This window comes from Notolepis coatsorum (genome assembly GCF_963971535.1).
Source record: "Notolepis coatsorum genome assembly, chromosome: 13".
Classification (NCBI taxonomy): Eukaryota; Metazoa; Chordata; class Actinopteri; order Aulopiformes; family Paralepididae; genus Notolepis; species Notolepis coatsorum.
The window spans coordinates 115,343,885-115,488,063 of record NC_140177.1 but is presented as its reverse complement, the minus strand read 5'-3'; the positions used below and the strand labels follow the sequence as shown (position 1 = coordinate 115,488,063).

Genomic DNA, 144,179 nt, shown 5'->3' with positions numbered 1-144,179 from the left:
CACACCCTCTAAACACTGATAGACCTTCTAAACACTGTGACAGACCCTCTAAACACTGATAGACCCTCTAAAGACTGTGATAGACCCTCTAAACACTGTGATAGACCCTCTAAACACTGTGATAGACCCTCTAATCACTGTGATAGACCCTCTAAACACTGTGACAGACCCTCTAAACACTGTGACAGACCCTCTAAACACTGTGATAGACCCGACAAACACTGTGATAGACCCTCTAAACCAGGGGTGGCCAACCCGCGGCTCGCGAGCCTCATGCGGCTCTTTGCCCGTCAATGTGCGGCCCTTCCATCCATAAAAAATATTTTAAAAAAAATTAAAAAATATATAAAAAAAAATTGTTTTTTTTTTTTACTTTTTTTTTATGTCACTCATTCCATAAGGACGTAGAATAAACATTTACAATTTTTTTAAATGGTCCATTTGCATGTTCTTGGTATCTGAATATAGGGACATAATGGATCAGTGTCAGAAATAGTGTGTCTGTTACTAGGCTTGAGTAAATTGTAATGAACCAAAGGAGAATATCAATTCTATTTAAAAAAAAAATTATCTTTGACTGTGAATAACACCATGCTAAAATTGACCAGACCTGAAAAATCTAAGCAAATGAATAAAGGGAAGATGATTAAACAGAAGGTTTTGTAGATACAATACTGAATTCTGCCATCTTTTTTATAATGTAAATTTCTCCACCATTTTTCATCATATTGCAACACCGTTTTTTGCAAGACGTTCACAGAAAGGTAGAGAAACTAACTGCGTTCTGTTTTATGGCAATAACGTTCAGGTTTGTGGGAGATAATCCGAAAAAATAAGAGAAATTAAAAAGTAAATCCAGAAGTCAGATGATTGACAGGGGCTGGTGTGAGCTGGGTAGGGTAGTTTTTCGAAATTTGAAAGCCCTGAGTCTCTTCCTTCAAAAGACTACACTCACTTTTGGCTGTGCCACTTCCTCCTGTCAATATGCACCGGTTTCCGACTCAATGCCCTGAGATTTCTATAATCTTATATTTCACTAATAACAGTTAAAATAATTGGTAAACAAACGTAATGCTGAAAATATACACTTTTACTGTATATCTCGGGCTTAAGAGGTTAACCCTGTGAGGCCCAAATTAAAAATAAATTAGCAACTTCAGAGGCCAGAGGGTGGGACATATAAACACATTTACTATAAAATAGCATTGTGAGGCTGAACAACAGGACCAATTGACTATACATGTGCTTAAAGGGGAACTATCTTATAAATGGCCGTTTTCAGTGTTTACCATTGTTTCTTAGCTATGTGGACTTATATTAATAGGATATATGTCTCTAATTCTCATATTGGCGCAACCTAGGTGTTCCATAGACTCACAGGAATTGTGTAAAAGTGCCCAAATAGTGAAAGAAATAGTAAAATAGTTCCCCTTTAAAAAATTTTTAAATAAACATTCTTTTTTTAAATGGCTAAAAGTGATTTTGTAATTTTGCAACCGTGGGTCTCACAGGGTACTTTTAACTCTGTGAGGCCCAAATAAAAAACACATTAGCAACTTCAGAGGCCAGAGGGTGAGACCTATAAACACATGAAGGGTGCCGTGACTGAAAAAAAAGGTTGAGAAACGCTGGTATATGGTGTGGCTCTTTGTGGTACCACAGTCATTTTTGTGGCTCTTAGTCTCTGACTGGTTGGCCACCCCTGCTCTAAACACTGTGATAGACCCTCTAAACACTGTGATAGATCTATCAGTGTTTGTCGGGTCTATCACAGTGTTTAGAGGGTCTATCAGTGTTTAGAGGGTCTATCAGTGTTTAGAGGGTCTATCACAGTGTTTAGAGGGTCTATCACAGTGTTTAGAGGGTCTATCACACCCTCTAAACACTGATAGACCCTCTAAACACTGTGACAGACCCTCTAAACACTGTGACAGACGCTCTAAACACTGTGACAGACCCTCTAAACACTGATAGACCCTCTACTTCCTGACGGGCAGACCCCAGGTGGTAAGAGCCGGCAACTGCACCTCCTCATCCATCACGCTCAACATAGGGGCCCCCCAGGGCTGTGTTCTGAGCCCCCTCCTCTACTCCCTGTACACACATGACTGCGTAGCACAGCGGAACAACAACACCATCATCAAATTTGCTGATGACACAGTAGTGGTGGGCCTGATCTCTGCCAACGACGAAAGGGCCTACCTGGAAGAGGTAGAGAACCTGTCACAGTGGTGTCAGGAGAACTGCCTCTCCCTGAACGTCAGCAAAACAAAAGAGATGATTGTGGACTTCAGGAGGTCGGGGGTCAAGGACTACAGCCCCCTCAGCATCGACGGGGCACCGGTTGAGAGAGTGAACAGTTTCAAGTACCTCGGAGCCCACATATCCGAGGACTTGACATGGACCACACACATTGACAGTGTTGTGAAGAAGGCACGACAACGCCTCTACTTCCTCAGGCGCCTAAGGAAGTTCCAAGTCAGTCAGAAGATCCTTAGGAACTTCTACTCATGTACAATAGAGAGCATCCTGACCGGCAACATCACCTCCTGGTTTGGGAATAGCACTGAATGAATGAATGAATGAAAACTTTATTTAACAGATTGCAGAATGGGTACAAACAGTACGGCTCAATACATACAATTGTTAAGGGGATGCAGACCTGAGAAAGACGTTTGTCTTGTTTCCATCAGGGTCCCCCATTTTCAATTCATATAGACATATATGACATACATGACATACAGATAGTCAGTACTGCTACATCTATACATTTATGACATACCAGATTTGCAAATACAGTACTGTTTGTGATACAGAAGGAGTCAAGAAAAGGGAGTATATACATTTGACGTAGAAACTGTACATTGGAGGTTGGGTGGGGGGGGTTGGGTACATTGGGATATTGACAACCATACTGGGTAATTTACATTGGAGGTGGTTGGGGGGGGGGGGGGGGCGGGGGGCACACTGTATAAACAAGTAACACTGTACATTGAGGGGGGGGGGGGAGGAGACACTGTACAAACAAACACAATTGTACATTGAACTATTGACAAAACCATACTAGGTAAATGACTGTACATTGGAGGGGGTTGGAATGATTGGGTTAGGATATTTACAGGGGCCAGTGTTGAATTGCAGTCTCCCGTAGGTGTCCCTTGAGAGAGGTTTTGAAAGTGGGTAGTGATCCACATTCCTTTACAGCTTTGGGTAGGGCGTTCCACATTGATGTGGCATAATTGCGAAACGTGTTTAGTCCCTTATTTGAGCCGAATCTGGGTTTGACATGATTTGTGGAGCTCCCTCTGGTGTTGTGATCGTGGTATTCACTGACCTTTGGGAAGTATTTTGACATGTACATGGGTACCTTGGTCGTGTAGTGTATCTTGTAGACCAGGCCCATTGCAAGTTGTTGTACTCTGTCGTCTACTCTAAGCCATCCTAGGTTGTCGAAGTGGGCAGGGGTGAGGTGGGTTCTAGGAGTAAGGTCAAGCAGTAGTCTGACCAGTTTGTTTTGAGATGTTTGTAATTTTGTTTTTAGCGCCTTTGAGGTGCTTTGGTACCATGAGGTGCAAGCATAGTCGTAGTACCCCTGAATGAGTGCTCCTGCCAGAGTCTTCAGGGTGTTCTTGTTTACCAGAGAGGAGATCCGGTACAAGAATCGAGTTCGTTGGTTGACTTTTTTTATTACATTGGATGCCATTTTGTCACAGGAGAGATTAGCCTCTAGGATGGACCCCAGGTAGGTAATTTCATCTTTCCTTGTGACAATATTGTCACCCACTGTAACTGAGAAGCCGTCGGTCTTGCTGAGTTTGTTATTTGAACCGAAGAGAATGGACTCTGTTTTGCCCATGTGTAATGATAGTTTGTTATCAGCGAGCCATATGCAGATTCTGCCTAGTTCCGAGCTGAGGGTTTTTTCAACCTGTAACTTGTTCTTGTCAGAGACCAGCAGGGCTGAGTCGTCCGCAAACAGGAACAAGTTGCAGTCACAAGCTGACGACATGTCATTTGCATAAATTAGGAACAGTAGCGGTCCTAGTATGCTTCCTTGTGGAACACCACAGCTCACTGTGAGGGGGGGGGATAGGGTACCGTTTACCTCCACCATCTGTTCCCTCCCCTCAAGGTAGGATTGCATCCAGCTCACTGATAGACTATCAAAACCAATTGCTTTTAGCTTGTCAATCAGAATGGAGTGATTGACCGTGTCAAAGGCCTTTTGTAGGTCCAGCATGACCATGCCGCAGTATTTGCCTGCGTCCACCTCTTGTTTGATGTGGTCATTCAAATAGAGAAGGCATGTGTCAGTGGAGTGGGATGTTCTGAAGCCAGATTGGAATTCGTAGATTAGATTTTTTTCCGCTAGGTACTTTTCGACCTGTTCGTAGACTATTTTTTCCATGACTTTCGAGATGGAGGTGAGAATAGAAACAGGGCGGTAGTTGCCTGGGTCTAATTTGCTGCCCTTTTTGTGCAGAGGGGTCACCCTCGCAATTTTGAAGTCCTTGGGGACGTGTCCCTGTTTTATGGAGAGGTTTATTATGTGTGTGATGATTGGTGTGATGGCGGCTGCTGAGTCTCTGAGGAATTTGGAGGGGATGTTGTCATGGCCAGTGGCCTTGTTAGGTTGGAGGGCGCTCAGTTTATTGAGTACCTCATCTGTTGTTACCATTTCCAGCTTGAAGTCGTCCTTGCGGACCCCTAGGTTTTTGTAGAAAGCTACTATGTGTTCTACCCCATAAAGCCCTGAGTGGGAGGGTAGTTTGTTTACCAGTGTTGTGGCTATGTTTGTGAAGAAAATGTTTAAGTAATTGGCTACATCCAGCTTGTCTGTGATGAGCGTGTTGTCAGTTTTTATGTTTATGTTTGAGAATCTGGTTTTAAGTTTTTTACTGCATCCTAGTTGCTTATTGAGTAATTTCCAAAGTTCACGTGGTTTGTTTTTGTTTTCCTCAGTTTTGTCATTGATGAAATTCTTTTTTGCAGTTTTGATCATGGAGTTTACGTCGTTTCTTAGTCTGTTTCTTTCTAGTTTGAGTTCTGCACAAGACCGTAGCAGACTACAAAGAGTGACACGTTCAGCCGAATGCACAATTGGAGGGGGGCTTCCCACCCTCCAGAACATTTACAACAAGCGGTGCAAGGGGAAGGCTAAGAGAATTATTAAGGACTCGAGCCACCCGAACAACTGCCTCTTTGAACTGCTGCGGTCAGGCAAGCGATACCGGAGTCTTAAGGCGAGCACAGAAAGACTCAGAAGAAGCTTCTATCCCCAGGCCATCAGGCTGCTAAACGAACAATAAACACTATGCAACAACCATCAAATGCACACAGCACACACACCCACACGCACACACTCACTCAAACAAACAACACACTGCAGCACCCACTCTCCACACTTTAGATCACACAAACACACTTTACACTTTATATTTATTGATAAAGGATTTGCACTACAACTCGTACACCTACTGTGAATTGTACCTAAATTGCACCTCGTCCCATTTCTGCCTTGCACTATATAGTATTGTATATTAGTACACTGCACAGTATTGTATATTGTATGGTAACTACGTCTATTCTGCATCGAACATTGTACATATGTCTAAACTGAACACTGTGACCTCATTTTTTTACTTCTAATTTTACTATGTTATTTTATTTCATACTTATCTTGTCTTGCACAGTCTCTGGAGCGTAACAGTAAGAAGCATTTTGTATAAAAGTATTCTGTACTTCTGTATGACAAATATTAAAGAAACTTGAACTTGAAACTCTAAACACTGTGATAGATCTATCACAGTGTTTGTCGGGTCTATCACAGTGTTTGTCGGGTCTATCACAGTGTTTAGAGGGTCTATCACACCCTCTAAACACTGATAGACCCTCTAAACACTGTGACAGACCCTCTAAACACTGTGACAGACCCTCTAAACACTGTGACAGACACGACAAACACTGTGATAGACCCTCTAAACACTGATAGACCCTCTAAAGACTGTGATAGACCCTCTAAACACTGATGGACCCTCTAAACACTGTGATAGACCCTCTAAACACTGTGACAGACCCTCTAAACACTGTGATAGACCCGACAAACACTGTGATAGACCCGACAAACACTGTGATAGACCCTCTAAACACTGTGATAGATCTATCACAGTGTTTGTCGGGTCTATCACAGTGTTTAGAGGGTCTATCAGTGTTTAGAGGGTCTATCACAGTGTTTAGAGGGTCTATCACAGTGTTTTTTCGGGTCTATCACAGTCTTTAGAGGGTCTATCAGTGTTTATAGGGTCTGTCACAGTGTTTAGAGGGTCTATCACAGTGTTTAGAGGGTCTATCAGTGTTTAGAGGGTCTATCACAGTGTTTAGAGGGTCTATCACAGTGTTTAGAGGGTCTATCACACCCTCTAAACACTGATAGACCCTCTAAACACTGTGACAGACCCTCTAAACACTGTGACAGACCCTCTAAACACTGATAGACCCTCTAAAGACTGTGATAGACCCTCTAAACACTGATAGACCCTCTAAACACTGTGATAGACCCTCTAAACACTGATAGACCCTCTAAACACTGACAGACCCTCTAAACACTGTGACAGACCCTCTAAACACTGTGATAGACCCTCTAAACACTGTGATAGACCCTCTAAACACTGTGTTCATAAAATAAATGTTATGCTGTTTCTAACGCAGGGCCTTCATTTTCTTCTCTCTGATTTAGATTTCTCGTCTGGCTTTGGTAGGAGGCACCAATTCAGATAACCTGATCAGACTGATGTTGAAAACTGCTATGACCAACGCCCTGGCCAGTGGGTTCAACTGGGCTGGAAAGAAAGACAAGCGTTGTTCAGAAAGAAAGAAGCCATTCAAGCACACAACACTACAAGCCTGCATGTTTGGTGAGCTTCCTCCCCTGCAAACTACTTCATAGGTTAAGTTTAGGTAGTGAGGCATGACTGTCTGCTGGTGATTCAGAATATAATTATGCTGTTGCAAAAACTTTAAAAAAGTGTTATGTTGGAATAAAGTGATGAAAGTGCAACCTATAAGAAATGGACAACGTAATTGGTGAGCTTTAGAGGTGCATGGATACACATTGTATTGCCTAGATGGTGTCAGGCTAGGCGATTGCTTCTCTTTCCTGTCCAGTCTAACTGGATGCTGACTGTAGCTTGTTACTGTAGACCTACAGAGTGAGTAATTAAGTGATTAAAAAAAATCACACTCGTGTGAAGTGAGGGGTGCTCTTATCATCGTACATCATCTCACCTCTCTTCCTCACTTTTTTATTTGTGTGTCTATCAGCTGCTGCTCGACAGTTTGACCCCAAGCTGACTGACCAGGACTACAGCGAAACTGTCAAGAAGTGGCTTCGTTATGCGCCAGACCGGGAGGGAGGCATCTCAAGGAACCGAAGTGACCCAAACTTAAGTCAAGCGAACCAGAGTCAAACTTAGGGTACCCCAGCACACACTGTTTCCCTGGTTCATACAGTACAAGGAATTACCCTCATGGACACTGTTCTTCCATGGACAGCATCTACTTGAATGACTTGCTGCTTCAGCCTGTTCTTGCAGTGTTTTTATATTTTTATTTTTTATTTTAACCTTTATTTACCCAGGGTAGGTTCGCTGAGCACGGATGCTCTTTTTCAGCTACGCCCTGCTTCACATTCACAGAGTTCCATTCACACCTGGGAGCTGCCCAGTACAACCACAGTCTGACACTGTTGGCCACTGAGCAACTCCACTGGAGCAGTTGGGGGTTTAGTGCCTTGCTCAAGGGCACTTCAGCGGTTGGTGTTAAGGGTATGGGAGAGAGTTATAGAAACATTAGGGGTGTAACGGTACAAAAAATCCACGGTTCGGTACGTACCTCGGTTTTGAAGTCACGGTTCAGTATTATTTTCGGTACAGTGGGGGGGGGGGGGGGGGGTACAAAAAAATCAGCTTTTCATTTATCTATTTATTTAACTGTATTAAACAATATAAAAAGAATTGGCCATAATTGATTGAGCAAACTAATGCTTACTGCTGTAACCTACTAATAACACTTAAGTAAATCTGAAGATTATTATATAGCAGATGCCTTGGAGGATAAGTCGTGGACAACTGTAGATCATCTGAGCTCCACTGTGTTTAAATTAAAATCCTCTGCCATTGTTATTTAACCCTTGTGTCTGAAAACTAAAGTATTATACTCGTATTAGGGGACTAAATTGAAAAACTCCATAAAAAGATTATGTTGAAATAATTTCCCACTTTCTTTTCCATAAATATTTTATTCAACTTCAGCCCTGATCATAACCATTTTTTATATTTTTTTTGTAATGAAATACTCCCACTTTTCTGAAAAGAGTTGTTAAATATGACAAAAAAACAATATGTGGTGGTCAGTGATGCCAGTAACGCGTTACTAAGTAACGCGTTATTGTAATCTGATTACTTTTCCCCGAAAATAGTAATCTAACGCGTTAATCTTTAAAAGCCAGTAATCTGATTGCAGTTACTTGTCCAAGTGGCTGTGCGTTACTATTTCGTTACTATCTCATCATAAATTCATAATGCAGGCGGAATGCAGTATTTTATTTCGTTTTCGACAGTCAAAAATACATTTTGAGCTGTTTTTCTTATTTGGGAGTGACGTCGTGTGGCAGTGAAAGGGTTAAATACACAATGTGTCCCGCGGCGTGACTGGACCCTCTGTCTGTGAGTGACTCTGCTTTGGTCCAATCACATTCCCCATCCACAGTCTGCGAATCAGAGGCAGAGTAGGGCGGGTCTTCACAGCACGTCATGTGACATATGCGCCAATCGTGTGACAGCAGGGCTCCGTCGTTACAGCCTCGTCTGCAGCACGGAGAATTCCACCCCAAAACGCTCGTCTAAACGTAGCCTCAGTCACTACTTCACGTTTGTGTCAGCTAAGCCGGGTGAAAAAAACATTCATATGCGGAGGAAACAAAATACTGTCTACGGCTAAAAACAGCACATCCAATTGCATTGAAAGCATCTGGAATCACAACACTAGCCGACGCTTCGACTAGGTACAGGAGGACTCGGAGGCCAGCCAAACAGCAAAAGAGAGAGATTGTTTCTTTCCCTTTTGATTAATGTATATTTGATGGTGGCAGAGCAAAAGCTCTTATTTGCCAGATTTACAGTTAATTTACATGTTAAAGAGAGACTGATTGTATGTTTATAGAGAGACATTTATAAAAACAATTTAATAGTTACAGTTGATATAATTGAATAGTTCAGCCTGCATTTGTTAGATGTGATACACTGGTTTTGTAAAACCACTGGCTGGCTGCTCTAATGCTGTGAGCATCATAGACTGTTGCTTTACCATACTTGATGGTACAGAAGCTGAAGCACTAGTTTAACAATTTACGTTATGTGCAGAGAAACAAGTTAAAAACAATTTATGCACTTTCAATAAAGCGTTTAAAAAAAACTGTTGGGGGAACGACGACGACTTCGTAACCTAGTTACTTTCAAAGTAACTAAGTTACTCTGATAATCAAGTAATCAGTAAAGTAACTTGGATTACTTTTTAAAGGAGTAATCAGTAATCAGTAATCAGATTACTTTTACAAGTAATCTGTGGCATCACTGGTGGTGGTTATGATCGGGCTGAAGTTGAATAAACAATTTATGAAAGAGAGTAAAAAAAAATACAAGATAATTAAAAGATTATGCCACATATTATATTGGCTACAAACATAATCACTGCAAAGTTATCAAACAAATAAGAATCTGATCAGACACAAGGGTTAAGTTGTTGTTCCCTTTCTAATTTCCTCAAAAACATCTAGTCTAGTTAATGTGATCAATATTATTTGACAATTGATGCTTTTTGTTGGACATTTCAGTCAGTGAGCTCATACTTTGAGCTCATAAATTTATAGTTAAAATGATTGAGACAACGCAATCTTGTCTTCGTTGTGCATGAATGCGTGTGCTCACCACACACGATACGTGTGTCACTATTCTGGCAATGGCTATATATAGTATTGTTAATGAAAGGTCTGTTATAAGGTCTGTTATTTAATGTTTGTGTAAAAGGTCAACTGGTCACTGTGGAAGTATGATGAGACCCTCTTGAAAGAAATATTTTTTTTTATATTAAAGCCATGTCATTTTTGTTCACACATTTTTGGAAATATGGTCATATAAGAATTTTGAACAACAATAGTGTGTTTAACAGCAGGGAAAAAACATGTAATGTTATGATGTATACATATCAGCAGCAATATTTTAATGTAAAATGTACATTAATCAGTATTGATTCCTTAACTTTACAAGTTACAAGTAGATGTACAAGTTACAAATGTACAAGTAGATTACCATTTAGATTATGGTTGAATAAACATTGATGCCTAACATTGATTCAATATAAAATCAACTAAAATGTGCATGTAGATTACCATTTAGATGATGGTTGAATCAACATTGATATAGTATCAGTTATGGTTGACACCTAACGTTGATTCAACATGTAAGTCATAGACAACGATTTGTATAATTTCGATGTCAGGCTTCAACATAGATTCAATATTTCTGCCTAACCCTATTTCAATGTTGATTCACAAATTTTTTGCTATCTGGGTTGTTTAACTAGGCTGGTTGACTTATTTTATACCAGGCTAGTTGACTTTACTAACTAGGCTGGTTGACTTATTTTATACCAGGCTAGTTGACTTTACTATACTAGGCTGGTTGACTTATTTTATACCAGGCTAGTTGACTTTACTAACTAGGCTGGTTGACTTATTTTATACCAGGCTAGTTGTAACGGCAGCATGCCGGCGCCGTTTCCTGGTGTAGACGGGGAGTGAATCCATACGCGCTCAACGTTCAAAGAAATAGTCTTCACACATTAAGCTCCGTTATCAGACACCGATGTGGTGATCCGATTTAATTAGAATAATTAGGTTACATGGGAGGGTTGATCACAGTGATCCTAAACGTCATATAACCTGGTCTAATTGCTTAAAGTGTTTCCTAAATAAGACTAATCTAAACAGTTTCCGAAAGCGTCCTGAAGCGCTGAGGCGTTCTACGCGTTCTAAAGCGTTAAGCTTCCTAAGCGAGCGGTAAGAAAATCATATGCCTTCCCCATCGGCTACCGCCCACAGCTGATTCCTATCACCTATTTAATGATCTCTGCCGTGCCGTGGCCCATCACCTGACAGGTGCAGGTGATCCACTCACAGCGCAACAGAGTCCACCCAACAGGCTACACAGAATCATAACATTCCCCTCAATCATTACATTCCCATAAAACATTACATTCCCATAACTCATTACATTCCCATAAATTGTAACCTTCCCATAAATTGTAACCTTCTAATAATGATAATAATAATAGTAATAATGATAATATTAATACTAATAATAATAATAATAATAATAATCAATAACAAAAAACACTCATTCGGCCTTTACACCGGCCCCTAATTGTGTTTACACAATTACAAAATAAATAACATGGCCAGGTGAGTGTTCATTTACGGCTGGCAATCCTCCTTTTGGCTCCAGTAGTAGGCACTGGTTGAACCTTCGTCATTTGGAAAGGCTTCCTGGATCCGTCCGAGCGGCCAGGGTTCCTGGGCGCTGTGTAGTCCACTATAATGGCTAAGGCACAGTCCTTACCGGCCCCATTATCTTCACCAAGCCTCACCTTTGGCTCTTTAACCGGTGTGGCTGATGCTCCTGCTCGTGTTTGCCATCCATAATGGATATGATAATGTTCATTCCGAGTCCATATTCTGGTCTTCTGGACATTCCATGTTACAAAATAATAAATCTTCATAGCGATGATTAATTCATAACTTAAAAGAGTCCATAATAAACTTAAATGTCTTAATGATGCATATTCCTTGGTCTTAATTGGGTATTATTGTCGTGTGATCAATACACCAATGCATCATGTTCACATTCTTGTGTTTGTGTTTCCTTTTCTCAAGGTCAAGGCCTTGTCAGGACCTTGGTCAGCCTCCCCTTTACCCTACCAAAGTGGGCTGAAAGGGGGGGGGCTTGAGAGTCCACAATCCACCTCACTCCAGAGTTTGCCATGGTGGTGCCTTGGAATGATGATGTGAATCAAGCACCACTCATGTCGTCTTCTTTCTTCTTTTATGATACACCTTGTACCAGACATGGCTATCTTCTTTGTTTAGCTCTTGAAGAGGTACATTATCTGTGCTGTTAGATATGCCAGTCTTCTCTTTGCACTTAGATCTTTTAGAGTTGTCTCTGCTCTGAGATCTTCCAGACTTGTTTTTTCTCTTAGATCCTCCAGAGTTGTCTCTGCTCTGAGATCTTCCAGACTTGTCTTTTCTCTCCACCACTACTCCTCTCTTGTTCTTAGTCTTCTTGGGCTTGATGTCCTCTTCTTCATCCCGTTTACTTTTCTTGACCTTGTTTTTAGTCTTGATGTTCTTAGGTTTGAAGTCGATTCCTGTCACGTCATCTCGCTCCCTCTTCAGAGACTTCTGGTGTTTAGGAGAGTGGTAGGGGTCCTCTTCATGCTCAGACTTCATATTCTTACGTGAACTGTTCTCTTCCAATACAGAACTGTTCTCTTCCTTCTTAATCTGGCTGTCTGGTAACTTCACTTTCTCCTTCTTTCTCTTGTTCTTGTACTTGTCCTTGTCCTTGTCCTTCCGTTTATCCGTGCAGTCATCTTTGCGCTCTGCATCCTTCATGAGTTTATTTTGCAGGTGCGTGGAAACCTGAGCCACCTGTGGCTTGGTGGCGGCTGTCTGCTGCCGTTTCAGCTGTTGTCTTTGTTTGCCATCAAGGGACTTCACTTTCACCTCTGGCTTCTTCTTCAGCTGAGCCTGGCTGGCTGCAGACTTCGGGGTTGGTGCCATCTGGACTTGGTTCTGTTGCTTGTGTCAAATCCATGTTCTCTGTTTCAATATCTGACATCTTGACATCTTGTATATATTTATCGACCAGTTCTTAAGACAGCTTTATAATTTGGCTTATATTCCACGGCGCCGATTGCGCGCGCCACGTACGCGGTAGTGTCTATTCCATTCATACATTCTACTCACGCACGTTCCCTTTGATGTCCTCGAGCCGGGAGGGAGGATCCTCCCCTCTTGGTGGTGATGCTTTCGTTGATCGATCCTGTTGCTGATCACAGGCAGCGATGTCCTCGGGCTGTGATCATTCACTGTGCTGGTGTGGATCGATTCCTTCCTGCTGATCGATGATCTTTGATTGTCTCTCACAACAATGCTGGCCCCTTGTTGTCAGTCCTCTTGCGAGTCCTCCTCTGGTGTTGTCCTTATTGACGCGCGCCTCTGCCTTGGGTCGCGTCAATATCTGCGCGAGACCTCTTTCACTTTATTGAAGCTGGTTGGGGTTCAATAAACGCGATTTTCTTACTTAATGTAACGGCAGCATGCCGGCGCCGTTTCCTGGTGTAGACGGGGAGTGAATCCATACGCGATCAACGTTCAAAGAAATAGTCTTCACACATTAAGCTCCGTTATCAGACACCGATGTGGTGATCCGATTTAATTAGAATAATTAGGTTACATGGGAGGGTTGATCACAGTGATCCTAAACGTCATATAACCTGGTCTAATTGCTTAAAGTGTTTCCTAAATAAGACTAATCTAAACAGTTTCCGAAAGCGTCCTGAAGCGCTGAAGCGTTCTATGCGTTCTAAAGCATTAAGCTTCCTAAGCGAGCGGTAAGAAAATCATATGCCTTCCCCATCGGCTACCGCCCACAGCTGATTCCTATCACCTATTTAATGATCTCTGCCGCGCCGTGGCCGATCACCTGACAGGTGCAGGTGATCCACTCACAGCGCAACAGAGTCCACCCAACAGGCTACACAGAATCATAACATTCGCCTCAATCATTACATTCCCATAAAACATTACATTCCCATAACTCATTACATTCCCATAAATTGTAACCTTCCCATAAATTGTAACCTTCTAATAATGATAATAATAATAGTAATAATGATAATATTAATACTAATAATAATAATAATAATAATAATAATAATCAATAACAAAAAACACTCATTCGGCCTTTACACTAGTTGACTTTACTAACTAGGCTGGTTGACTTATTTTATACCAGGCTAGTTGACTTTACTAACTAGGCTGGTTGACTTATTTTATACCAGGCTAGTTGACTTTACTAACTAGGCTGATTGACTTATTTTATACCAGGCTAGTTGACTTTCCTATAGGCTGGTTGACTTATTTTATACCAGGCTAGTTGACTTTACTAATGTAGGCTGAATCTAAACTACAGAAAAAATACGGTGTTTCAAAACGTTACGAATTAAACACATGGAAGAAGGCGACACCTTGTAGTTGTGACTCACCCTTCTAATACGTTTACAAAACTACCCTTTGTTAGAACACTAATTCTTATCAAGTGTCCAACCATTTGGCTTTTGCAAATATAATAGTGAAGAATGTGAGCTTAGAACGTTACACTGATGCCCTCTTCCAGATGCTGTTGTTGATAAACGTTGTCTTGAACACCGGCGCCATCTTGTGGTTTACACCGAGGTCCATCCCACTCACTGCTCCTTGACGAGCGATGAGAGAAACACCGGCGGCGCCATCTTGCTTCCAACTTGACTTAACGTGCAGTTAAGATTTTACTGTGACATCCTCGGGGCACGACGCAAAACACAAGTTGATTTCTTGAACTGATTTTAATGAAGAAGCTTGATCCAACCTCATCCAAACCTTCATCCAAACCGTAAAATCTGTATGAGTACAAATGCATACAAAAGATACCTGTGAGGATTCGCCTGTCCCTGGACCCCTTTTCCCTGTCTCCTCTCCTCATCAGCCCCCACCCTTGCGAGAACTTTTCCCTGTCTCCTACTCTTCACCAGCCCCCACCCTTGCGAGAACTTTTCCCTGTCTCCTACTCTTCACCAGCCCCCACCCTTGGACATTCTTGTTCCTCTACCTTCACGCACCTGTTGGGAGTTTGCAATCAGCTCGGGAGAGTACTTAGGTTTCAGACTCCCCTCCAGTCCTGGTCGGGTCGTTCTGTGTTCTGGACTCTGTGTTCGTTCTGTGTTCTGTACGCTGGTTCTGTACGTTACCATCTACTGCCGTTTCCTGGAGTGGGACATCGTCTTCGCTCTCTAGACTTCCACGGGAGGATCCCTTTGTTCTCACTCCAGACGTCGTGCCATCTTGTTGCTACCATCACCTGCCGCGTCTCCGGTCTCGGACCCCGGCTCGCCATCGCTCCCTATTCCACGGGGGGAAGGCGTGTTCTCCCTCGGACCCCGGCTCGCCATCGCTCCCTATTCCACGGGGGGGATGGCGTGTTCTCCCTCGGACCCCGGCTCGCCATCGCTCCCTATTCCACAGGGGGATGGCGTGTTCTCCCTCGGACCCCGGCTCGCCATCGCTCCCTATTTCCACGGGAGGATGGCGTGTTCTCGCCCCGGTCCCCTGGGACCCCCTTTGTTCTGCGCTGCCCGTCTGCAGCATCCGAGGAGGAGGAGGAGGATTCCTTTCTGAGCAGCAGAGCCCTACTCGGTGTAGGGACGGAAGAGGATCTCCGTGCCCGGCCTCCGCCGTCGGACCCCTGTCCCCGTGCCCGGCCTCCGCCGTCGGGCCCCTGTCCCGGTGCCCGGCCTCCGCCGTTGGATTCCTGTCCCCGTCCCCAGCCCCTCTCTCCGGGCCTCTGTCCCTGTCTCCAGCCCGCCTCTCCGGGCGTCTGTCCCTGTCCCCCTCTCCATTGCCCCTAGTCCCTTAGCCTGTTCGCCTGTTAAAGGCACAGTGCCGCAGTTTTCAGATTTCATGGACTCTAGTGTTTTTTGTGTTCTCCCTTAAAGGGACTGTGCCGCTTTTTGTTATTTAATAAATATTGCCCTGTTTTGGCTTACTCTAATACCTGTCTTGTGTTGTGCGATTGGGGTCGGTTTCAAACCATAACAGTACGACCCGACCCGTCGACGACCCCAGCCAGCACAGACAGTGTATTAGAGAGCCCCTGTTAGCTCCCCTGTTAGCTCCCCTGTTAGCTCCCCTGGTAGCCTCGTTAGCTCCCCTGTTAGCTCCCCTGTTAGCTCCCCTGTTAGCCTCGTTAGCTCCCCTGATAGCTCCCCTGTTCCCCACAGCTAGGACTGTCCTTTCAGCTAGCTTGTTCTCCTCAGCTAGTCCAGCCGTCTGCTAGCTTAGCCCCTGCAGCTAACCGGCTTCCTCAGCTAGTCCAGCCGTCTGCTAGCTTAGCCCCTGCAGCTAACCCCATGTGTTCTCATGCTAGTCCAGCCCTGTCTGCTAGCCTAGCTCCGGCAGCTAGCGCAGCCTCTATGTTAATGTAGCAGTACAGCTAGCATAGGCCCTGTAGCTAGCAATGCCCTGGCAGCTACCCTGTCCCTCTGCTAGCCCCACTTTAGGTGTAGCTTCCCCTTCTAGCATGGCCCATTTTTTTTTGTTTGGTTGCTCTGTCATGTCCCCTGCCCCGCTGTCTGTTTTTTTTTTCTCTCCCTTCTCCGGCCCCCTTCCTCTGCCCCTCCTGGGTTCCTGTCGCCGCTCCCCTGCCCCGGTGTCGCTCATCCCGGCCTTGTCCGTCCTGACTTTTTTTTTTCCCCGGACTCTCCCTGTGTTCTCCCGGCCCCCTGTCCTGCCCATTCCCGGACGGTCCCTTTTGACGTCTGGGAGCCGTCTGTGGAGGGGGGGGTACTGTGAGGATTCGCCTGTCCCTGGACCCCTTTTCCCTGTCTCCTCTCCTCATCAGCCCCCACCCTTGCGAGAACTTTTCCCTGTCTCCTACTCTTCACCAGCCCCCACCCTTGCGAGAACTTTTCCCTGTCTCCTACTCTTCACCAGCCCCCACCCTTGGACATTCTTGTTCCTCTACCTTCACGCACCTGTTGGGAGTTTGCAATCAGCTCGGGAGAGTACTTAGGTTGCAGACTCCCCTCCAGTCCTGGTCGGGTCGTTCTGTGTTCTGGACTCTGTGTTCGTTCTGTGTTCTGTACACTTGTTCTGTACGCTGGTTCTGTACGTTACCATCTACTGCCGTTTCCTGGAGTGGGACATCGTCTTCGCTCTCTAGACTTCCATGGGAGGATCCCTTTGTTCTCACTCCAGACGTCGTGCCATCTTGTTGCTACCATCACCTGCCGCGTCTCCGGTCTCGGACCCCGGCTCGCCATCGCTCCCTATTCCACGGGGGGAAGGCGTGTTCTCCCTCGGACCCCGGCTCGCCATCACTCCCTATTCCACGGGGGGGATGGTATGTTTTCCCTCGGACCCCGGCTCGCCATCGCTCCCTATTCCACGGGGGGATGGCGTATTCTCCCTCGGACCCCGGCTCGCCATCGCTCCCTATTTCCACGGGAGGATGGCGTGTTCTCGCCCCGGTCCCCTGGGACCCCCTTTGTTCTGCGCTGCCCGTCTGCAGCATCCGAGGAGGAGGAGGATTCCTTTCTGAGCAGCAGAGCCCTACTCGGTGTAGGGACGGAAGAGGATCTCCGTGCCCGGCCTCCGCCGTCGGACCCCTGTCCCCGTGCCTGGCCTCCGCCGTCGGGCCCCTGTCCCGGTGCCCGGCCTCCGCCGTTGGATTCCTGTCCCCGTCTCCAGCCCCTCTCTCCGGGCCTCTGTCCCTGTCTCCAGCCCGCCTCTCCGGGCCTCTGTCCCTGTCCCCCTCTCCATTGCCCCTAGTCCCTTAGCCTGTTCGCCTGTTAAAGGCACAGTGCCGCAGTTTTCAGATTTCATGGACTCTAGTGTTTTTTGTGTTCTCCCTTAAAGGGACTGTGCCTCTTTTTGTTATTTAATAAATATTGCCCTGTTTTGGCTTACTCTAATACCTGTCTTGTGTTGTGCGATTGGGGTCGGTTTCAAACCATAACAATACCATTACTATCACAAGTCCATTACCAATGGTTGGAACGTCACTATACATATACCACAATTGTTATCTCCATCAATCAATACCTTATTGGCTGCGTGCCAGTACATGAGAACATCAATGCGTTACTGTAGTATGTCTTCTGTCAGTTTCTTGGAAGATTGTCTTGTTTCGTTGGCGTGATGGATTGTTCTTTACTTATTAGAACGCCAGGTAATTCCATTACCATTCAAGTTCATGGTCCAACGCAGAGAGAGAAGGCGGAAACACGTCACCAGATACCAGGTGTCAACTCTCGTGAGATGTGGTAATTGCACAAATAAAATAGAAAAACAGTGCGCCACTAATATATATCTTATATAAAACAAATAAGAAATACATTGAAAAGCAATTGAGTGTATTATTACTATTATACAAAATAAGCATATGAATTGTAAACATAAATAACTATATTAACCAACTGTTAACCATAGCTGCAGTTACACTGGGCGCAGCCATGATGAATCTAAAGCGACTTGGAGTGAAAATAACAAACGTTACACTCTAATCAAGATGTCAGTCCCCAGTAAAAAGACAGACTCTCCATTGACATTTTGAGAAGTTGGACCATTTTAACAACTTCATGGAAAATAAGTGGAATTTAACTTTTGATACTAAGTATCAAATACCTCTCTACCTTTATGTAAGTAGAATGGAGGACTTTTACCAGAGTACTATTATATCTGGGTATTTCTACTTTTACGAGAGAGAGAGAGAGAGAGAGAGAGAGAGACAGAGAGAGAGAGAGAGAGAGAGAGAGAGAGAGAGAGAGAGAGAGAGAGAGAGAGAGAGAGAGAGAGAGAGAGAGAGAGAGAGAGAGAGAGAAGAGGCGGGGTTCAAGGTCAGGGGGTCGATAAGGGAGGGGGCAGGGACTATAGGTGTTGGTTGCCCCTAGCATATGCATCTCACGAGACTGGGCGCAGGCCTCCGCTCTTTTTTTAAAACCCTGATTTCTACCCTCATCACCGATATCGTCTAATATCTTCCATATACCCTCCAGTGTCTTTAGAGAATAAGCCTGCTGAGAACTGACTGTTCAGAGTAGCGGGGGAATAATTTAATAACGTTTCTATTATAGCTCTATAGGGGTGCGTCGCACTCACCTGACTGATTAAGCGGTCTTGCACTATAACATCAATCTGACTAAAGAAACAATTTAATGTCAATGTGGTTAGAAGTGGTGGAGAGAATAAAAGCTAGCTTATAATGGTGGTGTCTGGTTAGGAGTGAGGGATAATGGAGGTACTATCCAAGAGGGGGTCTGGGAGGGGGGGGTTTGAGCTGGAGCATATGTGTGTAGGGTTTTAGAAAATAGGTATTAGGGGTATATTATATACTAACATTTATATAATTGTAATTTCGCTGGATATACACTGTATACGGCTAAAATGTTATTATAGACTATTTTTGTTTTATCCTGTTTCTGTACTTGCATATATTATAACCACCTTTACTGAAAGTTTCATTATGCATTGTGTGTTGAGTACTGACTTTTAATAATTTTTTGTTTTGCAATAATAAAAAAAATATATAAAAAAAAAAAAAAAACAATTTAATGGGTAATTAATTGTAGAAACGGCAGCATCATTAGCCAAGTTGCTTCCGTCAGCATTGGTTATCTTGGCTTTTAGAAATAATAGGTGTTGTTGAGATCTAGATATCGTTCTCCTTCCCCAGGAATATAGAACTCTATTGGAGAGTCCCGTCTTAGAGCTGTAATAGGGGCTACCTCGATGTAATCAGCTCGTTCGATTGACAGCTGTGTTAATGGCGCAGCAAAGAGATCTAACTCTGATTTCAGGCATTCCTGAGAACGTTGATGAATCATTTTTACTAGAATATATCACTAGGGCTTCCACGTTTCTTCCTCTTCAAGGTCCTGCGTTGACTGTTAGCTCTTCTAGGGAGGGATTGCTTTTTATAGCAGTGTTTAATTTTCGTTGATCGTTTCTTGATCTTGCTAATCCTATAGCCGGGGGGTTTAAACCCTCGTGATAATCTCATTCCTATACCGGAACCTTCTTGCTCCGTCATTTTTGTTGTAATTTTCTGTATGGCATTGTTCATAACCTCCTTAGCGATATTCCCAGCAGCTGTTTTCAGATGGGGTTTAGCTGTTGCGAATCCTGTTTTAAGAAAGGGTACGACGAATCGGAAAAGTCGTCCGAAGATCGATCCTATACCTCGTCCATACTGTACTGGTGATCCAGCGAACCCAGATAGACCGTTCCCCACTTGACCCGTATAGTAGTTGACGAAACGATAGGGGTCGTTAATAGGGTTCATCTTGAAGCTAGTTTCTTCAGTGTATATGGTTATCTAACGGTTTCAAATGTAATTTCACAAGTACTTTACCGTATGTAAAATTAATTTATTTATTCGTATCTGTTTTAATCTCAATATGGATGGTATCTATCTCCGTTTTTGACACTTTTGTATAATGTATTTTGTCGTAGCGTATATGTATGATATCCCCATAAGTACCTTTGACCTGTACGGTAGAGAGCAACGGTACAGCAACGTCACCAACTAATTGATGTTGTGCGAGATCTCCATAAACATACAGACTATAAACCCCCGTACGGCATTCTAACCTTAGCATATAAGACAATGGTGTAGAGAATTTCACACGATGTGTAGAAGAGCCTTTAAATTCAAATGTTTTTGTTATTTCATTAAACAGAATTACTCCTCGGGGGTCACCTATTTTATGTAGCACGTCATTTACATGCTTCACTAATTGAGCGGGGAATCTATAATACCCCCCTACCCCCACTTGCTGTCGTTTTGTCACTCCATCAGCCCCCAAGCTATATTCAAAGAACGCGGACTCTCGCTTGAGATTATACCATGTGTGTGGATATGTTATCTCCGATAAACCTACTAACCACTCTCCGGGGAGATGTAAAGGTTTACATAAGTTAATACTGAAACTAGAGCTGGTATTCGCTTTAAATAGCTTCTTACTAGCGTTGGAGGGCAGAGTTACATAAAATCCCTCCATACTACCGTTCCTAAGCATTATAAACTAAAAATGACCTATAAATCCTTATGTTTTAGTATATATATAGGTATGGGGTCATACGTTTATGAGACTGCTCTTTAAGACATACGAGTTAAACTTGTCAGGCCATCCTTTCCATTTCACTAAAGTGTATAGTTTTCCCCTTAATCTTTTATTACTCAGAATCTTCTCTATCAAATATTTTTTATGTATAACCTCCTCTACTTTCTGTAACTCCGCCTCATAAAAAGTACCTTTCAGAGTCTCACCCTCCTGATCTTTCAAAACGTATACAGGTGGTAAGCGGGGTACGCGCTCTGCTGTAGTAAAGGTCTCATACGTATAAGTCTGCTCATATCTTTTATCAAATAGCCCCCTTAGTTTTGAAATACGTACAGTATCCCCCTCCTTGTATTTATAACTTAATACATTCTTAAGACGTATAGGACCGGCCCCATATAAATTCTGAAATACTTGGAAAAAGTTATCTGTAGAGACCTCTGATGGTTTCATCCGGATACTACTGTGAACAGAATTATTATAGCTATGTACCAACGCCTGCAAAACATCCAGATATCTATACGTATTATTCGCAGTGAAATAACGCCAAATCCTTTCTTTCAACGTTCTATTTAAACGCTCAATACAGCTAGCCTTAAGCTCACTACCCGTGGCAAAGTGTATTATATTATACTTTTTCAGCAGGCGTTTAAAATGAGAATTAAAAAACTCTGTACCATCATCGCTTTGTACTTTTAGAGGGGGTTTGCTCTCTCTGAGCACAGATGCGAATGCTCTCGTCACCTCAGGGCCTTTTTTAGATTTCAGAGGTCGGACGTAAACCATTTTTGAAAATATATCAATTACTGTCAAGAGATATTTAAAACCATCATTATGTTTAGAAATGTTTTGCATATCACATAAATCGATTTGAAATTGATATAATATCCCTGGGGCATACACCCTGTTTCTAACAAACTTGATTCGGGCAGGCTTGTGTAAGGTATAAGCATCTTGTTGCGCCAGCCATGTTTTAATGACCTTAGTTTTTACTTTGCCACCTGTCTCCTGTTCTAAGGCTAGTTTAAATCGTGCTACGCCCCCATACGACCCTGGATTGTGAGGATCATAGTATATCTTCTTCATTAACTGTTCCATCGTGTAATACCTTATGGTAAAGAGGAGTGTACATTATATTGTAAACATTTCTCTAAAAAAAGGAGAGACAACATATCTTTAGAGAATAACATCATTTATTACATGTAGAAACGTGGTTTGGTCAGTGGTAATGCAGACATGAATTCACCTACAGCAACGAAGATTTCATCCTTATGGATCTCCGGGTAATCTAAATGAATACCGGCAATCATTTCTTTCAGACACTCACTATTCTTAACTGTACGGAATTCGAAAAGCAAGCCTTTGCAGATTCCTTGTAAGCGTAATGAGGAGGGAATGGGGAGTCTCAAACGTCCCAACATGGCAGTAAGTACAGGTGTTAATTGCTTGCTCCATAACATCGTCAGCAGAGCCGCTTCATTAACCCCATAGTAGAGTGAGGCTTCAAAGAGTCATTCATGATGTCGTTGACTAGGATGTTGGACATCGCACCCATAGCTGTTCTCTCCGAGATGTCGCTCGATACAGCTGTTCAATATCTCCGCTAAACCAAGCTTGATGCTTGCAACCATCAGATAGTCCATAAACCCAGATCTCTCGTCCACCACTACCGGAAGTAATGCAAGGCTTCTCTGTGGTGGCGGTGAGGGGGAATTACTGCTTCCATTGTTGGCAGGTATTTCTTCAGCATAGAATACACCCGATTCCGGGGTATGGGGTCTCCATGGATCATCAGGGACGACTGTAAGGTCCTCCAAGTAGGTTGCTTGCAACGATGAGTCCGGCGATGCTGGTGACCACATCGTAGTAAGCGGGTTGCCTAGGAGGGTTGGTGATGTTGATGCTGGTGATGGTGATGCAGGTGACCACACCGTAGTAACTGGACTGCCTAGGAGAGTTGGTGATGGTGATGGTGTAGGATGATTCATCGATTCATACATAAATCCAGAGGGTGATAGAGTAGCGTCGATCGGAGTATAAAAAGCCATGTTTACTAGTGCTTTGCTTGGTCTCTACATCTAGACTGCTGACCGACTCTCTTTTAAATGGTTGGAGGCGGACCTGCACACGCCCTCTCCCCCGCCCACATACAGTCACAATCGCACTCCAGATGTCCAGCTTGCTCAGCTTTGCCCACTAGGGTCCTAAGAGTAGCTACTTCGATTGGAAAGTGGAGGGTCTTCTTAATAGAGTCTAATCTATCAGCCTTAACCTCGTCTTCAGAGGCTTTGCGAATGGTGTCCGCACATTTCTGTAGACAATCTAACCAGTCAACGGCAGTAACTTTGGAAACAAAATGTTCCTTTCTTGAACCAAAGGTCAACTTATTGATACTTAAAACCGCATTCACGTAACGCCGTGGAGGATGCGGTATAGAGATCACAGCTACGTAATAGGAGAAGGGGGTACTTTTAGTACGAATTTCCATAACGAATCTACTCGTAAGATCCTGATCCCTTTCCACCAGATACTCTATGCATTTTCTTTGCATCCTCCAAAACTCATCTTCTGTTACAACTATCTGCTTATTAGCGATCCCACTTCGTAGCCCTGTTCTTAATCTACTCCCCTGGTAGAATACAACTTCTTTTACACGGCGGTCGTAGTCAAAGCCTATAAGACCATCCTTTAACATAGACCGTACACTAAAGATGTCCGCCTTTCCAGTTTTTAAGCAGTCATTAGCCTCGTATAGGCTCCATAGCGCCGCGGTGCCTTCATCAGAGAGCTTAGTTGAGCCGTGCTATCCTGCATCTGTTGCGTTGGTGTAATATTAGCCATTCTTCTTCTTCTGTTTTGGATATAAGATTCACTACTCCGTTTTTATTTTATATACCTCTATACTAATTCCTATATATAGGCTTTTAACTAAATAAGTCCTGCCTACTTTAAAGCGTAATTTACCGCATGGTGAGGAACCCCCCACATACACACACACTAGTCATAAATGAGACATGTTGGGGGCCCCTGTCTGTAAAAGTGATGGTCCACAGGGCATCCCTTAGAGGGGGAGTGGACATTAAGGTTTCCCGTGTACATCACCCTTTTAGAGGGTCACTACATGCTGGGGGTCAACACCTGCTAGGGGGTCAACACCTGCTAGGGGTCATGACCCCTGACATGACCTCATAAAAAAGGGGGCGTTGACCTCATCAATCATCCATAAAGCATTCATCAAACACAATGCACATTCCTCCTTCGACAGGAAGGGCATTTTTTATCTCTCTCATGGGCCTGGCCTGGTGATGCCTGGGCCTGGCCTGATGGTGTAGCCTGGGGCTGGCCTGGTGGCTGGTAGCTGGTAGGCTGGGGCTGGCCTGGTGGTGATGGCTGGTAGCAGCTAGGCTACTACTAGCCTGGTGGCCTGGTGCAGCCCGGTTGGCCTGAGCTGCTGCAGGGCCTGGCCTGGTGGTAGCTGGCTGCTGCTGGAGCCTGGGCCTGGCCTGGCCTGGTGTTAGCTGGCTGCTCCTAGCAGGCTTGTTTGTTTATCCAAGCAGGTAATCCAAGCAGATTTCCAGACTAAATCCAGTCAGTATATCACTGAAGGCAATATCAAGCAAGCTTTAGCAAGAAAACCCATAAAAAGCTAACACCTCTCACACCTCTCACACCTCTCACACCTATCACACCTCTCACACTGATCCCACCTATCACACCTCTCACACCTATCACACCTATCACACCTCTCACACCTATCACACCTATCACACCTATCCCACCTATCACACCTCTCACACCTCTCACACCTCTCACACCTATCACACCTCTTAATAAAGTTTTCAATCAATCAATCAATCAATCCGGGCCTGTGATGTCACTGTACCCATTATGCAATCTGTTAATAAAGTTTTCAATCAATCAATCAATCAATCAATCCGGGCCTGTCACGGTCACTGACTGTACCCATTCTGCAATCTGTTAATAAAGTTTTCAATCAATCAATCAATCAATCCCGCAGTGCAACGTGACCCAAATCAGCCAATGCCCACAGTGCAACACTCCAATTCAGCCATTGGGTGGGACGGTCACGTGACCCAAATCAGCCAATGGAAGCGTGAGGGGCCTCAGCCTGCGGGCCTCAGCCTGCAGGACCCCAGCCTGCGGGACCCCAGCCTGCGTGTGGCTGGGGTTCTGCATCAAGTGCTCACAAAAACATGCTGGTTGCATGTTCTCATCCACACATCATCACACTAATGTTACTGCATCAGACAGTAATGTTGAAACATAGAAATTAGTGGAAAATATATATTTTTATAAGATAAGATAAGATATTCCTTTATTGAATTCTACCACTGAACCGCAATACTCTGTATTTACTTAATTATTTTAAGTTGTACTTAAGGTATGCTTTTACATTATACTTACTTAATACGTGAATAGTTCCAAGGCAATCAAAAATGATGAGTTTAATTTAATCAAAACATAAGAACAAGTCACACAAACTCAACATATGTAAGTTAGGTGAACTTCCATAGAATATTGAGTATATCCTACTCAAACTAATTGATTATTTTGAACATGCGGTTTACAGTCTGTATCTACTTAATTATCTTAAGTTGTACTTAAGTTATGCTTTTACATTATACTTACTTAATAAGTGAATAGTTCCAAGTCAATCAAAAACTATGAGTTTTATTTACTCAAAACATAAGAACACGTCACACCGGGGCGGGGCTAGGGGGTGGCTACTTGGGCTCAAGCCCTGAATATTTTCTGAAAAGCCCCGAATCTATTTTCCAAAAAAAAAAAAAAAAAAATATATATATATATTGACCCCGAGGCTTTGGTATCTTGGAGAGAATTAGAAGAAAACATAGTAGCCCCACAGAGATTGAAAGACATAGCATACACTAAACTTTCAATCAAGCATTGTGAGCGAGAATTTGGCCCAATAATAACCCATGCAATCAGGACATGGCGGGAAACTCAAAGGAAATTTCCTAACAATCAAGTATGGCATAATCACACTCCCATATTCAATAACAATGCTCTCTTAATGGGAAAACGACCTATAAGATTCCCTGTATGGGAAGAAAGAGGCATACACTCATTAGGGGATATTTTTAATAACAAGGGCCTCTGTAGTTATGTCGAAATATGCATAAAGTTTAACCTCACCGAGTCCACATGGCTTTTTTACATACAGTTAAAACTTTGTATGAGATCTCACGGTGTTCCATTACACATACCAATTGAACACCACAGATACCACAAATTTTTCTATGACAGAAATACATTGGGAGGTTTTGTATCAGGTTTTTATTCACAATTACTAACGTCCTCGTACGAAACCCTTCAACTAGACAATGTCTGGAGGAGGGATATACCAGACCTGGAAAATGACTTTGATTGGCAAGGAGCCTGGGCAAATGTCCGACTTACATCAAGGAACCCGGATCATCAACAAATCAATCTGAACTATATTCACAGGACATACTTGACTCCTATAAGGCTGTGCAAAATGGGGCTTATACAAAACTCCAAATGCTCCCAATGTACAAATGGGGACGAAGGAACATTTATGCACATGTATTGGGACTGCCCACCAGTTAAGGCATTCTGGGAAGATGTGTCCCAACAATTATCAATACTCGTATTTTGGAATATACCTGTACACCCCGCGGTATTGCTATTGAATGATGTTTTTGAGTTTGCAGTGAACCCACAACTAAAAAGATTGGTTTTATCGGGTATCACAGTAGCTAAAAAACTGATTGCATCACGTTGGTTTCAACCGGAAAAAATGTGCCGGAAAGTGTGGTTTCTTACATATCTTGATGTGATATATCAAGAAATATCAACAGCAAGAATTCTAGGGCTCAATGAATCCAAAATGTTAATGTGGTTAGAAGTGGTGGAGAGAATAAAAGCTAGCCTATAATGGTGATGTCTGGTTAGGAGTGAGGGATAATAGAGGTACTATCCAAGAGGGGGTCCGGGAGGGGGGGATTTGAGCTGGAGCATATGTGTGTAGGGTTTTAGAAAATAGGTATTCGGGGTATATTATATACTAACATTTATATAATTGTAACTTCGCTGGATATACACGGTATACGGTTAAAATGTTATTATTGACTATTTTTGTTTTATCCTGTTTCTGTACTTGCATATATTTTAACCACCTTTACTGAAAGTTTCATTATACATTGTGTGTTGAGTACTGACTTTTAATAAGTTTTGTTTTGCAATAATAAAAAAAATTAAAAAAAAAATATATATATTATAATTTTTTTATTTTTTTTACAATTAATCATTGTTACATGAAAATATGTTTGCACCAGATTTAGCAGAAGCTAATTTCCATCTGTAGTCTATCCAGCTGCTAACTGTACTTGAGTGAGTTAAGTCTTGGTGTTATGGTAGACTCACACCTAAGCTTTAAATCACAATCAACAAGTTGACAAAAACATAATTCTTCCACCTTAGAAACATAGCTAAAGTACGGCCATTTATAAATCAAAAGGACGCTAAAAACCAGATCCATGCCTTTATCTCAAGCCGACTCGACTACTGTAATGCACTCCTTACCGGCCTCCCGAAAAAATACAATGATACTGTAACTATTTTATTTCAATGCACTATTGCATTATTTTATTCTATTTTACTAACTATTTTATTGCACTGCACTATTTTACTTTGTATCAGTGATAATCAAACCGTAAATAAAGACGCATATTAACACTTTCAGCGCCAGATGGCGCTGTTTACTGTTACTGTTGAAAGGCCAGCGCCTTTTAACATGGGGATACGTGGCTGTGTTTGCAGGCCTTTGAGGCCTAAAGCTATATTATATATTATAGCTATGGATCTAATAATATAGTCGATTGTCATTGAGTTTCTTCCGGTCAAGATGCAAAAAACAGATAATTTTTCCATCCATACATTTCCGTTTTATACCGTCGTGAATATGAGTGTAGTTTCAGGGTGGTCTGGTGTCATTTCCAAAATGACAGACACCAAGCCACATCGTTTCAAATGGAGTGCAAGGTGTTAGGCGGCGGTATTGGACTTTTGAGATCTCAGACCCATCCCCAGTGATAACACAGGCTGCCGGCATGTCTTTATGAATGGAAATATCGAATAAAAGAAACAACGATGAGGTCCTGGCGCTCAACGTTCGGCGAGTTAACCCTAGATCTTAGATCCTAATATGAAAAACGATGTGATTTAATGTTCTATGTCTTACCTTGACTTTGTCTATTTTACTGCTATCTATTTTATGCTTTATGTCTGCACTTTATGCATTGCTCTTGATCTGCCAATGTTGTGCTCATTTTATGCCTGTCTTTTTGTACTGATGTGAAGCACTTTGAGCTGCAATTCTTGTATGAAAGGTGCTATACAAACACAGTGTATTATTATTATTATTATTATTATTATTATTATTATTATTATTATTATTATTATTATTATTATTATTATTATTATTATTATTATTATTATTATTATTATTATTATTATTATTATAGTTTGCTTCATTAATTAAAGGGTGTGAATTTAAGTGTTCTCTAGTGCCTTTTGTCCGCTTTAAGGTGGTGGTATAAGTTAAAGGTTGTGGTGTCGAAGTAAAAAAAATCCTATCTGGGCTAAGCCCCGGATCTCCTACAATCCTAAATCCGCCCCTCAAGACATTCAAGTTAGTAGAACTTTCATAGAATATTGAGTATACCCTACTCAAACTAATTGATTATTTTGAACATGCAGGTTTACAGTGCAGTTATACAGTAAATTACCAAGTATGGCTTTGTCAGTATTCCAATGTACAGTGTACAGTGTCCCCCACCTGTGTAGTATCACTGTTGTGCGTCAGTGACTTTATCCTGAATATTGGTTGGTAGAAATTTATTAAAAGAATATAATAATAATAATAATAATAATAATAATAATAATAATAATAATAATAATAATAATAATAATAATAATAATAATAATAATAATAATAATAATAATAATAATAATAATAATAATAATAATAATAATAATAATAATAAATATAACCCTCCCAGTAGAGATACCTATGGTAAAACACTTTAGATGCTTGGGAGTTGAAATATTTCCTACCATAAGCCAAACGGTGAAGCACAATTACATAAAAATCCAAAACAAAATCAAATACGACCTTGTCAGGTGGTCAAAACTTAAAAACTCAGTACAGGCACGGATATCAATAGTTAAGATGGACGTCCTACCTAGAATCAACTTCTTCAGCTCAATGCTACCGTTACCCCCTCCAAAGGGTTACTGGAAAGAATTACACTCCTCCACATACACATTTATTTGGAATAACAAACCACCACGTATAAAAAGATCCACCGCACAGAGAAACAAAGCAGACGGTGGTATGGCATTTCCAGATTTCTACCACTATTTTAAGGCGTACACTTTAAGACCACTGACAACATGGTTTGATCCCCAAGCATCAGTATCCTGGAGAAATTTAGAAGAAAATATAGTAGCTCCATATAGGCTGAAGGACATAGTATACACCAAATTATCAATTAAGCAATGCGAACGGAAATTTGGCCCCATAATCACTCATGCGATCCGGATATGGCGTGAAACACAAAAAAAATATTCTATCCCACATAAATGGCATAATCATACTCCCTTATTCAATAACAATGCACTCTTGATTGGAAAACAACCTATAAGATTCCCTAGATGGGAAAAGCAAGGCATACACTCATTAGGAGACGTTTTCAACAAACAGGGTTTTTGTAGTTTCGATGAAATACACAAACATTTTTATCTCACCAAGTCCACATATTATTTTTACGCACAGTTATTGGCATGTTTGAAGGCTCACGGTGTTCCATTAACGATACCAATTGCGCACCACAGATACCACAAATCTTTCTATGAAAGAGAGACATCGAGAGGTTTTGTATCAGATTTTTATCATCAATTACTAACGGCCTCGTATGAAACCCTCCACCTAGACTCTATTTGGAGGAGGGATATACCAGACCTGGAAATAGATTTTGAGTGGCAAGAAGCCTGGGCAAATGTTCGACTTGCATCAAGGAACCCGGACCATCAACAAATCAATCTTAACTATATCCATAGGACATACTTGACTCCTATAAGACTGAACAGAATGGGTCTTAAACAAGACTCCAAATGCTCCTTATGTACAAATGGGGACGAGGGGACATTTATGCACATGTACTGGGACTGCCCACCAGTTAAAATATTCTGGAAAGAGGTGACCCAGCAATTATCAAATCTCTTAACTCTGAATATACCTGTACACCCCTCTGTATTACTGCTGAATGATGTTTTTGAGAATGCAGTACATCCACAGCTAAAGAGATAGATAGATAGCAGGTATTGGGGGTATATCCTGTATAAGACATTTAACTATATGGTGATTTCATTAGATGTGCACTGTTAATAATGCTTGTATATCTTATCGTGTGTTGTCATGTTTGTTTATATGTTTGTTTAAAAAAAAAAAAAAAAAAAAAAAAAAAAAAAAAATAATAATAATAATAATAATAATAATAATAATAATAATAATAATAATAATAATAATAATAATAATAGATTGGATTTGTAATACAATTTTTGTTCGCTGGGATCCCAAAGTGCTACACTACATGGTTAAAACAGTTAAAAAAATTGAAATAAAATAGTTGTTAGTAAAACAAATAAAATAAAATACAGAATAAAAATAAGATAAAAATAGAACATAGTTAATTAAAAACATAGTATAAACAGACAATTTTAAAACAAAAGCGCAATAAAATTTAAATAAAAAGCTAACAGTCAAAGGCCTTTTTGAACAAATTTTTTGAACAGGTTTTCAGGCCTGCTTTAAAAGAGTCCAGGCTCTGTGGTGCCCTCAGCTGGATGGGGAGGCTGTTCCACAGGCGTGGTGCAGCCGTGCAGAAGGCTCGGTCACCCATGGTGCAGAGCCGGGTATTGGGGACCTGAAGGAGCAGGTTACCTGCGGATCTGAGCAGTAGCGGCTGGTACTATCGCAGCCTTGTGGGTCGCAGCCGGGGGTTCACGTTAGGTCGCGTTGAAAATGTAATGCTCTGAGATGCTCTGGAGCAATCTCTCTCTCTGTCTCTCGGATCAATCCAATAAAATAATTAACACATGTATGTTGTCATTTTAAACAACTCACCATTCATTCATTATGCATCAGCAGCAGCTAAATTAATGTTATAGTTCACAACACAGCAGCGCGTTTTGAATCGCTAGCCTATTATCGTCTCGTCTCAGCAAGCACAGTCAATAATTTCCGTAGCCGCATTTCTCGGAGACAGCTGTGTAGCGAGAGAGAGAGAGAGCGAGAGAGAGAGAGAGAGACTCACTGTTACAAAGGGTCAGATTAAACCGAATATATATATTTACTGCTTGAGATCCCTTGTATAATATTTGTATATCGTTTGATATCCCTTGTGTCACGGTGGGGTAGGTAGAATGCAATAATACAGAAAGGGAAGGAATGGAGGAGGCAGAGGCGAGGAGTGAAGCTTGGAGAAGGGTGTTTACTGTAGAATCCAGTGCAATACAAGGAACATACAGAAACGAGATAACAACTTCACAATACGAAAACAACAAACACTAAGACTTACTAGAGGGAGAACGGTGCGACACGACGTGGATAGGAACAGGGGGTAACTGGAGGTATGTCGCCACACCGAAGGGAGGACAGACAGAACCCTATATACCCCAACTAATTAACAATTAAGAACACCTGGCCAACACAGAATCACAAACAACACCTAGACAATAAGCAAAGAACAACTAAACACAACTAAACACAAAAGCAACTCCTAACAACCCAAAACAGTGCATGACATCACACCAGGGAAGGGAAAGACAATGACAGCACACACCAGGACACCACATTGATTACACAATTAATTACTGTTAATACAGTGGTCAAGATATTTGTCATTGTAGCGTGCACCAATTGTTTGTGACCACTAGAGGGTGGTAGGGCGCCAATGTCAGGCCGAGGGCCAATGTCAGATGGAGGGCATTGCCCAAAGTCAGGTGGAGAGCACTGCTCAAAGTTACCATCCTGACCCGTCCAACCATGACCGGGCCTAGGATCCTGACAGTACCTCCCCCTCAACGGGGGGCTTCCAGACCCCCGAAGACAACATCCATAGCCAGGCGAGGGAGGAAGCTGGAACCCCGGAGAGGATCCAGGGAGGAGACCCGAAGACCAGGGGCCGGGAGGCCGAGCGAAAACCCCAGGAGGGGCATAGCAGCCAGGGAGGCTGAAAACGGGTGCAGATACCCGGAGAGGGGGAGTGGGGATGGGAACAGAGACCCGGCGAGGGGGAGTGGGTATGGGCGCCGAGACCCGGGTAGGGGGGCAGAACCAGATAACCGAGGCCCGGCGAGGGGGAATGGGGACGGGCACTGAGACCCGGGGAGGGGGACTGGACCTGGGAACAGAGGCCCGATGAGGGGGGGTGGGTACAGGTGTAGAAGCCCGGGAAGGGGAGCTGGCCCCCGGAGTCGGATCCCGGACGAGAGGCCCTCCAGCCACCGGACTAGGGACCGGTTCAGGAGAGCCGGAACGGAGGTGCGGCGGCGACGACCCCCGGAGCAGGATCCCACGCAGACCCCGGCGAAGACCACGGCGAAGACCACGGCGGAGACCACGGCGAGGACCAGGACGCCGATCACGGCGCAGAGCTGGACCAGACGGGGAGCCAGGATCCGTCGAAGAGCCGGGAGCAGGCACGGCAGCCGGACCAGGTGTAGAGGCCGGGCAGGGCGTGGAGACCGGATCGGTCTCGGCGGCGAGGCGTGGTGTAGGGTCCAGAGATGAGGAGCCAGGATCCGTCGAGGAGCCGGGAGCCGGCACGGCAGCCGGACCAGGTGGAGAGGCCGGGCAGGGCGTGGAGACCGGATCGGTCTCGGCGGCGAGGCGTGGTGTAGGATCCGGGGATGAGGAGCCAGGACCCAGAGCCGAGGCTGGACTGGGCGTGGAAGCTGGACCAGCTGTGGAGGCCTTACTAGCCATACTAGCCTCGGGGGCTAGGCTAACTGTGGGCCCTGGACTCACTGTGGGAACTGTGCTAGCTGAGAATGCCTGGCTAGCTGCCGAGGCTAAGCTAACAGTCGGGGAGAGCCTAGCAGCTCCTGTCCTAATAGCCCTCCTAGGCCTGCTAGCTGCAGAGACCTGACTAGCTTGGGACATCTGGTCCGTCTCCGCTACTAGGCTCACCCTGAACCTGGAGCCTATTCTAGCAGTGGAGACTGTGCTAGCTGGGGACATCTGGTCCGTCTCAGGTACCAGACTCACCGTGAACCTGGTGCCTAGGTTAGCAGTGGGCGTCTGGTTAGCTACTGTGGTGGGACTAACAGGCGGAGCTGTGCTAACTGGGGACGGCCGGTTAGCTATTGGGATGGAGCTAACGGGCGGAGCTATGTTAGCTGTGAACGTCTGGTTAGCTGTATGAGCGGAGCTAACGGGTGGAGCTGTACCAACTGGAGACGTCTGGCCATCTATGGTGGCGGAGCTAACAGGAGGAGCTGTGCTAACTGGGGACGGCCGGTCAGCTATTGGCACGAAGCTAACGGGCGGAGCTAGGTTAGCTGGGAGTGGCTGGTTAGCTATTGACACAAAGCTAACCGGCGGAGCTATGTTAGCTGTGGACGTCTGGTTAGCTGTCTGAGCAAAGCTAACGGGTGGAGCTGTACCCACTGGAGACGTCTGGCCATCGATGGTGGCGGAGCTAACAGGAGGAGCTGTGCTAACTGGGGATGGCCGGTCAGCTATTGGCACGAAGCTAACGGGCGGTTCTGTGTTAGCTGGGGACGGCCGGTTAGCTATTGGCATGAAGCTAACGGGCGGAGCTAGGTTAGCAGGGAGTGGCTGGTTAGCTATTGACACAAAGCTAACCGGCGGAGCTATGTTAGCTGTGGACGTCAGATCGGCGATGGACATCCGAGCAGCCTCAGCGGCTGTGGGAGGATCTAGGCTGACCGTAAGCCTGAGAACAGTCGGCAGGCTAGCTACCCTAGCCTTCGGCTTATGCTTCTCTATGAGGACAGCAACATGTTCAGCCATCTCCCACATCGCCGTCTGCAGTGTCGGATTCTCAGTGGCGACCTGGTCGATCTTCCGGAGTAGGAACCCCCATTTGGCCAGTGAGTAACTCTTCATGTCACCGGCCATCAGGGTCAGGACGACGGTGATGGTATCACTTGCCCTTCCTGCTGCATTCGTTACTGTTGGTGGCGACATTCTGTCACGGTGGGGTAGGTAGAATGCAATAATACAGAAAGGGAAGGAATGGAGGAGGCAGAGGCGAGGAGTGAAGCTTGGAGAAGGGTGTTTACTGTAGAATCCAGTGCAATACAAGGAACATACAGAAACGAGATAACAACTTCACAATACGAAAACAACAAACACTAAGACTTACTAGAGGGAGAACGGTGCGACACGACGTGGATAGGAACAGGGGGTAACTGGAGGTATGTCGCCACACCGAAGGGAGGACAGACAGAACCCTATATACCCCAACTAATTAACAATTAAGAACACCTGGCCAACACAGAATCACAAACAACACCTAGACAATAAGCAAAGAACAACTAAACACAACTAAACACAAAAGCAACTCCTAACAACCCAAAACAGTGCATGACATCACACCAGGGAAGGGAAAGACAATGACAGCACACACCAGGACACCACATTGATTACACAATTAATTACTGTTAATACAGTGGTCAAGATATTTGTCATTGTAGCGTGCACCAATTGTTTGTGACCACTAGAGGGTGGTAGGGCGCCAATGTCAGGCCGAGGGCCAATGTCAGATGGAGGGCATTGCCCAAAGTCAGGTGGAGAGCACTGCTCAAAGTTACCATCCTGACCCGTCCAACCATGACCGGGCCTAGGATCCTGACACCCTTGTATATTCTTTGTATATATACACGGAATATCCCTTTACCTGGGTACAAACCAGACCATAATATTCGTTCTCCTATTGGACAGCGACCCCTAGGCGCCAATGACCATACCCCCAATGGCAAGTTCAAAGGCAACGCCAAGGCATGTCTCAACATGTCCAGGTTTGCGCAGTAATACGAGACAGAACTGAGGTTGGCACTAGATAATTCACCTTGCGTATAAATACGGCGCAGGTGGAAATAGCAGCAATTCGTTCAAAGTATCAGTTCGTTCATTACTAGTAAAGCCTTCACCACGAGTCAACGACCAAGTGAAGTGAGCAACTTTGCGTCTAAATAGAGCACTTATAACATGTGCGAATAAGATAGTAAAAGTGTCAGAGTTTAGTGAAATAACGTCAAGTTCGACCTAGTTAAATGTGAAGGATAGTGCACAGGAGAATCTACACCAGCGAATGCAGAACCATTTTCTGGTTGGATTATATTGCTTTGGTACCGGGACGGCTGGAGCAGAGAACCGTCTACCCCACTATCGTGTGGGATCTACCCCTGTGAGGAGCACCCTCGAGCCTGCCTCTAGGACCAGAGGCTGGCTAGCTTTCATCCATGCTGTCGGGCATACTGGATTATAGCTGTTGCTTTGTCTGCCGATCAAGGGGTACATGTACCGACTCCCGTAGCTGGAGCTTCTTTATTCCTCGTTGACCCAGACTTTGCACCCGAACATTCCTCTACCCTGCCGGCTTACAACCGGAGGGAACCCCCCAGTGTCTCCAGCTGACTACGAGTGTGCCTTATGTAATTACTATGCTACAGGTGGCGTCAGTTATACCCATCTTACTATTCTCATGGACTTACGCTCTTGACCTACTTTAAGTGTTCTTCGCCTTACAAGCGCAAGTATAATTCTCAATCTGTAACCTACCGTTGCTGCTCTAATAATAATAAATCCCTCTAACTAGAACTTTATGTGTCATTGCCGTATTCTTGTGTGGGTGTTCACCAGATATATTCATGTACTGTATGGCCAGTAATTAAAGTACATAACTAAGTAGTGGTTTAATAATACCATACTCTCAATACAGTCAGGGAATTGTACCCCTCAGTTACAATTGGTCCTTCGAGCCGGATGGTATCAGTGTAATATCTAATATAATATTGATATTAACCATGGCCAGCGGTGAACACTCCCCAAGCGGCTCTCCCAAGCTAGAACGCCCGCAGCGCAGACATCAGCCACCTCCCTATCTAGAGGACTACGCTGTCAGTCTAATACCTAGCTTTAAACAGACGTTAAATGCGGATAAAGCGGATAGTCAAAGCATGTCAAATCCTACCGACCAGGCGACCCGACCAGTAGAGACCCCAGTGGATTCAGACCAAACTGACTCAGCTCACGGGGGGACCAGGTGGGACATGACCAGACTATACCTCCAGACAACGTCACCGGGAGAGTCCCCGGAGAGCTCCAGGATAAAGAAAGCGCTCCGGGGACAGAACCCGACACACAACCAAGAGAAGAGAAGCGCGCCGAGGAGATGGATCTCGAGGCGAGCCCAGAGAACAGATCTCCAACGAGCACTGTCAGAAGCCGATCACCTCCGTCAGTGTCATCCCCCAGCGAGGCGGACCAGATGCTGGCGCAGGCATTCATCGCCACCCTGGCAGCCTCCACCGAACGCGATCGACTTCAGGGTGAACGCGATCGACTTCAAGCACAGACGCTTAGTGAGCGCGAACACTCTACCATGGAAAGAGAGCGCCTCCAGGCTCAACAGACGAGCGAGCGCGAACAATCTGCAGACCAACGAGAGCGCCTTCACGCGCAACTCCAAGCGCAAGCCTTTAGTGAACGCGAACACGCTGCCACCGAGCGAGAGCGCTTCCAGGCGCAACAAAGGAGTGAAGAAGACCGCATAAGACTGGAGACCAGACGCCTTCAGACGGAAGAGAACATTGAAAGAGGCCGCGCCGATGCACAGCGCGCCGCCGCCAATGCACAGCGCGACGCCGCCCATGCCAGCGCCAATGCACAGCGCGACGCCGCCAATGCACAGCGCGACACCGCCAATACCCAGCGCGAAGCACAGCGCGACGCCGCCAATGCAGAGCGCGACGCCGCCCATGCCCAGCGCGAAGCAGAGCGCGACCGGCTGCAGGCGCAGATGATAGAATAATTGATTGCCATGGCGACACCCCCTCGCTCCGCACGGAGCTCCCGGAGATCATCACGACAAGGGTCTAGGGCACCTTCCCCTACCCGACGAAGCGACCCGGGACCCGGCCAACAAGAGGATCCTGTCTACGTCTCCGACCCCCCTCCCCGACCGGTCCACACGAGACCCAGCCACCGGGAAGAACCGGCCTACGTAGCCGAGAGACTGACTAGAAGACTCCAGGACCTAGCAGAGGAAGAGGAAGAGGAGGAATGTCAAGCCGACCAGCAGCAACGTACTCTGGACCAGGAGGCCCAGTACAGCCCCGACCAGCAGCAACGTACTCTGGACCAGGAGGCCCAGTACAGCCCCGACGTCAGCCCCGAGTCACTGCACTACAAACCCCTGACCCAACTCACGGGTGAGTTTGACGTACAGTCAGCACCGAGGAACAGCACCTGGGTACCCGGCCCCTGGTACCCACCAAGTACCAACCCACGACAACATGTACGGGGAGACGCGCCCAGGAGGCCCCTTCCCCTACGCTCACCAATGTGCCAGCCATCCATGGCATCGTACCTTGGCACACCGACGTTCCCAGACTTTACGCGCGAGGACAGAGCACAGTACACGGAATTACGGATGTGCTTGGAGACTATGATGTCCGACATCCCCGATGAGTCGTACAAATATGCCATCCTCCTCAAGCACCTCAAGGTGCCCAGAGCGCATAATATAGCGCTGGCATATTCCAACTCAAGCACCCCATACTCCGCGGCTCTAGTGGCCCTCGACCAGCGTTATGGACGCATATGGGACTACGTGATACAAAAAATAAGGAATATTGATCGTCTCCCCCCAGCCAAAGACAATAGAGCATTGGATGACCTTCGGCTTATGCTTCTCTATGAGGACAGCAACATGTTCAGCCATCTCCCACATCGCCGTCTGCAGTGTCGGATTCTCAGTGGCGACCTGGTCGATCTTCCGGAGTAGGAACCCCCATTTGGCCAGTGAGTAACTCTTCATGTCACCGGCCATCAGGGTCAGGACGACGGTGATGGTATCACTTGCCCTTCCTGCTGCATTCGTTACTGTTGGTGGTGACATTCTGTCACGGTGGGGTAGGTAGAATGCAATAATACAGAAAGGGAAGGAATGGAGGAGGCAGAGGCGAGGAGTGAAGCTTGGAGAAGGGTGTTTACTGTAGAATCCAGTGCAATACAAGGAACATACAGAAACGAGATAACAACTTCACAATACGAAAACAACAAACACTAAGACTTACTAGAGGGAGAACGGTGCGACACGACGTGGATAGGAACAGGGGGTAACTGGAGGTATGTCGCCACACCGAAGGGAGGACAGACAGAACCCTATATACCCCAACTAATTAACAATTAAGAACACCTGGCCAACACAGAATCACAAACAACACCTAGACAATAAGCAAAGAACAACTAAACACAACTAAACACAAAAGCAACTCCTAACAACCCAAAACAGTGCATGACATCACACCAGGGAAGGGAAAGACAATGACAGCACACACCAGGACACCACATTGATTACACAATTAATTACTGTTAATACAGTGGTCAAGATATTTGTCATTGTAGCGTGCACCAATTGTTTGTGACCACTAGAGGGTGGTAGGGCGCCAATGTCAGGCCGAGGGCCAATGTCAGATGGAGGGCATTGCCCAAAGTCAGGTGGAGAGCACTGCTCAAAGTTACCATCCTGACCCGTCCAACCATGACCGGGCCTAGGATCCTGACACCCTTGTATATTCTTTGTATATATACACGGAATATCCCTTTACCTGGGTACAAACCAGACCATAATATTCGTTCTCCTATTGGACAGCGACCCCTAGGCGCCAATGACCATACCCCCAATGGCAAGTTCAAAGGCAACGCCAAGGCATGTCTCAACATGTCCAGGTTTGCGCAGTAATACGAGACAGAACTGAGGTTGGCACTAGATAATTCACCTTACGTATAAATACGGCGCAGGTGGAAATAGCAGCAATTCGTTCAAAGTATCAGTTCGTTCATTACTAGTAAAGCCTTCACCACGAGTCAACGACCAAGTGAAGTGAGCAACTTTGCGTCTAAATAGAGCACTTATAACATGTGCGAATAAGATAGTAAAAGTGTCAGAGTTTAGTGAAATAACGTCAAGTTCGACCTAGTTAAATGTGAAGGATAGTGCACAGGAGAATCTACACCAGCGAATGCAGAACCATTTTCTGGTTGGATTATATTGCTTTGGTACCGGGACGGCTGGAGCAGAGAACCGTCTACCCCACTATCGTGTGGGATCTACCCCTGTGAGGAGCACCCTCAAGCCTGCCTCTAGGACCAGAGGCTGGCTAGCTTTCATCCATGCTGTCGGGCATACTGGATTATAGCTGTTGCTTTGTCTGCCGATCAAGGGGTACATGTACCGACTCCCGTAGCTGGAGCTTCTTTATTCCTCGTTGACCCAGACTTTGCACCCGAACATTCCTCTACCCTGCCGGCTTACAACCGGAGGGAACCCCCCAGTGTCTCCAGCTGACTACGAGTGTGCCTTATGTAATTACTATGCTACAGGTGGCGTCAGTTATACCCATCTTACTATTCTCATGGACTTACGCTCTTGACCTACTTTAAGTGTTCTTCGCCTTACAAGCGCAAGTATAATTCTCAATCTGTAACCTACCGTTGCTGCTCTAATAATAATAAATCCCTCTAACTAGAACTTTATGTGTCATTGCCGTATTCTTGTGTGGGTGTTCACCAGATATATTCATGTACTGTATGGCCAGTAATTAAAGTACATAACTAAGTAGTGGTTTAATAATACCATACTCTCAATACAGTCAGGGAATTGTACCCCTCAGTTACAATTGGTCCTTCGAGCCGGATGGTATCAGTGTAATATCTAATATAATATTGATATTAACCATGGCCAGCGGTGAACACTCCCCAAGCGGCTCTCCCAAGCTAGAACGCCCGCAGCGCAGACATCAGCCACCTCCCTATCTAGAGGACTACGCTGTCAGTCTAATACCTAGCTTTAAACAGACGTTAAATGCGGATAAAGCGGATAGTCAAAGCATGTCAAATCCTACCGACCAGGCGACCCGACCAGTAGAGACCCCAGTGGATTCAGACCAAACTGACTCAGCTCACGGGGGGACCAGGTGGGACATGACCAGACTATACCTCCAGACAACGTCACCGGGAGAGTCCCCGGAGAGCTCCAGGATAAAGAAAGCGCTCCGGGGACAGAACCCGACACACAACCAAGAGAAGAGAAGCGCGCCGAGGAGATGGATCTCGAGGCGAGCCCAGAGAACAGATCTCCAACGAGCACTGTCAGAAGCCGATCACCTCCGTCAGTGTCATCCCCCAGCGAGGCGGACCAGATGCTGGCGCAGGCATTCATCGCCACCCTGGCAGCCTCCACCGAACGCGATCGACTTCAGGGTGAACGCGATCGACTTCAAGCACAGACGCTTAGTGAGCGCGAACACTCTACCATGGAAAGAGAGCGCCTCCAGGCTCAACAGACGAGCGAGCGCGAACAATCTGCAGACCAACGAGAGCGCCTTCACGCGCAACTCCAAGCGCAAGCCTTTAGTGAACGCGAACACGCTGCCACCGAGCGAGAGCGCTTCCAGGCGCAACAAAGGAGTGAAGAAGACCGCATAAGACTGGAGACCAGACGCCTTCAGACGGAAGAGAACATTGAAAGAGGCCGCGCCGATGCACAGCGCGCCGCCGCCAATGCACAGCGCGACGCCGCCCATGCCAGCGCCAATGCACAGCGCGACGCCGCCAATGCACAGCGCGACACCGCCAATACCCAGCGCGAAGCACAGCGCGACGCCGCCAATGCAGAGCGCGACGCCGCCCATGCCCAGCGCGAAGCAGAGCGCGACCGGCTGCAGGCGCAGATGATAGAATAATTGATTGCCATGGCGACACCCCCTCGCTCCGCACGGAGCTCCCGGAGATCATCACGACAAGGGTCTAGGGCACCTTCCCCTACCCGACGAAGCGACCCGGGACCCGGCCAACAAGAGGATCCTGTCTACGTCTCCGACCCCCCTCCCCGACCGGTCCACACGAGACCCAGCCACCGGGAAGAACCGGCCTACGTAGCCGAGAGACTGACTAGAAGACTCCAGGACCTAGCAGAGGAAGAGGAAGAGGAGGAATGTCAAGCCGACCAGCAGCAACGTACTCTGGACCAGGAGGCCCAGTACAGCCCCGACCAGCAGCAACGTACTCTGGACCAGGAGGCCCAGTACAGCCCCGACGTCAGCCCCGAGTCACTGCACTACAAACCCCTGACCCAACTCACGGGTGAGTTTGACGTACAGTCAGCACCGAGGAACAGCACCTGGGTACCCGGCCCCTGGTACCCACCAAGTACCAACCCACGACAACATGGCCCCTTCCCCTACGCTCACCAATGTGCCAGCCATCCATGGCATCGTACCTTGGCACACCGACGTTCCCAGACTTTACGCGCGAGGACAGAGCACAGTACACGGAATTACGGATGTGCTTGGAGACTATGATGTCCGACGTCCCCGATGAGTCGTACAAATATGCCATCCTCCTCAAGCACCTCAAGGTGCCCAGAGCGCATAATATAGCGCTGGCATATTCCAACTCAAGCACCCCATACTCCGCGGCTCTAGTGGCCCTCGACCAGCGTTATGGACGCATATGGGACTACGTGATACAAAAAATAAGGAATATTGATCGTCTCCCCCCAGCCAAAGACAATAGAGCATTGGATGACCTCTCTATCAAGGTACAATCCCTGGTAGGGATGCTGGGGTCCCAAAAGGAAAAAGGGATACATGAACTATACGCTAACTCTAATGTGGAACGAATACTAGAGAAGCTCCCTCCAGCCCGCCAAGAGCGCTTTCGGCGGCAGAGAGACCACCGTGATCCCGACGGTCCTGAGCCATCCCTCCTAGACCTGGCCGACTTCCTCGCGAGAGAAGTCAGCAGCCTACGACTGGATACGTTCGTGTGGAGTGGACCAAGCCTAAGAGATGGACCTCGGAGATCTAATGATAACCACCGGTCAGTGACTGTTATGCACCAGGCCGAGTCAGTGCCGCAGCACGAGAACCACAGCAACCCCCCGACCAAAGGGGAGTGGAAGATTGAATGCCAGTACTGTGAACAGGAACATCGGCTGTATCAATGTGACACTTTCAAGAAGCTGACCACGGACGAGGTGAGTCAGTGGATCAAAGCCAACCGCCGCTGCTTCCGCTGCGCGCCAGCCATATGGCAGCTGAGTGCCGTTTAAAGAAGAAATGCAGCAAGTGTGACGGCGCCCACTTGGAGGTCCTGCACGACATCAACAAGCGTCCGCCAGGAAACCAAAGTGGGACCGTCACGGTGATGTATCAGGCCGAGGCGGTGGCACCACTACCGAAGATCCATAGGACCGCCCCCTGGTGTCCTGACTGCAACAGCGGACACTGGGAGTCACGGTGCTACTCGGACTATCGCGAGTCGGCCCACCAGCAGAAGATCCAAGGCAACCCACCAACAGGAGTGCTCCACATAGACCAGCATAGCGGGACCCCCCGAGTGCTCATCAAAGTGGTCAGAGTGCTCCTGAGCTACGAGGACAAGGTCCTGGACACTTACGCCGTCCTAGACGATGGGTCTGAAAAGACTCTCCTCCTCGCATCCGCCGCAGCCCGGCTGGGTCTGCGGGGTGCCAAAGGAACAATGACAATCCGTACCATAAGAAGAGACCAGAAGACCATAAAGGGTGAAAATGTCTCCTTCAAGATAGCAGCGGTGGACCAGCCCGAGAAGAAGTATAGCATCACCAACGTCTTCACCAGCCACGACATAGGCCTGTCACAGTACACCTACCCCATCCCACAGCTGATGGCGAAGTACGTGCACCTACGTCAACTACCTATACCGCTCATCGACGGCGCCACACCGACCCTGCTCATAGGCTCCGACCACGCGGACCTCATTCTCCCAATTGAGGCGGCCCACATCGGACCCAAAGGATGCCCAGTCGCGGTTCAGACCCGACTGGGGTGGACGCTCCAGGGCCCCCTCTACGGACTTGACAGTCAACCCACGTCTACACGCTGCCTGCACACAAAGGTGAGCGACACAGGCCACTCTCTCGTACAGCCCGTTGAGAGGCTACTGACATTAGACGAGAGGCCTGTGAGAGAACCGTGGGCCCAAGAAGAGGGAGTTCCGAACTCCACCCCCCTCAGCTGCGCTCCAAGCGACGTAGCTGACCTCGAACCCAGCACCCCAACCGACTTCTTGATGGGGCGGCCGGAACCGGCCCCTCCTCAGACGGGGTACAGACCAAACAAGAGGAACAGACGGAGGATGTGGAGACACAGCCAAGCACAGCCCAGTATACCCAGGAGGGCCGACCTGCCTCACCGCCACACCCGACCCGTGGCGAGGCTGATAGAGTTGCCAAGGCTCCCTGACTCCCTTGATGACGATCATGACCCACTGACTTTGTGAATTGCCCTACTCCCCACAACAGACATTGAGTAGTTGACAAGACGATTAATCTGTCTTTGCTTTATCTAATTAGGTGCGGACTAATTAGGAGGCGGCTGTTACAAAGGGTCAGATTAAACCGAATATATATATTTACTGCTTGAGATCCCTTGTATAATATTTGTATATCGTTTGATATCCCTTGTATATTCTTTGTATATATACACGGAATATCCCTTTACCTGGGTACAAACCAGACCATAATATTCGTTCTCCTATTGGACAGCGACCCCTAGGCGCCAACGACCATACCCCCAATGGCAAGTTCAAAGGCAACGCCAAGGCATGTCTCAACATGTCCAGGTTTGTGCAGTAATACGAGACAGAACTGAGGTTGGCACTAGATTATTCACCTTACGTATAAATACGGCGCAGGTGGAAACAGCAGCAATTCGTTCAAAGTATCAGTTTGTTCATTACTAGTAAAGCCTTCACCACGAGTCAACGACCAAGTGAAGTGAGCAACTTTGCGTCTAAATAGAGCACTTATAACATGTGCGAATAAGATAGTAAAAGTGTCAGAGTTTAGTGAAATAACGTCAAGTTCGACCTAGTTAAATGTGAAGGATAGTGCACAGGAGAATCTACACCGGCGAATGCAGAACCATTTTCTGGTTGGATTATATTGCTTTGGTACCGGGACGGCTGGAGCAGAGAACCGTCTACCCCACTATCGTGTGGGATCTACCCCTGTGAGGAGCACCCTCGAGCCCGCCTCTAGGACCAGAGGCTGGCTAGCTTTCATCCATGCTGTCGGGCATACTGGATTATAGCTGTTGCTTTGTCTGCCGATCAAGGGGTACATGTACCGACTCCCGTAGCTGGAGCTTCTTTATTCCTCGTTGACCCAGACTTTGCACCCGAACATTCCTCTACCCTGCCGGCTTACAACCGGAGGGAACCCCCCAGTGTCTCCAGCTGACTACGAGTGTGCCTTATGTAATTACTATGCTACAGGTGGCGTCAGTTATACCCATCTTACTATTCTCATGGACTTACGCTCTTGACCTACTTTAAGTGTTCTTCGCCTTACAAGCGCAAGTATAATTCTCAATCTGTAACCTACCGTTGCTGCTCTAATAATAATAAATCCCTCTAACTAGAACTTTATGTGTCATTGCCGTATTCTTGTGTGGGTGTTCACCAGATATATTCATGTACTGTATGGCCAGTAATTAAAGTACATAACTAAGTAGTGGTTTAATAATACCATACTCTCAATACAGTCAGGGAATTGTACCCCTCAGTTACACTCACTGTTTAGTCTAAACGTCCAGGGCAGGAGGGCTTGATAAAGTGTATAATCCACTGTTGATGTATTCCAGACCACTGTCCACTGTCCAGACTGCATCCGCCATATAGCTTGTTAGCCAAGTGTTAGCTGTTAGCAGTTAGCACCACACAACACAAGTACTTCATTTCTTTGTCCATTTCCGCGTCGAACAGACTGCAAACTACCTGGCGTTCTATCGCCATGCTCTAAGACAAACTCTAACCTTAACCAACTTTGAAAGAGTGCCTAAGCTTAACCGTCGAAAGAACTTGCAGTCACGCTCTAAGACAAATAGCTGCATCTCACAAGTCACAACAACACAACTATCTCTACCACCAAGCTAGAATTGGAACATAGAAAGTGGATTCGGCCAATCAGAGATCGTCTCCGCGAAATACTGCTACGGAAAAAAAAACTGACGTCGGCCAATCAGAGATCGTCTCCGCGAAATGCGGCTACGGAAATTCTTGACGCTGCTGCCTAGACCGCTTCAAATCGCGCCCGGATTCCAACATAATAGTCATATTTCAACGCACAACGCGTTACACACTGATTGGCTGCGACGGATACAGCAATCAAACAGTGACGCGCACTCAGAGCGCTATTGCGTCTAGCCCGGGCCGAGAAATACAAAAAAAATAAAAAAATAAAAAAAAGTGAGTCACTTCCTGTTCAGGAAAACAAGTATTTTTTATTTTATATATTAACGTTATATTGTGCATTGGAAACACAAACATACTTAAAATGGGTAAATATTATTCATTTTAAACATGTTTATATTATTTATAGGGCTATAAAACAAAAAACAAACAAGTTTTTTTTTTCTTCTCTGATTTAACAGGTGGGGCGGCGCCCTAGCGCCCCCGGTGGCGAGCCGCCACTGGATCTGAGTGTGCGGGTGAAGGATTGTGGAGTGATGAGTTCCTGAAGGTAGAGGGGTGCGTGTCCGTTTATGCAGTTATGGGTGATCGTCAGGATTTTGTAGTTGATCCGGGATGAGACGGGGAGCCAGTGTAGTGAGTGGAGGATGGGGGTTATGTGATCGTGTTTACGGACTCTCATCAGGATCCTGGCAGCGCTGTTCTGTCCCACACTAGCTCACGCTCAGCGTTTCATGCATAATCTCGCTTCAGCGTATGCACACTGAATAAATTTCAAATGTACCTTTAAATGCCAGCATTCATCTGGCCACACCCCCATCCGCTTACCTACATAAGCAGGGATGGGCCACACACTCATCTCCTTCGCAAATTTCATCACAAGCAACGTGTTGCTCATATGCCCACTTGACGTGGAGAAAAATATTGCTCTAAGGAAAGGAAGAATAAGGAGAATACGTTGACATCATATCTTTATTTTCTCTCTCACTATTTTAAAACGAGAAAATACGGCGATATTGTCTTCGTACTGGAGTGTCTGGAAGATGGTGATCATTCCACAAACTCCACCGGTTTCGTATTGGGGGTTCACGCCGCTACATACCTCCCAGCTACAGTCTTCTTTGATGCGGCTGGACGGAGTGAAACCCTCCGGCGGTGCAGGGACTGTAGTGGCGCGCCGCTGTTGTGAGAAGCGGTGCGTTCCAGGTTGGGTGAGTAGTGTTTTTGCTGGCAGGCTCCACTTGTCTGTTAGTGCTATGGGGACTAATTGACAATGTTTATGAAAACCGGGCCCAGGCTAGGGTCCTTTGTTCAGTCTCCTAGACGACGGAAGACCTTGGTCTGAAGCCATTTTAGTTTTACTAGTGGGCCGCGACCATTAACACTGGTGATCCCTGTGTTTTCTGGACGAGTGGATTTCTCTCTGTCCCGTGTTAAGCCCCTTCTTTCATATCCAAATGAGAGTATTCCTTCACGAGGAGATATGTGCATGGATGTGCGATAGCGGCAGATCCATGTTCAAGTCAGCTACACAGGCCAGTTTGGTATTGTGCTGATTCCGTCGGGTGTTGGTAAAATCAGTGTTGACATCTTGTTTCTCTTTTCTCTTAAAAAGTGAGGAGAGGTTCAGAACGGCGGCCTGTCTGGGTGAGTGTTATGTCATTGTATACATGTTCAGGTGATAGCTGCTTAGCTTACGGTTAGCCAGTCAGCTGTTAGCTGCTGCGTTAGCCTGCTGGGATCGCTGCATGGCCTACTTAGGTTGGGCCTACTGTTAGCCAGTCAGCTGTTAGCTGCGGCGCTAGCATGTCGTGATCACTAGGTAAAGTTAGCTTGCTGCTATAGGCCAAGGCCTGGCGCGGGGTAGCTTCAGCGCCGCCGCGAGCTCGCTTCTGGTCGCGTGCGCCGTTAGCTCGGCGTCTCGCGAGCAGGGGCAGTAGCGCCCGAACGGTTGGAGCGGCCGTTAGCTTAATGCTACTCTGTTGAACGTGCTTTGATTATAACATGTTTTACACTCTTGACTACGACGTCATCCTTGACAGGGGATGTTCGTCGACCCTGCCCTGAGCCTGGACGGGGATTGCGTCAACAAAGAGGACTGTAGCGACTGGTTGGAGCGACGACGCTGCCCAGTTCGAGCAACACAGGATCGGCTGTGTTGTCTACGGGGTCTTGAGTCTGCACTTCGCTGATCTACGTTCCGGGTAGGACAAGGTTTGACCAGACCTTATAACACGTCTTCTGGTTTTACTTTTCTAAATGTTTTGTGAATAACGATGTTTTCCCAAAACGTGTGTTGCTGCAATGCATTTAGGATACGACGCGAGTTATGTGTGAACTGTCTTTGTCACTGGCAGTTAGCTTCTCCGTGCAAATCGGTTTGTTACAGATGTGACAATGATCTGGTTGTTGTGTGAGAAACATCATGTGTGTTTATATGTACCGTGTACTCACAACTAAGGTAACTAACCTATGAAGCTATGCTTAGTGACAAGTGAGTAAGAGAATGTTCTTTTCTCAGCCTGTGATGACAATGAACAGTGTTCACATATTAACAGGTTTTCCTGTTTTAACTGGCCGTATTAAGGGTAAAATAAGAGGATTGTGTTTCCCCCCGGTTCCCTGGGGACTTTTTCATCCTCCTATCAGACATGTTGCACTACGTTGTGTTTTTTGTGTGGTAGGGATGCGATGTAACCCTTAGCTTGTTTGCTGAGGTTGTGCTAAAACTGCTGGAGAAACTTTATTTTCCTAAAAGAAAAGATTGTTTTGGTCGCTGTCGTGTGTGCTTAGCAAGGCCTGTGGCCGATACTAATCGAGAATTATGTATTCTCTCATTATGAAAAACGGCGTTCTTCTGTAGAGTGTTTTTGCCATTTTTTTTGTAGGTGATGATGGGTTGTGTGTGTCATGTGACCTACAACTGGGTTGGACTGGCCACAGAAGCACATGTGTATGTTGGACCGGGGCTCTTAGAGCCCTCTCTATTCTGTGTTTTTTCCTTAGTAAAAACCAGATAGCAGGTTAGCTCATGCGCTGTGTGGAGCTGTCAAACGCCTCATAGAGCTGACTATGACTGTGTCATATTCTCTTTTTGTCATTACATCGTATCATGGGTGTGGGGTCGTAAAGGGGTGAACTGGTAACCTTTCCTCTCCCCCTTGTTTCTGTCGGTCAGGGTTCCCGTCACGTTGCGGTTCGGCACGTTACGGGGGGGGGGGGGAGTTTCCTGGTCCCACGGCCTGGTATATTGGGCGTGTGCACCGCAGAAATTCCCCCGCCATAGAGTACGTCACCGTGCGCGTCTCTGTTGGTAGGACTTCCGTGTGCTGTTCAGGTCCATGTGATGGATCTGTTTCAGGGGGGTGGTCAGGGCTCCTCCTCACCAAGCGCCTATTCGGGCCTTCTGTGAGTTCGGACTCCTTCTTCCATGTGAGGGAGCCTCCATCAGAGTACAGAGCCTTCCTCCTCAGATTGTCAAAGTGAGTGGACCCTCTAGAAGGTGTCCTATTCTATTGTATATGTATTCGATTCAATTCGATTATTGAGTGTGTATGGGTTCAGTGCCTCTTCCCCGGAGAGCCCTAAAACCAATTTTTTACATGGCTCAAGGTGCAATATATTCTTTTCAATCTGTACAGCTCGCGTGGGAAGTCTCTCTGGGGATCCCCGTCTCCTTCCTATGGGAGGATGGTGGGATGTAAAAATGTGAAAAAAATTTACCCCCGGCTGTGTAGACTGGGATACATACTGTTGATGCTTCCTTCTTTTCTATTCAAAAAGTGTTGGAGTTAGGAAGTGTCACACCCCTCTTGTCGTTCCCCTGGGCGCCTTGGGGATTCAATGACAGGTCTAAATAGCCTGTTCATTGATTAGGGTGTGTCCCGACGCACGTATAGTGCTAGCTCGCTGTAAACAGGCGACTGACTGGCACGCCTTGGTTGCTTGTGGTTAAAACAGCGTTTTTATAAAGCGACTGAGATGGGGGTTTTTCCTCTTCCGACGACCACATCCCACGACCTGGGTTGGTTATCGACGGATTCTCGTTCATGTCTGGGGGATGATGACAGAATGGATCTGAACATATGTAGAGGGGTCTCACACCCTTGGGGTGGGCCACCAGGCGCGGTTCGCCCGAACGTCTGGGTGGCGCCTTCTTTTCATGTTAAGATCGACACGCATATCTGCCCTTTCTCCTGGAGTAGGCATGTCGGCGTGGTTAGGGCACGGGACTGGTTCTGGTCACGCTGGTCCGGATCAGTTGAACCCGTTGTCCGCCGGGGTTGCAGATCTGCTGTTCTGGTACCCTGAGGGACTTGGGCTTTTTTCAGGGGGAAAAATGCCAGGTCGGTCCGGGTGTCACAGGGTTAAGCGCTATGGAGACCCTGGTTGGGTACGTTTTTACTCAGCACTGTCGTAATGGCTTACGGCCATGCCAACCTGTACACGCTCGATCTCGTCGGATCTCGGCCGCTACACGGGTTGGTCCTGGTTAGTACTTGGTTGGGAGACCGCCTGGGAATACCAAGTACGGTGTGCTTAGGGGCTGGTTCTCCATTATTTTTTGCTCCTCTCTCACGCATGGCGAAGAGGGGCCTGTTGGGGTGGTCTTTGACCTCCTCTGGTGACCCTGTGCTTCCCGTATCGCCAGGCCCGGTCCGAGGTAATGTTTCGTCGACCCGTAGGCCTGGGTTAACCCTTTTTTGAAAACTGAAACACTTGTACTGCGGTATAGCCGGTGTATACCCGCAGGTGTGTTTTGGAGTTTTTTCTTGAGGGGTTATGGAACAACCACCGCATTGGGTAACACCAAGGTGGTTGATTCCCTGGTGTGTTGGAGCAGTGTCAACTCCCGGGTTCACCGTTTGAGGGTGCCCCTGCACGTTCATGACGTCTGCCACTCATGTCAGCCTTCTCTGCCTCAACCCCTCTGGGTGGGGGTTTTTGAATGGAGGCTTGGTCATGCAACAACGCCAGCATACGCCCCTTCCGCCGGGGCGGCTGTGTTCAGCTGTCCCCTCTGGCGCCTGTCTCGTCCGCAGTCTCCAGGCTAGGGTTAACAGCCTGTTGCCTGGTTTTTCCCCGGTGCGCTGCCTGCTTCCGTTGGTTAACCTTTTTGTGTGCTTACGGCCATGCTGACTGCCTGTTCTTCAGGGTCAGTGTACCAGGCGGTGTACTATTGGGGGGACAGGGCCCGCTCGGCTGAGGGGCCTTTGTCCAAATACGCTGGCGATGTGGGGGGCGGGGTCACTAAGTGCCCACCTGGTGGGGTCTTGATGCTGGCATCATGGACTTCTCCGGGCCCCCGTTCCAGGGGGTCCAGTCCCTTTGGTGGGTCTGGGTCTTCCTTCGCGCTCCGCTGCTACGGCCTTGCCACGGGGTTGGGTTTGCCCTTGACCCCGTGATTCTGGGGGCAGTAACGAGGTTGTTTCCTCCGTTCGTTCCCGGGTGGCATGCGGGTTGTGCGTGTGTGTAGTCGTGGGGTCAAGCCACGCTCTGCTCACCCTGTGCGTTAAGTTGCTTGAGTGCCTCTTCGCACGATCGGGTCCGTCGCCCTCCCGTGAAGCCACCAATAGGGGCGGTGCCCTCCATTAGGGTGGGTCGGGGGGGCTCGGCCCTCCCTGGTCTGATGGTTGTGGGGGGCCTCAGCAGGGTACATTTGTCGAGCTTCTAGCTCCCGCTCAGCTCCTATTATGCATGAAACGCTGAGCGTGAGCTAGTGTGGGACAGAACGTTAGGTTATGACTATAACCAAGTTCTGTTAACACTAGTGAACGCTCAGCGTCTAGACGCTGCTGCAGGCCCTTGATTTTTCATTGTGATGAAATTTGTTGGGAAGGAGATGAGTGTGTGGCCCATCCCTGCTTATGTAGGTAAGCGGATGGGGGTGTGGCCAGATGAATGCTGGCATTTAAAGGTACATTTGAAATGTATTCAGTGTGCATACGCTGAAGCGAGATTATGCATGAAACGCTGAGCGTTCACTAGTGTTAACAGAACTTGGTTATAGTCATAACCTAACGTTCTGGATGTATTGCAGCTATTGTCATTGACCGAATCAAAAGATATTTGAGAATGTGTTTCTTTGGCCTCCTAACCTAAGCAATGTTTTATAAAAATTGGACCACAACTGTAGGAACTATGGCTGGTGTAGACAAACAGATACACAGACACAGGCACAGGAATACCCTCTTATACTTACCTGTGCTTATTGTAATTCTAAACTTCAGGATAACTTATACTGAATATACTTACATATATGCTTATCGTAATTCTAAACATTACAATATAGATACTACTTACCTATACTTACGTTCAGGATATAACTTGTGCAAATGGGTCAAAGTGCATAATACATGACAATGAATGATCTGTATGTAAACAAAGACATTTGACCCCCCCCCCAGGAAGGGAAGACAGGGGATTTTAAAAGGGATAGCGAGGGAAATTTGGCGAATGGCAAGCCGCTCCAGAACCGAGTTAGTGGAGCAGAATCGTGTATTTAATGGACTGGTACTGGATAGGTGGAACCGTGGGAATAGTGGGCAGGCCCGGGTTTGGGGAAACAATTTGAGACATAAGACACAACAAATCAGACCTTGTTTAGTTTAGTTTAGTTTAGTTTAGTTTAGTTTAGTTTAGTTTAGTTTAGTTTAGTTTAGTTTAGTTTAGTTTAGTTTAGTAGTTTAGTTTAGTTTAGTTTAGTTTAGTTTAGTTTAGTCTCCTTAGGATCCCCATTAGTTGACGCAAAGAGCACCGACTAGTCTACCTGGTCCAACTTACAAAACATACAACATACAAACGTATAAGTTCAGAGAAAAACTAATACAAATAAGCAAGAAGTCTAATCAGACAAATAAAAACAAGCAAGAATTCTAAACAGACAAAACAAGATAGATGATGAACATAAGCACACAAATAATAAGTAATTGCAAATTCCCACAAAGCAAAACTAAGCACCTATGGAATTGAAGATGAAAAAGACCTAAAGGAGAATACAGATTAGGGAGATATCTCCTAATTAGTACTGCATCAGGTCTTTCAATGTAGTTTTTACTTTAGGAAGGTTAGGTCGGGAGTATATGTGATGGCAAGTTGTACCAATATGAGGTGGCTACATGAGATACAAAAGATGATAAAGATCCAATGTATGTATGAATGAATGAATGAATGAATGAATGAATGAATGAATGAATGAATGAATGAATGAATGAATGAATGAATGAATGAATGAATGAATGAATGAATGAATGAATGAAAACTATATTTAACAGATTGCAGAATGGGTACAATACAGTATGGCTCAATACACACAATTGTTTTTTGTATTTTATTTTTTTATTATTTTTTAAACAAACACATAAACAAACATGACAACACACGATAAGATATACAAGCATTAGTTGTCAGTGCACATCCAATGAAATCACATTTTAGTTAATTGTCTTATATAGGATATACCCCTAATACCTACACACATATGCTCCAGCTCGTACCCCCCCCTTCCGGACCCCCCATTGGATAATCCATCCATTTTCCCTCGCTCCTAACCAGACATTACCATTATATGCTAGCTTTTATGTTCTCCACCACTTCTAACCACAATGTCATTTTGGATTCATTGAGACCCAAAATTCTTGCTGTAGATATTTCTTGATAGATCACATCGAGATATGTAATAATCCAGACCTTTCGGCACATTTTTTCCGGTTGGAACCATCGTGATGCTATCAGCTTTTTAGCCACTGTGATACCCGATAAAACCAATCTCTTTAGCTGTGGATGTACTGCACACTCAAAAACATCATTCAGCAGTAGTACAGAGGGGTGTACAGGTATATTCCAATTTAAGAGGTTTGATAGTTGCTGGGTCACCTCTTTCCAGAATATCTTAACTGGTGGGCAGTCCCAGTACATGTGCATAAATGTCCCCTCGTCCCCATTTGTACATAAGGAGCATTTGGAGTCTTGTATAAGACCCAATTTTTTCAGTCTTATAGGAGTCAAGTATGTCCTGTGAATATAGTTAAGATTGATTTGTTGATGGTCCGGGTTCCTTGATGTGAATCGAATATTTGCCCAGGCTTCTTGCCAATCAAAATCACTTTCCTGGTCTGGTATATCCCTCCTCCAGACGGAGTCTAGGTGGAGGGTTTCATATGAGGACGTTAGTAATTGATGATAAAAATCTGAAACAAAACCTCTTGATGTTTCTCTTTCATAGAAGAATTTGTGGTATCTGTGGTGTACAATTGGTATATTTAATGGAACACCGTGAGCCTTCAAACATGCCAATAACTGTGCGTAAAAGTAATATGTGGACTTGGCGAGATTACATTTTTTGCGTATTTCATTGAAACTACAAAAACCCTGTTTATTGAAGACGTCTCCTAATGAGTGTATGCCTTGCTTTTCCCATCTAGGGAATCTTATAGGTTGTTTATCTATCCAGAGTGCATTGTTATTGAATAAGGGAGTATGATTATGCCATTTATGTAAGGTAGAATATTATTTTTGTGTTTCGCGCCATATCCGGATCGCATGAGTGATTATGGGGCCAAATTTCCGTTCGCATTGCTTAATTGGTAATTTGGTGTATACTATGCCCTTCAGTTTATGTGGAGCTACTATATTTTCTTCTAAATTTCTCCAGGATACTAATGCTTGGGGATCAAACCATGTTGTTAGTGGTCTTAAAGTGTACGCCTTAAAGTAGTGGTAGAAATCTGGAAATGTCATACCTCCGTCTGCTTTGTTTCTCTGTGCGGTGGATCTTTTTATACGTGATGGTTTGTTATTCCAAATAAATGTGTATGTGGAGGAGTGTAATTCTTTCCAGTAACCCTTTGGGGGGGGTAACGGTAGCATTGAGCTGAAGAAGTTGATTCTAGGTAGGACGTCCATCTTGATTATTGATATACGTGCCTGTAATGAGTTTTTAAGTTTCGACCACCTGACAAGGTCGTATTTGATTTTGTTTTGGATTTTTATGTAATTGTGCTTCACCGTTTGGCTTATGGTGGGGAATATCTCAACTCCCAAACATCTAAATTGTTTTACCATCTGTATCTCTTTTGGGAGGGTTATGTTTCTTTTTGCAGGGGCGTTAAGTGGGAGGAAGGCCGACTTCGGCCAATTTATCCTAAATCCCGATAGATCTCCAAAGTCCTCAATCAGCTTGAGACGATGAGGCAATGCTATGTTGGGGTTTTGCATGAACAGTATTACGTCGTCCGCATATAAACTAATTTTGTGTTGTGTGCCCTTGATTATGATTGGTTCTATGGATTGAGATTGTCTTATATATTGTGCTAAAGGCTCTAATGATAGATCGAATAGTCCGGGACTAAGAGGGCAACCCTGTCTGGCTGAGCGTGATACCGGAAAGATTTTGGAGATGATTGTACCTGTTGTAATCATGGCCGATGGGTCTTTGTATAATACTTTAATCATATCTAATCATATTTAATCAAAAGATGAATCCTTTTCCTAACCCCATCCTTTCTAATACTGCCCATAGATACGACCATTCCAACCTGTCAAAAGCTTTCATTGCATCCAGGGACAGTATCGCCTTAGGTGTGTTGTCTTCCTTATTGGCATCTAGCATGTGTAGTAATCGTCTTATGTTATCGGTGATCAAGCGACCTCTTATGAATCCAGTTTGGTCCGGGTGAATTAAAGATGTCATATGCTTTTGTAGTCTGATGGCTAATACCTTAGAGTACAGTTTGATACCGGTTCCGAGGAGGCTTAAAGGTCTATAACTACCGCACTACACACAATTGTTAAGGGGATGCAGACCAGAGAAAGACGTTTGTCTTGTTTACATCAGGGTCCTCCATTTTCAATTCATAGACATTTATGACATACACAACATACAGTACATGACATTTATGGCATAGGGACATACATGACATACAGGTATTTAGTACTGTTACATTTGTGACATATACGATATTCAAATATACAGTACTGTTACCCATAGATCCTGACAGAATATATACATATGATGGGGAGGGGACTGTACACTAGGAGGGGGTGGGTGGGTGAGAGAGAAATATGCATACGGTGGGGAGAGAATATATACATACGGTGGGGAGGAGACTGTACATTTGGAGGGGGTGGGTGGGTGGGAGAGAAATATACATACGGCGGGGAGAGAATATATACATGCGGTGGGGAGGAGACTGTCTATTAGGAGGTGTGGGGTGGGGGGGTTTGGACATTTACGGTGGCCAGTTTCTAATTGCAGCCTCCCGTAGGTGCTCTTTAAGAGCGGTTTTGAATGTGGGTAGGGATTCACATTCCTTTACAGCTTTGGGTATGGCGTTCCACATTGATGTGGCATAATTGGGAAACGTGTTTAGTCCCTTGTTTGAGCCGAATCTGGGTTTAACATGATTTGTTGAGCTTCCTCTGGTGTTGTGGTCATGGTATTCACTGACCTTTGGGAAGTATTTTGACATGTACATGGGTACCTTAGTCGTATAGTGTATCTTGTAGACCAGGCCCATTGCAAGTTGCTGTACTCTGTCGTCTACTCTAAGCCATCCTAGGTTGTCAAAGTGGGCAGGGGTGAGGTGGGTTCTAGGGGTAAGGTCAAGTAGAAGTCTGACCAGTTTGTTTTGTGATGTTTGTAATCTTGTTTTTAGCGCCTTTGAGGTGCTTTGGTACCATGAGGTGCAAGCATAGTCGTAGTACCCTTGAATGAGTGCTCCTGCCAGAGTCTTCAGGGTATTCTTGTTTACCAGAGAGGAGATCCGGTACAAGAATCTAGTACGTTGGTTGACTTTTTTTATTACCTTGGATGCCATTTTGTCACAGGAAAGATTTGCCTCTAGGATGGAACCTAGCCTAGGTATGTAATTTCATCTTTCCTTGTGACAATATTGTCACCCACTGTAACTGAGAAGCCGTCGGTCTTGCTGAGTTTGTTATTTGACCCGAAGAGAATGGACTCTGTTTTACCCAGGTGTAATGATAGTTTGTTATCAGCGAGCCAGGTGCAGATTCTGCCGAGTTCAGAGCTGAGAGTTTTTTCAACCTGTAACTTGTTCTTGTCAGAGACCAGCAGGGCTGAGTCGTCCGCAAACAAGAACAAGTTGCAGTCACAAGCTGACGACATGTCATTTGCATAAATTAGGAACAGTAGCGGCCCTAGTATGCTTCCTTGTGGAACACCACAGCTCACTGTGAGGGGGGGGATAGAGTACCGTTTACCTCCACCATCTGTTCTCTCCCCTCCAGGTAGGATTGCATCCAGCTCACTGATAAACTATCAAAACCAATTGCTTTTAGCTTGTCAATCAGAATGGAGTGATTGACAGTGTCGAAGGCCTTTTGTAGGTCCAGCATGACCACCATGCCGCAGTATTTGCCCGCGTCCACCTCTTGTTTGATGTGGTCGTTCAAATAGAGAAGGCATGTGTCAGTGGAGTGGGATGTTCTGAAGCCTGATTGGAATTTGTAGATTAGATTTTTTTCCGCCAGGTACTTTTCGACCTGTTCGTAGACTATTTTCTCCATGACTTTCGAGATGGAGGTAAGAATAGAAACAGGGCGGTAGTTGCCTGGGTCTAATTTGCTGCCCTTTTTGTGCAGAGGGGTCACTCTCGCAATTTTGAAGTTCTTGGGGACGTGTCCCTGTTTTATGGAGAGGTTTATTATGTGTGTGATGACTGGGGTGATGGCGGCTGCTGAGTCTCTGAGGAATTTGGAGGGGATGTTGTCATGGCCAGTGGCCTTGTTAGGTTGGAGGGCGCTCAGTTTTTTGAGTACCTCATCGGTTGTTACCATTTCTAGTTTGAAGTCGTCTTTGCGGACCCCTAGGTTTTTGTAGTATGCTACTATGTGTTCTACCCCATAATGCCCTGAGTGGGAGGGTCGTTTGTTTACCAGTGTTGTGGCTATGTTTGTGAAGAAGATGTTTAAGTAATTGGCTACATCCAGCTTGTCTGTGATGAGCGTGTTGTCCGTCTTTATGTTTATGTTTGAGAATCTGGTTTTACTGTTTTTTTACTGCAGCCTAGTTGATTATTGAGTCATTTCCAAAGTTCACGTGGTTTGTTTTTGTTTTCCTCCGTTTTGTCATTGATGAAATGTTTTTTTGCGGTTTTGATCATGGTGTTTACGTAATTTCTTAGTCTGTTTCTTTGAATTTTTTGTTCAACCACGTGGGCTTGGAGTTCACTGTTTGAGCTTTTGGAAAGCTTTGTCTGACTTTTATGAAGTTCAGAGCATTTTTTGTCTCTGGTTTTCATAGCGGCCAGTATTTCAGTGTGCATCCAAGGCTCAGCGCAATTTTTAACCCTGGTGGTTCTTAGGGGTGCCATGTTGTTGAGTATTGTGAATTTGTGAATTTGGTTTTTAATCCAAGCCATGTGTCTTTAACCTGTGTACCACTGAGTTCATCTGACCAGTCCATGCTCTCCAGTTCTAGGTTAAAGGCCTCTCTAGAGTAGGTTTTGAGGTCCCTAGATGTGACTGTTTTGTGACAGCCGGCCTTTTGTTTTAGCTTTTTGCGGGTATAGAAAATCATATAATGATCACTTAACCCGTACTTTGTAAAATAAACAGGATTTATTTTAAAGCGAATTATTTATTATCACAACAGCCCCAATAGCTGTAAATGAACATAAACTAGCAATTAAGTGCGATCAAAAACGATATGGTGCCACTCTACCTGGGGCCTGAACTCAAACTACCTGCCATGTTATGGTTAGGGGGAACGTGGTGAAAGAGGGGAGTAGACCAGGTAAGTCTCCATATTGGAATTCATTATGACATATATATTAATAAACACAAAAGCACAAAGACGATAATAAACTATATGTCTAATCCGTATGGGGGCAATACGGATAACGTTTTCACCTAGGGTGACCAGGTGTCCCCCTTTTGGTTGTACTGTCCCACCATTTGACCAAATGTCCCGCGTCCCTCATATTGAGAGGATGTCCCTCTTTTCGAAGCCAAAAAAAAACATGCATCTAAAAGCCCCTCCCTACAGACAGTAAACGTAGCAACCCACCTCTTGTCCACACACATTGCTCTGATTGGTTATAGTACTTTAGCGCGCTGCTTGCCTGCTTGTGACGTGACTGAGTCGTGACGCTACCTCATATCGCAGATCTGATTGGTTATAGTAATTTAGCGCACTGCTCTGCTCGTGAGAGTTGAACTTGTGACGCTACCTCATATCGCAAATCTGATTGGTAAAAAAAAACACAACAACATTACAAGCAAACTAGTTCAAGATGGAAAGCAGTAAAAAGAAACGGACCTGCAGTTACAACCAAGACTGGCAAACGACACATGACTGGGTGAGGCAGATGGCAGGCAATCCGCAGCAGGCTTTCTGTGTTTTGTGTCATAGTTCGTTTTCAATTGCGCATGGAGGAGAATACGACTTGAAGCGCCACAGTGGACGTGAGTCTCACTTGAAAGTGGCTCACCAAAAAGAAACATCCAGATCTATGGATACGTTTCTTTTTAAACCAAACAATGATAGCCAGACGGACAAGGTCACTGCAGCTGAGATAACAAGTGTCTATCACACAGTACAACACTCCCATTCATACTGTTTTCCCTAGTTCTGTGTTAACAGGGAATATCAAACACAAGACATGGTTAGGTGGTATTTAATTTGTATTTATTTTGATTTAACCTTTAACCTTTGATTTAAATCTATTCAGTGAAGACCATGGCAGTTATTCTAATAAAATAATCTATCTGTCCCACTTTGTCCCACTTTGTCCCACCAAAATCTTACTGTTGTCCCACTTTGTCCCACCAAAATCTTACTGTTGTCCCACTTTTGGACTTTTTGCATCTGGTCACCCTATTTTCACCATAGAATTGGGCTCCTACAAGCTGTTTTTAGTGGGTGTAGCACATCAAATCTTTAGTGAATGATGTCCTTCCTTGTCTGGCTAATGCGCCTCCAAGACTACAGACTGGGCAATCGATTAGGTGCCCCTGGCACCGCCAACTGATTCACCCCATTTAGACATCATCGAGGGGAAGCAATTCTGAACAGCTTATTTAGGCTGGTTAATCAAAGACGTACACATATACCCTGGTCAACCTGTCACCCCCCCCCCCCCCCCCAGGATTGAAATAACACTTCAGAATGTCAAATCCATTCAAATATAACCCAAAATATAAACCCATTTTTCATAATATGTCCTCTTTAATATTATTGTGTACTGAAAATAAAATTGTTGAGAAAATGAAAACAAATGCACAGACATTTAAGTTATATTTCCTCTGCCATATGACTTCCTTTCTAATAGCCACGATCTTAGAAATTAAACGGATTGATTTAATTCATTCTGACAGCACATTCACATTCACATCATGTCTGAAAATGATTCACAGCCAGTGAGTCTGCTTCTGCACTGCAGTCAACGTTTTATGTTGTCAAGGATTGCCCCCTTGTGGTAATCTAGAGTAATGCACCTTGTTAGGCTACAGCAGATTTAAAACTTTTCAAGTGTCAAATCAAGTCCCTAATAAAGTGTTCATTTATTAATCCCCTTGGGGAAAGGGGAGGTACAGGCAGAAAAGACAATAATATCAATAGTAATAGTAATGGAGTAGAAATGCACACAGCACACACATCCACACGCACACACTCACTTTAAACAAACAACTCACTGCAGCACCCACTTTACACACTTTAAAACACCTAAACACACTTTATATTTATTGGTAAAGAATTTTCACTACAACCCATACCTCATTACACCTTACTGTAAATTGTACCTAAATTGTACCTCATCCCATTTCTGCTTTGCACTGTATAGTATATTGTATATTAGTATAGTATATTGTATGGTAACTCAGTTACTTCTACTCTGCATTGAACATTGTACATATGTACATACTGAACACTTGTGTCTACATACGTGACTTCTATTTTATACTTGCTATACTTACAGGTACATGTGATAGTAGAAGACATGATACAGGTCATAAAATGATAGTACAGTGGACAAGTAAAAATACATATAAAATAAAAAATAGGCAGTGTAAACAATATAACAATATAATTAACTCTGAGTATGCACATATGGGCAAGTAGGCAGTGTAAATAGGTCAAGGTGCAGATGAGGGTATGTATGCCCTCTGTTATATTTGCCTTACAATAAATATAGTTACAATATATATGGGCGTTTATTTGATTTTGGGCACTTTTGGGAAAATCTATTTATCAAAAATAAAATTGCATAAAACCTTAAATGATCTTCTTTTTCTTTCGTGTAGATTAGAAGAACCTTAAATGATCAATTAAGCTTTATAGTCATTTTGTCAGGAATCATAATATGAACATTGTTGTAAACATCACTTTATGGAATTTAATATATTTAACACTTTTCCTAGAATGTCAGAGAACATTGTCATTACCATCACGTTACCAAATAACTCTTTAAAATGTAAAAAAAAAAAGTTAAACATTTGTGCTTTTAAGGCATTTATGTAACATTATACCTTACTTCTGATGTATTAGTGGTTTGAAATATTTTACTTGAATTTAAACATGCTTTAGATCTTTAGATATGCAGCCTTTTAAATATATTGCTAAATCCTGTCAAGAAAGTTCAAGTTCAAGTTCTTTAATAGTTGTCATACAGAAGTACAGAATACTTTCATACAAAATGCTTCTTACTGGTACGCTCCAGAGACTGTGCTAGACAAGATAGTATCAAATAACATAATAACATAATATAGCATGAATTTAGAAGAAGAAAATGAGGTCACAGTGTTCGGTATAGACATATGTACAATGTTCTGAGTTACCATATAATATACAATACACAATACTATGCAGTGTACTAATGTACAGTACTATCTAGTGCAAAGCAGAAATGGGATGAGGTACAATTTTAGGTACAATTTACAGTAAGGTGTACGAGTTGTAGTGCAATCCTTCATCCATAAATATAAAGTGTGGGGAGTGGGTGCTACAGTGTGTTTGTTTAAAGTGGGTGTGTGCTGTAAGTGTGTGGAGTGGGTGCTACAGTGTGTTTGTTTAAAGTGGGTGTGTGCTATAAGTGTGTGGAGTGGGTGCTACAGTGTGTTTGTTTAAAGTGAGTGTGTGCGTGTGGATGTGTGTGCTATGTGCGTTTGGTGGTTGTTGTTGTGTAGTGTTCATTCATTGTTCGTTTAGCAGCCTGATGGATACAATTACTACAACAACAGGTCCATGACTCTTGTTTTTCATACATAAAATGTTAAGGGAGGGCTTGTAATATAGGAAAACATGTAGGAAAATGTCAGATTTAAACTATTTGTTACAAATTTGTTAAGAAATATGTCATGTGTTGGTAATGACGTACTGTTGTGGTAATGACGAAATGTGATGGGAATGACATTTAGATAGATTTATTGAATTTCATTCATGGATACAGTAACACAACATCAGAATCATAAGTATTATCAACAACTGTTACAACAGGATAGGAACATCTAAGAAACCATCTAAAAAAAACACTGACAACCTTTATGGTTTCAAACAACATACTTTAACAGTAAGAGGTTTGTTCTTTTAACATGCCTACATCTTCTTCTCCATGAGGGAGCATACTTATTTCCAGACAGAGGCATTGAGCATCATATGTCTTTTAGTAATCAGTTGGGGCTCTGGGACCAGCACAATTTCCATTCTATACCATATTAGGGGAGAACGGGGGACGTTGTCACACTTTTTACTCTAGTGTGAATTGCTCATAATCAAAACTTCTTTCAATAGTCATTCCTACATTAAATTGAAGCTTAAGATGTTGGCTTGAAATGTGTATCCCTCTCATTTTCCAAAGTATTGTAACAAAGAGTTAATCACCTATCAAAGACACTCTGACACATTGTGACAACCAACCCCATCATGGGGATGGTTGTCACACACTATGGGGTTGGTTGTCACCATGTGTTTTAAAACTTTTAATGGGAAAATCTTAAAAAGAAGACAAGATTTAGATTTCAGATACTGATTGAAGAAGTGCGTCTTTAGTCGACAGCGAAAGATTGGATGGGTTTCGGCTGTCCTAACTGGGGTGGGTAGTTCATTCCAACATTGTGGGGCAAGGACTGAGAATAGACAAGAAGGCAGAACTAAATTTGAAAGTTTAATTGCATTGACAAGTTGACAAATACATAACTTAATGCATCTTAATGAACATAAACAGGAAACACATCTTTAGGCCATCCTATATAACAAAATAAGAACACAATAAATTGGCCTAACAATAATAGCCTACACAACATGTCTAGTAAAGTACCTGCGCAGCAGGATGTCTGGCAACACCACATTAGAATAGTATACACAAATATACTAGTATAATATAATAGTATACCCAAAAAACCCAAATATCGGTTATCGAATATCGATAATATAACAACCAAATATCAGTTATTCGATAGTTGCCCTTTATCTGGCACTATTTAAAAGTTTCACTGAAATCGGAATAAAGGAGTTTTTAAACCTATTTAGTCTAGAGCGTGGAACTCTAAACCTTCTCCCATAGGGCAGTAGCTCATACTCGGCATGTAAGACATGGGAGGGGTCCGAGACTATTCTATTGGCTTGCCTTAGAGTAGCCTGTTAAAAAATAGACTGCAGGGATGGGTGACCTTTCACCCCTATGATCTTCCATGCAGTCTGCATCAGACGGACCAGTTTGGACTTTAATTGTACAGACAGGTTACCAAACCAAGCTGTAATACCGTATCTGATGAGACTCTCTAATACAGATTGGTAGAAAAGTAACAAACATTTTTTATCTACACCATGAACTCTAAGGCGATGTAGAAAGTGCAGTCGTTGTTGTAGTCTGCTACACAGGCTATCTACATGGGTGTTCCAGGTTAGTGTGTTATCGACAAAAATCACAAGATATTTATATGAAGAGACCGGCGAGATGGACTGTGTGTGGATGACCACAGGCCTGTGGTCCCCAACACCTCTGGGGTCAAACACCATCTCCTCAGTCTTAACTGATTGAAAATGTTATTAACAGATTGCAGAATGGGTACAATACAGTAAGGCTCAATACACACAATTGTTAAGGGGATGCAGACCAGAGAAAGACTTTCGTCTTGTTTACACCAGGTCCCCCATTTTCTATTTATAATGAATTGTAAGTAGGGTGCAACTAGCACTGTACAATCCATTCTCCAGCCCTTAATGTTGCTAGTCTTTAGCACTTTGTGATGGAGCAGTTTGTCAGCCATCAGTTGAGTGTTTGCATGTGTTTTACACAAGCATGTGTCCCTATCACGGACGGTTGGCCTCACTATCCAAAATGGGCAGGTTTTCCATAACTTACTATAGGAAATCTTGAGCTGTGGATGTTCATTCTTGAATTTCCGCCAAAGACTGTACGTTTCATTCAGAAAGCGCTTTTGCATTTTCACTTTCTTCTGCGTCAATGTGTCTCTCTTCCCTGTTGTTGCCCGTGAGTTATCATCACGTTCCAGAAACTCTTTGACTTTTGTCCTGGTAGAGAGAGGCAATGCATTTGCATGTTTCTTCTGAAGTCCAGTTCCTCTTCTGTATTTCCGCATCATCTTTGCAGAGAATCCAAGTTCCTTTTGAGCCAGATACACCAACTTGTACTTTTTCAGAATTCCCCCCCTTAGAATCTTTGAAATTACTTGCTTCTCTTTAGTGTTGGTGTCTCGCAGCTCTGACACTAGAGTATTGTGGAACAATATAGTGTCTTCCTGAGATCACATTTCTTTGACTTCATTTGTTGTTTTGATTTTGATCGTGGCGATTCTTGTGGTTTGAGCTTATTTGACAGTCTTTCATATCGTTTTTTATATTTCTCCATATTTCGTTTTGCTCTCTCCAACATCAGGTTGGCTTCACACAGATCTCTGTAGACTTTACTTCTGTTTCTGTTCACCTTTTTTCGTCCTCTTTGTTGTGGGGTTTCTTGTGGTGTAGGCTGATTGGGACTTTCACATCTGGCAATAGGGACAGGGACAGCATTGTGTTGCTCAGGTTGTTGTGTTGGTGACACTGGTGGCCTATTCACTGTTAGGTAGTCATCCATATTTCATATTTGCTTATCGTTTGTTCTTTTGTTTCTTTGATTGATTCGCCATTGATGCCTTTTATATCTTTGTGTGCATTTGGGCAGCTGAGATATGCATTGCAGCTTACCCGTCTATTTTCTCTTTTTATACCGCTCTTTTTCTTTTTGAAAGTATCTTTGATATTGTTCTGGATCATCTTTAAGTCTGTCTCTGTATGATTTTGACCTTTGGCCTGTTGATTTAGGTGCCATGGTGAAGACACTAGCATAAACAAATACAAAAACCAATAAATAAATAAATAAATAAATAAATAAATAACAATAAATATCAGTTATAAATGAGACACAACATATATTTACATATACATACAAGTAATGTTATCCAAAAAAAAAAAAGCTATAAACAGATATCTTTGTCATTACCACCACACGTTGTCATTACCACCACACTTCATTGTGTGGCGGTAATGACCGTGATGGTAATGACATTTTCTTACTTTTAACAGCTAGCATAACATCAAACTTGCTTATATTCAATTCTTAGCTAGCTAGCAATGTACTCAATGTACCTACAAATATGAAGAAGTTTGACTAAGATTCAAAAGCATTATCAAATTATAGTGTGTTTGGTAATGACACACAATAAACATATTCTGTAGTATGAGTAAGTAAATGTGAAAATATCTTACATTCCTGGTGATCAAAATGTCAGTCTTCCACTCTGACAGCCATGTGCTCCACTGTCACTACAGGTTGTAATGGGTACCAAAGCAAGGGGTGTAGCCAACACTTCATTGTATTGCAAATAGTTCAACGTGATGGTAATGACACAGATATTAAGGGACAAACCTATTTTGATATTTATTTTTTTCACATATTGTACTTAAGTTAAATATTTGGCAGAGAATCATTGATTCAAATGTAGTTATAGTAATATATACCTAAAAGTATTGTTTTTTAATCGTTTTTTCTAGAGAAATACAAGACCAAACGTTAAAACTCTGGATTGGGACAAGGTGAAAATGGTCAAATTCCAACATTAAACAACAAAAAATAAGATAAAAAATGTATGTTTTAAATTGAATAATTAAGTCTAGGTAAGTTCAAGTTTCAAGTTTCAAGTTTCTTTAATAGTTGTCATACAGAAGTACAGAATACTTTCATACAAAATGCTTCTTACTGTTACGCTCCAGAGACTGTGCTAGACAAGATAGTATCAAATAACATAGTATAGCATGTAATTTAGAAGAAGAAAATGAGGTCACAGTGTTCGGTATAGACATATGTACAATGTTCTGAGTTACCATATAATATACAATACTATGCAGTGTACTAATGTACAGTACTATATAGTGCAAAGCAGAAATGGGATGAGGTACAATTTAGGTACAATTTACAGTAAGGTGTACGAGTTGTAGTGCAATCCTTCATCAATAAATATAAAGTGTGGGGAGTGGGTGCTACAGTGTGTTTGTTTAAAGTGAGTGTGTGCGTGTGGATGTGTGTGCTATGTGCGTTTGGTGGTTGTTGTTGTGTAGTGTTCATTGTTCGTTTAGCAGCCTGATGGCCTGGGGATAGAAGCTTCTTCTGAGTCTTTCTGTGCTCGCCTTGAGACTCCGGTATCGCTTGCCTGACCGCAGCAGTTCAAAGAGGCAGTTGTTCGGGTGACTGGAGTCTTTAATGATTCTCTTAGCCTTGCCCTTGCAACGCTTGTTGTAAATGTTCTGGAGGGTGGGGAGCCCCCCTCCAATTGTGCGTTCGGCTGAACGTGTCACTCTTTGTAGTCTGCTTCGGTCTTGTGCAGTGCTATTCCCAAACCAGGAGGTGATGTTGCCGGTCAAGATGCTCTCTATTGTACATGAGTAGAAGTTCTTAAGGATCTTCTGACTGACTTGGAACTTCCTTAGGCGCCTGAGGAAGTAGAGGCGTTGTCGTGCCTTCTTCACAACACTGTCAATGTGTGTGGTCCATGTCAAGTCCTCGGATATGTAGGCTCCGAGGTACTTAAAGCTGTTGACTCTCTCAACCGGTGCCCCGTCGATGCTGAGGGGGCTGTAGTCCTTGACCCCCGACCTCCTGAAGTCCACAATCATCTCCTTTGTTTTGCTGACGTTTAGGGAGAGGCTGTTTTCCTGGCACCATCCCGCCAGGACCTTGACCTCTTCCAGGTAGGCCCTCTCGTCGTTGGCAGAGATCAGGCCCACCACCACTGTGTCGTCAGCAAATTTGATGATTGTATTGCTACTCCGCTGAGCCACACAGTCGTGTGTGTACAGGGAGTAGAGGAGGGGACTCAGAACACAGCCCTGGGGGGCCCCTATGTTGAGGGTGATGGATGAGGAGGTGCAGTTGCCTGCTCTCACCACCTGGGGTCTGCCAGTCAGGAAGTCCAAGACCCACTGGCAGAGGTCATAGTTCAAGCCCAGGTCCCTGAGCTTGGCTATGAGTATGGAGGGGACTATGGTATTGAATGCCGAGCTGTAGTCGATGAATAGCATTCTCACATAGTTCCCCTGCCTCTTGTCCAGGTGTGATGCTGCTGTGTGCAGCACATGGGCTATGGCGTCCTCCGTGGACCTGTTGGGGCGGTATGCAAATTGCAGGGGGTCCATGTTGATGGGGAGGGAGGAGCAGATGTAGCCCTTTACTAGCTTCTCAAAGCACTTCATGGCTATGGAGGTGAGAGCTACAGGGCGGTAGTCGTAAGTAATTAATTATACTAATCAATGATAGCATAAAGAATCTGGATTTTTTTTTTTTTTTCAAATATATCCCAGGGACATGAAAATGCCCAAAATCAAATAATCACCCATATATAATCTAATAATCTAATATCTAATATATATATAATCTAAAAAAGAAAAAAGCTAAATATATGCTCTGATTGAGTAAGTATACAGTATACACATATGGTGCAGTGTGCATAAGGTATGTATGCCGTGATATACCTCATAAGTTATACATTGTCCGTTTAGGTAGTCCGTTTAGGTGGGAGTCAGACACACTCATACTCCATAACTGTCTATACAGTAGCTGAAGAGATAACAGTATAGAGAGTGAAGAATAGTCCCTTTTGTAAATTGTCTCATTACGTTAACGTCTAATGAATGAAATGGTGAAATTAAACTATTCCCCAACTGTGCTCCTGTCTTGACACTAATACACTGTCTCCTTTTGCTAACCTGCTGCCTTGCCCTAAACGACCAGGTAGGAGGTTGTCGGTCAGATGGTGAGCTCACATCTCACCACTTAACATCAGATAGGTATGATCACTCAAGCCACTGCGGTGGCCTATGTCATCAGATGATGGGATGGATGGATGAAGTAGGATAACCAACCGTCTGAGTAACTGACACAACGTGACCCATTCTGTTGCAAAATCGACTTCTCATCTCAACAGTGAGATGAAGGAGAGTCCCTGACTGGCTTCCATGATCAATAATACCCCAATTGTGGTACTGCTTCACTTGGCTCAATGGGGAGGGTGGGCTACATATAATAATTGTCTTCAGCCATGAAGCTTTATTTGGATATTTGGGTGGAGCAGGGAGATTCACAAACAACATTGATGCTAATAATAAAATATCTCCTCTTGTTGTCTTTTCTAAAATCAGTCCTGTATTGTTCATAATACCTACTTGGCAATTGATCTTGCTGCGCAAATTATAAACCTCCAGCCAAGCATGAATAGTTAATGAATGGCTGCCTGCCTTTGTGGCTGACCTCCCCCGACCTTTACTCTTGACAGACAGCAGCAAAACACAAACCACTCATTTGTATGTAAATTGCTCTTTTCTCCCAGCATCCTTCGCTCCTCTTAAGGGCATCAGTGATGCAGAACGACTAAAAGGTCAATCGCATCTAGGCCTACCGTCTGCGGAACAATAGTCAAAAAGAGGACCGCAAATAATATTTCCAACATTTTGAGAAATACAACCTATTTACCATCTTCCCCAGAGTCAGACAAGAAGATTGATATCAGTTTCATCTCTGTGTGTCCAGTAGCCCCAGAGAGAGGTCCAGGTGCATGCTAGCCTAGCTTAGCACAAGGACTGGACGCAGTAGGGAGCAGCTAGCCTAGCTTAGCACAAGGACTGGACTGTTGAATATAGAGGGTGTATGTATGGTTGTAACTGACTGTAATTGCTCTCTACTGCCCTCATGACTGCATGTATCTGTGTCCACTGGAGAGCGCTGTAGGCGGAGCGTCTACTGTCTACACCAGGTTGGGACTATATAAACCTTCCCTACTACTGTTCCTTCTTCTCACTTCTGCCCCTCCAGGAGAGGAGATCGTATGTGCTGCTGTATTATGAGACAACATGATAAATATATCGCTGCCAGCAGAGCTAGGCCAAAGATAGAATACCATGCCTCTTGTAATACATTATTGTCGCCCCATTGCCAAATCTGTTAACATGGACCCTGATGTAAACAAGACGAAAGTCTTTCTCTGGTCTGCATCCCTTTAACAGTTTTCAATCAATCAATCAATCAGTAGGGAGCAGCTAGTCTAGCTTAGCACAAGGACTGGACGCAGTAGGGAGCAGCTAGCTTAGCTTCAAAAGTGAAGAAATACAACTTCAACAAACAATTCCAAAGCTGACACAGAGATGAATTGTCTAATCTGATTCTGGGGAGGATGACAAATAAGTGTAATTCACAAAATGTTGGATTGTTCCTTTATGTAAATATCAGGTAATGATGAGGAGATTTGAAAAGGATCACTGGACAAATCCTCTGTAACTCTGTTACATCACCAGACATGTTGGTATTTCTTATTATGCTTGTCTGTGCTGTGTGTTGCGTATGTCTGCTGTGTGTCTGTGCTGTGTGTTGGGTGTGTTTGCTGTGTGTCTGTGCTGTGTGTTGGGTGTTTCTGTCCTGTGTGTGTCTGCTGTGTGTTGGGTGTGTCTGCTGTGTGTTGGGTGTGTCTGCTGTGTGTGTGTGCTGAGTGTTGGATGTGGGTGTTGGGTGGGTCTGTGTCTTAAAAATGTCTAGAGTTGCTTGGCGTTAATAGTTAATACATCCCTACTAACAGGCATCTTTCCAAAATATTTCCAGCCCCTACTAAAAACGTAGCCTTGAATCCTCTGTAATTAGCAGACCAACAGACCAATATCAAATCTTCCCTTTATAAGCAAAATACTTGAGAAGATTGTCTCCCAACAACTCAACAACTTCTTAACCTCTAACAATCTTCCAGATAAATTCCAGTCAGGTTTTGGACCCCATCACAGCACTGAATCTGCACTCACTGGGTTATAAATGACGGATGAACACTGATGAAGGCAAAATCTAAATTCTAGTGTTACTGGATCTTAGTGCTGCCTTTTATACTGACCACGTAATCCTACTGGACAGACTAGAAAACTGGGTTGGGCTTTCGGCCACGGTCTTAGAGTGGTTCAGGTCCTACCTGCAAGACAGGAACTACTTTGTTTCCATTGGAAATTACACATCTGAACAAACTAATATGACATGTGGGGTACCCCATGGTTCAATTTTAGGACCCGTCTTATTCAACCTTTGTGCTCCCACTCTGTCGAATTATGCAAAAAAACGAAATAGCTTACCATACCTATGCAGATGACACCCAACTATACATAAGATAAGATAAGATAATCCTTTATTGATCCCCTTGGGGAAATCCGGGTGTCAAAGCAGCATGGGGGGGATACAGGGGGGGGGGATGCATAGCTTCAGTCCTATACAGTCCAGTATCTATATACACTATAGATAAACTTAAGGTATAGATACAAATACAATATAATAATATAAAAAGTACAAACACAAGATAGTCCAGTGATGAGAGTCCAGTGATATGAGTCTCCAGTGCAAAATACAAGATAGTCGGTACGGTGATGTGAGTCTCTAGTTCTCAAGTCCAGAGTTGTGACAGTGATAGTTCTGGCAGCAGATCCGGCAGCCCAAGCCCTTTGTTGTAGAGCATAGGTGTCAAACTCACGGCCCGCGGGCCAAATCCGGCCCGCCACGTCATTTGATGTGGCCCCCCAAGAGCTCAGGTAAAAAAAAAAAAAAAAAAAAAAAATTTTAGATTAATATTGGGTTAAAAAATAGCAGTGTTAAAATAATTGTGGGTTAATGCGTTAATAAAGCTTTAACTTTGACAGCCTTAGTTATTACACATTCTTACACATACATGTATGTTGAACATCTGAGGTAACAAAGGAAAAAAGCCAAAAGCACTTACTCCTCAGACATTCTTTGACAATTTTACAGCCCAAAATACAAAAAAGATCCAGGCGGAATAGGTAACAAAGGGTTGAAGAAATATTGTCTGAACTGTCAGATGCAAACTGGCTGTGTGACATAACCGAGCATCTCGCTCAATTGAATAAGAAGCTGTAGGGACGCAAACAAGTCCCACCCAAAACTTGACCAATATAGTTGTGAACTGAGACAACCCTTATTTTGTTATTTTTGAGTACAGTTACAGTTGTGTGTTCATGCAAACACATAATAGCAATTTCATTACGAATTGAAAATGGGGGACCCTGATGTAAACAAGTCGAAAGTCTTTCTCTGGTCTGCATCCCCTTAACAATTGTGTGTATTGAGCTGTACTGTACTGTACCCATTCTGCAATCTGTTAATTAAAGTTAATTAAACTATCTTCCATTAGTTGGATGTACTGTATGGCCTCTGCAAGGTTGTGTGCAGCCATTTGTTTTTGTAACATCTGCTACATCTGTCCCACGTGTTCTTTGCAGCTCACAGTTGTTAGTTCTGCCCCTCTTGACTGTGACAAAAAGGTTTTGAACAAACTTAATGTCATAGCTTGTATTTGATGATATTCTTCTTTGTTATTTACTTGAATGGTTTGATCATTGATTGATGGAGTAATATGGGGTACTGATAAACTAAAATTATTTGTTAAAATAACATAAGCTAACATATATTTTTACATTTATGCAAATGAATATGCAATATGTATAACTTGAATAAGTAATAAATACAGAAACACCATGTTTAACAATATGTAAATGTGTAGCTACATTTATTTTACATTACATTAACATTTATACGGTCTTTGGCCCTTTGAGGGCAACCATAATGCTGATGTGGCCCTCTGTGAAAATGAGTTTGACACCCCTGTATGTAGAGCCTGATGGCTGCCGGTATAAAGGACCGGCCCAGGCGGTTTGTGGTGTGTCGGGGGGATGAGTCTTAGGCTGAACGTGCTCTTCATTCTGGCTAGCTCCTCATAGAGGGGGTGAGAGGGGTTCTCCAGGATGGCTTCTAGCTTTTTCCTCATCCTCCTCTCAGCCACCACCTCTAGGTTGTCCAGCTCACCACCCACTAGCCTTCTTCACCCTCGAGTTGATGTTGCCCCCCCCAGCACACCACAGCAAAAAAGAGGACGCTGGCTACAAAAGATAGCAGCAGTCGGTTGCACACATAGCCTCTCATCGGATGACTATGCTCCCATCGACTCACTGTGTCAGTGCATCGACCAAATAAATGACGTGACAAAACATCCTCCAACTAAATGAAGACAAAACAGAGATAATTGTCAAATAGAAAGGCTTAAAGTTACTGTACATCTTCCTTAGTACACCATCCTTATCTCTGAAGCCCAAAAAATTATAAGAAATCTTGGAGTGAGATGTACCACTTTTATACTGTGTTCCTTTTATATATATTTCATATTCAATGATTCAGAGAATCATTCTTTTTTATGCTGTGCCTTCTCCTTTTTATAATTTTTTGTTGGATTGCCTTTGTGTATGAAATGTGCTTTATAAATCAATTTGGTGTGTCTGTTGTGTGTTTGGTGTGTGTTGTGTGTTTGGTGTGTCTGTTGTGTGTTTGTTGGGTGTGTCTGTGCTGTGTGTGTCTGTGCTGTGTGTTGGGTGTGTCTGTGTTGTGTGTGTCTGTGCTGTGTGTTGGGTGTGTCTGTGCTGTGTGTGTCTGTGCTGTGTGTTGGGTGTGTCTGTGTTGTGTGTTTCTGTGCTGTGTGTGTCTGTGCTGCTGTACGTATTAATTATTTTCATTATATGATAGTCTTGTGATTTTCAAATGATCTGTGGTATGCCTTGTTCTCGTGACGTGCCATGCATGCATTTCCTACCCGAATGGCGTAATGCCATAACCACAGCTCATTGGCTATGGCTGTTAATCACCTGTTGTTTGCCTACTAACATGTCTGAGGTGATGATGTAATGGAATACGGATAGCAGTCATGTAGAGTCGAGTGGCCATCATCATTATCAACATCATCATGACTAGCCTACCTCAGACGAAGAACGATATAGGTCTGTTCTAGAGATGATAAGTTAGAGTGTTGTGTTCATTCATAGTTAAAGACAGTAGAGGCTGAGTATTTTATTATCTAAAGATGGTAAGTTAGAGTGTTGTGTTCATTCACAGTAGAGGCTGAGTACTTTATTATCTAAAGATGGTAAGTTAGACTGTTGTGTTCATTCACAGTTAAAGACAGAAAAGGTTGAGTACTTTCTGGTGATATATCACATTCACACTCCAAGTGATTTAGATTAACTTTACAACTGCAAATATATGAGCTTATAGGGTTATTAATAATAATAATTAATAACTTGATTTTAATAACTTGCCTTTCATAAAACCCAAGGTCGCTTTCCATAGGGCGAAAACCAACAATAACAAACATGGACAGACACACAACATTCAATGTAGGAAGTTAGGGGTCAAAGGCCATGTTGAAGAGGTGAGTTTTGAGGAGTTTCTTTTAACCTGTTAAGCTGTAGCCCTATTTTTTAGAAATTTCGCCCCTAGAGGTACATGCCCAAGTAAATGGATGATTCCTCCACTTCTACAAGGTCAATTAGCATGTTCTTGGTATCTAGGAACATCTAGGGACCGGGGTATGTATTGTGTCTGTTACTAGGCTTGAGTAAATTGTGATGAAACAAACAGAGAATATAAATTATGATTTTCTTTGCATCTTTGCCGGTGAATAACACCATGTTACAATTGTGCAACCACTGAGCTCGCTCATTGAGCTCATTCACCACCTTCTTGAGATCAATTGTACAGAAAATCTAAGCAAATGAATAAAGGGAAGATGATTAAACAGAAGGATTTGTAGATACAGTAATAAATTATAATCCATTTTAATTATAAATTCATATTTGACCTTACACTTCACCTTGACCTTATTATGGCCAAATCATACATCTATGGATAGGGGAACAGCTACTCTCTCCAATGGCAGTGTTAAATCTGGTTTTAGTAATTTCCTCACGGTTTTACGATAAAAGAGAGATAGAATTAGCATTTTTCTGATCAATTCTTATTTTCGGTCAATCTTAAAAACATCTATAAACAAACGTAGTGCTGAAAATATACACTTTGACGGCTGTTTTGATAGGGTTAAGGTATTTTCTCTTGGCTACATTTGAAAAAGAAACACAACATTAATTAATACGGTCTGTATTGATAGATTTATGATAAAAACAGCAGGGTCCCCGGATTTGGGGACCCTACAGCTAAAGGAGTCCAGAGTTGGGGCGTTGCGGAGTTCTGCGGGGAGGTAGTTCCAGAGGGTGGGAGCTGCCACACTGAAAGCTCTGTCCCCAAAGGTCCGCAGTCTGGTTCGAGGAATGGAGAGCTGACCAGTGTCCGAGGATCGCAGGGACTGTGACTGAGTGTGGGGGTGGAGGAGGTCAGTGCCAGAGCATGGAAGGACTTGTACGTGAGCAGGAGGGTTTTGTAGGTGATGCAGGATTTGATGGGGAGCCAGTGGAGGTGGATGAGGGTGGGGGTGATGTGTCGTCAGGGTTTGTCAAAGGTCTGGCATGGGGTTATTTTGGGTATGTAATGTACCCTCTAAGCCCATGTGTGAACCGTTTAAGCCCACTGCATGATTTAATGATTTTAAAAACGGTTTCTAAACAGTGAAAACGTGTTCTTCTCAAATCTGTACAATTTATTTATTCATATAAAACAGAAAATCCATGAATATTACTGAACACTTTTAATATGTAAATATGAAATGGCTGCATTCATATAGCGCTTTTATCCAAAGTGCTTTACAATTTGTTCCTCACATTTTACCCATTCACTCACACATTCACACACCGATGGCAGATGTGCCAACCTGCTCATCGGGAGCAATTAGAGGTTAAGTGGCTTGCTCAAGGACACGTCGATGCTGCCCAGGAGGAGCGGGAATCGAGCCGGGAACCTCCGGATTACCAGGTGACTGCTCTACCTCCTGAGCCACTGTGGCCCCCCACAATATGTGTTCAATGTGTGGCTTGAATGTCTGTCCTAAAGCCTCCTGCGAGATACTACTGTAAATGTGGACCAAAAAGATGTATGTTATCCTGTGCTCATCCCTCTTCATGGGTTCACTACCACCATCCCCATCCTTTTTGCAAAATCTACAACCATCTGACCTTCTGCATTTCTCTCTTTGGCGCCGTACCTGCCTCTCGCCTCCTCATGCCCTTTGTTACCCTCCACTACGTCCCCGTTGAAGTCCGCTCACCACTCTCTCCCCCACAGGCACACTCTCCACCACTTCATCTAACATGCTCCAGAATTATTCCTTCTCTTTTAATTAATATAAAAATAACATTATAAATAAAAATTAGTTTCCATTGGTGGCGGCCTGGTCAGCCATTCCCACAAAATATGCAGACATATACTGCTTGCAAAGTAAATGATGCATGCAAGCATTGCAAATGATGCATGTCAAATGCGGATGAGAAGAGCAAGGCAAGTGGCGTACATTTTTCCCCGTAGCCTATGTGTGTGAAGACGCTCTCTGATTGGCTAGCCGCATACAGCGAAGACCCTCTCTGATTGTTTTAGCGCCGAAGGGTCTCTTCCGCCTTGTACATATATATTCTCTGCTTCAAAGTGGTTATGCTTGATTGATTGATTGAAAACTTTATTAACAGATTGCAGAATGGGTACAGTACAGTACAGCTCAATACATACAATTAAGGGGATGCAGACCAGAGAAAGACTTTCGTCTTGTTTACATCAGGGTCCCCCATTTTCAATTCATCATAACATATATGACATACATGACATACAGATAGACAGTACTGCTACATCTATACATTTATGACATATCAGATTTGCAAATACAGTACTGTTTGTGATACCAAAAGAGTCCAGAAAAGAGAGTATACATTTGACGTAGAAACTGTACATTGGAGGGTAGGTGGGGGGGTGGGGGGGGGGACTGTACAACTGTACAAACAAAACTGTACATTGGAATATTGACAAAACCATACTTGGTAATTTACTGTACATTGGGTTGGGTTAGGGCATTTACATGGGCCAGTTTTGAATTGCAGTCTCCCGTAGGTGTTCTTTGAGGGTGTTTTTGAAAGTAGGTAGTGATTCACATTCCTTTACAGCTATGGGTAGGGCGTTCCACATTGATGTGGCATAATTGCGAAACGTGTTTAGTCCCTTGTTTGAGCCGAATCTGGGTTTAACATGATTTGTGGAGCTCCCTCTGGTGTTGTGATCGTGGTATTCACTGACCTTTGGGAAGTATTTTGATTGATTGATTGATTGAAAAGTTTATTAACAGATTGCAGAATGGGTACAGTACAGTACAGCTCAATACATACTGTAAGGGCAACCTAACAAGAAATGTTGCCAGTGAGGGAATACTGGGTGAAGCTCTTTCCTACGCGTGATGCTTGTTGATAATAAAATGATGTCTTCTCCTTGGTCACTGTTGAGAGTGTTTTATTACTACTTGCGGTGTGGACAAATATAAGCATACAAAATAAACTCAAAAATTGACTCAATGTAACTGAAAACAAACAAACGAGCACGGTAAAAAGATAGTGTGGCTTTCCTGTGATAATTACCCAAATTCCCTGCCGCTGCACACCTGTGAACCCATACATATAGACTGCACCTAAGCGCACATGAGCCCCGCCTCCTGAGCCCACTGCCTGCTAATTGGTCAACACTTTCATGATGACATGGTGCCTTCATACAGTAACATAAAGGCAGAAAATCATTAAATTGGCTACAACACTCCGGGCCCCAATTGATACTATATAAACATGTAACAATTCAATGCATGCAAGTGGTTGTAGCCAAGTGCGTAGTCCGCGTTGATATTTAACTCGTAGTGCTCAAAGTTCATGCAGTCCGAAGGAAAAAACAGATAATAGTATAATTAGCTTCCAAAAGAAGACAGATCTTAGCGATAGTTCAAAAGTCATGTAGTTCATAAAGTTCGTGTAATCCAGTAGGGTTAGTAACCCCAGTAATAGAAAATTGGCTTCAGTCTACTCAGCGTCCAATAGAAAGTAGATCTTTATGATCATGGAAACTTCTCCTATGTCCAAAGGGAAAAAATGGTTATTAATCTAATCAGCTTCCAAAAGAAGACAGATCTTGGTGATCGGTCGCTCCAGAATGTTATATTTGGTTTGAACTTTCACGGATCGCACAAGTCCATGTCTGTCAGGAAAGGTCTGCAGTACCTTGCCCAACAGCCAGGATCCACGAGGGGCATTAGAGTCCGCAATCATGATGATGTCCCCTGTGGCAAAGTTCCTCTTGTCCTTTGTCTATCGTTGTCTCTCCTGCAACAGTGGTACATATTCTCGAACCCACCTGTGCCAAAAAAGGTTGGAGAGGAATTGAACTTGCCTCCATCGACGTTTAGAATAAGAGTCAATTTTGCTGAAGAGCCCTGGTGGTAGGGAAGGTTTGCCCTTTAACAGAAGAATGTGATTCGGGGTCAAAGGTTCAAGGTCGTTTGGATCCTCTGAGGCGTTCGTAATGGGACGGTCGTTCAATATGGCCTCTACTTCACACAGGAATGTTTGTAATCCTTCGTCGTCTAGATGTTGTTGATGAAGAACAGAAGTCAGCACCTTCCTGACCATGCGAATGACCCTTTCCCACACTCCTCCATGATGAGATGCAGCTGGAGTGTTGAAACTCCACTTTACTCCAAGGTGAAGTAGTGAGTTTGATATTTTCTCTTGGTTTAGGTGAGTTAAAGCTTCTCTCAGCTCACGTTCTGCCCCAACAAAATTGGTGCCGTTGTCAGACTTAATGTGTGACACTTGGCCTCTTCTAGAAACGAATCTGCGTATGGCGTTAATGCAAGAACTGGTGTCCAATGAGTAGGCCATTTCCAAATGGAGTGCCCGGCTGGCCATACATGTGAAAATAACTCCGTATCGTTTGATGAGGCTACGGCCTCTCTTCACCTCAAATGGTCCAAAATAGTCTATGCCGACATTTGTGAACGGTGGAAAGTCAGCTTGCAACCTTTCCTTTGGTAAATCTGCCATCTTTTGCTCGCCCAGCTTTCCTCTGTTTCGTCGACAGACAACGCAGGAGTTGAGTACTTTTCTGGCAGCCGCATTTGCTTTGGTGATCCAGTACCGTCTGCGAAGTCCCGAAAGCAGGTGGTTCCTTCCACAGTGTCCCAGCTGTTCATGCATGTGGCGTAAGATGAGAGTGGTGATGTGTTGACCTTTAGCAAGAATGACTGGATGTTTTATATCATCGGGCATCGCTCCTTTGCTAAGTCTTCCTCCCACTCTCAAAAGTCTGTGATCCAGTACTGGATCAAGTCTGCAAATGTGGCTGCCTTTCTTTACTCCAGATGTTCCTTCTTTTAAAGCAGTGATTTCATCACTAAACTTGTCCATTTGACAGTATTGAATGATGGCTCTTTCCGCAGTGTTGATGTCTTCAGGACATAAGGTGTGACCACCCATTGTGGCTCTGAAACTCTTCATGTCCTCTTCCACTTTGTTCTTGTGAGTTATGTCAAACTCGGTGCTGCACAGAGCAGCTTGTAGTTCTTTTCTCCTTTGAAGCAGCACCTGCAGCGTCTTCCTTAGCTGAAGAAACCACGCAACTGAGGTCTTAAGTCTGTTCCATGAGGAGAAGTAAGTTATCAGCTGATTTGTTGCTTGTGGTGCGTCGTTGATGATGACAGCGTTAACTGAGGCCTCTCCTCTGACCTCTGGGTCATCACTGTTGATGGAACTTGTATCCATAATGTTAACAGGCCACTCTTCCTCACTTTTGGAAAGGAACTCCGGGCCGTGGATCCATCTACTGCAGGTGAGAATGTGTTCAACTTTCACCCCGCGGGAGGCCTCGTCTGCTGGGTTCCGCTTTGTGTCAACGTACCTCCATTGTGAGATATCTGTAGCTTCTCTGATAGCAGCAATCCGATTAGCAACAAAGGTGTGAAAGCGCTTTGTTTCATTCCTGATGTATTTTAACACCGTTGTGCTGTCTGTCCAGAAGGTCGAGTTTTCCAGTTCCAGTTGTAACTCTGATATCAGGAGCTTGTCAACTCTTGCTGCCAGTACAGCAGCTGTCAGTTCCATCCTTGGAATTGTCACACTCTTTAGAGGAGCAACCCGTGCTTTTCCAAGAACAAAAGACAGGTGAACCTTCTCATTATTGTTTTGCAGCCTCAAGTATGAAACTGTGCCATAGCCATTCTCGCTGGCGTCAGAGAAGTGGTGTAATCTGGCACCTGTGAGCTGTCCAAAATCTTTGGGTTGAAAGCATCTTGGCACACTAAAGGTGCTGAGTCTTTTCAAATCCTCTAGCCACCCCACCCATTGTAACTGATACTTTTGAGGAATACGCTCATCCCAACTGTAGTCCAGTTTACATAAAGTTTGCAGCAACATCTTGGCAGGTAATGTGAAGGGTGCTAGAAACCCAATAGGGTCGTAGACTGAGCTGACGACAGACAAAAGACCTCGCCTTGTGAATGGTCTGTCCTGAACTGACATTTTGAACCTAAAGGTGTCAGTTTCTGCACACCATTGCAGTCCTAGGGTTCTCTCGACAGGAAGGCTGTCCCTGTCGAAGTCCAGTTCCTTTACGTTCTTGGCTCTTTTTTCAATATCAATGGTTTCCAACACAGATCTGCTGTTGCTCATCCACTTCAACAATTGGAAACCTCCCAACTGGCATACGGCTGTAAGGTCTGTAACCAAGGATATGGCTTCTGCCTCTGAGGACACAGATTTCAGGCAGTCATCCACATGGAGGTTGTGCTGGATGGTATCCGTTACGTGGACTGGGAAGTCTGCTTTGTTGTCTTCAGCCGTTTTCCTGAGGGCAAAGCTAGCACAGCTGGGTGATGATACTGCACCAAACAGGTGGACAGTCATTCTGTACTCAGTGAGTGGCTGTGTTAGATCACCTCCTGGCCACCAGAGGAAGCGAAGGAAATCCACGTCCCGCTTTGCCACGTGGACTTGATGGTACATAGCCTTTACATCAGCCATAATTGCTACAGAGTCTAGGCGAAACCTTGTGAGAACTCCAAGCAGGGAATTTGTCAAGTCAGGTCCCTGAAGTAGCTTGGTGTTGAGTGACACTCCCTTGTAGCTTGCTGTACAGTCGAAAACCACTCGCAAGTCTTTCTTTTTAGGATGGTGTACCCCGTGGTGAGGGATATACCACACCTTTCCCTCTATTCCTTCCAACTGGTGCTCTGGCACTCTCTCCGCATAGCCGTTGCTTATGACGTTATTGAGAAAGTTAGTATATTCTTCTTTGAAGATAGGGTTTTTATTTAATTTCTTTTTTAGGCCGAGGACTCTTTGCTCAGCAAGGTGGCGGTTGTTGGGCATGACAACGTTGTCCTCTCTAAAAGGCAATGGCAAGCAGTAATGTCCATTCTTTAGTTCGGCTGAAGTATTGACAATCTGCATGAACTTGAGGTATTCTATGGACATTTCTGGCTTGTCTGCTGTTGATTTCTCATTGAAGTCATGGTTGTATTGTTCAACCAACAATTCCTCTATCTGAGCAATGGAAATGCGGTTGGCTGTGACCGTGGGGCAGCCAATCCCACCGTCACCGCCTTCTCTCAACGGTCCGTTAACAACCCATCCCAACAGGGTTTTAACAGCGTAAGGTCCTTTACCCCTGCTGTTTATCACTTCCCATGGCTCCATTGCGTCTGGAGTGTTAGTTCCTATCAACAACTCCACGTCAGCGTCAATAGCAGGAATTTCCACAGTGTTTAAATATGGCCAAGAAGTCCTTCTGTCGCGGGATGTTAGATCGAGTCACAGGCATCTTGTGTTGGGTGTACACATCAGGCAATTCAATGTAGGTGTCACTGTTTAGTGCTGCAACCTCTAGTCCTGAAATGACTTGACTGTTGACGAAGTTTTCTTGGTTCATTGTTTTCATCAGGAATCTAGTGCTCCTTCCTGTCAAGTTGAGCTTCCTCATGAGTTGCTCAGAGCAGAAAGTGGATGAACTGCCGGGGTCTAAGAATGCATAGGTTTCTAAGACTGTGTTGCCTTTCTTTGCCTTGATTTTGACAGGTACAATAGACAAGACGCAATTTTGTGCTCCGGCCCCTATGTGGCCACAAGTTTTGGGAGTGTTGACTTGACTCATTCCGTTTTCATCTCGTGTGCCATCTTGTCGTGATCTTAGTTCTTGCCATTCCCTTTCATGAATATGGAGAATGGTAGGATGTCTTAGGTTACATATTTTACAAAACAACCTACTATGGCACTGTGAACTTATGTGCCCGACATGTAAGCATCCAAAGCAAGCACCCTTTCTTTTTAGAAAGTCTATTTTCTCACCATGCCGCTTCTTCTCCATTTTAGAACATGTTTCCACACTGTGACCCTCTTCACATAGCAGGCAGGATTCTCTTATTGGTTTGTCTCTCTCCTCTTGATTGTCAAGCTCAACGGGTGCCACAAAGGTAGCAAAACTGCTTCCTCTCTCCTGCAGGCGTCCTTGTGAAGATTTGTTTCCAATCTTTAACTTTGACATTGAGACAACAGTGTCTAGAATGTCCCCGTACAGTGGGTCAGATGCGATAGACACTTGTCTTTCAATGAAGGTGACAACTTCACTGAAACCTGCTTGACGATGGTGTCTCTCCTGGTATTCAAAAGCAATGTTTCTCCATCTGTCCCTGAGTTTGTAAGGTAGCTTCATAATTATTGCCCGTAGGTTTGATGGCATGTTCATCTCAGACATATAGCTGATGTCTTCCATGGCATTACAACAGATGCGTAGAAACAACGAAAATGCTTGCAAAGCCTTGATATCCTCTGATTTTATAGGTACCCATCCAAACGCTCTCTCCATATATGCAGTGGCTATTTTCTGCTCATTTCCAAAACGTTCATGCAGAAGAGTTCTTGCCTTGTGATACCCCCTGTCGGATGGCATATGTTGACAGCTCTTTACCAGCTCTTTAGGTTGCCCTCTAGTGTTGGTATATCCCTGGGGGGTAGTGATAAGGAAACTTGCTGTTGCACAAGTAATGCTGTAATGTCATTTTGCTTCTGCATGATCGTGAAGATATTGCCTTGATCCTCACTGCTTTGACTGGGTTGCTGCGGTGAACATACAGCAGGTGTTGAGATCGCTGTGGCATGCTTGCAGTGAAGGCACTTGGTTTTGTTTTGGTTCCGTGAGAACTGATTTCCTTGTGCCGAGTGGCTACAGTACTGGGCTGCTTATATAGCTTTTGGTGTGATTGAGTTGGTCTTGCAGGTTTGCTGCCTCCTGTTGGTGGAAATCTGTATTGCTGTGTTGAATCCATTGGCTGTGCATCAATTGCCATTGCAGGTTCACTCCCTCTTGTTGGTGGATAGCTGACATGACAATCCGACATTGATGGAATGAATTGTACAGCAGAGGGGTTGAGAACAGCCTTTTCTTTTGATGCATAAGAGTTCATTCCATCTGTAACTCTGCTTTCAATGTCAGACCCTCTGTTCCTGAGAACATTTACCTTAGCTGTCTGAGCAGCAATTTGACTTTGTATTTGAAGCAATTGTCTTTTTTTCCTTATTTGTGCCTCCTGGGCTTCCATTTGTGCTTGCTGGGCTTCCATTTGTGCTTTTAATTGTACCTCCTGAGCTTCCATTTCATGACTTTCTTTTAACGCCATTTCCAATACCACGAGTGCCGCCACCTCGGCCTGTGCCAAGATGGATGCAGAAATGTTTGATGACATTGAGTGTCGGGTAGAACTACCACGTGACACCCTTGATTTACCCGTATTGGAAACACTGTCATCTGGCCCAATACTATTCACCTCCTCGTTTTCATTTGACACAAAGTTGAAGTTTGAACCATCATTATCAAGACCCTCGTTTGTATAGGACACAGCATTGTTATTTGAACCGTTGTTATTCAGAACCTCATTTGTACTCGAAACAGCATTGTTCTTTGTGTCAACCACACCCTCAGTTGCATTGGGCACATCATTGAATTCGTAATCATTGTCATCAACTTGTGTGGGCATGCACTGCTCCCTGTTAGCACACACCCATTTCTCCATTTTGTCAATGATTTGATTAACATTGTGCAGGTGACCTTGAAACCATTCTGTTTGTTTAGACATTTTGTCGTCGGGTAATAGAGGTTTTAGTGATTCATGTACCCGTGTAGTTTCACCAACCAACTTCCACAGTGTGTCGTGCTTAATTTGCATGACGGAAATATTTTCATTTGAGCACATCATTTGATCCAACTCTTTAGCTATTTTACACAATTGTTTCAGTCCAAAGTTCCTTTCTTTATGCAACAACATGATCTTTGTTTCCAAAGCTTTAAATGTGGGCTTAGAAAGCCTTTTGCCAAGTTCATTGTCTGTTTCATCTTGATTGACAGCTGCCTCCATTTCAACGTTAATTTCCTGATTCCCCACGCTACTCATGTCTACAATGTCAAGCAATAGGCGGAGGTTTTATATAGAATTCTTGGTAGGATTTGCCTGTATCCATTTGCGCGAGGCGACTCCTTCCACAACTTTATTCCATTCATTCATGAATCCGTCTCACCGTAACTTCTTTGATGTGCTGTTCCGCGTTGTTGATATCGTGGTTGAATCGGCAGAAACGTGAATGAAAAGGGGCGCTGTTCCTTGACTCCTTCCGTATCTGTCCGTCTTCGAAAACAATCTTGTTTAGAAGCTTATCTTTTTACTTGTGTAAGGGCAACCTAACAAGAAATGTTGCCAGTGAGGGAATACTGGGTGAAGCTCTTTCCTACGCGTGATGCTTGTTGATACCTCCCACCTCTTGCAGAGACAAGTCGCATTTCTTTCCTCTCTCCCAAGGCCTTCAAGGCCGTTCCTACCGCCGCCTCTACTGCACCATGGAGCCCGACGCTGCTATGCCCTGCTTCGTGCCGGTGGCCGGACTATACTCAAATCAACTCTAAATGGATCTAATCAGTGGATTGCATATTTTCTTCAAGAAGCAGAATAAGGCTAACCCTCTCTGCCTATTGGGACATCATAATTGGGCTACAAACTTGAAGACGTGGTATTATTTGGATTATCGAAGCTTTTGGACTGCAATAAGAAGATTTTGGATCTGTTTACCGCGCACAGGATCTACCAAAATGAACTGATAAGACACTTGGACACTTGGACTAATAATGCATTCAGTCATTTGGACGGAGTTGTTAAAACTCACTCCACTCAAATCAATAGAGTTATATTCCACTCTATTCAAATCAAATTTAAAGGGACGTGGCTGGGATAAATTGTGCCAGTCAGTCAGCCAAAACAAATTCTTGGACCAAGGTCGAACCGAGAGCTCTGGAGTCGAAGGCTCTCTGGGAGATAAGAGTGGCGAGCGGCGTCCCACAACCCCAATCCCTAGTCCGCCCCCCCCCCCCTTCCTCTGCATTGGCGCTGCAATGTCGGCTGCCTCGTGTGAGGGAGACCTCCCCCACCCAGGACTTGGCTTGTGCACTCCCCCCCACCTTCCCCCCCCTCCCACTCCCCCCCCCCCCCCTACAGCCCTGTAACAACCCCAACCCACTCCCCCCTCCTTCCGTAAATGGCGCTGCCTATGACGGCTGCCAGTCTGTTTGCGGTGGTGAATATGCATATGTTTGTCTCAAGGCTCTGTACCATTATTACTATCTAAAATGTAATAATTGTGGAATATTACTGTAATGAGCTGTATGTGTATGATCCAAGCGTCCTATGATCCTCATAGGAGCATAACAGAAAAAAGCATTCCATGTGAAGGTATTCTGTATCTTTGCATGTCAACTAATAAAGAAACTTGAAACTTGAAACTTGATAATAAAATGATGTCTTCTCCTTGGTCACTGTTGAGAGTGTTTTATTACTACTTGCGGTGTGGACAAATATAAGCATACAAAATAAACTCAAAAATTTACTCAATGTAACTGAAAACAAACAAACGAGCACGGTAAAAAGATAGTGTGGCTTCCCTGTGATAATTACCCAAATTCCCTGCCGCTGCACACCTGTGAACCCATACATATAGACTGCACCTAAGCGCACATGAGCCCCGCCTCCTGAGCCCACTGCCTGCTAATTGGTCAACACTTTCATGATGACATGGTGCCTTCATACAGTAACATAAAGGCAGAAAATCATTAAATTGGCTACAACACATACAATTGTTAAGAGGATGCAGACCTGAGAAAGACTTTCGTCTTGTTTCCATCAGGGTCCTCCATTTTCAATTCATCATATGACACACACGACATACAGATAGACAGTACTGCTACATCTATACATTTATGACATACCAGATTTTCAAATACAGTACTGTTTGTGATACTAAAAAAATCCAGAAAAAGAGTGTATATACATTTGACATAGAAACTGTGCATTGGGGGAGGTGGGGTAGGTGGGGTGGGGCTGTACATTGGAGGGGGGGGGGACACTGTACATTGGAATACTGACCTACATTTGACATAGAAACTGTACATTGGAGGAGGTTGGGTAGGTGGGGTGGGGTTTGGTGGGGCTGTACATTGGAGGTGGGGGGGGGGGTTGGGTACATTGTAATACTGATAAAGCCATGCTTGGTCTTTATTGTACAACTGGGTTAGGACATTTGTAGGGGCCAGTTTTGAATTGCAGTCTCCCGTAGGTGTTCTTTGAGAGTGTTTTTGAAGGTGGGTAGTGATTCACATTCCTTTACAGCTTTGGGTAGGGCGTTCCACATTGTTGTGGCATAATTGCGAAACGATTTTAGTCCCTTGTTTGAGCCGAATCTGGGTTTTACATGATTTGTGGAGCTCCCTCTGGTGTTGTGATCGTGGTATTCACTGACCTTTGGGAAGTATTTTGACATGTACATGGGTACCTTGGTCGTGTAGTGAATCTTGTAGACCAGGCCTGTAACGCCCTCTATTGCAATGATGACTCAACCCGTTTTTGATCTTTACTGATTGGCTTTATTTCCGTTCGAAGAGAACATCTTTATTCCGAACCGTAAAACTGGGAAAACATACAGGAAATACAATAAATCATTGATCAAACCATAACAACATACATTATCTCTACTTGTATAGGAGTGGCACCGGTCCTTGCAAGGTTGGTTGTTTAACCCACTGAACTTAACCTACAAGCACATTACGGCCCCAAAACGTACCTTGTTGACTGCATGCAATACGAGAGGAAATTTAGGAGCTCTGGTGTCGGTGTGTCTCGGCTGATGGTTGTGGAGGAGTGAGCGATCGACCCTTGTGACTTCTCTCTATTTATACACTGTGGAGCGAAGTTCTGGAAGGTTCTGCTATGACATCACTGCGGCATCCTCAAACTTCCAGAACGTTCTAGCCTGTTCTAACCGGTTCTACTATGACATCATACTGAAGCGTAACTTGAATTACACTGTGACACGCCTGCAGTTACAAGGCCCATTGCAAGTTGCTGTACTCTGTCGTCTACTCTAAGCCATCCTAGGTTGTCAAAATGGGCAGGGGTGAGGTGGGTTCTAGGAGTAAGGTCAAGTAGTAGTCTGACCAGTTTGTTTTGAGATGTTTGTAATTTTGTTTTTAGCGCCTTTGAGGTGCTTTGGTACCATGAGGTGCAAGCATAGTTGTAGTACCCTTGAATGAGTGCTCCTGTCAGAGTCTTCAGGGCATTCTTGGTTACCAGTGAGGAGATCCGGTACAAGAATCGAGTTCGTTGGTTGATTTTTTTTTATTACATTGGATGCCATTTTATCACAGGTTAGGGTTAGGGTTAACTTAGGGTTAACTTAGTGTAACGGCCTAAATGGATTTAATGTGCAGTGGATTTATGTGACCAGGGGGTGGCGCTTCTTTTATTTAAGCGTCAGGTACACCTGTATGAGGAGGAGTTTTGACCCGGAAAGGGCAATGGTTTTTGACCGCACGCACGACGCAGGTCACAGGTCGAAATGTTTGTATCTAATTAGTTATTGTCAGTTTATGAAGACATTCTGTTTGACGGTGAGGGAAAATAAACATCATTTTCCCAGTAAAGCTGCATGCACGTATCATTGGGACAAAGGACTGTTTTGGTATGAGACCAGGAGTAGAACGGCGCGTCAGCCAGTCTAGCTACGGGATCAAAACTGCTCAGTAGCTCCGTATAGACGGGAGCTCCTTTAATACTTAGGGTTAAGGTTAGGGTTAAGGTTAGGTTAGGGCTAGGGTTAGGCGGAAGAGACCCTTCGGCGCTAAACCAATCAGAGAGGGTCTTCGCTGTACGCAGCTAGCCAATCAGAGAGCGTCTTCGCACACATATGCTACGGAAAAAAATCACGCAGGCAAGTGGTGGAACTCTGGGGTCTGCAGTTTGAAAAAACACTGATGTTACCACCAGTCACCACAAGGTGTCCCCAAATCCACCAAACAGATATTCAGTATTAACACTTTGGTCGCCAGGCTTATATTCATAATAAACCATCCCACGCCAGCTCTATTTGTCTATGGAGAAGTTCCCCTTCTTTGCAGGGCTATAACTTTTTAAATTGTATTGCTAAATTGACATTACTATGGCCCATTCAACGTCAAGTATCTATTGTTCAGGGTGTAGCAACGTTATACTTTTTCATTCACATATTCATACTAAAATACGGTCTAAAGTATAAGTATGTTTTTATCGTTTTCTGCAGCATTCTCCAGAACGTGATTTATAGCCCTAAATGCATTATATTGATGATCAAATACAGTTTGATAGCGATCTGCGCGAGATAAAAAAAATTCAAATGGACGTGCTTCTAGAAGTTACTACTTATCATCTGATGTTGACCGGATGGGGGGGGGTCGTTTATAATTCCGTGGCCAACGTTAGATGATTCATCTAGTGTGGGTGATATGATCATCAGAGCAGTTTATATCGAACACGTTAAAAAAACGCTGAATCTCACCGTAGCTTCCTCGTAGCGTTGGGCGATGAGCGTGGAGCAGAAATATTCCTATTATGGGATGTAGAAATATGCGATCCATCTCCAGGTTGTATAATAGTATATACGTCCAAATCATGTTATTTATCGAGTTATTGGTAACGGATTGCTATCCATTGTGTCTAGCTCGAGTCCTGGGACTATTAGCGAGTGATCGGACCGAATTGGAATGATCACCAACTTCCGTTTCCTGTTTCCGGTTTGGGCGATCCGCCGATCGGCCACCAGATGGCGCTCTTGAACCGTTGGAGAGTTTAGAGGGGATCAACAGTAGATCTCAAGTCTCCGGGGGAGAAATATGATTGCGATCACAGATTTTTTAAATATTGATATCAAAGACGTGGTACGGCGTCTTTGGCAGAATGAGCATGGCGGGGAATGACGTGGTAAGGCGCTTTTTGGCGACCAAAGTGTTAACACTTGAAGCATCAACGTTGCTATTGGGTACGTGGGCTTAAATAGTACACTTACCCTAAACCTGGTAAGGTTCCCTTTGACCTCTTTAATATCGGTTTTACATATCGGCTTAATTCACTATTAATCCGTATTGTCTGAAAAAAATATCCTAATCAGTCTATCACTATTTTTTATACTCAGTCCTTCCCTGGTGTATATGCTACAGGCTTCTCTCTCTGATGATCAACTGAGAGAAAGAATGAGCCCACAGCTTACATTTAAGCTTACACACAAGTGCTATGTACACAATCAGATGGGCTGTGGCTATCTTCCTCTGATGTCCAAAACAAACAGGCACACACACCCAGCCTCCTTAGCTCATTCCAAATCAATTGTTTTTCTTGGGTGGGGTGTGAGATGAGCTTTGCACAGAGGACCACCTGCATGGTCAGTGTTGGACCCATTCAAATGCTTGGCAGGGCATTGCTTTTCAGGGATGGTTGGACCCTGTTGTTGAGTAGCTCCTTAATAAATAAACACCTAACTGCTTTGCTAGGTCAGTGATGTCCCGACTAATATATATAATATATTTGCTAAATAAAATAATGATTTACTTGTAAGAATTTCATTACATAACAGTGTGAGTTCACCCATTCTGTTGTGCCGTGGAACAGCAGTTTCCCAGGGGCTGTTTGGCTAGATCAAGGAAACTGGATAACAACCATGTCTCTGGGAAATACAGGATTAACGGGTCACTTCACCAAAAAAACCCATTCTGATTTATTTTGCACATAATCCCACACACATCTAAAAACACAGCATACATTAATTTAGTTTGACAGTTATTGAGAGTAAATTCGTTTGAATATGGCCACCAGTGATGTCATCAGGGACACTGAATCCTTGTCTTGTATTAATTAATTGGTAAATGGCTGCATTTATATAGTGCTTTTATCCAAAGCGCTTTACAATTTGACCCATTCACTCACACATTCAGGCAACCATGCAAGGTGCCAACCTGCTCATCGGGAGTAGCTGATCCAGTGTTTTATACTGCAAATATCATACTGTTATTATGCAAGGCACATACAACGCAAATTCACTCTCCTTGCTCTTTTTTTCTGTGAAGAAACCAGATTAGACATTATTAGATTAGGGTTATAGTGTTGGTTCACATCTGACTGGCAGGCAGCTATTAAAATAATAAAGTGTGCACTATAACTAGTGCAATAAACTCAATTGAGTGCCATATCATGCAGTCGTTTTACTCGTTTGTAATAATTTCGTATTACTTTGCAGATGTGCAATTGTGTATATATGATCTTTTTTTAACAACTTTTTCTAAGTAACTTAACAAACGGGATCATCCCTATGTTCCCCGGATCCTATGTTCCCCGGGTCCTATGTTCCCCGCTTGATTGATTAATAGATTGAAAATTTTATAAATTTTTATTATTTTATTAATTATTAATGTCCACCTTGTTTCGAACTGGTTAAGCTTAGGCCCTCTTTCGAACTGGTTATGGTTAGAGTTTGGAATCAGGGCTGGTGGTCTAAAATGTTCAATCAATCAATCAATGAATCAAAGCGGGGAACATAGAACCCGGGGAACATAGGACCCGGGGAACATAGACATGCTCCCAACAAAACTACAGTTGATTTCTCCTGGGGGTAGCTTTGCTGCAGTTCAACTCCTTCCAGTGTGAAGTCATTGGCTGCTTGCAAAACTATATGCTTCCCCAACACTAGATTCACTGAAATGCAAAAAGGCTAGAGAGAGAGAGAGAGAGAGAGAGAGAGAGAGAGAGAGAGAGAGAGAGAGAGAGAGAGAGAGAGAGAGAGAGAGAGAGAGAGAGAGAGAGAGAGAGAGAGAAAGATAATCTAACAGAAAGATTATAAAATGTTGGCTTCCAGAAGTGGTGGAACCACATAGAGAGCTACTGTACTATGCATTTTAACCTCACATCCAAATAAGAGCACGGAGCTTAAACATGTCACATCAGGTTACATAATATGCAGCCGCACAACCGCTCTTTTGTGGATATGAAATCCACGTGTTGGGGTTGGTAGGGATTATCCAAGGCTTTATAAGGGTGTATATAATTGTCTCCCCTCAATGGAGAACTGGACTCTCACACTCCTTTTCTTTATTTTTTTTATTATTAGGCTACCCGGCACCAACAACCTGTCATTTGCCTTAAATGTTGACATGTGAACCATTTTTATTCTATTAGACCAACGCCTGATGGGAGCTACAAGAGACCCAACTACAATAACAAAGTAAAGCAATGGCTTTTTAATCCACTCTGACTCCATGTACAGTCCCCTCCCCATCATATGTATATATTCTGTCAGGATCTAGGGGTAACAGTACTGTATATTTGAATACCGCTTATGTCACAAATGTATCAGTACTAAATACCTATATGTCCCTATGCCATAAATGTCATGTATGTTGTGTATGTCATAAATGTCTATATGAATTGAAAATGGGGGACCCTGATGGAAACAAGACAAACGTCTTTCTCAGGTCTGCATCCCCTTAACAATTGTATGTATTGAGCCGTACTGTATTGTACCAATTCTGCAATCTGTTAAATAAAGTTTTCATTCATTCATTCATCCATCTGGAAAGACAGGTTCCTTGGATTTGCAGCAAAGAGGCTCTCTCTCTACAGTAGTCTATAGAAATTGCTTGCAGCATGGCACGGCCACGTTGTCACGTGTTTCCAAAAGCCCAATCACATGCTTTGTATTGCCATCCTAATAATGTCTTCCCCCAAGGCATCTCCTTCAAGTAACGTTTCTCTTTAGAGGCTACTGTTGATACCCTACGTCGATGCGGGCCGCAGCATTGCTAGGAAACAACGCTATAAAGTAAGGTTACACATAAACCGGGGGAGGAATATAACGACTTTTACGACTGTAAGTAATTTTATGGCGTCTTATCTTGCTTTTACAGAACGCGCGCGTGCCTGGTGGGCTGTGTTTAGTTTCCGGTTAAGTGTTGGTTGGTTGACGGTCCCTCTTTGTGTTGCACACGGCACCGAGCTGTTTACAGTGCAGAGTGCAACACACTCAGTCTGCGTGTCGCTACTAATGTGTCGTTATGTTGCCCAAGACACACGGTGTAGCTAGTCGTGTTATCCGCGATGCCTTTTATAAATGGTCGTTAGCAGCGGTTAACACACCGGCAACAGGCCCTGACATTCCCCGTGTAAGAGGCCCCAAGGCCCGGTGTTCTGTCAAATCACCGGCGTCCCTATACGTTACGCCGCATTATATGCCATAATGTTTAGTAGCAATGCCCTGATAACTCGTAACGTTACCATCATGTGGCATCAATGGGGGACCCTGGTGTAAACAAGACGAACGTCTTTCTCTGGTCTGCATCCCCTTAACAATTGTATGTACTGTACCCATTCTGCAATCTGTTAATAAAGTTTTCAATTTAATCAATCAATCACGTACACTTAACGTTATCTAGCTAAATACGCTATTAAGTTAGTTAACTGAGCAAGTAAGTTATCCCTAAGTAAGGATTGTGAATCTTGCTAACGCACCACGTTATCTAAGGTTAGCCGACGATAGTTCACTAATACTAGCCTAGATATCAACGTTTTAGCATCGTGTATTTTGTCATTCATGCACATTTGCTTTGCAGTGTGTTCAGCCGGATTGCTACAATGTGCAGATATTGTATTGTAATGTATGATAGCCATGTACAATTATACGGAGTATACCGTATTTATATTGGCCATATCTATATATATTTATGTATCCACACCTGTCTGATTACATACCTGTATACTATCTGTCTATATCCCTTACCTACTCTTACTAGTTATACCACTGGCCAGTATGGCTTACTACTATTACTTACTACCATAGTGTATAATTATCACTGTACATAATAATACTGTAACACTGTACATGCATCAAATTAGCATTATTACTTGGTAGTACTCGTTTATATATATTCTGGTTTAATCACTTGTATATTGTTATTGCACGTCCAATTTCTTTTCTTTTTACTGTTCTTGTGCTGTATGATGATTGATCACCATACATTTTAATCTAATCTAATACAGGGGGTGCTGGTCTATAATGGTTACACCTTACATGATTCCTGAACTCTATTCTGTTTTGCAGGGGGATGATGGATACGAGGTGGAGAGCTGCCCTGTTGTACTTCTTTGCCCTTTGTTTAACATGCTCAAATGGGAGCAGTGGTCCTGAGTGCAGCCCTGCTACAGCAGAGGCCAGAAACTCCAGGGGGGGGCTTTTGCCTTCTGTAGTTGACACCCAGAAGGCAGAGCGCACCCAACGACAGCATCTTGAAGCTCTCTTTAACCGGTAAGTGTTCTATATCAATTCATAGTATTCCATTGCAGACATCTTAATAATAATACATTTTATTTGTAGTGCACTCTACATTTCACGATGAAATCTCAAAGTGCTACAGGTTAAAAACAAAGCAAAGTTAAAGCAACAGATCAAATAGACATGGCTAGGGCAATCCCCAATACACAAAACAAAGACACAGTGGAGTTAGCCAAATCATATTTATTTATAAGGCCCGACAACACACGTTAATGTCCCCATGGGCCGTACAAGTCTTCTTTAAACAAGTCAAGAAGAAAACATAACAATAAGTCAAGAACAGAACAAGAACACCATAAGGTCCAACAAATTTAAAATGAATGCAAATAAATGAAAGAAGGCCAAAGGCCAAAGGCTCTATTAACACATTGGTTGCCAGCCGGATATGACGATTTATCGCTTGGATGCCACCACGTTAATCAATGGGAAGACGAGCACATTTGTGAACGCATAAACTATATCTTAAAGTATAGTGTCTTTAAAATGTCTTTTTTCAGTGTCTAGCATTGTATTATAGTAATAGGAGTTAGTATCAATGTGTCTGTGTCTCTAAATACCATATTGGCGGATTGCCGTCATTCAGGTCATTCATTTCCTGCTCCATTTAATCAGGTCGTTCTGATTTGACTCGCATGGTGACATCACGTGGCGCTGGGGAAGCGGATAGTGATCCGATTGGCTCTGTGGTTGGAGCCAATGCCCGCCCACAATCTACCTAGAGCAGACCAAAGTGCAGTGACTTAGCCTAACGTAAATAATATGAGCAAAACACGCAGGCCATGTGCTGTTCCTGGCTGCAAAGCTGCTAATACGTCTTTGCAAATTTTTCCTGAGGATGTCATGCTTTGCCAGCAATGGACCAAGTTCGTTTTTGGATTTTTGCAAAGACGAGGGACTTTATGCTTCCGTGATTTCCTGACTGTTGCTAAAGAAGAAGGGAACTTAGCCTGTAAGTCTTTGAGACCGAAAGAAAGCATCGAATCAGTAAGTACATACAGTACGTCGTAATTAGTTAATTAGCAGTAGGACCTCGTTCATTCATCCGTTTGTGTATTACGGTACCCTTACGCGTGTGTGCGCCAAGACAGTCTAACATTAGTGCAAGCACTGTGTGTGTGTGTATGCGCGCGCCAGCGTTTCCGTTAGCCGGTAATTACCGGTATTTGACTGGCAAAATCTGTTGAAGTCCGACATATTTAATCTCTCCGGTCATAGTGTCCGGTGAAAATAGTTCCCTCTGGGCACAGTTTGATTATTTGAATTGTATTTGGATGGGCTGGAGTTGGGTGGCCTATGCGATGAACGAAACAATCATTGCGTTTGTTGTCGTTGCTTCGCTCAGCGAGAGCTTGCTGCTGGATTTGCGGAAGGCATGCAGCTGCAGACCCACAGAACCCACCAGCTTTGCTGGCACAGTGCGGTCCCCAGACCTGGAAAGCTGCTCTGCGGGTCTGCAGCTGGATGCTTCTTGCAAACTAACTGCGGCCGGCTCGCGCTGATAACAGCTTTCATTGTTGGACCGGCTGCTTGGTGGAGCAACGATGAAACGAATGTAATGAATCGTTCGTCGCATGGGCTATTTAATTTTGGCCTGTTTTGGTACGGTTCGGGTGGTCAAGTTGTGCTTGGAGGGAGTTGTGACCATTATGACCAGCACCAAGTCGTTGGGAGGTGGATATATACATCACGCAAACCCACGATAATGTTGCCGTCTCTCTGCAAAATTTCTCAGTTCTTCGCTTGATATAATTAATACAAATGTCCAATATAACGGAATTCGTTAGCTCATAAAAATGTGATTATAACAGACTGCTGTTTAGTGTCGGACCGACTGCCCACATACACGGTCTATTTTATTTCAAGTCAGCAGCAGCACGGAGTATCGAGGGACTTATTTTATTTGGAATATATTAATGACTGTATACGCAAAAGTAGCCTATAGTTTTAAGTAATAATATTATAAATCTACATGCCTTGAGGATGACATTCTTTATTCAATTGTTTTAAAGCTCAATAAACTATGACCGGAATTAATCTCATTTGTCCGGTAGATTGAAATCTTGCAGGTCACGGAGACCGGCAACAATTGTTTCTAACGGAAACCCTGGCGCGCGCGCGTGTGTGTGTTTGTTAGACGGACTGAGAGAGCAAGCTAGCTTAGCTAACGTTCTTAGCTCTGTGCTTTGTTGTATATATTGTAGACCTACTTGTGTGTATTGCGAATGAATGATTATGTTCCTAACTAACGTCGTTAGTACAAGTGCTGTGTGTGTGTGTGTGTGTGTGTGTGTGTTAGATGGATTGGGAGAGCAATCTTATTCTTCTGGGCATTTGTTTTCCCAAAATCGTATGGCATGGGTACCTGCTTCGGTGTCATCCCTTTGTGGATTGTATTGTATCGAAAACGTATGCTTGAGCCATATTTGTTTGTGTATTAGGTTCACTTTGGCGTTAGTAGAGTAGTATGGCCAGAACTATTTGGTGGGTGGCTGTAGGGCTGGGCGATATAACGATAACGATAAATATCGCGATATATTTTAATAATCGATATCTAATATCGAAATTTAAAAAAAAATCGAAAAATCGTTTTTTTTCTTTTTTTTTTTTACCTGCAACAGGGCAGTTTTAAAACCAGAGATAGTGGACAGACTTGTCTTTCTTGCCTGCAACTTAAAGTAATGGCTTTGCTTGTCCAAATGACAATACTGACCAAATTCAGATTTCTTTTTCTCTTGTCCATTTATTTTGTTTGCTTTCTAATTTAAAATACATTTTGAAACCGTCTGTACACAGTAGGCTATGTGTGCTAGCAGAACTAGACTCCAGTCACGAGTCACAGTGCACATGTGCGGTGGTTTGTCCACCAAAAAAGTGCCAAAAGATCGAAAATAAACTAGCAGAGCCAGAACTGTTCAACTCCTCTGGAGCCACAGCCAGCAGAGAAGCCGGTTTACTTTAGCTTTTAAACCAGCTGCAGCCTGAGAACTGGAGTGTGAGGGGATGTAACACTAAAGATGGCGGCAATGACAAAGAATTGCTGCAAAATAAACATACATCTGTTGTTAAAAAAAAAAAAAAAAAAAAAATTATACTTATAACAATTCGATAATTATCGATATCGAGAAATAAAATAAAATTATTATATCGTTATCGCGATATGATTTTTTTCCATATCGCCCAGCCCTAGGTGGCTGTCACTCAAAGCATTCTGCTAGTATGGGCGGAGCCCATCCAAAAATAGCCTGAAGTCCTGAGGCTGGAAAATGGTGCTTTTGAGTACTTGATAAGAAATATAAAACAATGCATTAAAAAAAAAGAAAAGAAAAAAAAAATAACTTACAGATGTGTTCAATAGACTCACAGGAATTGTGTAAAGGTGCCCAAATAGTGCTAGGAATAGCAATGCAGGTCCCCTTTAAATTGGGGCTATGTGTCTAATACAACCGTCGCTTATCAATTACTTGCTTGCAGTCAACATGTACGAAACGGATTGTTTTTTCATCAGTACATTTCAGTTTTATACCGTTTTAAATACGCGTATAGTTTCGGAGAGTTCTAGTAATTTCAGTACTGCAATACACAAAATACGTTGTCATTTCCCGGCTGATTTATGAATAGTTTTCAAATAAACGCTAGATTATCGAGAGTATTTGTGTTCTTATGCACGATACAAAAGCGGGCTGAAAAATCATTTATTCGTGCCGCGCTCAGCGCCTAACGCCACACACACACACACACACACACACACACACACACACACACACACACACACACACACACACACACACACACACGTTGTGAAATCTGTGAAAAACAACTCTGATTAACCCAAAACTGGTAACATAGATTCCTTACCTAAGATCAGATGTTCTGCAAAAAGATGAATCCAATTCTTGATCGCCATTCCAAATATTGATCGTGTTTATTGATCCAACGTTATAGTCTGAAACGCATAATCCAAGCTGCTTCCAGCTTCGCCAGTGAATCTGGTAACACGACACTGCTTGCCAGAGATAGGAAAATCCTGGACCGGAGTATTTCTCTGATGCACTTTTTCACTCAATCCAATCCAATGATGTGCATTACCATCCAGGAGACGATAGGGGGCGGTATTTTCCCTTTTCGAGCTCAGAGCCATTCCCAATGATAATGTCAGGCTGGACGGATGAAAAATTTATGGATATCGCTAATAAAAGAAATAACGATTAAATAACGAGAAATCTCGTTATTGGCAACCAATGTGTTAAAACGTTTTTTAGGCCTAGTTTCAGACATCTTGGTTGACTTACAACTGGTAATTGTAACCAACTACCAGGTGATTGTCATTGACAACCGTAGCCATTGAGCTGTGGCATTGCGCCATATTGGTTGGCAAGACACAGGAGAATACGATGAATAAGTGTCTACGTCTAACGTTACATCCTTACCCATCAGCTAAATATACTACAGTTAGAACTGATGGAAAGGAACTAGGGGTTTGTTTAGCCCCTTTCGTGACTGTGATGCACCGAGTGAATCCACAGGAGTTGCTAATAAACATTTAAAATATTTTTTATAAACTGGTCAACATTGCTCAAAACAGTATTATTTCCGGCGTTGGCTGCCTGGTGCGCCTGCGCTGTGATCACAGCGCATGCGCATCATGCACCCACCACCGGAAATAATGCAGTGTTGACCAGTTTATAAAAATTATTTAAAATGTTTATTAGCAACGCCGAGCTTTCAAACCATCCCGTATCTCTGTCCGAAACCCTTGTGCAACTGTGAGTACCTTTGAAATTCCTCTGTGATACTTGTATAACGAACGGTTCGGCCAGAACCAGTCCTTCATGGTAAATCTACTAGGTTGGTTTCCTATTGAGGAGCAAGTGACTGTGGATTCACTCGGTGCATCACAGTCACGAAAGGGGCTACTTTGTTGTGAATCAGGCTTTCTTGACACTTTGACACCAACTGAAGGAAAGAGATAGATCGATCAATGGATAGATACTTTATTGCCATTTCAACACATGGTTGATTTGATTTGTCTCTGTGCAATGCTCATTTCAGCATAAAACAGTGGGCGGAAAACATACAATATAAAAACGTACAAGAATACATACAATGCAATCCCTGAAGTAGAAGAAGTATTTCACAAACACTTTTAAAAAATGCAACAGTGCTACAGTGCATAAAAAGAGCTTAGTGCTCCATTTTAAAGTGCATATTGCCTTAAAGTGCCTGTCGGCTAGTGCTAGCCCTTATAGTACAAAGTGCCTGTGCATTAGGGCTTGAGTTCAGGTGACGGGACAACCTGCTCTAATAGAGTAGTCTGCTCTAATAGATGCTATCTCTGGCTCCACCTCCTGGTGTTAATGAGGTAATACACACTGCCCCACTTCTGCCACAGTAGCTTAATTGAATGCCTTTTGATAACTCTGCCATATAAACGGCAGATTAGATTAGTCCTCTATAAAGCCCAATTTTTGGCACATTCAGATGAGGGAGCTACAGAGCATTGTACGTAGCCCTCAACATCCTTGATAAAGAAAGGTGACTGCACAGCATCAGCTGAACCCCAGTCTCAACCTTTCTGCTTGGGAGAAGTGTACCATCCACTTTATAAAATAAAAAAAATGCCTTAGTATGTAATAGTATTGCCAGGTCTACATGTAATGGAAAGGTGTCACTAATGGCACTAAGGCTATGTTCAGATTGCCAGCCCAAATCAGTTTTTTGGCATATCCAGATCAAATCCAGATTGATTTTAGAAAGTCTGGACAGCAAAAAAAAACACATGAAATCCAAGCCACAGTTGGAGGTGGTTTGAATTTCAATTCCAAATGGGATGTCTACATATGCGTCAATAAGTCTGGACACTCTGGCCACTAGGGATGGGACTTTCTAGCAAAAGTGCTATTAGAAAATCTGTGTTTCATAATATCGAATATTCGCCCCCCCCCCCCCCCCCCAAAAAAAACAATATGTATATAAAAACAAAATGTATATTATTTTTATTTTTATTTTTAAATTTGTTTATCAGCTGACCGACATTAAATCAAAATGACACCATTCACCATCGTAGCCTATAATAACAGCATTGCATTGGCCTATCAACCGGCTTTAATAAACAAACAGAGACAGTAGCATGTGCATCTTTTTGATCAATTAGGCTATGAAAATTAGGCTGCCTCTAAATATAAAAAGGAATTAAATTAGAATGTTTGCTTCAATTAAAAAAAAAAGCATTTTATAAAAAAAAAGAAAAAAAAAATATATATATATATATTTTTTTACAAAACGAATATTCGATTGTAAAAAAATTGAATCGATCTTAATAACAGAATGACTATTCGAATTTTCAAATATTCGGTCCCATCCCTACTGGCCACTCATAGGATTTCAGTGTATTTTGCATCACTCGCAACGTCAAATCCAGAGTAACGGAATTGCACCTGAGCGGCTAACGTTAACTAAACAAATAAATTTTTAGAGTTTAGTTAAATTTGTCGAACAGCAATAACTTTACATTATTAACGTTACATTTCATTACCTAATGTTACCAACTCTGTAGCAAGTTGGCTAACTTTAATGTTAGTAGCGTTCCATATTGTTGGCTAACAGTTAATAGTAGCTAACTAGCTAGCTCAACTACCGTTAACAGTAGCTAACATTGTTACCACAGCAACCCATGCAGATAGGTTGGTGATGTCCGGAAACACATCCGATCTGCAAATGAACACTGTGGACAGTTAAAGATTTGATTTGAGAAACAAATCGGATGTCCCTGCAGTCTGAACAAAGCCTAAATAAAGCTTATATGGCCTTATATGAGCCCTGGTGATATTTAATGAAGATGTATTTTTTTTAATCCAATAGATATGGGGAAAACGGCACCATCACTATAGCTGGCCTGAAGCGACTTTTACAAAGCGTAGGGCTAGACCGCATCAGGAGCGTGATGGTGCAACACCACGAACAGCCCGGGGAAGAGACCTCCGAGGGCCATGGCCATGCATACCATAATAACCACCACCATCACCAGCACCATGGCAACAACACACACAGCCTGAAACACGCCCACTCTGAAACCTCGGAGCCTAAGAAATTGCCCACGGCCCCTAAGGAGCGGGACTCTACCACCGGGAAGAAGGCGGAGAACTCGGACGCCCATTACAACCTCTACGACAAGAGGACCACCACCACCGCAGTGACCGCAGCCCCGGAGCTGAGCACCACTCCGTCATACACCACCACCGCAGCCCCGGAGCTGAGCACCACTCCGTCATACACCACCACAAACTCGGTGACGAAGTCGGAGGATCGTCGAAGGCGCAGGGATGTCGACAGTAACCTGTCCAGCCCGAAGGTTATTCCCACAGCTCTGGACATGACACGGGTCAGTGGTGGACTGGTCACTGAGGACCACTCCCAGCTGCCCATGGTCAGCCAGGAGGGTGACTATGGCCATGACGATGATCACGACCACGGCCATGATCACGGCCAAGATCATGACCACCAAGAAGTGCTGGAGAAGGCAGAGGTAGGATTGTGCATCCTTTTGCATTGCACCTAGACCACTTTTTCACTGGCAATACCGATTCAGAGTGCAACTATCCCGAGTACAACTATCAGCCTATCGGTCCCCATCCATCGATTTCAATTAACAGTATAGACATAGACCATCAAGATTGGGCTTATTGGCCAAAAATCTATTGAGATATATAATAGTCTATCTTTTCTCCCATTAGAGAGATCTAACATGCTTCTAAATGCAGCAAATAAAGTAACATTTCTTTGATTCATGAAACATATGTCCAACCCTTGTCTATGTAGGCTTTAGAGGGCCACGGTTGGTTGGTAATGTTGTTACAACATTATTTAAACTTCAGTATTGAGATAAGATAAGGATTTCCAATTCCACTAACGTATACAACTGCTTCAGAAATCGGTAGTCACACTCCAGCAGCATCCTCAGTGTTTCTGAGGAAATTTTCCTCTTGTCAGAATTAACATTTGCATTGAGTTAAAGGTTAAGTTGTGAAGTTGTAATGATGAATGAATGATTTTTATTTCTGTCTTATTTTACAAAGCATAGAACATTTATAATAAAAAAAACTACCAAAAAGGTGTAGGCTGAAGCCGAGGCTTATATTGCCTACCCTTTTACATTACATTATTAATAAGTAAAAAAAAAAAAAAAAAAAAAAACATAATTCAGTAAGTTTAGCAAAAACAAACGTTTACGAAAGTTTCATAATTTTAGTGTAGTTTATACAGTATTATACAAAACGTATATACACATTCTTTTTTTCATGCTTTTAATAGTTGTTATAAAATATAGTTAGGATTATAATAAGGTTTTATACGTTTCACCTTATATTTGAATAATTTCTTACATGTATGTATCGAACTACCCATTTTTTATTCATTGTCACAGTTATTCCATAGTTTTACCCCTTTATAGATATACATCTACTTATATTTGTCCTTGTCTTTGTGATATTGAAGACACAAGTTCCCCTGAGTATATACCGGCTTGATCCCATGCTTGCTGGTTTATATCTAGGGGTTGGATCCTAAAGTTCTTGATTATTTGTTGTTTCATTGTTGCCCTGGTCTTCTCTCCCAGTGCCTCAATGCTTCCACCATCCTCGTATCCCACGGCATGTCCAGGGAGACGGTGCTGTCTCTCAGTGACTTCCACTACCTCTGCCCTGCTCTCCTCAACCAGATCGACGCCAAGTCCTGCATACTGCACGGTGACCGTCATGAACATGGAGGGAAAGGTGGGAACAAATGTTTTTAATGCAGTGGTGGAAGAAGTACACAGTTCCTTTGCTTAAAGGAGCACGCCAACATTTTGGGAAATTAGCTTAGAAGATAAGATACCAGTTTCCTCTCTGTGCGTTCAGTAGAAAGCTATCTGGCTGCACGTTAGCCTAGCTTAGCACAATGAATGGAAGCGGACAGTGCCGGTTAGCCTAGGCATTGTCCAACTAACGCCTCTCCCGAAGGCTAACCGGCACTGTCCTGGCTATGGAACCGCAGTGTTTTCCAGCTCATACCTCTATGCTGAAATATTGGAATATGGAATCTTGCAACCACTAGAGAAAGATTTGAGTACACAAGTTCAACTCAAGTTCAGACCTCTGTTACTCTATTTCATTAGCACTAAAAGTGATTTCCCTTTTTGCATTAGTAACTTCAGAATGTTATCTTTCAAAAGAGACCAGGCTCATGCATGTGCTATAAGTATAAAGATAAGCTTTTGCAAAAAAAAAGTATGCAGTCCTCAAGTTCAAAGAAAGAAATGCCACTTTTCTGCCTGCCTGTTAAGAGGTTAAGTAAAAGCAAATACCCAGATACAATAGTACTCTAGTATAAGTCAAAGTCCTCCATTCAAATTTCTACTTCTAAGTAAAACTAGACAAGTATTTGATATTGAATGTACTAGATTAGTATAAAAAGTAAAGGTATACATTCTACATGATCAGGGCTGTACACTGCGACGAGATGATCGCAAATTGCCCCTTAATTTGGTCGTTGCGATTGGTAAATAATATTTGGGGGCGGGCTTGCGAGTAGTGATTTTAACCCTTGCATTCACATTTCACTCCTAAATTATCCAAGGCGTGTGATGACGCCACTCACGCGAGCTGAGCACTCAGGTATGATCAGCGGGGAAAATCGACTGAGTGAGCACTCACTCTGATAGACTGTCTGATTTAGCTATGAAGAAAAGTAAAGTTAGTAGTATTGCTTCATATTTGAGCTATAGGCTAACGTTAGTGTAGTGGTCCCGACTGTAGCAGGGACGGCGGAGCTATAGGTTAGTGTAGTGGTCCCGACTGTAGCAGGGACGGCGGAGCTATAGGTTAGTGTAGTGGTCCCGACTGTAGCAGGGACGGCGGAGCTATAGGCTAACGTTAGTGTAGTGGTCCCGACTGTACCAGGGACGGCGGAGCTATAGGCTAACGTTAGTGTAGTGGTCCCGACTGTAGCAGGGACGGCGGAGCTATAGGCTAACGTTAGCCCATTTCGTGACTGTGATGCACCGAGGGCTAGGCTAACGTTAGTGTAGTGGTCCCGAGTGTAGCAGGGACGGCGGAAAATCGGTCAAAGCGGACTCAACAACACTAGTTCCATTCGTGAGGAAAGGGGGTGGGTTATATTGACAACGCTTGACAACAGAAGTTTAAACATAACTTCATATTTATTGGTTATTAGTTTCTGTATATCATCCACTTTCCATCTCCGTGTGTTAGACTCTTCCTGTTTACATTCGAGTGTGATGTCATCACCTACGGCAGCTTAGACGATCAAAACGCGAACCTAGAACGAAACCCAAGGGGGGGGGGGGGGGGGCTGGCTCCCTCGTTCGTTCTTTCTCTCGCCCCCTCTCTCTCTCTCGCTCTCTCTCTACATTCAATGATTTAAAGTAGCCAAACGTTACAGACAGTATAAATACTAACTGGATAGTTGATGATATAAACATTTTATTTCATTATCTGAAATATTCTAAAATCATTAAGTCTGCTATAAGCCATTATCCCTTTGTGTGTGATTATTATTTTCTCACAGTAGTGTGTGTATATATATATATATATATATATATATATATACATGTGTGTGTTTCGCTAAAGTGGATAGAAAACACAGTACTGTGCAAAAAAAAGGCACCCAGTTTTTATATAAATGGTCTTAGATGTAAATAATTTTTTTTATTAGTGTGTCAGTAGACTACTCTTAGTACATTTTCATTAAATAATTTTTTAAAGCATCTTCATGGTTTAATAATGCAAACATATGTTGCAGGGACTTATTATAATCATCATATTGGCGTGACTGTATGCATCAAAGGGTTAAATCAAGCATTTTTAAGTGCTTTAGAGGAAATGTCAAAATATCGCGATATCATTTAGAGGCCATATCGCCCAGCCCTACTATAATGGTAAAATAGTTATTTAAAAATGTGCCCCTAAAAAATATTTTTTGCCCCTAAATTTCTCATTTAGGGGCAAGTGTGCCCCTAGTGAAAAAGCTTAGCGTACAGCCCTGATGATGTTTGTGTATTCCAGTGCATTCAATCATCGATCCATTGACCTCTTGAAGTGGTATGTGGTTCAGTTATGTATCTGATTACATCGTCTTGAAGTGGTATGTGGTCCAGTTATGTATCTGATTACATCGTCTTGAAGTGGTATGTGGTCCAGTTATGTATCTGATTACATCGTCTTGAAGTGGTATGTGGTCCAGTTATGTACGGTATCTGATTACACCCTCTTGAAGTTGGCAGGCTGCAAATTTATAAAAAAAACATTATCTTCCATAAATCTTTGCCAGGTTTTCTATCCAAAATGCTTTTCTTCAAAGCAACTAGTAACAGATGTTTTCAGATAAGTAAAAAGTACAATATTTTGTTTTAAAATGTAGTGGAGTAAAGTACAACGTTCCCTAAAACGGCATTAAGCGGCATTAAGTTTGTCTGTAAAGAGATCAAGGGGGCCAGAGTAAGAGAGGAAGGGAGAGAGGGTGTCTGGTAGGCAGTTAACTAGAATTGGGACAGTTGAGGCGTTAATACGACGGCTCATGTAGGATTCTACACTGTCTGGGCGAGAAACCGTCAGATCAATTTGAAATTTGATGAGGTAGTTGTTGTGAAGGGCCAGATTAACATTGACAATCTACGTTTTATTGTTTTATATAACATGTATATTATTTATATATATAAGCTATATCCCTTTAAGCCTCCGTTTGAATCATAGCATTATTCGCTTTCCTCATTGGATAATGCCCTTGACGTCGGCGGCGCCTAGAATCGCGCCCCTGAGACAAGTTCAAAGACGAGTCTGGACATGTTGGGACATGCCTGGGGCCAGCGCATTGATCCCAGACAAGAGCTTCGGCTGCGCACTAGAAAGCCCTCTAAGTATATATATTGTGGAGGGCGCAAACAGTAGCAGTTCGGCGTTCATCAGTACAACGGTGAAGTTCAACCTAATGCAGTAACGTGAAGTTCGTCCGGAGTAATGCAACAGCAGTAGTGGAACCTAGCGTGTAGCAGAGTCAAGTTCGACCTAACTTAATGTGAAGTAAAGAGTCGTCATTTAGTGTGAATCGTATTACAGCAGTTTGTTCGGTGTGCAGCATTAACAAGCAGTTCGTTCGTTTAGTAACTAGCGTGAACCTTAGCAAGTGTGTGTGGACTAGGGATGGGTACCGAATTCGGTACTTTTGAGGTACCGAACCGAAACACGTCGGTACTACCGAGTATCGAATCAAGTGAGAAACCGGAAAAAATAAAAAAAAAATAAAAAAAATATTTTTTATTAATTTTTTTTTTAAATTTTTTAAAAAAAAAATTTCTTTTCATGTCAACGTTCACACGCACAATATATGCTTACCTAGGATTTGACTTGATTCAACAACAAAGCAGTCGGAGCAATGACAAGCCGAAAACTGTCGAAATTGTAGTTATTTGAAGTTTGGATTTTTTTTACGACTGAGGTAGGTAAATTAAATTTCGACAGTTTTCGGCTTGTCATTGCATTACATTTTTTTTTATTTTTTTTTATTTTTTTTGAAGTACCGAAAAAAGGTACCGTTGGGTACCGGTATCGATTCACAGGTACCGGTACCGGTATCGGTTCAAATGTGAAAGGTACCCATCCCTAGTGTGGACTTAAAGTAATTAGTGCCAGCACACGAGGTGGGCCTAGTAGCAGAACTATTGGACATGTGCGCATTGGAACCTACCGCAGCGATATTGTAGAACCATTATTGGTTGGATTATAGTGATTGTGGAAACGTAGTACCGTGGAGAAGAGCATCGTTAATACCCTCGTCGTTTGGATTTAACTACCCTGAAGATTCTACATCGGGCTAGCTTCGGGGACGAAGCTGGCTAGCTATCATCATTGCTATCGGGCATTGGATTACAGCTATTACCTTGCTGCCGAGCACTTGGATTATAAAGACCGGATCCGTATGAGAACCCCTTTTCTTCAAGTGAACAGCCTGAGTATCCGTACATTCTTCCTTCCTCTGGAGCTTACAACTCTGGGAGGATATCACCAGTCTCCATCTGTACCCTCGTTTTGCCCCCCTATATTGCCATCCCACGCCAGGCGGCGTCTGGTCTAGTATACCTAGCCTAGGAATTATTCATTCCCACTGACTTTGCTACTCTCTGACTTTCTAATATCATTCGCCATAAAAGAGCGACCCAGTAATTAACACTTTGGCTGCCATGGGTTAAATTCATTATCAACCATAGGTTGCCGGCTCTATTTGTCTATAGAGAAAGTCCCCTTCTTTGCAGGGCTATAACTTTTTAAATTCTATTGCTACATTGCCATTATTAGGGCCCATTCAAAGTCCTATATGTATTGTTCATTGTGTAGCAACGTTAAACTTTTTCATTCACATATTCATAGTAAAGTATGGTCTAATGTATAAGTATGTTTTCATCTCTTTCTGCAGCTTTCTCCAGAACGTGATCTATAGCCCCAAATACATTATATTGATGATGCAATACAGTTTTATGGCAATCAGCGCGATATAAAAAATTCCAACTAGACGTACTTCTAGAAGTTACTACACGTCATCTGATGTTGACCGGATGGGCTAGGGGGCGTTTATAATTCCGTGGGCAGCGTTATACCAATCATCTAATGTGGGTCAAATGTTGATAATAGCAGTTAGTATCGAAGACGGTAATTTTACACGCTAAAACTCACCCCAGTCTCCGCGCGCCGTTGGGCGATCATCGTAGAGTAGAAATTTTACCATTATGGGATGTCGATTTACCCGGTCCATCTCCAGCTTGTATAATGGTATATACGTCCAAATCATGTTGTTTATCGAGTTATTGGCAATCGATCGCTATGTAGTGTGTCGAGATCGAGCCTCGGGACCTATAGCGAGTGCCCGGAAGTAATACGGCCGACCAGCACAACCTCTACGGCACTTCCTGTTAAGCGATTGCGCCGATCGGCCACCAGATGGCGCTCCTGAACCGCCAGAGAGCTCAGTGGGTCCTCCTGGTGGATCTCAGGCCAGCGGAGGGGAAATATGAATCCGATCCCAGATTTTTGAAATATTGATATTAAAGACGCTGTAAAGCGTCTTCGGCAACTTGAGCATGGCCGGGAATGACGTGTTTAGGCGTTTTCCGGCAGCCAAAGTGTTAACAGTTGTATCCTCTGCATAATAATAAATACTGTAAATGATATTTCCTTGTCACCGTGCCGTCTATTCTGAGTGTCTGCCATAATTAACTGTACTGTCTGGCAAGTAATAATAATAATAATAATATGTAGTAGTGGTTTAATCTATCACAATCTTTAATACAGTCAGGGTTTTGTAACCCCTCAGTTACAGTAGTGGTCTGAGAGAGCAGGAACATAGGGGGAGACGGTCAAATTTGACACAGTGAGACCGCGGGCTAGGACTAGGTCATGGGTGTTCCCACCACTGTGAGTGGATTGGTCAACGATTTGAATGAGACCGACAGAGTCAATGATGTCGGTAAAAGCCTTATTTAGGGGATCTAGAGTTTTGTTGGAATTAATGTTAAAATCACCAACAATTAAAATGTTATCTGAGCGCATAACGAGCTCAGAGATGAAAGTTGAAAATTCATCTAGGAAGAGGGTGTAAGGGCCTGGGGGGCGGTATAGGACAGCCATTACAAAGGATGCAGTGGAGGTAGGAATCAGACCGCCACACTTTCTGTTGGGTGGAGAGGGATGCAACAGGAGCACCTCAAACGAGGAAAACTTACAGTTTGCGTCGGATGTAAAGTTATGCTTAGAGTCGTAAATTAGAGCAACTCCGCCTCCTTTTTTGGAGGTGCGTGCGATGTGGGAGCTACTAAAATTAGGGGGTGAGGCCTCGATTAAGGGCAGAAAGTCATTAGGTTTAAGCCATGTCTCAGTGAGGCCCAATAGGTCGAGACTATGGTCTGTTATCAGTTCATTTACCAAAAGAGCTTTGGTTGGCAGAGAGCGGATGTTGATAAGGCCAACCTTCACACACTCTGTATACTTAGCAGCGCGGTTTTCAGCCATGCGGGTCGGTTTAATCGCAATTAAGTTGGCATGGTTTATCGCACAAGGACGAGCTGGGTTAAGTGGAGCGTAACGGGATATTCTAGTTTTGATTGGGTATACCGGTTTAAGGGTAGAGATAGAAAGAGAGGAGTGGGGAGCCTGGTGGAGGAGGGACCGAGCAAGAAAGGTATAAGGATTGGCAGGCTCCATCGGTTTAGCATGACTAGCAGGCTCGCTAAGAGCCTGCACCCTGGCATGCTTGTGGGGTGGCTGTCAGCCCGAAGCTATAATCTTGTCTATATTGCGAGATAAGAGAGAGGCGCCTTGCATGTTAGGATGCACGCCGTCCTTTCTCAGCAAGCCAGGGCGCCCCCAGAAAGAGGACCAGTTATCCACGAACCCTAAGCCCTGTTCTTTACAGTATTTTTCCAGCCATCGGTGTAGAGAAGCTGTCCTACTCAGGAACTCATCATCATGCCGGTTTACAGGCAGGGGGCCAGAGAAGATTACTCGATGCCGACTCATCTTTCATACCCCTAGTATCTACACTGTATGTAAAAGGATTTTGTGCAGGTGGGTGTTACTTATTATTTACTTAACCCCATTACGCCGGCTGGCGCATAGGGCAGCAACAAAGTTTCTCCATGAATGAATGAATGAAAACTTTATTTAACAGATTGCAGAATGGGTACAAATACAGTACGGCTCAATACACACAATTGTTTTTTTTTTTTGTCCACTTTTTCTCCCATTTTCTATATTTTCTCCCATCCCAATTTCGTATCATCCAATTCAACCCTCCCCTGTCACGAACGCTGTTTCTTGCCTCCCACAAGCCGGCTGCAATGTGGACTAAGTCATACATAGCACAAGTCCCCTCCGGTACTTGAGGTAACAGCAGTCGCATCTTTTCACCTGCGCAGCTCGATCTCTCAGTGGCGAGGAGTAACGCGTGGGAGGCTCACGCTGCCCCTGACACTTCCTGATTCTACTGCGCAGGCGCACCAACCGACCTGTAGGAGTCGCTGTCCACAACGCCCGATCCCCACCCATCAGTTTCCCACCCCCTAATACGACCAATGTGTATTAGTATGAACGACCAGCTAAACTGAAAGCAATGTGGAGCGCTGGGCTCGAACAGGCGAGCCCAGCATCTCTGCATTCGTGGCGAGCGCCTTGCCCACTACGCCACATTAGGGCTGGGCGATATAACGATAACGATAAATATCGCGATATATTTTAATAATCAATATCGAATATCGAAATAAAAAAAATATCGAAAAATCGTCTTTTTTTTTTTATATACATATTTTTTTATATATATATTTTTTTTGACCTGCAACAGGGCAGTTTTAAAACCAGAGACAGTGGACAGACTTGTCTTTCTTGCCTGCAACTTAAAGTAATGGCTTTGCTTGTCCAAATGACAATACTGACCAAATTGAGATTTATTTTTCTCTTGTCCATTTATTTGGTTTGCTTTCTAATTTAAAATACAGTTTGAAACCGTCTGTACACAGTAGGCTATGTGTGCTAGCAGAACTAGACTCCAGTCACGAGTCACGGTGCACATGTGCGGTGGTTTGTCCACCAAAAAAGCGCCAAAAGATCGAATATAAACTAGCAGAGCCAGAACTGTTCAACTCCCCTGGAGCCACAGCCAGCAGAGAAGCCGGTTTACTTTAGCTTTTAAACCAGCTGCAGCCTGAGAACTGGAGTGTGAGGGGATGTAACACTAAAGATGGCGGCAATGACAAAGAATTGCTGCAAAATAAACATACATCTGTTGTTAAATTTTTTTTTCTTTTCTTATACTTATAACAATTCGATAATTATCGATATCGAGAAATATGATAACATTATCATATCGTTATCGCGATATGATTTTTTTCCATATCGCCCAGCCCTACGCCACGTAGCCGCCCAATACACACAATTGTTAAGGGGATGCAGACCTGAGAAAGACGTTTGTCTTGTTTACATCAGGGTCCCCCATTTTCAATTCATAGTGACATTTATGACATACACAACTTATATGACATCATGACATTTATGGCATAGGGACATACATGACATACAGGTATATAGTACTGTTACATTTGTGAATGAATGAATGAATGAATGAAAACTTTATTTAACAGATTGCAGAATGGGTACAATACAGTACGGCTCAATACACACAATTGTTAAGGGGATGCAGACTTGAGAAAGATGTTTGTCTTGTTTCCATCAGGGTCCTCCCCATATATACGATATGCAAATATACAGTACTGTTACCCATAGATCCTGCCAGAGTATATACATATGATGTAGAGGGGACTGTACATTAGGAGGGGGTTGGTGGGAGAGAAGTATACATACGGTGGGGGGAGAATATACATATGGTGGGAAGGAGACTGTACATTAGGAGGGGGTGGGTGGGTGGGAGAGAAATATACATACGGTGGGGAGAGAATATATACATACAGTGGGGAGGAGACTGACTATTAGGAGGGGGTGGGGGGTATGGACATTTACGGTCTCCAGTTTAGAATTACAGCCTCCCGTAGGTGCTCTTTAAGAGCGGTTTTGAATGTGGGTAGTGATTCACATTCTTTTACAGCTTTGGGTAGGGTGTTCCACATTGATGTGGCATAATTGCGAAACGTGTTTAGTCCCTTGTTTGAGCCGAATCTGGGTTTAACATGATTTGTTGAGCTTCCTCTGGTGTTGTGGTCATGGTATATTCACTGACCTTTGGGAAGTATTTTGACATGTACATGGGTACCTTGGTTGTATAGTGTATCTTGTAGACCAGGCCCATTGCAAGTTGCTGTACTCTGTCGTCTACTCTAAGCCATCCTAGGTAGTCAAAGTGGGCAGGGGTGAGGTGGGTTCTAGGGGTAAGGTCAAGTAGAAGTCTGACCAGTTTGTTTTGTGATGTTTGTAATCTTGTTTTTGGCGCCTTTGAGGTGCTTTGGTACCACTTTCATCTGTCTTTGGCCATCTTCTCTATGGTCTCCCAGCTCTGGTGGTGTTGCTGGAGCTCCTTCTCTATAGTCCTACGCCATGTTGTTTCAGGCCTCCCTTTCTTTCTTTTGCCTTCTGGGGTCCATTGTAATGCGACTCTTGGGATCGTGTTGATGTCCATTCTGAGGACATGGCCAATCCAGGTCCACCTTTTGTTTATTAATTATACAGTGCATGACATCTTGTTGGGTAATGTTGAGGAGGTTGTTGGAGATGATCTTGGGCCAGAATATATGCAGGATTTTGCGCAGGCATGAGGCAGGTGGGTGTGGATACTAGATATGAGAATATATATACCGATATATATGGTAAGATAAAAGTTTAATTTTTATTTATTTTTTTAAACATTCTAATGTTGATTATCGAACGCCAACGTAACAAACGACTGTCCGAACGTTTGGGCTCATCTCTAATAAGTATATAGAATCATTATATGCAGGTATATTCAGACAGATATGGATATATATTTAATATATACATAAATATGTGGTGTATACAGCACTGTTGTACATGCTATCATACAGAGTATAATGGTAGACTATTAGTATGAGGTGGGTAGTTATTATGATTACTATGATTACAGTGTAGGGCAGTTGTAGACAGTGAAAGCAGTAGGTAGGTGTAAACTAAGTATAGGCAACAGAGTTCAGAGTCGTACAGTATGGGTAACAAGAGTCTAGGGTGTAGTAGGCAATGGAGTCAGAGTTGAGAGTATATGGAATGGGGCGACAGGCTGTCAAAGTGGCACATAGTTTAGAGAGATGACAGCTGAGGGAAAGAGATTCTTCCTGAGTCTGCTTGATTTGGAGTGGAGCTTCCTATAGCGTCCCTGGCAGATGAGAGGTGTCCCTGACAATTATGGTTGGGTACCATTCACATTTGAACCGGTACCTGTTTAATCGATACCGGTACCCAACGGTACCTTTTTTCTGTACTTTACTCTTTCTGTGTAATAACAAAAATGTTATTTCAGTTGTAAAACTAAACTAAAGTCTAAACTTCAATCACTATACATTTATTATGTACATATGATTATTTTTTAACACTTTAACTGCCGAAAACGCAGTCGAATCGAATAAACCTCAACGTTATTGCCATAAAATACAACGTATATTATTAATGTACCTTTCTGTGAACATCTATATAAAAAAAAACACATCTCAATCCAGTGATTTTTGACATGGCTATCGCCATTACACAAAAGTAACTACTTACAGTAGATTCACGGTCTTTGCTGCACTCTATCAGGCGCCTGGTGGTAATCGTTGCAGCCCTAGTACAGACCTTTCTCTTCATCCACCGCTTCTGTTCAGGGAATGTAGTGATCTGTTTAAGGGTGGTGACACTGTCAATGTTGGAGTTCATGTAGTCAACAGCGGAGGAGGTATAGGAGTTAATGTCTGTGTGGGAGTCCAGGGCAGCCCGGGTGGCAAATGTACTCCAGTCTGTGTGTTGGAACCGGTGCTGCAACTCAGTCTGCTCCCTCGGGCCATAATGAACTGTTCTGACTGAGGGCTTCACAATCACACGTTTGATGAGTGGGGTGTACTTGAGAAGCAGGAACAAAGAGAGGTGGTCTGATTGTCCCAGGTGGGGGAGGGGCACACCTGTCCAACAGTTATTGAGAGTTAATTAGTATGAATATGTCCTCCAGTGATGTCATCGGAGGACAATGAATCCTCTGCCATCTGCCCAATACTCAATTACAGCTCAATTAAAACGATATGTTTTAGCTTGGGGATTCATCTAGTTATTTGTGATATTTACCGGTACCTCAAAGTAATAATACATATGATACAATAATGTTTATAGTTGTCTATTATTGTTTTTCTTCCAGATCACAAGCATCATAATCACCATGGTCACAGTCATCACAATCACTCACATGACCATGGAGAGCACTCGGGTGGTGAAAACAGTAAAAACATCACAACAGGTAAGAAGATAAAAACTTAACAAAACGTAAAACCTAGGCCCTGTTAGCTCTGTATACAAATTACTGCCCACGCCAACATTTTAGCCTAACTATGGAGCCTGACGGTATTTACCCTCCTCCCGGATAAGCTAGCATGACATGGTTGGTACCAATGGATTTCTATAGACTTGTTCGCTGTATACGTCGGACTCGGTGTGTGCGCGTATCACCGGAGCAGAAAGGAACGTCAGAACAACGGGGCAGACTACAATATATTTGCATTTGTTAGCCAATGCTAGCGATCTAAATGATCAATCCATGCCAAAGCTAGATATGTAAAAGGTAAAAGACTTGCACTCACAGCCTTGCTGATTTGGCTAAATGACATCCAGACGTTTTCTTTTGAAACTATTCTTAGTCAGGGGAGTGCCATGGTTTCTCCAGAGAGCCCTGTCGTACTCTTTTAGCGCAGCAGCTTGCGCAGGTCCGGGGTAACTTAGTCACGTGACTCAGTTGGTATTGCTGATTGGCTCGAACACAGTATGTTTGTATTAAACAGGTCTATGGTCATCCAGTTTCTTATGATGATCACCTTAAAAACTGCTCCTCTGAAAGACTGTAATGTTGGTCGGTCTCTTGAGGGTTAATGGCCTCATTGATTGGCCTGCATATCTACTCATATTTAACACTTTGAGTGCCAGCCACGACAATTGTCGTCTTATCAGCCCCCCCATTGAGTGCCGACGACGTGAAATGCCGTTTGTTTGCCGTATTATTTTTTATTGGCGATTTGAATTCATATTTCATCAATCGAGCCTCGGGTTAGTGCTGCAGAGTCTCTCTGAGCTCAATTGGGAAGATACCGCCCCCTATCGTCTCTCCCTGTGTAACTGCACCCCATCAGTTCTGACTGATGCAGGGGGAGTGGTCAGTTTCCTCATTTTATTTTTCCCTCAAGGCATCTGAAGGATCGATTGTGCTCGCCGGCCCGGAAAACCTGTGGATTATTTATTTACAGTATCAACACTGTAATCAATAAGCGTAATCGATATTTGGAATGGCGACCAGGAATTTGAATAATCTTTTTGGATAACATCTGATCTCAGGTAAGGAATCTATTTTACCAGTCTTAGGCTGCGGTTACACCTTTCGTATCATTTCGTATTGTTTTCTTATACGTATCGCCGCGTATCGCCGCGACGTCATGCGCCTCGAGTCACACTTTCGTTTTTTTTTCTTCGTTTTTGTCAGCCGAGCACACTGATGTAGTACACTGCCAAAGCAGTAGGTGGCAGTAGGTGGCAAACATGAAGGCAATTTCAACCAATCAGAACGAATGTGCCAATACACTTCCTGGTGGAAGCTCCAGCAAAGAAAATGTCAATAAGGCAGGCGCCTATGCCGCGCCACCATCTTGCTGCATCTTACTCAATGCAGCAATAATTTTTCAGCAAAGCCTAATAAAAGTGCAATAAACAAAACGGATACATTCACTGTGTTCTGCCTGTCATTTGTTGATGAAACAAAACTAACATCAACACAAGTGACCACCAAGAGCGGATAGTTTAGTCTAAAAAACGATCGGTAGCATTGTTAGCTGCATGCTAACGTCAATGGAGTATGCCATTATAACAATATAGCATTGTGGCTAGAAGCTAACGTTAGCTCACGCTACTTAGCCAGCTCCAAAACTGATGATATCGCGAGCTATCAGTAGTTAGATAACATTAGAGACAACGCTGTGTGTATTAAACAAAGGTGAATAGATGACTGGGCCATTTTGTTTAATGCTTGTTAAGTTGAAAGAGGAACTCTGAGCTAACAGGGTCTGAATCCTGATAGCTCACGTTAGCCAGCTGCTCATGCAATCGGTAATGCTAGCAGAATGAATTGATGTAAACTTTATTTAACATATTGCATATGGGTACAATACAATACGGCTCAATACAAACAATTGTTAAGGGAATGCAGACTGTTGTAGCTTGGACTGCGGTCCTTATAACAATAACTTGACAACACATGGTAGCTGAAGCTATTTGGGACACGGAGCTCTGTCCCAAACACACACACTGTTGTCACCGGAAGGGCACGCAGATGGTATCTACTGCGCATGGGCGTTTTCGCAACAACTGCTCCGTGCTGACTACACGCTGTTGTCGAAGCGTTTTTTTTGCGTATCTCCAAACGCAAACACAATTTTGCGTTTCAGCCGTATCCAAAAAAAACGCCAAAAAACGCATTTCTGTGTAGATAGGACATCAAACGTCGTCAAAAACGTATAAAAAAACGCCAGGAATACACTAGTCTAACCATAGCCTTAGGATAATCAGACCTGTTTTCACGGAGCTATACGCGTTTGCCCTATGTGTGTATGTGGCTCTGTGGCTGTGATCGCTGATGAGGAAATGAGAATCGATTTTTCAGCCCGCCTCTATAGCGTGCATAAGTACACATATACTATCGATAATCTAGCGTTTATTTGAAAACGATTAATAAATAGGCCGAAAAATGTCAGTTTTTGTGTATTCTAGAATATTCCAGTGAATGCCTTTTATCACGGAATCTTTATATTTTCCTTGAAAACGAGGGCTTTTCAAAATGCTATAAAACGAAAATGAACCGATAAAAAAACAATCCGTTTCGACAATGTTGACTGCAAACAAGTCATTGATAAACGACAGGCAGATTAGACACATAGCCATAATTTAAAACATAGATTATGCGTTTTTAACGCTATCATTGAAGTGGATGCTGGCACTCAACAGGGTTTTCAATGTTAAATGGCCGGCACTGAAATAGTTAATGTTGAGGATTTTAAACGGCAGCTGTTTGTGTCCACTTGTGCTCCAGCGTGGGTGGGTGGCTTCGTCTCCATCACCATCATCAGCCTGCTGTCTCTGCTCGGTGTGGTCCTGATCCCCCTGATGAACCGGGTCTTCTTCAAGTTCCTGCTCAGCTTCCTGGTGGCGCTGGCGGTGGGCACGCTGAGTGGCGACGCCTTCCTGCATCTTATCCCACATGTGAGTCATTGACTCGTGTCAACAATGTTTTAACCACATTTCTTCTTTAAAACTGCACTTGTTTTTTTTGGGGAGGGACATTTTAACAGACAAATTTGAACTCAAATTCTGTGGTATATTTTAATTTGACCCTGACCGATACTGGATTTTTCAGGCTGATATACGCACACATAGCAAGGATCCCTCAAACATAGTTATCAAAGAGTTGCAACAAAGATATGTATTGGAGGTGGGATATATTCAGATTCAAGAGTTTTATTCATCACATTCATACATACCAGGGCATACAGTGAGTTGGCCATGCCCGCTTCGATTTGTGCAATAAAACAATAGTAATAATAATAAAAAGATAACTAGAATGGTAAAATAGACATGTTAATAAATCGATATTACATTACAACAAAAATGTACTATGGATATATTAACATATATTGTTGTGTGTGTATGTACTGTATGTATGTGTTTTTACTTATAAAAAAGGCTAAAGTAACCAATTTTGTACTGCATGCAGAAAAGTGCCTGGTTTGAGCCTGATGCTGCATGGGACTCTGGCATGAATTCACTCCTTGCTCCTTTGTTTGCGAACCACCACTTCCATCCCTCCTTATTGGATGGCTCCTTTCAAGTATGGACTCGTAGTGGTATTATACGAATGAAATATCTATATTTTACGCGGGGGACGTCGTTTCTGATTATTGATTACCAATAACGGCATTAGCCTCATTCGCTGACCGGGTGGATGGCTATGAGAGCAAGGCCCGATCGGGCTGTAATTGACGTCAAATCGCTCTTACCTGTGGCCGGTTGGACTGCAAAAAGGATTTCCCAGTTATCGATCGCCATCTGGTAGATCCATATGTCCATTGGCTGATGATATATTCCTTTACTGCATACTGAATTCAGCGTCCCAAAAACTATTCCAGGCCATCGGCTACACGCATAGCTTTAGGCTAACGGAAGAGTCCATTCATAATACAAAAAAAAACAGGTCTGTAACAGGGAACACTGCATTATCGAGACAGCGCCCCTACGAGGATCTGGCCGGTAATGCACTTTTCAGAATTCCAAGAGTAGGGTAAATCTGCAGTGCCGCTCGGTGACATTGAGTAGGATATTAAAATGGAATAAAAGCCAAAACAACCTTAACACGTATATATATATATATACGTGGTTGGCGATCAGGATTTGGAATAATCCTTTTGGAGAACATCTGATCTGAGGTAAGGAATCTATTTTACCAGTATTGGGATAATCGGAGCTATTTTCACCTATATATCAGCGTGTGCCATATGTGTGTGTGTGTGTGTGCGATCAGGAAATAAGATAATAGCTTTTTCAGCCCGCTTCTATAGCGTGCATAAGTACACATATACTATCGATAATCTAGCGTTTATTTGAAAACTATTCATAAATAGGCCGAAAAATTACAACGTGTTTTGTGTATTACAGTAAAGGCCGTTTATCACAGAAACTTCTGAAATCTTCTGGAAGTTTCAAGAAACTAGCGTTTTTCAAAATGGTATAAAACTGAAATGAACTGATTTATTAAAAAAAAAAAAAATCCGTTTCGACAATGTTGACTGCAAACAAGTCATTGATAAGCGACGGCCAGATTAGACACATAATTTAAGATATAGTTTATGCGTTCGCAAATATGAGAGCTCTATCATTGAAGTGGGTGGTGGCATTCAAGGGGGTAAATAGGAAACGGAGGAAAGGCATATATATACGTGATTGGCCCCGAATGTGTTAATGGTGTTCTTTCAAAAGGTCAAACTTTCTCAAATGTATTCTAATATCGATCCCTTGTGTGACCGTTGTGGGGTCCTCCCTGCCTCATTAGGGCACATGTTTTGGTCGTGCCCAAAATTATCCAATTTCTGGAATTCTATATTCAAAACATTGTCTGATATCATGTGACATGAGGTAGAACCGGACCCGGTGTTGGCCGTGTTTGGGGTACTGGGAGAGGACAGCCCTATTAGAGGACCCACTTCTGCAGTGCCAAGGTTCATAGCCCTTCTAGCACGCAGATTAATTGAGCTGAACTGGAAGCAGACACAACCCCCCACCTGTGCTATGTTGATCAGAGACGTTATGCAGCACCTTAACACTTTGCCGCCCAACCACGAGTTAACTCTGGTTTCGGTGCCATGCGTTGAGGACCAGAGCCACGAGTTAACTCGTGGCAAGTTGTTATTGTTTTATTCCATATTAATAAACGGATCAAGATCCCCCATCGACTCTGCAGATTTACCCGCCTCTGTGAAATCGGCGACATGCAATACCGGCCAGATCCTCTTAGGGGCGCCATCGCTCCACTGCAGTATCATTGTGGGCGAGTGGATATATATATTTTTTTACAGTCTATGGGCGTTTCATTTTAGCCTGATCCCAAGCTAACAGCATGCACCGTTGATCACGGTTTGAAGCGCAGATTTCAGCCTGGAATAAGTAAGGGATAATGTATAGCTACGAGGTCATTGTCGCAAAATAATTGACCGACACAGAGTTTAAAATACCGAGCCGCCTCGGCGAGGTGTTTTAAACGTCAGTGAAGGTCAATTATTTTGCGATGATGACCGAGTATAGCTATACATTATCCCGCTTATTACATGGCTAACTTACTAACAATATACCTAATTCATTTTACAAATCGCAGTTGTTCTGTGGCTCTGTCAGCTCAAATAAAGTGATTATTATTATCGCGGGCAGCCCGGCAGGTGTGTCTGATTGGCTGCACTGAAACAGTGTGTGTCAGTGGGGCTTGATTACTCCAGCTGCGAAAAACAATAATCACCGGTGGTTATTGAAAAATAATTCACCGCTGTCGGGGGCTATTGACCAATCACAAGCAAGCATTTCGGCGAATGTGAAAACGCCATGTAATAATGGGATTTATGATCAGCCAATGGACATATCGATCTACCAGATACCGATGAATAATGGGGAAATGCTGCTGGCGATCACATGGGCTGACGGTAGGACCCTCCTTTTTCCAGAAAAAATATGAGACGAAAACTGCGATAAAGCTTATATTCACCACGCTATAAAATGACAACCAACCGATGGATTTTTATTTTCTTTAAGCCATTATGAAGGCACGGTTTATGCACTCAAGTGACAATGAGAATGGACAGATAGCAATACTATAAAGTATAGATATAGCTCTCCAAAAGTACATCGGTTTGTTTACAAAGCTTTGTCCTTCAGCCACATATTAGTCGGCGACAGCCAGTCCTCAATGTGTTAAACTGGAAAAGCTCAGATTCACTCTAAGGGTTCTATTGAGAAATTCCCGTCATTGATTACGTTGAGGCTAGACAATGAACCTTGTAACTGGAAACTAAGGCAACTAGGTAGTACCTGCCAATGGCTATGTAGAGCAGCTCTGTACTATTGTTAACCCTTTTCTCGCCAATGACGTGTTACCACGTCATTCCTCGCCATGCGTAATCTGCCAATGACGTTTTACAGCGTCTTTGAGATCAATATTTCAAATTTCTGTCATGGTATTCATATTTCACCCACGGATCCTTGACTGGTGCTGTAGATCTCCGCTCAACTCTCCAACGCTTCAATACCGCCACCTGGTGGCCGATCGGCGAGTTGCAACCGGATGTCGATAATTGTGACGCCGGTGTGTCTCCCTATTCTGTCCGGCCACTCGCTATCGCTCGCGGGACTCCATCTTGACACACTGGATAGCGATCCGTTGCCATAACTCAATAAACAACATTATTTGGACGTATATAGTATTATACAACCTGGAAATGGATCGCATAGATCAACATCCCATAATAGCAATCTTTTTGCTCCACGCTCATCACCCAACGCTACGAGGAGACTGGGGTGAGTTTCAGCCTGTTTGTTTACCATTTTCGATACAAACTGCTCTGATCTATATATCACCCATACTACATGAATGATTTAACATCGGCCACGGACTTATAAACGACCCCCCCCCCCTCTGGTCAACCGCGCATGATGAGTCATAACGTCTGGGACCTTGTACAGTTGAAATTTTTTATCTGGCGTCAATCGGTATCAAACTGCATTTGATGATCTAATATAGGCATTTATGGCTATAACTCACGTTCTATGAAATACTGCAGAAAACGATAAAAACATATTTATAGTAGACCGTATTTTTGTATGAATGTGTGAATGAAAAAGTAAAACGTTCCTACATCCTGAACGATAGCTAATCGATGTTGAATGGGCCATAGTAATGTCAATTTAGCAATACAATTTAAAAAGTTATAGCCCTGCAAAGTAGGTGAACATCTCCATAGACAAATAGAGCTGGCAGACTGGCTACAAGGATGGATATAAGTGTGGCAGAGAAAGGGTTAATACAAATGTTGTGTTTTTGTATGTGTTCTTTTGTCTTATGTGTGTACGTAATGTTGGTACCCTTTGGTACTAGCACTAACTAATTAAAAACTGGAAATGTAAATAAACAAAGATTTTTTTTTCCCTCCCAAGGTTTTTGTCCCATTGAGTTCCACAGTAATTCCTAACCCCCCCCCTTCTTTCCAACAGTCTCAGGGCCACCACCATCACCAGGAACACGCAGCGAATGAGACCATGAGCCACGAGTTCCATCACGAGGAAGAGGAGAACCTGGACGGCGTCTGGAAGGGGCTGACGGCCCTGTCGGGAGTCTACATCATGTTCCTGATCGAACACTTCCTAACCCTGGGCAAAATGTACAAAGACAAACAAAAGGTCAGATGCAGGTGCCGTTTTTTGTTTTGTTTTTTCATTGAAGGTTTCCCTTCAAATGTAATTACCGGTATGTCCTACATGATCATAGTTAAATGAAATCCCAACAGGAGAAGAAGAAGTGGGAGCAGAATGAAAAAGCGGATCTGGAGAAAATCCCTGCACTGGAAGAGAATGACCTCAAACCAACGGAAGGTAGGGCTGGGAACCAGAGGCCCCGTGATACTAACTTGAGTCATGATCGTGTAATATCCACTATCCCAACATCTGCAATAAAGACAACATTTAATATATCATCTGTTTTATCTAATAAGATGACATTTTTTGTCTGTTCAACTCACTCCAAGCCTTTTTATTGCAGCAAAATGGGATTGTCAAGCAAAAAAATAAAAGATATTATATGTAATATTTTTTATATATAAATATTGATACTTTGTCACTATATCGATATAATATTGGCACAGACAATACTGCGCTATATCACTATCGATTTATTTTCTCCTACCCCTAATGGAAGGTAAAGGAGAAAAAATTGATGGGAAGAATAAGTATAATCCCCTTGAAGGCCCAAATCTTTATTTTATTTACCCAGGGTAGGTTCACTGAGCATGAATGCTCTTTTTCAGTAACGCCCTGCTTCACATCCACACAGAGAGCTGCTCGGTACAACCACAGTCTGACACCGTTGGCCACTGAGCAACTCCACTGGAGCAGTTGGGGGTTAAGTGCCTTGCTCAAGGGCACCTCAGCAGTTATTGAGGGACAGGAGAGAGAGTTATTCATTCACTTCCTCACCCAGATCTTTCCTGCCGGTCTGGGGGATCAAACTGGTGACCTTCCGGTCACAAACTCTCTTCTCTAACATTCAGGCCACTGCTGCCCCAACTGTTTAATCTAATACGATAACGTTTCTCATCTAAAAATAACCTTACTGTCATGCACTTAATATACTAACCTACACTGTAGCACTCAACACTTTGATGAACATTGTTACTCAGCTGATAGAGTTGTACCCTTCCTGCTGACTTGTCATACAAAACCTTTTGGAGAAAGCATGGCACTTAAGACAAAACACATTATATCCTATATAATTTGATATGAATTCCTCTTGTTTCTTTGAAGTACATTGTTTACAGCTTGTTATTATGTTTTATTTTTTGTGGCCATCTTGGTCTATATGATCACTTACTGTTTATGTGTCTTGTAAGCCCATATGGGCTGGGCATACAACTGTATGTAAGACGCAAACAAATAAAATCAATCAAATGTATGTCGCTTTGGATAAAAGCGTCAGCTAAATGAATAAATGTACATTTCTGTTAAATTCTGTTATTGCAGCAAAATGTGATTGTAATATCTTTTTAATAAATATATATAATTATTATTTTTAATATCTATACTTGTATCAACATCTCTAGAGGTGGAGACCAACGGCGCCGGGACGTTCTGCGACGGTTCGGGCAGCGTGCGCGGCGGCGGGAGCGTCTCGGAGGAGGAGCAGGTGATGCTGGCGCCCCCGGTGGTGACGGCGCAGGGCTACACACTGGCCCCCGGCGGCACGGCCTACACGGACGAGGACTGCGAGAACAAGTGCCACTCCCACTTCCACGACACGGTGGGCCAGGCCGACCACATGCACCACCACCACCACGACTACCACCACATCCTGCACCACCACCACTCGCAGAACCACCACCCGCACAGCCACGCGCACTCCTACTCGGAGCAGCACTTCCAGGAGGCCGGCGTGGCCGCCCTGGCCTGGATGGTCATCATGGGCGACGGCTTGCACAACTTCAGCGACGGCCTGGCCATCGGTGAGTCGGTTGTTTTGTCTGGGATCAGGATGTAGTGTTTAGACGATAGAAACTGATGGGTGGTAGGCTGTAATACTTATCGCCATTTTGTTTTAAGCACCAATTTAAAGGGATTTTTACTTTTGTAGGCCGTGGTATTTGATAACGTAATTGAGAAATGGCAAACTGCTATGAATTACTCCACCTATTACTCGATGATTCATAATTATTCTCTCCGTCCTTTGGATGAGACTCTAAACCGAGGTCCTGACTGAATTCGGTCGTTAAAGAAACCAGGACGCCTTGTATTGTAAAGAGTAGGGGGTTCCCCGACGTTCCTGGCCAAATTCCCAATCAGGTCTCTGACATCAAGGCCACCTAATCATCCCTTCCCCTTAATTGACTGATATCAATCCCTGTCTCCTGAGCCGTTCAGCCATTGTGTAGACTAGAGTAATGTGTGCCTGGTGCCAGTGTATGGCAGCCATTGAGCCTGCGTAGCCCAAGGTTGGATGCTACCAGTGGTGGTGAAGGAGGCAATTTCCACCACATTGTCTAGAAAAGTGCAGGCATTAAAGCGTTCCGTCTTGAGACGGAATTCCGTCCATTTGATTCGGCGTTCCGTCCATTTGATTCGGAGTCTGACGGATTTCCCGTCAATTGGCTACCTGGTATAATATGATTTGTAGATGCATACTGATTGAAACTAAATTGAGCCAATCAGGCGTCAAATATCATGAAAAAGGGCATGCAATCTGTTAATAAAGTTTTCAATCAGACAAATGTATAGAAAAGCTTTTATTATAACATTCGTTGCAGTAAAATCATCATGCCTCGTTTGGTACTCCTGTTATTAGCTCCGGTACGTTTGTTATTGATTCTCTCGTGTAAATCAATGGCGGACTTCCCGGAAGTAAAAAACGAATAAGTGCTTGCCGATTGGTGGTAAGAACAGCAGAGGCGGGTGCAAGCGGTGTGACGTAATTGGCAGAATCGACTCTCAATCAAAATTGTTCTGTTGCCGTCTACCTGCATTGCTTTGGTTGAGAGAGATAGTGCTCTCTTATTAAAACTCATAAACAAGTCTTGAGCAAGACAAGTTAGTCTGTTAGGTTATGAAAGCCAGTGAGTATTGTATGACTCAGACTTCAGCAATAATCATGACTCATGAGCATTATAAAATAAAAACACACATGGCATGGTGGAATACCATAAAGTACCATAAGTAAGTAAAGAGGCCTATGTTCATATCAGTGAGCACAATTTGTAACACAAAAAGAGAGATGTGTATTCTATTTATTTATTTAATATTTTATTTATTAATTTTATTATTATTATTTTATTTGTTGCCATGCCTAAAATAATAGTCAAGCATAGGGTTAAAACATTTTCATAAACAATAATATAATTTTTTGTTATATGGTTATAATAAAAGCTTTTCTATACATTTGTCTGATTGATTGATTGAAAACTTTATTAACAGATTGCAGAATGGGTACAGTACAGTATGCAGACCAGAGAAAGACTTTCATCTTGTTTACATCAGGGTCGCGTGTATCTTTTCCGCAACGGAATTCGGTTTCCGGGTTCCTCTGATTGGCCACTGACCCCACGTGACCCTACCCTATTACACGCCCCCTTATCGACACGCGTTATGCGACGCTCTACAGCTCTTTCGCTGACTTCCTGACTTCCTCGCAGAACAGCTGTTTCCGTATTTATAATATTGGAAACGCCGCGCTGTGAGCGCTGTGAAGCACCTCTGTATTAAATGCCGACAGCACCTCTGTATTAAATGCCGACAGCACCTCTGTATTAAATGCCGACTCATCAATCAATCAATAACAACATTAACGATAACGTTAGCATTAGGCTAACGCCAAGCTGTAATGTTACCAGTCTTGCGTCTATCTGCTAACGTTAGCATTAGGTAATAACCGGTTTAAAATGGATGGTGATTACCTCACGTTGTGTCTATTCTGCTAGCATTAACGTTACTAGTACAAACAATCAAACCAAAACATTGACATCTAACTTATCTTTAGATATTTACTCAACCTCTAATGTCTAACTATGAATGAACACAACACTCTAACTTAACATCTTTAGCTAATAAAGTACTCAACCTCTACTGTCTTTAACTATGAACAAACACAACACTCTAACTTACCATCTTTAGATAATAAAGTACTCAACCTCTACTGTCTTTAACTATGAACAAACACAACACTCTAACTTACCATCTTTAGATAATAAAGTACTCAACCTCTACTGTCTTTAACTATGAACAAACACAACACTCTAACTTACCATCTTTAGATAATAAAGTACTCAACCTCTACTGTCTTTAACTATGAACAAACACAACACTCTAACTTACCATCTTTAGATAATAAAGTACTCAACCTCTACTGTCTTTAACTGAACAAACACAACACTAACTTACCATCTTTAGATAATAAAGTACTCAACCTCTACTGTCTTTAACTATGAACAAACACAACACTCTAACTTACCATCTTTAGATAATAAAGTACTCAACCTCTACTGTCTTTAACTATGAACAAACACAACACTAACTTACCATCTTTAGATAATAAAGTACTCAACCTCTACTGTCTTTAACTATGAACAAACACAACACTCTATGTTCTGGGCTTATGGTTTGTCCAGCAAGGCAATCACTGGACTGAACCTCTGCTGCAGCTTATGGCTGCTTGTATCGGGTCTATGGCAGGGTCGTAGCACACGTTAAGAAGGGGAGACGTGACAATCTGAGATCGTCTCAAGTTAAAGTCTTCTCGTGGTATGCTTTCACAGGGAGATCCTGATATAGAACTGAGTGTGCTTAGGGCTCAGACCCATGCTCTTACAGTAGGACTGAGTGTACTTAGGGCTCAGTGATCCATGCTCTTACAGTAGGACTGAGCGTACTTGGGGCTCAGACCCATGCTCTTACAGTAGGACTGAGTGTACTTAGGGCTCAGTGATCCATGCTCTTACAGTAGGACGGAGTGTACTTGGGGCTCAGACCCATGCTCTTACAGTAGGACGGAGTGTACTTGGGGCTCAGAGTGACCCATGCTCTTACAGTAGGACGGAGTGTACTTGGGGCTCAGAGTGACCCATGCTCTTACAGTAGGACTGAGTGTACTTAGGGCTCAGAGTGACCCATGCTCTTACAGTAGAACTGAGTGTACTTGGGGCTCAGACCCATGCTCTTACAGTAGGACATAGTGTACTTGGGGCTCAGACCCATGCTCTTACAGTAGGACTGAGTGTACTTGTCTACACTCTACTCGGTTGAGTACTTTATTATCTAAAGATGGTAAGTTAGTGTTGTGTTTGTTCAGTTAAAGACAGTAGAGGTTGAGTACTTTATTATCTAAAGATGGTAAGTTAGAGTGTTGTGTTTGTTCATAGTTAAAGACAGTAGAGGTTGATTACTTTATTATCTAAAGATGGTAAGTTAGAGTGTTGTGTTTGTTCATAGTTAAAGACAGTAGAGGTTGAGTACTTTATTAGCTAAAGATGTTAAGTTAGAGTGTTGTGTTCATTCATAGTTAGACATTAGAGGTTGAGTAAATATCTAAAGATAAGTTAGATGTCAATGTTTTGGTTTGATTGTTTGTACTAGTAACGTTAATGCTAGCAGAATAGACACAACGTGAGGTAATCACCATCCATTTTAAACCGGTTATTACCTAATGCTAACGTTAGCAGATAGACGCGAGACTGGTAACATTACAGCTTGGCGTTAGCCTAATGCTAACGTTAACGTTATCGTTAATGTTGTTATTGATTGATTGATGAGTCGGCATTTAATACAGAGGTGCTGGCGGCATTTAATACAGAGGTGCTGTCGGCATTTAATACAGAGGTGCTTCACAGCGCGGCGTTTCCAATATTATAAATACGGAAACAGCTGTTCTGCGAGGAAGTCAGCGAAAGAGCTGTAGAGCGTTGCATAACGCGCGTCGATAAGGGGGGCGTGTAATAGGGTAGGGTCACGTGGGGTCAGTGGCCAATCAGAGGAACCCGGAAACCGAATTCCGTTGCGGAAAAGATACACGCATCAGGGTCCCCCATTTTCAATTCATCATAACATATGACACACATGACATACAGATAGACAATACTGCTACATCTATACATTTATGACATACCAGATTTACAAATACAGTATTGTTTGTGATCCAATAAGAGTCTAAAAAAGAGAGTATATACATTTGACGAAGAAACTACATTGGAGGAGGTTGGGTAGGTTGGGTGGAGGGGGGTGGGGACTGTACATTGGAGGTGGGTGGGGGGGGGGTAACTGTACATTGGATTACATTTAGTCATTTAGCTGACGCTTTTATCCAAAGCGACTTACAAGTTCTGTACGACAGGTCAACTCTATCAGCTGAGTAACAATGTTCATCAAAGTGTTACAGTGTAGGTTAGTTTATTAGGACAAGTGCATGACAGTAAGGTTAGTTAGGGTTCGATTTTTTTTTCTTTTTTTCCCCATTATTTCAGATAATGGTTGAAGAAGTGCGTCTTTAGTCGACGGCGAAAGATTGGACGGGATTCGGCTGTCCTAACTGGGGTGGGTAGTTGATTCCACCATTGTGGGGCAAGGACTGAATAGGCGGCTTCTCTTTGATGACCCTCCCGGAGCTTGGATAGGAGTAGGTCTGAGGCGGCCAGAAGATGCAGAGCGTAGGGGTCTTGAGGGTGTGTAGTTACTTAGAGACCATTGACCGGAGGTCAAACCGAAACAAGTAGGCACCCTTAAAACGCTAACACTATTAAAAAATAATACAGTGGCGGTTAAAATAAGAATATGACTTGGCCTGAAAAAAGGTTCAGTCAGGAGATTTATTTTTGCTTTAATCCCTGAAAGTGCTATATAAATGCAAATTATTATTATTATTATTATTATTATTATTATTATTATTATTATTATTATTATTATTATTATTATTATTATTATTATTATAATAAAACAGAAGATACTTGTGCCCTAATGATAAGGATAAACGCTCAATGAAGAAACCCAATCCCCTTACCACACATCTATGCTACTCTGTTTATTCTGAGAACTGAGAAGAGGGAAGAGAGGAGTGTGGTGACCCAATACCCTGGAAGACCACCCTCAAGAGCTGCATGCTAAACTTCCCTATGTTATGTCAACAATAGAACAATTCCTAATACCAATATCACACATGAAACGGAAACGACAGACAAGAAAACGAATACTTACCCTTTGTTTACATTGGCCCCCAGCTGGCATTATGTGCTAGTGATTAGGGATGGGGGGGGGGGGGGGTGAAGCACACACCGCTGTGAAGGAACGGTGTGCTGCATTTACAACACAAGACAAAATTATTCATAATGAGACATAAAATAAATACTTAATTTAGTTTTTTATGTCAACATTATTCTTCAGACATAAGAATTATTTACTCATAATTATTTATCACCCATCCTGACTAGTGATCTTGGGCTATAATAAATATCACAAGTATATATATATAAGTATATCACAATTTGTCATATGTATGATGTATCTCTATGTGAATTTTGAGATGAGAAATGTCTTGGTTCCGGCACATGTAGTAATACGTTTGCGTTTGTCATCCAAAAGGGGCTGCATTCACTGAAGGACTGTCCAGTGGTCTCAGTACTTCAGTGGCCGTGTTCTGTCATGAACTTCCTCATGAGCTCGGTGGGTTCACACTTTTTTTCTTTTCTTTTAGGTAGATTACTTTTTTATTATTTATTATTTTTAGTATTTTTATTTTTGTATGTGACTTTTGTATCATGTCTGTCTGTACACAGTCTGTGCTCTCTGACTCATGTTCCAGTCTGTGCTCTATGACTCATGTTCCAGTCTGTGCTCTCTGACTCATGTTCCAGTCTGTGCTCTATGACTCATGTTCCAGTCTGTGCTCTCTGACTCATGTTCCAGTCTGTGCTCTCTGACTCATGTTCCAGTCTGTGCTCTCTGACTCATGTTCCAGTCTGTGCTCTCTGACTCATGTTCCAGTCTGTGCTCTCTGACTCATGTTCCAGTCTGTGCTCTATGACTCATGTTCCAGTCTGTGCTCTCTGACTCATGTTCCAGTCTGTGCTCTCTGACTCATGTTCCAGTCTGTGCTCTCTGACTCATGTTCCAGTCTGTGCTCTCTGACTCATGTTCCAGTCTGTGCTCTCTGACTCATGTTCCAGTCTGTGCTCTCTGACTCATGTTCCAGTCTGTGCTCTCTGACTCATGTTCCAGTCTGCGCTCTCTGACTCATGTTCCACTTCGTTCTGCAGGTGACTTTGCGGTGCTGCTGAAGGCCGGCATGACCGTGCGCCAAGCCATCCTCTATAATGTGCTGTCGGCCATGATGGCTTATCTGGGCCTGATAACGGGCATTCTTATTGGGCACTACGCAGAAAACATCTCCACATGGATATTCGCTCTCACCGCAGGGCTCTTCATGTATGTCGCCCTGGTGGACATGGTGAGTCATTGCATTATGTTAATGATCTCTTTTCTTAAAGGAACATGGCAACATTTTGGGAAATTAGGGTGTTTTCACATCAGGAACGGTTGCCTCCGTTCCGTTCCCGAGAACGATAGTCCCCACTCCCCCGCTGGCCAGCTTTCACACTACCAATCTCGTTTCGTTCCCGAGCACACATGCTCATTCATATTCAAGTTCATTAACAATAGGCAAGATCTTCCTGATACCTTCCATAGTTTCTTCATATTTTCATCAGAATTTCACTCATATCCAACAAACCATAGCAATAAACTCCACTTACCTTTCTGTCGGACAACTAGCCATCAATTCAACATTAGCTTTAGAGGCCCTAAACTCTGGAACACTCTAAATTCAACATTGAGGTCAACAACCTCCTTATCCATATTCAAAAAACAATTAAAATCTCATTTAATTTCATCATAAATCACTGTCACATTAAGTTACTCCTGTGTCATCAGTGTTACATCTTTAGTTAGTTTAGTTAGTATGACTGCTTGTTTCCTTTTCCTCATTATATACCGTTAATATGCTATTCTCCTCTGTCTTTGCCCTCTTGTACAAAAAAATTATAATAATAATTGTTCTTGTTACTGACTCGTGTAAATGTTCCATGTTTTCGCATTAGTGTCTGCCTTATGTCTCTAATCCTGTTTTATAGTTTATTTTGTAGTCCATGTTTACATGTAATTCGTCCATATTGTTTATGGACAATGATGGGAGTGGAACTTTGTACAAGCCCTTCGAGCTGCGTTCCCTCCTAGCACTGTTTTTTTTTTTTTTTTTTTTTTAAATAATGTGATAAATAAACAAACTAAACTAAACTTGAGGGAGCAACACCCCGATGTTGGTAAAGCTGCCACTGCCACAGACACGCTATAGCTGGCGCTTCAACCCTTCTTTGCTCTCGGAGAAAGCATTTCGGGATCAAATGAGAGAGAATAGAATAGAAATACTTTATTCATCCCGAGGGAAATTTGGCACTACAAATCGCTCACAGTAACCAGTAAACATTTAGGTAGATAAAAACAATGAGATCTCGACTCATTGAGAGTTTATGGAAACGAATGATACCGGTGATGTCTCTGACGCTACATTGTGGGAGTCTGATCATGGCAGAGGAGAGGCTTATTCTTGTGGTGTCTGACAACCCAATAATATACGACCTATAACGCAGATGACGCAACAATACCCTGTGCTTTGGAAGCGTTCTGGGCATTCATATTTTTTATATCCAAAGAGCTCCGCCTTGAAAGAAATGCTTTCTGTGGACACAGCACCTTAACTCATTGAGCGCTGCGCTGTTTTCCCATCTTTACTCAATGGCGCCAGCGTTATTGACCATTTTCGCGATGTTTGCGCACCCATCGTGTGTTCTGTATTATAGCTATGGAGACAATAGTATGGCTCATTTGACAGCACTGTTTATAGTCCAACATTAAGCAACCAGTTATTTTCTACATATACTTTCGTGCGTTATTCCACGCTAAACATTGGCCCGTTTCGAAATAATCCAGTCTCGTTTTCTACAGACCAGGCTGCAGAAACAAATTAGTGGGGGGGAAGAAAATGTTCTCGGGGGGGCACAATGGTTTTTCAACACAGGTTCCCTTTTATACGTTTCAGCTGGGACAGCGGCGCTGTGGCTTGCTTGGCGCTGCCCACAGTGCTGAACTAAGCAGAGAGGCAATTGAAAAATCTAATTTCTCTCTATCTTAAGAACTTTCACTTATACAAAAACAGACTGAACGGCAGGGGAGGAAATTAGGCCACTTTACTGGCCAAATGCTAGTATTTTTTTACGTTTGGCTGGTAAAAAAAATCAGATACCCGCCAGTTGGCTGGTAAGCCGAAAAGTTAGTTTCCTCCCCTGCTGGCGAGTATACAAAAAAATAAAACATTCTGCAATCACTGCACTGGCAAACGGTGCGCGTCTTCTGAGTGTTCGCTTTAGTTGACAGTGCCACGAGAGCACTGCACAAGACCACCCGCGGACATATGTTTAATAAACGTTTGCGCAGTACTGGCCAACCCGCGGACATATAATAATAAAAGTCCCGCGGTACTAGGCTAGCCATCAGGAGCACTCGCAAACAGATAACGTTAAACACAGCAGAAGATGGAAAACAGACAGACTGACCAACGGGGAACTGCATCCAACCCTAGTACAACCCTCGAGTATAAGTTACTAAGGACACATTTAAATCACAGAGGTGTAATGTTAGTCTACTGGAACTGTATACAGTGGTTAGCTTCTAGTTAGCGTTTAGCTATAGCTGCTTGCTAGCTAACGTTAGCCCCGTGTGCTCAAAGCAGCCAGCTAGGTGTATCTGTTATGACTATAATGTTTCCAAAAAAGCACCGGACTACGACGTAAGGTTAGACATTTTATTTCATGCTCAAAAGCCCCTGGCTTGCACATCGCAGTCACGAAAGGGGCTAGCTCAACCAGTGCACTGTGCACAACAGCACACCAACCCAACTGACGTTACCACAACACTTGACGGTACTTCACAGCACTGTCGTAAGACCACCGTGCTGTCTTAAAGGCACAGTGTGCCTACCCAGATGCATACACAACATTGACGCGGCTTGACATACAAAGAAGTAATTATCACAATTAGCGATCTTTTTTGTCTGGTAAAAAATCTGTTTGGCTGGTAAAAAAAATCAGATACTCGCCAGTTGGCTGGTAAGCCAAAAAGTTAGTTTCCTCCCCTGCTGAACGGATATATATAACAGACCTGCTGGGGCAGCGGACTGAGAGCAGGGGACACAAACAGGCTGGATAAGATGGTCAAGAAGGCCAGTAGCGTGAACTCTAGCGAGGGTGGCGGAGAGGAGGAACCTTGCTAAGCTCCAGGCCATCAGGGAAAACCCCTCCCACCCACTATACACAGACTTGGCTGACAGGAGGAGCATGTTATAGGCTCACACTACCTAAATGCAGCACTGAACGGCACAGGAAGTCCTTCATTCCGACAGCCAGACATACAATGCATCACTGTGCCTCACTGCATCACTGAGCACAAAGTGACAATTACCATCTTCCTGGACTCTTACTTTTTAAACAGCACTGTGCATTATTACACCTACTGTAGACTTCAGTATATTTTTACTGTATTTATTTACTGGATCTTTTATTAAATGTTTATTCTATTTCATTTTATTCTATTCTTAGGCCATTTGTTTTGTTATTCTTATTTGTGACTTGTTCTGTCTAAATGTTTAATGTTGAGTGATTTGCAGTGTCAAATTTCCCTCAGAATAATACATTTATATTCTATTCTATATCTATGAAAAGTCTCCATTTATTCAACACTTCTGAATTCACTGACAAACTGAACTGAACTGACAAAAATAAGGTGCATAAAAAAGCAAACAAAATTCCTCCACAGGCTACTCAGTACTCACCATCATAAGTAGAGAGGCAAGCAGTGTTTGGGGCAGGCATGCGTTGCTCTTGGGACGGGGTTGCACTCCGTGCAGGGTAAGATTTGAGCCAAAGCGCGTGCACGCACACAGGAATGCGCGGCACTCGCCAACTCGCTATAAGTACCCACCTGGGCTACTTTGCATATCAATAGCGCCGGTCGTCAGGTGTGTTAAATACGTTCTCAGATACATTCACACGTAACTTGTTGTGAATGATATGTGTTACATTCCATTCGTAGAGGCAATTAGGCACTGTCTGTAGTCTGTGCTCAAGCGAGGGGACATTTATGCGTATGCACGGGGGCGCGCGTGCACGTGGCGCCATTAGGTGCGTGCAACCCCAGTTGATATCAGGAACGCACGCCTGGTTTGGGGACAGAGTGAAATCTTCTTAAAACACTGCCCCTCCACTCATTCCTGAACTTTTTTGTTAAGTCCTTCTCAAATGCCAACTGAATTAAATTGGCCTTAGTTGCGTCGATGAAGCATACTAAGGCGATGTTCTGTAAAGACGTTCTTGAGGGTAGAAAACGAATTCTCACAGAGTGCCGTGCTAGCTTCAGTAGTGTTGTTGTTGACATCAGTGCCCACTAGGGCTGTCCCCGACTAAGGATTTGGATAGTTGACTTTGATTGACATTAAAAAAATAAAAATAAAAAAAAATTTACCAGGGTGGGCACAGCTGACTCAGTGGGCGGGCCCGGCCCCCTAATGCCCGCCCATGGCGCCGGGACTGGTTTTCTAGATAGTGAGATATGACATGTTATATGCATATGCGCAAATCGTTCGGGTTGCTCGCCTGAAACCTATATTATTTCCAAATCAAAGCTGTATAACATATTAGGGGTGGGGGAAAAAATCGATACGTAGTAGTATCACGATACTTTGCGTGGCGATACTGTATCGATGCAGGGACGCCAAGTATCTATATTTAATTATCAATTAAAAAATCTTTTTATTTTTATTTTTTTTGTATAAGGAAGTTGCATTGTTCATTTCAATACCTGTAATAGTACAGTAGTCCACATACACACATGTGCATTCAGTTAAGTTGGAATATGATCAGTTTGTCAGGTACATGCAACACAGATTACAGTGTTTACATCTGTCTGCTTGAGAAAATACCATGTTCTGCAATAAAAATGATTGAAGTGAGATGAACAGACTGAACTTTATTTGATTAGATAAAACATGTTGACAAAGTTTTACTTTGCAGTTGAAAAAAGGTAATAAATTAAATGTGATCATATCGTATTGTGATGCAAGTATCGCGATAGTATCGTATCGTGATCGTATCGTGAGGTCTCTGGCGATTCCCACCCCTATACCATATATAGACGTTTCTTCACAAAATCATCAAGGGGGAGGGGGGGGGGTAGTTCGGTAAAATAGACCTTACCTTAGTCAGAAGGTACTCCAAAATGAATAATCTGTGTAATTCCATCGCGATCGCCATTACTCGTGTGCATTGAGTCTGGCTATAATACGGGAAACAATAGGTTTCAGGCGAGCAGATCTCAGACAGATGGCTGTGTGTGCTGCTTACTTTGACGGGGAAGGGATTCCTGCAGCCGGAGGTACCTCAGTACTGAAAGACACCTTAGAGACCCAGTTCAAAAGGTAGGTGATACTGCCACCTGGTGGGTTCCGATCATCATTCCAATTTTAACGTAGGCAGCGGTGCCAGGGTGACACAGGCAGGTCCGTGGAAGTGTTTAGAATGGGGAAAATCGAATTATCTAAAAACTAGTTTTTGGCGCTGAGCGGTTGGATTTGAAACACGAGTATTCTCATTTTTGGCCCAGAAAGATTTAAGGTGGTATTGAAAGGGCACATTATATCTTATGAAGCCTCTGAAAAGGCAATCCCAGACGGACCTAAATAATATTTTTTAATTGAAGTATGAATACAACTCTATTCTGGGCAAGCAGGTTAGCACCCTCCTCCTTAAACTCAGACAGAAGCACTTGTTACAGCAAGCCTCTTCTGTGTTTTGGTACAGTTGTGGTCATATTTGCAATCGTTCCGTGCCCAGGGACGCTGATTCGTTCCCCAAACCACCTTTTCAAGTGGTCCCGGACACGGAACGCAGCGTTCTCACTACACTACTTTTGGGGCAATCGTGCTCGGAAACGGCTCCCGGATGCCTAGTGTGAAAGCACCCTTAGCTTACCGTCTTCTCCAGAGAGAGACAAGAAGATAGATACCAGTTTCCTCTCTGTGTTCAGTAGAAAGCTATCTGGCAGCATGTTAGCCCAGCTTAGCACAATGAATGGAAGCGGACATGTACAGGTAGCCTTCAGGAGAGGTGTTAGTTGGACGTTGCGTAGGCTACCCGTACATGTCCCTCCAAGCAAACTGGGGTGGTACTTTTGGTGAGCTTGTCAGTAAGAGATGGCCTTCAGGACCAACTGGCCACTTCTCACGCATACGGGACAGGGGGCAGAATTGTGACCAATCCTGTGAGAAGCAGTTGCTTGCTGAACAATATGAGGTCATGTTTTTATTCCATGCAAGATTCCACCAGAGAAACTGTTTGTCAAACAGCAATTATACAACTAGTCACGCATTATGATTGGTTGAAAAGTCGCTCTGTGAACTTGTAATTGTATCACCTTGCTTTTGTTTACGTTCAGGTTAATACGTTGTAGGACTGAAACTTGGTTGTATAATTGCTGCATGGAATAAAAACATGACCTCATATTGTTCAGCAAGCAACTGCTTCTCACAGGATTAGTCACGATTCTGCCCCCTGTCACGTATGAGTGAGAAGTGGCCAGTTGGTCCTGAAGGCCATCTCTTACCGACGAGCTCACCAAAAGTACCACCCATGTTTGCTTGGAGGGTTAGACCCTCAGTCAAAACCTGGTGGCTAAGCTAAGCAGTAGGGCTGACCTTCGAATTTTTTTTTGGAATTCGAAGCTTCGGTGCAGAGATTCGATTTTAATTCGAAGCTTCGGAATAATTTTATTTTTATTTTTTTTATGTTGTGGGACTTGTACAGCACTTTGTTCAACTTTGTCAGTGCTGTAAAGTTTTAACCCTTTTAAATCTTAGACAAACAAAACACTTTCATGAAATATTGTAAGCCGTCATTTGAGGCTTTATAAAAGCAGCACAATGAACACAAATCTGTCAGTGCCGAGTCCGACCTCATCTTAAATAACAAACCGCATTGCTTGTTGTAATTAACAAAGAGAGGCAGAGTTTAACACTATCAGTGCCACTTGTTAACATGGTAAAGCATGGTTGAATGCCACCACCCACTTCAATGATAGCGTTGTGAACGCATAATCTCTGTCTTAAATTATGGCTATGTGTCTAATCTGCCCGTCGTTTATCAATGACTTGTTTGCAGTCAACATTGTCGAAACGGATTGTTTTTTAATCTGTTCATTTCCGTTTTATAGCATTTTGAAAAGCCCTCGTTTTTCAGGAAAATATATAGATTCCGTGATAAACGCCCTTTACTGGAATATTCTGGCATACACAATTTTTTTTGTCATTTTTCGGCCTATTTATGAATCGTTTTCAAATAAACGCTAGATTATCGATAGTATATGTGTACTTATGCACGCTATAGAAGCGATCTGAAAAATATATTCTCATTTCCTGATCAGCGAGCACACACACACATGGGCCACACGCTGATATATAGGTCAAAACAGATCTGATTACCCCAATACTGGTCAAATAAATTGCTTACCTCAGATCAGATGTTATCCTAAAAGATTATTCCAATTCCTGATCGCCATTCCAAATATCGATCGCGTTTATTGATTCAGCGTTGGGTACTGTAAATATGTATTCCACGCGTTTTCCGGGCCGGCGATCAATTTGGGTCTCTTCCGATGCCTCGCCGGAGAAGTAACATGAGGAGGCTGGACCCCCCCCCCCATCAGTCTAAACCAATGGGGTGCAGTTACACAGGGAGAGACGATGGGGGGCGGTATTTTCCCAATTGAGCTCAGAGAGTCTGCAACACTAGCGTGAGGCTCGATTGATGAAATAATAAATACGACAAACAAACGCTATATAGCGCTGGTGGCACTCAACTGGCGGCATGAACTAACGACAACACGTCCATGGCACTCAAAGTGTTAATTAGGGCTGACCTTCGAAGCTTTTTTTGGCAATCGAAGCTTCGGGGCCGAGCTTCGGTTTAAATTTTTTTATATATATAATTTTTTTTATTATTATTTATCTTTTTTTATCTTATGTTGTGGGACTTGTACAGCACTTTGGTAAACATTGTTGTTTTTAAATGTACTCTATAAATAAAGTGGATTGGATTAATTAATTAAGTAGCCCCTTTCGTGACTGTTTCACTCGGCTGCGCTGCCTGGGTGCAGTGGGGCTGCTCTCACAGCCAACGACATGACATTACATAATTATGTTGCAACCTTTGTCTATCAAGCAAACAATTATATAAATATTTATATGTAGTTGATGGAGACAAAGGCAGAATTCGACTTAATTAAGCACATTTTATTAAGACATATTTTTATATGGGTCGGGACACTTTAAAAAAAAGCAGCACAATGAACACAAATCTGTCCGACATAGTCTTAAATAACAAACGGCATTGCTTCGCTTCTTCGTCGACATGTCTGCTGCACATGTCCTTGTTGTTTTCAACACATAATCTCCACGTGCTTGTTGTAGAGAGGTGGAGTCGAGGCGCCGCTTACTTTCGTTTCATTGGAATGGAGGCGCAAGATTTGAGGCAATTTTTTTTTTAAATAATTATTATTTAAAAAAGTATTATTATTATTATTATACTTTTTTTTTTAAACTTCGTTTTTTTTTTATGTTCGAAGCTTCGAAGTATTTAAGACAGCTCTAGTGTTAACACTTTAATCGCCGATTAAAGCCATGCTCATTATGCCGAAGACGCTGTAATTCGTCTTTGATGTCAATATTTCAAAAATCTGTCATCGAAATCATATTTCCTTTCCGGAGCCCTGAGACACACTGCTGATCTCCTCTCAACTCTCTAGCGGTTCAAGAGCGCCATCTGGTGGCCGATCGGCAGATCGCCAACCGGAAATTAACCTTTGAACCCGTAGTGCTCATCCATATGTGGTCCGGCCACTCGCTATCGTTAGAGAGACTCCGTCTTGATACAGTGAACATCGATCGGTGCAAATAACTCGAAAAAACAACATGATTTGGACGTATATACTATTATACAACCTGGAAATGGATCGGGCATTTCTACATCCCATAATAGAAACAATTCTGTTCCACGCTCATCTGCCAGCGGCGCGAGGAAGCCACGGTAAGATTCAGCGTTATATTCTAACGTGTTCGATATAAACTGCTATGATGAAGATATGGCCCACTCTGGATGAATCATCTAACGCTGCCCACGGAATTATAAACGATCCCCCGCCCATCCGGTCATCATCAGATGATACGTAGAAACTTCTAGAAGCACATCCAGTTGACATTTTTTATCTCGCACAGATTCCTACCAAACTGTATTTGATCATCAATATAATGCATTTAGGGCTATAAATCACGTTCTGAAGAAAGCTGCAGAAAACGATAAAAACATACTTATACTTTAGACCATATTTTAGTATGAATATGTGAATGAAAAAGTTTAACGTTGCTACACCCTGAACAATACATATAGGACATTGAATGGGCCATAATAATGGCAATTTAGCAATAGAATTTAAAAAGTTATAGCCCTGCAAAGAAGGGGAACTTCTCCATGTTAAATAGGGCTGGCGAGGGATGGTAAATTATGAATTTAACCCCGGCGATTAAAGTGTTAATAGTCTAATTTTATTTTCATATTCGAATCCCATGCCCATCGAACGAAGCTTCGAAGTATTTGATATTGCGACGCCTCAATACCGCCGCCTGGTGGATTTCGGGCGAGTTACACTCCTTACACCAAACCGGAAGTGGTGCTCGGTGCATCAGGGAAATTCCTCCACCAGAGATATATTGTAACGTGGGTTAGTGTTGTCAAAAATATCGAAGTATCGATACATATCGATACTGAATATTTAAAACGGCTTCGATACTCATTTCCCGAAGTACCGATACTTTCTGCAGTCGGTACCAGCTGGCGAGTGTTCTACAGCAAGTTGTTGACGCGCTCTTCAGAGCACGCTTGCCCCTCCGGCTGCTCCAGCCCTCCCCCTCACAGTCGCCGTCTTCAGTTTGTAAACAGAGCAGTGCAGAGCAGTGCAGTGGATCTCCATAAAGAAATAAAAGAGGTTCGTGACAGCTGCTCTTTCAACGTCACTGTGACTGAAGCATTAAACCACTAACTCTCGTTTAATACATGATACGTTGTCTACTGATGGCGCATAATATCAACAGCTGATTCGTTGTACGTTACAGCTATTAGCTAACGTTAGATAGCTACTGCTAGTCGTTCCTCTGTTAGCTTATGCTAGCTAGCCGGCTACCTTTATAATTACTGCATGGAAACGGAGTAACATTACGTTTAAACATTATGTCGAGGTCATACAATACTACACTCGACATGAGGTTAACGTTACCAGCCCCGGAGAAATCTCTCTCTCTCTCTCCACTCGACATGAGGTTAACGTTACCAGCCCCGGAGAAATCTCTCATACTACTCATTCATACTACACTAGTACACGTATGAACTCGACATAACGTTACCCCGTTTCCATGAAGTGTTTAATTAGCAGCAATCTTGTTGAAAATGTAACGTTAATAAATGCTCCGAGCATAGCTCTCGCTCTCTCGCTCTCGCTCCTCGACATGAGGTTAACGTTACCAGCCCCGGAGAAATCTCTCTCTGATCTAAAGATAAACAAAGGGTTTTTAAAAGTGTATTTATCTTCTCGTATAGTACCAGAGAGAAGCTGAGGAGAATCAACCAGCAACAAAAGCAAAATTTGTTAAAAAATAAAAATTATAATAATTTTTTTTTTTATTATAATTTTTTTTTTTATCAAAAGTATCGATACTTTTCAAGGTATCGTATCGAAGTCGAAATTCCAGTATTGTGACAACACTAACGTGGGTCTAGATACACAATGGAGTGCATTGGGATCGCTTTCAAAACGCAATAATCAATATGATTTCGGCGTTTATTGCGTCATACAAACGGGAAATGGATCTAGCAGATCGACGTCAAATAATTCAAATATTTTTCCTCCAGTCATCGGCGAACAGTAAGAAGAATCTAACGTTATTTTCAGCTTGATTGTCCATTTCTTTGTTTGGAATCAGTCTGATCAACGTATCGACCCATACTAAATAAAGCCGTCACTGACGATCAAGGAATTATAAACGACCCCCCCCCCCTTCCTTCACACATGATGAAGCATAATGTATACCGATCATATACATTTGAATTTTTTAATATAGCGTGTATAGGAAAGAAATGCCAATCGATAATCTATCATATGCGTCGGGCCTATAACTCGCATTTTAGGAATTACTGCAGAAAACCTTAAAAACATACTTATATTCACGACGGTATTAACACAACAATGTATGAATGAAAAAAATATAACGTTCCCACATCCGGAACGATAGATACCCGATGTTGAATGGGCCATAGTAATGTCGATATAGCTATAATATTTAAAAAGTTATAGCCCTGCAAAGAAGGTAAACATCTCCATAGGTTTACAGCGCTGGCAGACTGGGCCCAAAGATGGGTACAATACATGGCGGCCAATGTGTTAAAGGGGAACTATTGTGAAAATGTTAAATATGTGCATTGTGCCTTTTCTGCAGTTCCGCTGTGACAAGAACCCCCTTGGAATTAGCCTGTTTGTGAAGTGTTATTGCAAAACTGTTACGTAAAAGCAATATCAGACTTAAGCTTGTATTTCATACTGTATATTAGTAACGCTAACTTGTGGTCGTCGTTGGGCAGGGAGGTGTGTGATGGAGACCACAGCTCTGGGAAATATCGTATCGCTCTGAACTGTTTGCCATATGACAGCGGTCCAAACAGGGACTAGCCGGGGGGTGTAGTTCGAACGGGGACTAGCCAGGGGGTGTAGTCCAAACAGGGACTAGCCGGGGGGTGTAGTCCAAACAGGGACTAGCCGGGGGGTGTAGTCCAAACAGGGACTAGCCGGGGGGTGTAGTCCAAACAGGGACTAGCCGGGGGGTGTAGTCCAAACAGGGACTAGCCGGGGGGTGTAGTCCAAACAGGGACTAGCCGGGGGGTGTAGTCCAAACAGGGACTAGCCGGGGGGTGTAGTCCAAACAGGGACTAGCCGGGGGGTGTAGTCCAAACAGGGACTAGCCGGGGGGTGTAGTCCAAACGGGGACTAGCCGGGGGGTGTAGTCCAAACGGGGACTAGCCGGGGGGTGTAGTCCAAACAGGGACTAGCCGGGGGGTGTAGTCCAAACAGGGACTAGCCGGGGGGTGTAGTCCAAACGGGGACTAGCCGGGGGGTGTAGTCCAAATATGTTTATTTGCCAACCATGCGTTTTGAGCTATTATAGCTCATTGTATTGAATGAATTATTCTGAGCTTCTTTCTCTATAATAAATGTAAACCAATTGCTCTGGTTCTTTTTTACTTTTCTTTTTTTTTTATTGCTCTTTTTCCCCCTCCATTTTTCCTCCGATTTTCTCCCATCCCAATGTTAGTCGTATGCCAATTCCCAATCCCTTCCTGGTCCCCACAGTCAGATCATCTGGGAGAGTGGAGGCTACCACGTGCTTCCTCCGACACACGTCCAGCCAATCACCGCTTCTTTTCACCTGGCAGCGCGGATTCTCATTGAGAGGGCGTAGCGTGTGGGAGGATCACACTATCCCCCTCAGGTCCTATCCGCGCTTAGCAAGCGCCCCGACCGAACTGTAGGAGTCGCTATTTACAACGACCCGGACCCACCCCGCCAGCTTCTCCCACCCTCTAATACAGCCAATTGTATTAGTGTGAACGGCCAGTCTTTTTTACTTTTCTATATTAATGAATGCTCTCTCCCTCAGGTCCCAGAGATGCTGCACAACGATGCCGGCGACCATGGCTTCAGTCACTGTGGCTTCTTCCTGCTCCAGAATGCAGGCATCCTGCTGGGCTTTTGCATCATGCTTTTAATTGCCATCTTTGAACACAAAATCCAACTGGACTTGGGGTATTGAACAAGGGTTTATAATCACGTCCCTGGGTTTGATGCCAGTGTACGCACATTTTCACCAGAAATATTGGGGTCAATTCACTTTTCATTCAGGATGTAGATTTTCATTATGAACACTTTTTTCTTAGATTAGACAGTACTTTATTATCCTCATGGGAAATTGCTGGTGAGCAAAGCATGAAGTAATGAAGACTACAACTATTGAGTCTGGGAGAGTGTTTTGAGGGAATATGGGGGTTATTACAACTTTTCTAAGCCCCAAACATATTTACATGATGTGTGTAGTAGTTTGCTTGTGAGGCACTACACTAGAAAATTATGTGAACAATGCCGCATGTTTACATAATTGAGAGGTAAGAAGTGTTCTTGCAAAGATTAAATTATGAAAGCCGCAATAGACCTGGATTGGCAAAAGTTATCAATGTGATCATATCTCATCTAATAATTAATCGACTTAGTACTCATGAGTGCAAAAGTAAAGTAAGTAAAAAGAAAAGAAAAAAGTACCTTTCTGTAATGAATCACCATTTTGGTAACATTTTGAACCAAAAGTGAATTGCCCACTGCAGTGGTCCAAGAGCTATTACGCTTAATGGGACATGATGGAAAACATTTATTTAGTAAATGGAATATAATGAAGGCTTTGAAATAAACCTTCCCACAGTTTTCTTTGGGGTCTAGTATAATAATGAAACAATGAAACCTATCACTCTAAAGGACCAAGCACCGTGCATCTAGAATATTGGAAGTAGCCATTGTGCCATTCTCCTTGTTTGATTCCATAAAGGGAATTGGCCATAAATTGTTTAAAAAAAAAAGTAACTATTTGTGAAGTGAACCCTTTTTGGGGTGGGGGGGCGATTCGCCTGTTGTCAGGCAGCATGTAGAACCTGAGTTTTCATCTTGTCAAAATCAACGTTGTTCCTTTGCTTGTATAGTCTTGTATTCATAATGCTTCTATGTTTCCTTGAATCAAGCTTTATTTGTAAACTTCAAAGAACAAGGGCCAAATGCTGGTGTTTTGTTTATGTACTTGAAATGTTCTCACATGAGTGCTTGACGTTCACATGTACACTGGCCCCGGCACAGGACATGCAGTAATAAAGTCACCGTGGCTTCATGTGGAGGCACTACCTCCCTGGGTTATCTGGAGGACATGAGCGTTTCCGCTTTTATCTGCCATCTCCATTATCAGGCTTTTCAGACTAAGTATTGATCCAACATCACAAATCAGGCCTCCATGATCATAGGGAGACTAAATGGTACCTACAGAGAACCAACATTCTGAATCTAGATGCTTTATGAACATGTCCCCTTTTTGTAAATGTCTCATAAATCACTGCCTTGTAAATTATGCTGTATATTTTTTTATCAGGCATTTATTCAATTGGATTTTAAAGCCATCCAATCGTTTTATTTTTTACATTGTCCTGCAAAAGCCTTATGTTTAAAGTATATTTTTCAGGAATTGACTGAAATGCATTTTCCAATGGTTTAGTTTGGTCCCAGAGAGAATATTTGGCACACAAAAAAAAGATTCGGTACATAATGCAAACGTGGAGAGTCTTTGGGACATAACGATTGGGAGTTACTTTTATTGCTGGTTGTAATGTTTGCAGAACGATGTGGCAATTTCAAACATATTGTACTCAGAAAATATATGTTAAAAAAAACATTTATTATTCAGTGGGAAAATCTACTTATTCTTTTCAATTCACAAAATGGTACATTTAAGTAGCTCATTTCTAAATATGGTCATAATTAAGTTAATTGAAAATGGATGTTTTAAGTTATTGTGCCATTGTCTTTCCATGTTTAAAAAGAACCTGCTCTGATGTGGTCATGTAAACGCATGTTTTCATCTAATGCAAACCTTTTACAGATAACAACATGAAGGGAAACTACTTTTTTATGCCAACATGACTTGTGTGTCCTTGGGCAGCTTTAGATAATAATTGTTTTCTTTGACAATAATAAATGTGGTTGCCTACCAGTGTGATAGTCTGTGCAGAATGGATTTCAAAGGTACAACATTGATTTGAAGAGACACGTGTATATATTTCTTAATATACAGTATGAGTTTGTGTAATAGGGGTGCTTTTACCTCTTTTTAATGTAAACACTCAAGTAAACTGGTATCAGGGATTCTACTGAATGGGTACCATTTCCATCCCTGGGACATGTTACTACCTATAGCCTATCAACATTGCAAGCGTCACAGTAAAGTCCTCTCTGTGAGGCACGCGCAGCGCTGCTGACCCCCCCCCCCCCCCCCCCCCCAAATATAATGAGCTCCCCCGAAGACCATGGTATGGTTCGCACACAATATGCATGAAAATTAACTGTGAAATACATTTAATTATTAACACATCCTGCGCCAAAAACGTTGTACAACGTGATTCAAGTTCATGCAAAGAGGAATATTCAATATACAATACACAATACAGAGTAAAATGAGTAAACAGTGAGGTGTGTGGAGAGATCAGTGTCAAACTGATCTCAACAAATACAAACAAATCACACTACTACTGTATAATCCTAATCCCCTCGCCCTATACATCCCAATCCAGTCCACACCCTCATCCACCACCACACTTCCCAGGCAAGACTGATGTTAAGCATCCTCACCACTATCATCTGAGTCATCATCCCATGTAGCCCTATCTTCGGTTTCCTTAGAAACATTTGCACAGTTTTGGCATTGACAAAGATGTGTACATGAATTAATGACTTTATTTGACAATATAAAAATAAACATGTGACAGAAGAGCACAGTCAGGATATACTGCCAAGGATAAAACACAAAAAAGCTCAGAGCTTATTTCCATTGTGGTCCTTGTAGGGGGGTGGGGGAGTGTGATGCTTAATACATGCATCATACAAAACGTGACATCACAACACATCACATATACCATTTAACATTTATATACATACAGACTCATACAACATGCAAGGGTGCCTTAAGCTAAATGTCTAGGTCAAGTATAGTCCCTTTTGAGCCATGTCTTCAGGCTGGACTTGAATCTAACGGCATTGTCTATGATTTTCAGTTCACTGAGCAGACTATTCCAATAGACAGCTGCTGAATACAGAAAAGACTCCTTCCCCATACAGCTCCTGAATCTGACTGGCACAAAGTCAGTTGAGCTGCGCCTAGTTTGGTATGCATGGGTGTCTCTGATTCGGTTGAAGTAGTTGTTAAAGTACACTGGCACTACCCCATGCACTATTCTGTGAACTAGGCACATCCCTATCTGATTTACTCTGTCTTCCACCTTAAGCCATC

At 43.3% G+C, this 144,179-nt stretch overlaps 1 protein-coding gene across 3 annotated transcripts; it reads left to right on the top strand.

Annotated features, from left to right (window-relative positions):
- Positions 1-90,723: 90,723 nt before the first annotated feature.
- slc39a6 (solute carrier family 39 member 6) lies at positions 90,724-142,886 on the top strand. 3 transcript variants are annotated; one of them, XM_084327318.1, is made up of 12 exons: positions 90,724-90,827; positions 92,103-92,306; positions 99,192-99,855; positions 100,945-101,101; positions 112,215-112,313; positions 115,143-115,312; positions 119,858-120,043; positions 120,151-120,235; positions 121,459-121,857; positions 127,469-127,549; positions 128,143-128,333; positions 140,745-142,886. In XM_084327318.1, the coding sequence occupies exons 1-12, from the start codon at positions 90,790-90,792 to the stop codon at positions 140,895-140,897; spliced, it is 2,427 nt and encodes an 808-aa protein (XP_084183444.1). In that variant the 5' UTR covers positions 90,724-90,789; the 3' UTR covers positions 140,898-142,886. The 3 variants fall into 3 exon arrangements, with proteins under 3 accessions (XP_084183444.1, XP_084183445.1, XP_084183446.1); XM_084327319.1 differs by having other exon boundaries at positions 90,730-90,875; XM_084327320.1 differs by lacking the exon at positions 90,724-90,827 and adding an exon at positions 91,298-91,356.
- Positions 142,887-144,179: the final 1,293 nt, after the last annotated feature.

Excerpts from the sequence above, each read along its gene's own strand:
- slc39a6 (XM_084327318.1), top strand. The coding sequence starts at position 90,790 with ATGCGGGCCGCAGCATTGCTAGGAAACAACGCTATAAA. Across the intron at positions 99,856-100,944 it reads AAGTGCTGGAGAAGGCAGAG|TGCCTCAATGCTTCCACCAT; the intron begins GTAGGATTGTGC and ends CTTCTCTCCCAG. Across the intron at positions 101,102-112,214 it reads TCATGAACATGGAGGGAAAG|ATCACAAGCATCATAATCAC; the intron begins GTGGGAACAAAT and ends TTTTTCTTCCAG.